The following is a 121896-nucleotide window of genomic DNA, read 5'->3' as shown; positions in this document are numbered from 1 at the left end:
TGTACAGCATGTTTTAACCACTGTGAAGTATTCTTTATTACTGAATATATTCCCTCTATACCGTATTGCTTGTTTCAAATGTACAAAGCAAACAGTCAATCCACCACGAAACCGTAGTAGTTAGAGAGACATCGCATGAGTCCACGTCACGGCTCAGTGAAGAGTCATGTGACAAGTGATGTTTTGTACTAACATTACAAGATGGCTGTTGGGGGAAAAAAGGAGTTCAAGTAATTGAAAAAATAAATAAATACATAAATAAATAAATAACCGTTCGCTAGGACGGACATAAATTGATTAAAAAAAAAAAGGTAAGGAAGGAATCTCCATTGCCCAGTAAGTTTTTTATCTTCCAATCAGAAGGTATACATTTTGATGATGATTTGCAGTAACCTGCAATGGAGCTTGCTCTACCCTATCGAACTGTCGCTTTTTGCAGGTGCGTTGGCAAAACAGCTGATGCGCTGTAAATTCGGAAAGTAAGGAAAGGAAACACAACATAACTACCCACTATATAACTGTGCCTTTATATACCCTGTCATGATATGTAGACGGGGTTGGTGGTGGTGTAAGGGTATTGGATTGGAATATAGTATAGCCTGCTATGATACAAAAAATGCACGGTTTCTTTCGATGCGAAAGGATGTCATTATATGTGTGAGGAGATATTGTTTATAATAACCACACACAAAACAGAGTCATTTAAGAGGACTTAATACATCGATGTATTCCTATTCTGTTTCAAAGGGAAACAGGTAAAACACATATATATATATATATTATAATAATATATATATATATATATATATATATATATATATATATATATATATATATATATATTATTATATTTGTTACACTTCTATGGAAATGGAAAGAAAATAAAGTTATTTAGAGGTTCCAGCCAACCTGTGTAAATCGGAGAAATATGTTGGTAACAAAACTGGTCTTTTGAAAATCGTATTGCATGTTTACCTGTAAAATGGTAGGACGCCTTCCAGTAATTTGTAAGACCAGTGCTTAAAACAAAAAATAAAAAAATAAATTGTACTCTGACCTTTATATTTATATCAATTCAAAAAAAAACAAAAAAACAACGTTATTTTACATCGAGCAGTCTTGCTCATTTTTACCCAAAGTTGGTTTTATGTGTTTCATTTACCCCAGACGGGTTAAATTGTAAACAAAAAGCTACCAGATGTTATAACTAAGGACGAGGGATACAGCAGTGTTTATGGTTTCGATTTATACCAGTTTATCCTGTTCACCATGTGACACCTAACCCCAGACAACAAACGAAAAACCGTCTGCACAGCCAATAGTTTCCAGAGGTTTTTTTTAGGTGATTTTTTTTAGATGATTCAAGAGGTGTCTGCGTTTTCGTCTTGTGATCAAAATTTGGTGATTTATATCAGTGCATGAAATGTGTTAATATTTACCAAAATATGCTGGATTTTTATTGTATTAAATGACATTGTTTTAAGTTATGTGCAGGCAGGCTGCACGTTAACGAATCAAGTTTAGTATCTGTTTAATGAACAGTGTTCAGGAGTGCAATGGATTGTCGTGTCTTTAAACCACAAAACACCTGTCACAGCTCTGTGTAATGTTGTACCTTTTATATACTTTCAATTATCAATATTTTTATTCTCAAGATAATAAACAATTGATAAATAACCCTTTATCCCTGCCCAAATTTAACATTTAGTTAAACGTTATTATGGATTCCTGGTACTGTATCAATGCAATATATCGGGATTCGGACATGAACTATAGGGTTTCTAATAAAACATTCCAGGCATTAGGCATACATATACTAAGCATTAGGTTTTGTAGAAAATGACAGTACTGTAGGTGGAAGATGATTTATCCTTATTCTAGTACTGTAACTGTGACACATTTCTTTAGACAAAGCTGCACATGTTGGAATCAGCGGACTAAGTCCTGATGGCTGTTGATCCGCAAGGAAGCCTGGCAGTGAATAATTACTTGGATTATCTGTCAGCCTTGCAGTGATTTAATAAAGGCTCATGGGGAGCAAGATGGCTATTGAAGGGCTCGAATTAAACATCGAATCTGCATCTCAATAGACATTGGGTGGGTTCTAAAGGTACACTCTCCTGTGTGTGCTTAAGCTGTATGCTTTTACAGTGTGACCTGTTTTTTTTTTTCTGTGCTGATGAGGCTGGGCGTAGCAGTCAGTGCCATCTCATCTATTATTTATAGGAGAAGGGCTGTTTGGCTGAAGCTGCTGAGGCAAGCTTGTTGATATTCTGTTTTTGTCTTTACACACAAAGGTAAGCTTGACACACTTTTTTTTTTTTTTTTTTTTTTATAACAATTACAAAACATAAATCAATACATTTTGTCTGCTTCATATCTGTAGTGAATGTGCTCAGAATAGAGAATGCTGCCTCTCAATGTACCTTCCAGTATAAATAATGTAATTACAGTTTCTTCTTTACAAATAATATACACATGTCAGTATATTATAAAGTATCTAACAACTATGTTTATATTCTCTCTTTTTTGTGTTTTTATTTATTTTTATGACATGCACTTTGTCGTTTATGTATGTATGTATGCATTGATTTTTAATTGAAAGCACATCTTTTTTTTTAATACATTATGGATTTGGCTATTGAGAAGCACTGCTGGTGATGGTTCTGGTAACTGTTTTGACAACAGAGCAGCATCTTATGATTGTTATTTTCTCTAAATGTTAAGTGGGAATTAACTTTTGTAATTTTTGTTTATTTTGCTCTGTTTGTTTATCTTAGTCTGCATTAGTTGCGGGTGTGTTAGGCAGCCTTTTAAATCTGGAATTGATTAGTAACTAATTCAAGCTTGAATGAATTTTGTAACCGGTTATTTTCATGCCAGCTTTTTGTTTTTGATTAAGTGAATAATTTAGGTTACAATATAGGATACAATAACCAACATTGTTGTATTGACATTGCGTAGGCTATTTTTTTCTATAGAAGTGTTTTTACTAGTACAGCTGAGCAGAGTGTTATTTTTGTGTGACTTGAAAAACAAATATATAAATTGCTGCCAAGCACACAATATAATATACGTTATTCTTTGTATTCATTTTCTGAAGTAAATGCAACAAGTATGCAATAAATGTTCGTTTTTGTCATTGACACTGGGAGGGTTTTGTTCTCGGTCGATCTGGCGCTTCATTGGCGCACTCTGTGTTCATGCTGTAGTGGGCGTGATAATGGTCCAGTCCACACGGGGTAAGAAAAGCGTTATGTCTGGTGTTTGTTATATATTTTTAATAAAATTCCATCGCTAAACAAAGGAACGAGGCAAAGCCACGTTTGGAATTATTTTGAGGAACCCGACGAATCATTCAAAATGAAAACGTTCAGAATTACTGTGGATGGAGTTACTGAATGCAGTAAAAAGCAACCCATAATAAACAGGACGCTCTAGATTTTGACTGAATATGTATAACACGATTTATATATATATTCAAAATTAATTCAGAGAACGCATAAGTGTAAATTAATTATGTATCGACTTTAATTTACCAGTACACTTTTAAGCAAGTAATTTGTTTAAAAATAAAAATAATAATATTAATTAATATCTGTTGTCCTTGATATCTATGTAATTTGTTAACGGAAGGGGATTTTTTAAAAATAAAACAAAACAAAACAAAAAAAGGATTTCTCATTTGTGGCACTGATCCCTGAACAGTAGCATTAATATAACAATATATTAGAAGCTGTGCATTTCATAGATTCTGTAACATATGTAAGCTGTGTTTTTTCTTTTTTTAAGTGCTCGTTTTGTTTTGTTCTTTGAATGTAATATGATGTCCAAAAAAAAAAGTTTAGTTTATTAACGTTGTCCCCACGGGACTATTTGCATTGTTTATCTGACCCTGCTGTGCCTTACATAGATTAAAATGATTTTTAATCATGTAGTTACCTCGTTACAATATTAAAACGTCATTTGCTTATTTAGGGGTTATTTGCTTGGAAAATACTAACCAGAGCTGTCAGCATACATCAGAATGTAATATATCTAATATATATTATATATATATATATATCCATATGGTTAAATTTTAACCGTTAAACGTTTAAACTCTTAACCTTGAGAATATGGATTATCGTATCGTTACAAGTATTTTACATGGCTATATTTAGATATAGATATATAGATACTATGTAGATAGTATTCTATCTATCTATCTATATCTATATCTATCTATCTATCTATCTATCTATCTATCTATCTATCTATCTATCTATCTATCTATCTATATATATATCTATATATATATATATATATATATATATATATATATATATATATATAATGTACACACAGGACCTATGGAAAGTCTGTAATTAAAATGCATTAAAAAAAAAAAAAAAGTTTCATTTATCTACAGATCCTACCCCACAACTTCCAAGTGAAAAAAATATTCTAGAAATTTGTAGAAAATTGATTAAAAATAAAAACTGAAATAGCTTGGCTGGATAAATGTCCACACCCCTTGTAATAGCTATTGTAAATTAGCTCAGGTGTAACTAATCGCCTTCAAAATCACACACCAAGTTAATTGGCCTCCACCTGTGTTAAATTATAGTGATTCACATGATTTCAGGATAAATTCAGCAGTTCCTATAGGTGAAAGGCACAGATCAGAGGAGGGTATAAAAAAAATATCAAAGGCCTTGAATATCCCTTGGAGCACGGTCAAGAAAATTATTAAGAAGTGGAAGGTGTATGGCCCCACCAAGACCCTGCCTAGTTCATGCCGTCCCTCCAAACTGGATGACTGAGCAAGAAGGAGACTGATCAGAGAGGCTACCAAGAGGCCAATGGCAACTTTGCAAGAGCTACAGGCTTTTATGGCCAAACGTGTTTGAAGTATGCAAAAAAATATAGGACATTCTGTAGCCATGTGGCCAAAAAAGATTTGTGGTCTGACAAAACTAAAATGGAACTCTGGCCTAAATGGAAATCGTTATGTTTGGCACAAACCCAACACAGCGCATCACCCAAAGAACACCATCCCTACTGTGGTGGCAGCATGTTTCTCATCGGCAGGGACTGAGGCACTTGTCAGGATATAAGGGAAAATGAACGGAGCAAAGTACAGAGAAGTCCTTGAGAAAAACCTACTGCCCTCTGCAAGAAAGCTGAAACTGGGACGGAAGTTCACATTTCAGCATGACAATGACCCAAAGGACACAGCCAAAACTACTCTGGAGTGGCTAGGGAATAAAAAGGTAAATGTCCTTGAGTGGCCCAGTCAGAGACCCGACCTACATCCAATCGAAAATTTGTGACATAACTTGAAGATTGCTGTCCATCAATGCTCGCTCCCCAAGGAACTTGACAGCTTGAACAGTTATGTAAAGAAGAATGGAACTTGACAGCTTGAACAGTTCTGTAAAGAAAAATGGTCAAATATTGCCAAATCTAGATGTGCAAAGTTGGTAGAGACCTATTCCAACAGACTCACAGCTGTAACTGTTGCCAAAGGTGCTTCCACCAAGTATTAACTCAGGGGGGTGAAGACTTACCCAATTATGATGTTTCAGTTTGGTATTTTTAATATTAATTTTTTTCTCAATAAAAACTTTTTTTCTGTTTAACAGTGTGGAGTATGGTGTGTAGATAAGTGGAAATCCTCATTTAAATGCATGAAACTTGAAAAAATTAGAAAATAGTTCAAGGGAGTGTAGACCTTCTATAGGCACGTGTGTGTGTGTGTGTGTGTGTATATATATATATATATATATATATATATATATATATATATATATATATTATCATATATATTAATAGGTGTCCCTGTGATACAACTTTATAGGTGGATGACGTACTTCCGTAGCTTCTCCACAGGGACACTAAGATGTTGAAATAATGACTGCATGAAGGATGACATGCTCTCAGTTGACTGACCGCAGCTAAATATAAAACCTTGTTCATTCGGTCATCGTGCTTCCAGTTTTTTCTAGACTGAAAATTCACTGGTGATCAATGGTTATGTTTAGATTTGATGTTAACTGTACTTGAGATTACTCACTAGAAACTTTTAAAGTTGTACTGTATTTTCATGGGCTTTCACTGTTATTGTGTAGTTGTAGTGCTGGTGGAACAGACAGTAAAGACGCGCTGCTACAGTGTACTGCACTCAGTAATACAGCGTTCTGGCCTTAAAAATTAAAAATTAGCTTTGAATCACTGTTATTATAGCCTGTAGAGCCCCACAGCCCAAATTACAATTACTGTACCAGCAGTCATGAAACGTAATGAAGACAGACATGCTGTATTCTGAATTGAGTCCTATTACTGTAGAACCAGATTAACAGTCCAACCTGATGGGTCTCTTTGAGGACAGTGAGGCACTTACTTTGGAGTAGTCCAGAAAACGTGTGGAGAGTCTTCCCAATAGATCTGAAAAAAAACAAAGTATTACAGTAGCGATATCCCACTTCCAGACTGTGATGATATATATATATATATATATATATATATATATATATATATATATATATATATATATATATATATATATATATATATATTTTTTTTTTTTTTTTTTTCGGGGGGGGGGGGGGGGGGGGGGGGGGGGGTAAAGTAAAAAGCATCTTAAGGATTTTTTACTTGAGAAAGTCCTATAAAAATGAACTCATATGGGTTAAATAAATAAGCATATGGGTTCTGTGTCGTGGTATCTCTTATTTTGGTCAGAAGAATCACGTTGGTTGAATGTGCAGTCTTTGCAGTTAATAGTGCTGATTTGTTTAGGATTGTTTTTTTTTTTGGCAAATGAGTAATCAGCAACCTGCTGTAAGTTATTCATTAGTATGACTGATGAGCAGTTTTGGGAATTTAATACATTTCTGGTGCTGTAGATAGCAGGAGCGTGCATGCCTCAGCATTTCAGAGATATATTTTGAACACTTGAAGTTCAAGCCTGGATGATCAACTTCCATTCTACTTTCATCCAAGCGATCTCCTGGACTGGGCTTTGAGATTCTATAGCATTGTCACAGTAGTAGTGTCATAAAAAAATCATTACATTTATGGAAAGCATTATTACATTTTCCATTTAAATCCCCTTAACCATGATTTCCAAACACCTACTGTAGACATTTTCTATCATTTTCCAAACTTTTCTTTACCTGCTTTCAGTAGTATTGTATAAGAAAACAGCTGGTTACTACACATTCCTGAGTAGATTTACAGTAGAAAGAAGTCATTAGGTTATGTAAACTATATTAATTGCAGTTGGGAATACTGTAGCATAGCTCCTCAATTGAACTGTGTAAATAACTAGGCCTATATCTATTTCACCAGCTTTTGATTTTTATGAATATATTTCAAGCAGAAAGTGGAATATTTATCTTGATATACTAGCCCATGAAAATGAAAAATACATTAAACCTCTACAGTAGGTCAATATTTTTTCATGCAATATAATTTTTGTATAAAAAAAGACCTGGAAGAAGAAGAATTTCACTACTGTACAGTACAGTAAGTAGTATTTTGCAGTGTGCTTAAACGTGTCATTGCCATAATATGTTATAATCCCAGAAACGGTTTAGGCGTAATAGATGGTTTAGGAATCCTTCAAATGCAGAGTACACCTCTAATTTAAGAAAGCCCACTGCTAAGGCAAATGTTCTAATACAGTGCTGGCTCTCTTTCAGCTGTTCTATTTCAGGCAGAAATAAGCTTGCACTTCATTTGTACTTTTTAAATGTATGTTCTTATTTATGTTCCAGACTTATTAAAACTGCCCTTGATATACAGGAGAGATAGATTGTAGTTTTGTAAAAAATTATAAAAAAAAGACTTCATGTGCAGGGTTACATATCTTGCTTTGCTTTTTAAAATCATTCCTATCTGATACCAAACTACTAGTAAAATAAGTTCAGATACAGTATATTGGTTTTTCAGAATAGTTATATTTGTATCTGAATCACTATTTCCAGTTGGGGGGGGGGGGGGGGGGGGGGAATCATAATCTGCTGCAGGTGTGCAGTTGTGACACAAATAATAATAATAATATTAATCTGAGCAATGCCTAGCTTATTTATGCGTTATCACCCTTTACTGTAGTCACTAATTTAATTAACACTGAAACCAAATTCTTTTTTATTTTTTGTAAAATAATTAGTAGCAAAACTTGAAGGAAAGGCTAGTGAAGCAGCCCAGTGGCAGCGTGTTTAGGTTTAAAGGGAAAGGGCTCTCGGTTGTTGCTGGGATCACAGAGTGTGTCTGATAGAGTGTTGTGCCTTTGCTGTGCCAGGTGGTCTGAGCACGCTGGATCCCGAGGGCTCCCTGGAGATGGCGAGCCTGGTGACTTGGAGCCTGCTCAGCTCCGTGGAGGAGGAGAACATGGCTGAGATCAGGGCCTTTCTGGAGAAGTGCAAGGAGGTGGATGAAAGAAATGAGGTAGGGATGGGTTCATAACGGGAAAGCATTTCAGTGAGCCTGTTTACACTGGGCAGTTGATTTGCTGGGGTTTATGTTAAAAATAAACCTGTACAGGATATCATTTGGCAGGTTGGTTTCCGTGAAAGACTTGCAATGTAAGTCTAAAAAAACACCTCAGTTACTAATGCACAGCCCTAATAGTCTTTTTTTTTAAGTTAAGGTATTAGGCTACTTTTTAATTGATTTTTTATTTGCAGTTTTGTTTTTATGACCGTTTTGTTTTGCAGGGTGGACAGACCCCTCTAATGTTAGCAGCAGAGCGAGGCAATCTGGACATTGTTCAGGAGCTGTTGAAGAAAGGAGCGAACATCAACCTTGAAGATTTTGTTAGTATTACTCTCCATACACTTCTAGGGCAGGGTTTCTTAAAATGCAATTACCACAGTAAAATGTGTGCAGAAAGTTCAGCTTAAATTTAAATAGGTTATGATCGGGTTAATATTAGGCTATTTTTTAAATGTCAATGTACATATATAACTACCGTCAAAATTACCCACTATAGAGTATTGCATCTCCACAAAAAAAAATAAAAAAAAATATTAATGAAATATATTCCCTTTATGTACCTGTTTTTACTAGCGGTACCTTCTCTTACAGTTAACTGCAGCACAGATGTGATAACATGTACGATATATAAAACCATATTAAACAAACATATGTATCCAATGATTAGATTTATTTCTGAAAACATCTAAGAACAGAAGAACAGCTTACACAATTTTACAGATATGTAGCAACACCAAACTATAGGTAACACTAAAAGCAAAATATCTCAGTTTTTTTTTTTTTTTTACACACACAGAAAGAAAAACTTTACTGTACAGTACATTCAAAGTAGTTCACAAATTCCCCCAAAACAATGAATAAGATACTTTTTAACTTTTTTAAAACTTATATAATGTAATAAATTAACATTACAAATAATTAATCTACATATTACTTTTATGTAACTTTAACCAAATTAAACTAAATATGTTTAGGAGTTATTACCATAAATGTAATTTGTGCACCATATTATCAGTTTACTATACTAATGTTTGATCATGCCAGGAAATAAACATCAACCTTTATTGCAAATTAGTTCCATTCAGCTGTTTTGGAGTAGTACTGCAATTCCTCATTTTATTCATTGTATCCCAGAAATGCCTCTGGATTTATTGAAATAAACACAATAAATCCATTGTCAGTTGTAAATATGCAATCAGAAACTGTTGCATAATTTCCAACATGCTTACCTTGAAAGGAATGAAATCTGCCTTGTGTAACACAATCCACTTGCAGCGAGGAATCAAAACAGAGAACAAAATAACGAGCAACTAAGTGTTGCACCTTTAATTTCACCTGAGTGTTGAACATGTCAGAATCTGACATAACGATGGGTGTATGCTACCACAGCATGCTTTAGTCTAGCATACACATACACACACTCACCAGAGCAGTGCAGAGATTAATGTGTCTTCGACACTTCGTTTTGCTCAAGGACCGTGCTTTTTACAACTTTTAACTTTTAAATGAGTACCTGGTATGACCATGTGGTAGGAAAATGCTAATTTTACTTTAAAGGTACATTTACTGGCATGTATCTTTTAGGTAAAATTATTAAGTATATGGTTTTTTTTTTTTTTTAAATGCAGGATAACTGGACAGCCCTCATTTCAGCATCAAAGGAAGGTCACGTTGACGTTGTGAAGGAACTGCTCAGAAACAATGCTAGCTTGGAGCACAGGGATTCGGTGAGTAAGTTAGTTTTCTTTCAGTTGGAAAAAGTACATTAAGTTTTTTATTTACACTTTAATTCCTTTATTAATATACAACTATTTAGTTTCTATATGCATTTGTTTTGTTTCCCTCATATATACATGTGTGCCTGCCACATAATTTAGTATTTTTGTGATGTAGTGCAGTCTTTCTCTTGGCACTATGGCTGTGTAATGGTGTTATTCAAGATAATCTGTTTGATGGTTTATAAAGCTCCTTCAAAAGTAATAATACATGTTTTAGTTTATCTGTTTGTTTTAATTTAGTCTGCTTTATTTGAATTACTTGGTATGTGTGTCCCTGTACAATATGTTGCACTTAATTTGTTTACATGTTATATATCAAGAGAACTGCTTCTCCATTCTGATGATACTAGGCTATTAAGAGTTTCAGAGTCTGGGGATATAGGGAGGAAACTGCTTGTATGTACATTTCACTGTGGAGATGAAAAGGGCTTCTTGGCATCAAGAAGTTCATGAGCAAGCATTGACACTAATTGATGTGTTGCCCCTTAAGCCACATTGGTGCCTGTATGTCTGGATGATGAGGGTTTTTCGTTAGACAATAATAATGCAGCAATAATAATAATTATCATAATAATAAGCAAAACATGTTTTCATGGCTCCTAATATTTTCCAACATCTGTTTTTGTAAGACCCAAATGTGTAAAACATCACCAAAGAGTTTACTTCAATGTTACTCAGTAACATTACTGCATCACTTTCTCAGGGTCTACTGAAATGGATAAAAATGCAAAACCAAAATGCTTATTTAAAAAGTACTACATTGAGTGGTTATGTAAACCAATCAATTGCTTTTTTTAATGAAAGTTTGTATTTGTAAATGGAGTTCATAAAAGGATGTGAAAGACTTAAGAATGAAGAATGCAAAATGAATCCCTGTCACAAAAAGTAATTTGTGTTTAGAAGGAACTATCTAATTAACATGTTGTGCCATATTCATTTGACTCATACTTGTTTAGGTTAATTAATGTATTTACCATATATAATGTATGTTGATGTGATAGCACTGACTATGTGATTTTAGCCACATTGTGTGTTCTTTCTGTCTTATCCATATCTCCAGTGTAAGGATTGAAATAAGACTCCTATTGCCTAGCAGTTTCACCCATTCCAGGTTTTAATATGAACTTCATTAGCTATAGTGTATAAAGCTCACATGTGTCTTATTATACTGCTATGCAATGGAATTCTTATTATAACTCCTGCCAATGACACTGTCTGTAAAGATTTTTTTTTTCCTGACATTAACAAGGTTTTCCAGTGCACTTGTATCTTATTCGTGTGTTTCCTTCTGCAGGGAGGATGGACTGCCCTTATGTGGGCAGCATACAAAGGGCGCACAGAGGTGACAAGCATGTTGCTTGAAAAAGGTTCAAACCCAAACATCACTGGACAAGTAAGCAGTAGAAAACCGTGTGAATTCTATGTGTAAAAGTGCTTACCGTGTCTAACTGTGCTTAACGTTAGAGGTTAAGAAAATGGAACTTGAGAAGGTGTTGGCAAGCCAATGAGGTTTGACTGCAGACAATAAGAGTGAATATATTTAATGAATAAGCAGACATAATCCATTCATGCACAACTATTAGAAAATAGTTTTTTTATTTATGAAATGCTAGTAACCAGTATAAGAGACCTCTTACGTCCAAAAAATAATGAAATCAAAACAGTTTTTCCATTGTTTGTCTACGCTGGTACACAGATTTTTTTTTTTTTTTTTTTTTACCCCCAATCTCAACAGTACAGCGTTTACCCTATCATCTGGGCAGCTGGACGAGGGCATGCAGAAATTGTGCATCTTTTACTTGAACATGGTGCCAAAGTGAACTGCTCTGACAAGGTAAGTAATCAATGCAAATGGTGCAAATGAAAATGAATAAAAAAGAATGCATGGCTGGACATACTGGTATATAAGATAAGTTGTCTTGCCTATGTAACCTGCAGTTTGGAGTGGTGTTATCGTTTCGAGATTTGTAATGTTCAGTATGAGGTCAGCAGTGTTGAGAGGTCATATAAAGCTGGGCTGATGGATATGATTAAAATTGTTTATTTTTGTATTTCGTGTGTTCTTGAAGAAACAAAGTAGGGAGGTTCTTTACTTGTTTTTCTGTTTTTCTCCTTTCAAAGTACGGCACAACCCCCTTAATCTGGGCTGCTAGGAAGGGCCATTATGACAGTGTTAAGCACCTGCTGGAGAACGGAGCAGATGTGGATCAAGAAGGAGCAGTAAGACGTTATAATATAAAACAGTCCCTGTCTGACCCAAAACAGATGAATTAATTTGATACATTTAATACAAGATTTAAGAGTTAAGAACGCTGTCATGGTTCAGTTCAATTTCTGGTGGACATTTGTCATTTTTTAATTTGTGTACAATTTAAAAGTGTAACCCATATAGCAAGATGTTTCTGAAAAATTGTGATTTGTACATTTCTGAGCCTGTCCCTTCAATCGATCCTCATTGTGGCTGTTGGCCAGTTATTATTATTATTATGTTTTAACATAGTGTACTGCCAGTTTCTGCATTGAGGAGATTATATAGCTCACAGAGCACCGTGATGCAGGTCTGAAATATCATGTTAATGGTGACACTGTTGTACCAGCTAAACAGGAGATGTGTTTCACACCCTTTTAAGGCCACATGGGTACTTTAACCTTCTGAGTTTTAAAAAGTCACTTGGATTAGATCACTAAATTTGAATATTATATGCAAAGTGATTCTAGCAACAACAATAATACATTAGTATGTGTACTGGTGCTATTTCTCCCTGCGCTCTCAAAGGCCTTTTACACGATGATAAAACTGATTGACGGGTGCTGTCAGATTGTGTGGACAGAGAAACAGCAGCCACAGACATGCTTTTTGCCAGGATATAAGTAGGCTGGTGACCAACCTCCCTATTATGAAGTGATTGTGTTTTTATAGCTGACCACGTTTCTTATTATACTTCAAAATCTACATAATATATTCTGTAGGTAGTAATCTGTGTATCTGTCTGATTTAAGTATTTCATCCAATTTCATCATATTTGCTGACATTTTTTAATCAAACTTTAAAGTGGTAAGATCCTTACTGGATGTGTTACATGACATCAGTTGTGAAATGTGGGTTAATAAGCATCATTAGCTGTCTTCATCTCACATTAACTCTTTGTGGTGGGCTCCCCCGGTAACTGGAGCAAATCACAATAAACCTAGTAATGTTTCTTGATGGGCATACTCACCTTTCACTTAAAAAAAAAAAAAAAAACCTTTCAAAACTACCAGTATAAAGAAAGTTTCAGAAATAGTGAACAACCAAAAATCTTTTTTTATTCAACTTGTTGCTATTTCAGTTAAATATGTTGCTTATTTTTAATCTCTAAAAGCTCCAAGACAATGTATTTATTTGCTGCTTCCTTTATTTTTTTGCAAGCACTCTATGACAGCCTTGATCGTGGCAGTGAAGAGTGGATGTATTGATGTGGTAAAAGAACTTCTGAAGAGGAATCCCAACGTCAACATGACTGATAAAGATGGAAACACAGCCCTGATGATCGCTGCCAAGGAAGGCCACACTGAGATTGTCCAGGATCTTTTGGATGCTGGGGCCTATGTTAACATCCCAGACAGGGTAGGTATTTCAAATGGGATATTTTGCATTTTAAATAACAATAGTTAGTGCCCTATTTTATAACAAGCACATTTCAATGGAAGACTACTTATTTAGAAGTTGGAAATGGCTGTGGTTGTATTATAGCCTTTAAATATTTTACCCAGTATTATTCAAATTTTGCTGGTATTGGCAGCTTTATATTAAACTAGTTAACTTATTTAAACATGTTTACACAAGTTTGACGGGAGACCAGATATTTTGTCCAGCGAGACACAGTTTGAGAGTATTGCTGACGACCCTGCTCCCCCTCTCTTTCAGAGTGGAGACACAGTACTGATTGGAGCTGTCAGAGGTGGTCATGTGGAGATTGTCAGAGCCTTGCTTCAAAAGTATGCTGACATAGACATCCGAGGACAGGTAATGGGATTGCTTTTTTGATAGAATTCTGCAGTTTTTTATGTTTGTTTTTGTTTAACATGAGTAGTCCTTGTATTTCAGTATAGTAACTGTTCCTTTCCTTATTGCACTGCGTAGGATAACAAGACGGCTGTGTACTGGGCAGTAGAGAAAGGAAATGCCACTATGGTGAGGGATATCTTGCAGTGCAATCCAGATACTGAAACCTACACCAAGGTATGGCTGTACAGTTATTTTCTAAATATTTATTACAAATTTCTCTTAAGGTGGGAATCAAAAGAGCAACACATGCCAGTGTGGCTATCAGGATATTCTTATTTAAATGATTTATTTTCAGGGTGGTGAAACCCCTCTTATTAAGGCTACGAAGATGAGAAACATTGAGATTGTTGAACTTTTGCTGGATAAAGGAGCCAAAGTGTCTGCAGTAGACAAGGTATACAACATTTTTTTAAACATCTGTTCTTTATATTGGAAATCGAAAGTTAATACATTGGTCCCTCGCTATAACATGGGTCTCGGGGGGGCACACAGTGAGCGTTATAACGAAGAGCGTTATAAATGGGATGGGGTGGGGGGTGCCGCCAGACACATAACAACACGCATCTGACTAAAATACAAAATAAAATAACTCCCTCTCTATAATGAATATATAGTGAAGCAGAAACGTAACTTTCCTTCAATTAACCGTGCATAAAGCACCATGTAATCTACGTTATATTTTTTACAAAAAAAGGTAACAAAAGGTAACATTTTAATCATTTTATCAGGAATCATTTTAATTAGCAGTTTTTAAACTGTAAATAGCCTGGCTAAACGCGGTAGGGAGTTAAGTTCGAAGCGACAGAAAAGCAAACCAAGTGCGAGAAGGAGAGCGGGTCGGGCGAGGGGAAGAGGGAATGAGCTCATCCCAGGTTCGGCTGCCGGGGTGTGACTGAAGCGTCTCGTCTCCCGGAGTAAGCTGCAGCTCCTCTCACAGTAAAAAAGTAAATACATTAGGAAAGATAACCATGTAATAGGCCTAATATTTATTTAGTTATAAAACAAATGCTGAGTAAGATGTCTGTGTTATAAAGTGCCAGCGCAGCTTTTCTTCAGTTCATATACTGTATCAAAAGGGAGAGACAGAAACGGAAGTTGGACTGAGAAGTTGTTTACAGTTTGAACAACACTGTTACTGTATTTACTGTAGAAATATTGCATGTATCACTAGTATACGGAACTGGGGCACATGCTGTAGGAGCGTGTTGCAAAATGGTAATTAGTAGAGCAGGTGAAGTGCAGGTGCAATAATCCAACCAGAAAAGACAGACAACAAAGTACGGGTTTAATGGTTTCTGTTTTATTTGTAATCCAAATGGTCTGATGACCCAACAGTAAATAATAGGAGGACTGGCAATACACAGCGATGTGATTTGCGCAGGGAATAATGATGGGTTGCAGTCTCGTAAACAATAATAAACAATAGTCCAGTACACACACACAAGATACAAACACTGTTACCAGGTCAAAGTGTGTGCTGTAGTGCTCGCTGTGAAGTACAATTTATCTGTGATACAGTGTGCAGGGTTGTCCGGGTTTAGTGCTCGCCATGTATCAGTCCTTTCCATTCTTAGCATAACCATCACAAGGAATGTCCCCTTTATATACCGTCAACCATGACCCCTTGGTTAACGGTGCACCCGCTCCTCCAGTCCACGGATGCCACACCATTAAACTTCTGGGTCAATGAGTTTGTGTACTGTAGCTCAGTCCCCTTTCTAGATGGCCGACTTTCGCCTAACCCTGGGAAGGAACTGTTGGGCCATCCAGTCCAGGGTACTCTGTTCCCTTTACACAGCGCCCTCGCAGATCGGGAAGGAGATATAACACCAAGAATCATTCGATCTCTGTCACAGAGCGTTATATCCAAAGTGCATTAGAATCGAGATCGTTATAGCGAGTGAGCACTGTACCATCAAGCTTATAAACGTATCTCTCAATAACTGTTTGTTATCTATGTTGATTTTCTTGCAGAAGGGAGATACCCCGCTACACATTGCAATTCGTGGCAGGAGCAGAAAACTGGCTGAGCTGCTTCTGAGAAATCCAAAGGATGGTCGTCTGCTTTACCGTCCCAACAAAGCTGGAGAAACTCCTTACAACATAGACTGCAGTCATCAGAAGAGCATTTTAACTCAGATATTTGGAGCTAGTAAGTTTACAGTGTATATATTTCCATTTTTGCTTTTGATTTGGGTCTATATCTTATTAGTCCCTCCAGAAAAATGTTATTCCGCGATCATGGAAAAACCACAGAATTAGCCCCTGCTTGTGGAGATTTCTATGTATAGCAAAAAAAAAAAAAAAAAAAAATCTTCAGTGGTACGTACTAATGATATTATATTTGCGTACAACATCAAATAAGTAAAATAAAATGGCTTGGATAAATTAAACTCAAGATCACATCACTGTGCAATCACCTCCTGAAGATCAAAGTGCATCTAGGTTAACAGCTTAACATAAATAAGTAATACAAAAAAAACAACCTCTCACCACCATACTATACTGGCACTTAAGGACTTCAGGCCACATAGGTATTCAGCATGTTTATATTTTTTTATAGCCTAACACTAACAGAAATTAAATGAAAATGAAATGAAAGAATTGTACATAACTACAGGCAAACTGCGATCTTTACCAGCACCGGGTCATGGCCAATATCGAGGCCTGCCGATCGTATGGAACCAAACAGTCTTTATCAAGCAGGATACCCCTTCACCGTGTGCATAACTGTACCTTGTTAAACTAATTACCTGGATATTTTGGTTTAGTACGCTTCAATTGGGACTAACTTTGTTCAGTTCAATGGGATTTTCTAATCGTAATGTCTAAGGCAGAGTGGATTAAACCACTTTCGTGTTACAGGTAACCCATTGATTTTCTTGCTGTTCTAACAGTCGTGTTCACTGTGCTTTACCAGGGCACCTCTCTCCGAGCGAGTCTGATGGGGACTTGCTTGGCTATGATCTGTACAGCAGTGCTCTGGCAGATATTCTGAGTGAACCCACCATGCAGCCGCCCATCTGTGTTGGACTGTACGCGCAGTGGGGGAGTGGAAAATCTTTCCTCCTCAAGAAGCTGGAAGGTTTGCAAAATTAAATATCTGTAGCTAATTTTAAAATACTGATTTGAATCCCTAACTTATACAAACTCTTTTCTTTTTCAAATAAACGTATCTACAGATACTACTTCCAGAAAATGTTCATAAAACACAATTTCATAAAATGATAACCAAACAAACAGAACGTGGGTAAAGATCTTACAATGTACTCCCTTAGATGAGATGAAGACCTTTGCTGGGCAGCAGACTGAGCCTCTGTTCCAGTTTTCCTGGCTGGTGGTGTTCCTGACCCTGCTTCTCTGTGGAGCTGTCGGACTGCTGCTGGCCTTTGTGATGGATCCAAAGCTCGGAATCGCTGTTGGACTGAGTTTGCTTGCAGTCACGTATATATCTTTTGGTAAGTATATACCAAAAGTATAATCATTTTTGATGAGGTCTCCTTTCTTATATAATACAATCTATTATATGGATGAGAACCTTTTTTATTTTGTAATGACAGATAAATACATCTTCATCGAACTTAATCTGCGTAGGCCAGACATCACTGATTATGTTCTTGTAATGCAGTGCAATGCTGCAGTAGAGAAGACAGTAATATCTATTGAACACTAGATGGTGCTCTAGTACAATTTTTCCTAAGAAATTTCACTGGACATATTTTTTTTCAGGGGCTATACACAAATTGCACTGTGTTTAGTTGAAGCACAGAGCTGAAAATAATTCCAGCAAATGTTACTTGGTATGTAAACAAATGAGTGTAATTTTGTAGGTTTTAGATTTTCCTATATAAAAGACCTTTATTGACATTTTACACACGCCAGGAACACCTCATTAAGTTCACTCAGCCAGCTTGTTTTCAAGAGGGACACGTAAAAGTGTAATTATTTTTTTTCCAAGCTACAGGTATTTATTTTTTCTATAGTGAGGTGTTTTTGTTTCACCCTGTACATTAATGACTTGATTTCATTTGTGACCTCTAGAACACCTGGTTTACAGGAGTTCATTTTTAAAAATGGTCTGTTTCTCCAGTCGTGGTGTACTTTGGAGGTCGCAGAGAGGGAGAGCGTTGGAACTGGGCTTGGGTGCTGAGTACCTGGCTGGCCCGGCACATCGGTTACCTTGGACTGCTCCTGAAACTGATGTTTGTAAACCCCCCGGAGCTGCCAGAACAGACAACCCGAGCATTACCGGTCAGGTGGGTCCTCTGGAAAGGCGGCTTTACACTTTATAGGCAGTGAGATAGTTTTCAACAATGTTGGCTTGAATGTAAGTGTTCCTTCAATGTGCATGTAAATATTTAGACAGAAATTCTTGAGTAGAAGTAATGTGACTGGTTTTGTGGAGAGAGAGAAAAAAAAACATTTCTTGCTTATTAGATCATTTCACATAATGGGTCATTTTTCATAGTGTTGTGTTATTTGGTATGCAGCTTGCCAGAGCAATTTGTCAAATACGGTTTGTGCGCTACTGATGAACACAGCTATGATGAATTGTAGTGATTCATTTTAATCTTGTATTTCATTTTTTGGTAGGTTTTTGTTTACAGATTACAATAGGCTGTCTAGTTTGGGAGGAGAAACATCCATGGCTGAGATGATAGCTACTCTTTCTGATGCCTGTGAAAAAGAGTTTGGGTTCCTCGCAACCAGGCTGTTTAGAGTCTTCAAAACTGAAGACAACCAAAGTAAATAGAAACAAAAAAAGTCTTAAGGAAATGTTTGTAACCCAGGGGAACCATCGGCAATTGTATATCATACTTGTATTTTTAATTTCAGCTAGAATACCCCTTATCCATTTGTGAATAAACTACTGGGAATATAGGTGTCTGAATGTCCACATTGCATACTTAGATGTCCTAACGATGAAACGTTTTGATGATGTATTTTTAGTCATGCCGAAGGATATGTATATTACAGTTATCCTTGATTGTTTCCTGCAAATGTAATTTTTGAGACTAAATCCGTTTTTCTGTTTTTCAGGGAAGAACAAGTGGAAGAAGACCTGTTGTGTACCTTCCTTTGTCATCTTCCTTTTCATTCTGGGCTGCTTCATCACTGGCATCACCTTGCTGGCCGTATTTAAGGTGGACGAGGGGAACATGACTGTGAACACTGTCCTGATCTCCATGGCCTGTGCCATTGGCCTGGCACTGATCCTCAACTGCCGTACTTGGTGGCAGGTCCTGGATTCAATCCTGAACTCCCAGAGGAAACGGCTTCATAGCGCAGCCAACAAAATGCAGAAACTGAAGAGTGAAGGCTTTATGAAGGTGAGTGTTTCATTTTAAACATGTGTACACTACATAACTAGAACAGCTGACCTGCAAATCCACGTAGAATGTGTGTTACTGATTTCGCCGGATATAAAACTATTCCGGGCTATTGTATGTAAATGTTTGGCTTGAACCACAACCAAAAAAGGTTTAACATTCTATCACGGTTTATGTAGTCAACACAGGGAGAAGTATTTAGTATATCTCAAATAGTTAACTGTCTGACTATGATGCTGTCAAGAAAAAAGTGGTCACTTCTGTATTTAGGCTGTTTAGTTATTTCTGATGTTTTTGACAGAAAGAAGCAAACAATCTAGCCCTAAGCAACAGTGAGATGACAAAAATCATGACACATTATTCATGAAGTGTAATTCGTGAGATCTAAAAAGTTGTGGTCAGATGTTCCCCCTGCATTTCCACTAATTACACCACTGCCAGAAACTGTTTCAGTGATTGATGTGGTGTTACGTATTGATTTAAAGGTTTTGAAGTGTGAAGTGGAACTTATGGCTAGGATGGCAAAGGCAATCGACGGCTTCACACAGAATCAAACCAGGCTCACAGTTATTATTGATGGACTGGATGCCTGCGAGCAAGACAAAGTACTCCAGATGCTTGACACTGTAAGTGCTTTCATTCCTGCCATTTTCAACTCTCCTCCTTGACAAAAACAAAACAAACAGCTGCTAACAGTGCAAGAAGCCTTTAGGAGCTAATTACGAGATGACTGGTTAAAGTTGCCATTTTAAACTTGCAACAAAAAGTATTCATACAGCTTCTAGGCAGCAATAATTAAATGGATTATAAAGTATTGTATTTGTTTGAATTTAAGACGCACATTTTTAACCAGATTTTGCTTCTCAAAAATATCCTGCGTCTTAAATTCGAGTACAGTATAGTGATGCGTGTATTAAAATCATCCACAAAAGACGTGACTGAGTACACAAATAACAACGTGACGAGAAAAGACAAACAAAGATGATACTGCCCGAATACACAAGCAGCAACGTGACTTACCGCCAAGAAAAGACTAACCAAGACATTACTGCTCAGTCTCGAATCATCCATGACATACAGGCAGCCATTTTCAAAGAAACGTTGTGCACTTCCAGAAGAATTCAAAGAGAAGCTTTTACAATTTCAGCGTTTCTAACAAACAATATCAGCTTGGACCGATTGAAAATGATGATCAGACCCCCGTATTTTTCGGCATGCCAAGCAATGCCACATTTCACGAATTGGGAGAAAAACAGGTGTGAGTAATCACGACTGGAAATGAAAAGCAACACCTAGTGAGATCATGAGATTTCACTTCCCATGTCACTTATAGTACATTTGTGTGATGGTGCATTTGCTTCTATGACATGCTGAAGTGGCCTAGCTACCTATAAAATAACCCTGATCATTGTCATTGATGATAAGATTGATGCAAAAGAAAAATAAAAAACAGCAACTACTTTTGTTCATACCTGCTGAGGTCAAAATAAAACAAAAACTCTGATCCGATTGGTAGCAGGGAGTAATAGAATTTTGTGACGAAATTAATCTGGGGTGCCAGGTAGGCATTGTTTTAATCCTGCCAAATAAATGATATCAAATAAATCATCAGAAGGACCTAACAGCAAGCACAGTTATAACTGTTAGACCCCACTATGCTCATAAGTACATATTTTTAATAAAGGATACCGAGTTTCATGGAGTAACCATAATTTATCAAGAATGAAACAATAGCATGTAATATACACCAGGCCTACTATAAAAACAAAATACTATATAAACAGAACACATAGAAAGTTCTTTCTCTTATCACAGCTCAGGTTTTAAATTCATGTCATCATACTGAGAAGTTTAGTAAACCCATGTTTATTAGTAAATAACAAAAATGTAGCCAGTCTAAAAATTAAAGTAGTTCACATCTGACGAATTGATGCTTTCCAACAAAATAAATAGTCACCAGTGTAGTCAAACCCACTCGTAGGTCGCTCTGTTCCTAGATTGCTATGCCTTCCACAGCTCCGTGAACACTCCAGTTTAAGAGCACATTCTGCCATCCTCCCACTGAAGTCCCAATGAACTCAGAACTACGTTCCACTGTGCTCTTCCAAGAACAAAGTTATTTTAATTAAATCGACTTCACTATTACATACTGTTTATTGCTTATTTTAGTAACCATATTTAGAAAAAAAAAAAATTGCTGTAACCCCCACACTTGCCATTTGAATTTTCTCTCTCACACAATTTTGTCACACAGGTGTCTTATATCATTGACAGCACTAATTAGATTTATAGGTTATGAAATGCACTGTTGAAACAAATTGCAACCACATGCAACAGAATTAGAAAATCAGATTCTTAAAAATGAAATATTTTTCCTTGTATAAATTCAAAGTAGTTTAAAAATGTTTGGTTAGTTTAAACATGTTTCGTAACTGAAGTAAATAAGCTATTCAGGGAAAGGTATTATGTCTATGAAAACTAACCACTGTCTGCCATATCATTCTTATTATAAGTGTCTTTCATGTTTTAAACAATTTAATATTTTCAGGTTTTTATAACATGGGGAGCGGTATCAAAAATGTGTTTGCATTGTCTTGTAGTCAAAGTTGGTCTTGAAGCTCTTAAGAGTGCAAAATGTTCTTGAATGTTATGTTGATATTAATTTGCTTCTAAAGCAGTTGCTGTGAGTTGATGAAACTGTTGGGTATGAAGGAAGACAGTAGTGAGTATTTTTTTTTTTTTCAGGTAAGAATTTTGTTCTCCAAAGGTCCATTTATAGCCATCTTTGCCAGCGACCCTCACATTATCATAAAGGCTATTAACCAGAACCTCAGCAGTGTGCTTAGAGACTCGAACATCAATGGCCACGACTACATGTGCAACATAGTCCACCTGCCAGTGTTCCTGAACAGCCGCGGGCTGAGCAGTGCCAAGAATCTTCTTGTGGCAGCGCCAACTAATGGAGATGTGACGAACTCAGAAGGTGAGCTACTGTACCCAGAAATACTCAAACACACTTTGTACTAGGGATGCAGTGGTTGTGATTTTCACAAACCGTAACTGAACTGAAACCGTCGTTTGCATAGAATTCCAAAGCAAACGATACCAACAGAAGATAAAAGCAAACCGAAACCAATTTTTTTTGCACAATGAAAAAGCATGCTAGTTTCAGCACTACGCTGACAGGCGTTTTTGGGAGGTCATCGCACACTTTGCTGCAAGTAAACGGTTCACATTAATATCCCTTAATAATTTTAATATTGTAACAAATCAGAAGTTATGACAAGGCATAGCTGATTGATTCTGACCAGCCCTCAGTACGGCTTGTTGATGAAAAGCGTAGGTGCTACGAGCACAGCAGGCAAACACTAACTTAAACCTTTTGTAAAAAAAATGCACATAAGAAGTGAAAAGCTGAAACTGGAATTTTGTGACTTCCTTTGTTGCTGCATTCTGTCAGCATGTTGTAAGGGCCTTACCCATAGAGTCATACCTATGTATCACAGGAGCTGCAGATTTATTCGGATGTGCTGTCCACTTACAACGACTGCGGTGACAACGGGGTACCAGGAAAATTAAAAAATAAAAAAGTTCAATGTGTATTAATGCATTATTTTATTATTTTTGTGTCTAATTGTATAATACATTGGTATGAGTAATGCAATAACACTGTGTTGAGCTTATTTGTTACAGTTTAAAATATGACGTGTGTGCTAATTGCTTGTAATAATTTTATGTAATAAGTGCATGTAATAATTGTGTGTAATAATTGCATGTAGTAATGGCTTGTTCCGTTCCCTAGGCTGCACAATTGCATTTTTTTTTTTCTGTTTTAAACGTTCGCTTTTACCGAAAACCAATTGGACGACAAAAACAGCTGGAAGTGATTAAAAAAAACAAAAAAAAAACAAACTGAACCGATCAAGACTGGCTTGCATCCCTACTTTGTAACACTGGCGAATGCAGACATGAAAATAAATTTTAGTACAGCTGTATATCTTATGATTAATTGAAATTATGTTTGAGGTTCTTACACAGCTGGTATAATTATGGCATGTATTACAGAAAGAACCTTGTATTTCTCCTCTAGGTTGGCATGAAGACACTGACAGAAAGCTTTCCCAGCACAGTCTTGGGGAGCTGACAAAGATTGGTAGCAAAACTACTCTAAATAGAAGGGTAAGAGTTATTTTCATCGATAAAATACTGTATTTTTCAGAGCTGTTTACGATTGGGCATTAGGTTGTGAGAGATAAGGGCGTTAATTGTTTTGAGTTTAAGCTGTTGCAAATGCAGCAGCAAGATCAGGTCTGCCTCAACCAGGCTTGTTTCTTCAGTGTTCCATGGATCCTGGGGTAAGGGATTTTAAACAGAATCTCTTGTTTACGTGTTACCTGCCTATAGAAAAGTTTAAATGCTTAAGAAATAATATGTAATCTATTACACCTAACAGGAATGCTTATGACTTGCTGTTCTTGTATGGACACACTGTGCAGTTTATGTTGTAGGTAGTATTGGAATCTAAAGTTTCATTAAGTAGTCATTTCCAAGTTAATTGTTAGAGCAGTTACTTCTGAAAAGTTTAAATACAAGTAAAATGTAAGACCCAGTTAAACTACTAAATTAGAATGGCAATATTTGGCTTGATGTTGCATAGTTTCCTGATGATGGGACCTTTTACAGAAACTGTTTATTGCATTTGCTGTATTTACTGACAGCTGGTCCACATTGTATAGGGCATTATTGTGTGAAACCTGCCAAACCTGGGAAGTGCCTACACTTAAATGTAACACATATAGCTGCCGGAAATAAAGACGCAGCATTGGGCTTTGTGGACAAAGCCTTCTTTATGCTGTATTTTGAAGAAATTGTGCGTACTGTTATTTTACTGCAGATTTGGGTCGTGCTGACTTACTTTTTATTCTAAGCATCCTTGTTAATCAACTGTACGTCTGTACAATCCACAGGACACCTATCGAAGGAGGCAGATGCAGAGAACAGTAACACGGCAGATGTCCTTTGATCTGTCTAAATTGCTTGTTACTGAGGACTGGTTCAGTGACATCAGCCCGCAGACAATGAGAAGATTACTCAATATTGTTTCTGTCACAGGTAAGCAATGAGTACAAAAAACAGAATCTCAAACAGCTCAACCAGTAGTTCCTAAGTAATCGTATTTGGAATTTAACATGATTTTTAAAGCATTTAAAGCAATTATTTCCGTATATACACTACCCTAAAAAAATAACTGGACAACCTGCGGTCAGGTTAGCTGCCGTGTGTGTATAGGTAAATGTGCCACAGTGTTCACAGTAGAATTCGTAGTCTCCTGCCATTTAGAAAAGGACAATGCAGTAGTCTCTTCAGTAATAAGCATAGGAGTCATTACTGTTTTGTAGGGCATTGTGACAAAGTGCCCGCCCCTGTGTATATTATCTGTTATGTGTTGCGTGTGGTGTGTTTAAATGTTGGTGTATAGACATTGGTACACGGGATATAAACGGGTCTGTGTAACACGAGTGTTTAAAATGTATATGTGTATTTAGGCACAAGGATTGCACAGTACTTCACGTGCAAGTAAAAAGTAATAATATGTGAGCACGGGGAATTGCACTTGATTAATTCTCGTGCAGTTGTACCAAGACTCTAATTGAATGAGTGATTACCAGTCGAGTCTAGGTACAGCTGCATAAAAGGAGCATGTTGTCACATACGCAGGGTTTGTGTGTTCAAGAGTGGAGAACGGGGGAGAGAGAGAGAAAGAGAGCGAGAGATAAGTGTAAATATAGATCTCAATTGTTGTGTAGCGTTCGTCCACTCTGTGTTTTGTCCGTGTGTATTCGTTTTGTTTGTCTATTTATTTTGGCCTCATGTGCCGTGTGCTGTTTTGTTACAAACCTTTTATTTTCTGCCTGTTGTATTATTAAACTGCGCATCAGCGCCTTCACCATTTCAACAGCTGTGTGCAGAGTCAGTTCCTGTTTCTGGTCTGTCGTCACCCACTTCGGCCGTCCTTGTGACAGGCACCTAACGAATGAGATTCAGTGACTAAGAAGAAACTGCCGAATTGACAACTGTGGCTTAATGATCAAGCTGCTGGTTCATCCCATTCTGCTGATGTTATTTTCTATTATAATTATCTCACAGAATAATCGAATGTTCTGTACAAGACATTTACTGATATTGGTTGTGTCTAAAGCTATACATTTTTTTAAATTCAAATGATTAAAAAAGTGGAAGGATAGAGAGTAAGATGCATGTGGAGGCATAATCATAAAGGTGCATAATCATAATCTGTCCTAGAGGATTTCAAACATACATAACATGCTGTCACACTGCATTAGGAGATAAATATTCCATCAGAAACTTGAGAAAGCTTTTTCATGTGACGCACAGATGGTTTTGCATTACAGGAAGGCTGCTGAGAGCCAATCAGATCACCTTTAACTGGGACAGACTGGCATCCTGGATAAACATCACAGAACAGTGGCCATATAGAACGTCTTGGCTCATTCTATACCTGGAAGAAACTGAGGGGGTTCCAGAGCAAGCCACCCTGAAAACAATTTATGAAAGGCAAGTACAAAGCAACCATGCACTGCATTATTGTTTTGGATACAGTATAATGTATTATGATGAGGGAAGCTTTTATTGGCATCTTTTATGGATAGATGTTAAATACACTGAGCAGGTGAGTAAAATGTTCAGTTATATTTAAATATAAAAGTTATAAAAAACACTCTTAAGGTTTTTGTTGGGTGCTGCTGCCCATTGCCATGTTCTCAAACTATAGTAAGTAAAGCTTTGCTGATTTAGATTTGGGTGAGAATTCCTATAATCACAAGCATTCATTCATTAGATTATCACTGCAAGACAACCTTGGACATCCTCCTAAGGTGAATACAAATCGTATTATACTAACGATCATCCAATAGTCTGTTTATACCACAAGTACATTTTTTAAAATAAATAACAATAAAATGTGTATTTTGTTTTATATTTAATTAATTAATTCAGTGATTATTTTACATTGCCTCTTTGCAATCATCTTTTTTGTCAATTTGCAGCCTAGGTGCACATCTCTGTCAGACAGACACTGCTGGAATTTGAATAGTAGGCATGCAGATTGGTAAATAGCATTTCTTGTCTAAACTCAAGGAAATAGTCGTCAAAATCAAAACAGCAATAGAAATCTGAAATTACTTTTTGAGGATGCAACATCGACAATGGATAATTGCAGGATTTATTTAGAGTTCCAGAAAGCTTTTGACAAAATCCTGCATAAACGATTAATTCTCAAAACGAACACAGTAGAGATTCAAGAAAGTGCATGCACATGGATTAGGGAGTGGTTAACATGTAGAAAACAGAAAGAATTGATTAGAGGAGAAACCTCAAAATGGAGCGAGGTAACCAGTGGAGTACACAGGGATCAGGATTAGGTCCTCTGCTATTCCTAATCTACATTAATGACTTAGATTTTGGTATAATAAGCAAACTTGTTAAATTTGCAGACGACACAAAAATAGGAGGAGTAGCAAACACCATTGCAGCAGCAAAGGTCATTCAAAATTATCTAGACAGCATTCAGAACTGGGCAGACACATGACAAATGGCAGTTAATAGAGAAAAGTGTAAGGTACTCCATGCAGGCAATAGAAATGTGCATTATTAATACCTTATGGGAGATAAAGCGATAAAAAATGCCAACAAAATGCATGGATATATAGTGAAAAGTGTTGAATTCAAATCAAGGGAAGTAATGTTAAAACTTTACAATGCATTAGTAAGACCTTGTCTAGAATATTGTGTTCAGCTGTGGTCACCTCGCTACAAAAAGGATATTACTGCTGTAGAAAGAGTGCAAAGAAGAGCGACCAGAATTATTCTGGGTTTAAAAGGCATGTCATATGCAGATAGGCTAAAATAATTTAATAATCAGTCTTGAACAAAGAAGACTACGTGGCTACCTGATTCAAGCATTAAAAATTCTAAAAGGCACAAAAATGTTGACCCAAGGGACTTTTTCAACCTGAAAAAAGAAATAAGGACCAGGGGTCACAAATGGAGATTAGATAAAGGGGCATTCAGAAAAGAAAATATGAAGCACTTTTTATACACAGAGAACTGTGGGAGTCTGGAACCAACTCCCCAGTAATGTTGTTGAAGCTGACACCCTGGGATCCTTCAAGAAGCTGCTTGATGAGATTCTGGGATCAATAAGCTACTAACAACCAAATGCGCAAGATGGGCCGAATGGCCTCCTCTTGTTTGTAAACTTTCGTATGTTCTTAAAGCATGTGTCATGGCAGCATTGTTTTGAACCACTAAAGAGCAGCTCCGTTCTGAATTTCAACTAGTCCCAGTAAAAAAAAAGTGTATCCCATGCTAGATATACGTGTGTGTGTGTGTGTGTGTTAGGAGCCAGAGCAATGTCAGAATGCACTTCATTGTAACACAGGGATTTATTTTTTTATTCTCAGAAACACATTTCTAGCTTCAATATAAAGGTTTTTTTTCTCTGTTTGAAAACCATCGTTGTAAAAAGCAGAGCAAAAACAGAATTAATTCTGCTTTAAAACCAGTATGTTATAAACAATAATACAAATAATAAGAAAATAAAAAAAAAAGACAGACGGTAGCACTAGATCGACAGTGCCTCCTTGGGACATTAAGACACGAAAAAGTAGAAGAAAGCAAATGTACGTCTTCTATGCCATACCCCTCTTACAGCAAAGGGAAAGTATTCAGGGTGTTATCTGTGTGTATCCATACAGGGCCACAAGAGGGCAGTGGAGCCTATGAAAAAGAGGGTGTCTAAATGTTGAAGGAACCAACACAACAGCATTACAATTTAGCATTTATTTTAATGTAATTTCTTATGAATTAAACTAAACCTAATATCAGGTACAATTTATTTTAATGTTATATGATTGCAAATAATAGTGCATTTATGTGCAAAACAAATGCACTTCTCACATGCTTTACTGTTTAAAATCCAGCTGCTGCACATTTGAGAAAGAATGTTTAGGGATCAAGAACTCATTAATTAATACCACGTGTGGTGCTCATTTTAACAGTCATTTGGATATCTTTCCTCCCCAGACTCTTAAAGTTTCGCAGCCCAACTGGCACAAATTGGATTACTTTACATTAGTGGTGTTTAGATGTCAAGCAAAAAAGTTTTTGTATATTTTTTTAAATCATCATCATCATCATCATCATCAAAAAAAAAAAAAATCTATTACAAATGGAACATATTAGTCCCTCTTACGACATGAGTACCAGGAACTAATAAGTCCCTTCCCAGAGCATTACAGGTACACAGTTTATGTAAAACTGATGGCAGTCCAGTCATTTAATCTCATACGGTATGTGTGTAATCTGTTAATAGCATCAGGACTTTTGGAGATTAACCTTTTAAACTACAGTTTCTTCATGTGTTTTTTTTTTTTTTTAAAGGATAAAAAGAATAATTGAGAGAGGTTTTTTTGTTGGCGTTAGACTGGAAATTGGAATGAAAGATATTGTGCCCCAAATAGATTTAAAATCTCTGTTATATAAATTAGGCTATTGCCTCTGTTCATTGCCATAGATCCAAACTGTTACCATATTCCTTCGAATTTAAGATACCCTCGGATTTAAGACGCAGCCCAAATTTACCCCTCTCAATTTGAGGAAAAATAAATATGCTTTTACAAAGATACAACCTGAATTATGCAGTTGTATCGTACAAAACTGACATGAAACAGTGCCGTTGTAGATTAACCACGGAGCTTGTTTATTGTGCTTCGCACTGTATAATACTTAAGGTGGTGTCTCTGTCGTACACACACCACCACTCACTTACGGCATCACACATCCTGGCAACAGCAAGCACGACAGAACACTCCGCGGCATCAGGAAACATGTAACCCAGCAACCACAACAGCACTGAACATTGCTTGGCACGTCGAAAAATTTCCGATCTGTCCAAGCTGGTACTGTTTGTTAGAAATGCTGACGTTGTAAATGTTTCTCTTTGAATTCCTCAGGAAGCTTGATTTGTTTTTTGTCAGCAGTGTCACATTGCTGCTTGTGTATTCCGGGAGCCGTCCCTGTTGTCTTTTCTCAGCAGTCAGTCACGTTACTGTTTGTGTACTCGGGTAGTCACGATTTTAATCGGTAATCTGACACACTACATGTAAGACAGCAAATTAACACAACCTGTGCCTCTTAGAATCCTAGCCGTAGATGCTATTTTTCCATCTGTTCCAAAAATGCTATAATTAATAAATAACTATAAATGTAACCACAACCTGCCGTTTGCAATTTTAAAAAAATCCATTATAGTCTATCTATAATCTATATAAAAATCGAAATATTTTCCATGCTGATCTTGTTTTATTAAAAAATCCCTAAACCCAAGGAGATCTGCTGTAGAGGTAAAATTAGGTTTAAGGAACGTGAACAGTGGATCACAAAGACTGCTTTCTGATGCATTGCACTGCAGCGAAGGCTACATTTATAGAATAAAAATGTATTTAAATATTTTTACATTGGGTATATTGGGTAACAAGCCCATAAATATAAAAAGGGGGGAATCTTCCAGAACAGCCCTTAATTTTACTGTAGATTTTTTCTTTCCATAGAAAACGATTGGTTCTCAGTGATTTATTAAAACGTGGGTTTTAAAATGATTCCTCAAATTGTTCAACTTTTAAATTTGAAATTAATACTGGAAAGCAATTTTAGCTAATTAGGCAGACTCTTCTGCAAAGCTTTGATACATTAAGAGGACACATTGGTGTTCATACAGGTTTACTTTAATTGGTACAATTATTGTAATTCAGGAGCAATTATGTGTTAAACTAAAAGCTTTTGTACAGCATATTTATGTGATTTTCATTCTTCTTAGTAGTAATAAGCTGCAAAAGATTATATTTAAACCTGGTATAACCATTATATATCTATCTATATCTATATCTGTATATATTATACAGTTATATTGTTTGTTTCAACGGCTTCATTGCGTCCTGTGCTTGAAATGAATCAGGAAAGGTAATGCGTTGGTAAGTAGGGTTATATTAACTGCTGTAGTATTGTAGTGGTTCTCTAGCACATTTTTGAAGACTCCTAAGATGGAAATTCCAAACCAATAAATACACTTTAGCGTATTTCATGTTTATTCTCATGCCAGGGCCATCCTCCAGAGAGGAAGCTGAGGCGCAGGGAACTGGATACAAAATAAATTGGGGTCTAATAAGAATTTTTGCTGATGATACTGGCAATGTTTTGTTAAAATGTGTAAAATACTAGTGTATAGGCAGCTACAATTTTGTGAAACATTATTGCATCCGTATGTCTGTTGATAAGGGTCTGATGGCAAACAGTTTATCTATGACTGCAGAAATAGCTAGTGTTTCACAAGAAACGGACACAAAAAGTAATAATCATAATCTTTACTTGAAGCATTTATGCAATGTATCTTAAGCCCTGGGTGAGCCTTAAAGGTTATTAAGAGGCCACAGCCAGTACAGAAAAAAAATGACGGATATCATGTGCTTAGGTTGCAGACTTTAAACAATGACCCTCTTTTTGAAAGCAAGACTAGAAAGCACACAGTGATCTGGAAACAAATCATAAAAAGCATTTACCGTAGTAGGAAGCTGTGACATTCAATTCTGCACTGGAATACTAGCCTTTTTTTGTTTCTAGTAAATGTAAAGGTTTTAGTATAAAACACTAAATTCCTTAAACAAGACAACCAAGCAGTGGGCAGCTGCTCAACTCTTGCTCTGTTGAAATAAGAATTTTTTTTTTTTGGATGAACTGTACACTCAGGGATAAATTCAGCCACATTCAGCCCTCCTTACCCTGACCGTTGAGAAGGATTACTATTATTGCTGTGCTGATCAGTGCCAACTAAAGCTGAAGCTGAACAACTAAACCAGCCTAACCCTAACCCAAAACCAGCCTGACCCTAACCCAAAACCAGCCTAACCCTAACCCAAAACCAGCCTGACCCTAACCCAAAATCAGCCTAACCCAAAACCAGCCTGACCCTAACCCAAAACCAGCCTAACCTTAACCAGCCTAAGCCTAACCCTAAACTGACCCTAACCCAAAACCAGCCTAACCCTAACCCAAAATCAGCCTAACCCTAAACCAGCCTGACCCTAACCCAAAATCAGCCTAACCCTAAACCAGCCTGACCCTAACCCAAAATCAGCCTAACCCTAAACCAGCCTGACCCTAACCCAACCACCCTAACCCTAAACCAGCCTAACCCTAAACCAGCCTAACCCTAAACCAGCCTGACCCTAACCCAAAACCAGCCTAACCCTAACCCTAAACCAGCCTAACCCTAAACCAGCCTGACCCTAACCCAAAACCAGCCTAACCCTAACCCTAAACCAGCCTAACCCTAAACCAGCCTGACCCTAAACCAGCCTAACCCTAAACCAGCCTAACCCAAAACCAGCCTAACCCTAAACCAGCCCAGCCTAACCCTAAACCAGCCTGACCCTAACCCAAAACCAGCCTAACCCTAACCCAACCAGCCTAACCCTAAACCAGCCTGACCCTAACCCAAAACCAGCCTGACCCTAACCCAAAACCAGCCTAACCCTAACCCTAAACCAGCCTAACCCAAAACCAGCCTAACCCTAACCCAAAACCAGCCTAACCCTAACCCTAAACCAGCCTAACCCTAAACCAGCCTGACCCTAACCCAAAACCAGCCTAACCCTAAACCAGCCTAACCCTAACCCAAAACCAGCCTAACCCTAAACCAGCCTAACCCTAAACCAGCCTGACCCTAAACCAGCATGACCCTAACCCAAAACCAGCCTAACCCTAACCCTAAACCAGCCTAAACCTAAAACAGCCTGACCCTAACCCAAAACCAGCCTGACCCTAACCCAAAACCAGCCTGACCCTAACCCAAAACCAGCCTAACCCTAAACCAGCCTGACCCTAACCCAAAACCAGCCTAACCCTAAACCAGCCTAACCCTAAACCAGCATGACCCTAACCCAAAACCAGCCTAACCCTAACCCAAAACCAGCCTAACCCTTGTTTTGTTTTTTAATGCTATGAGAAGCGTTGTTGTACAGTTTTTTTTTGTTGTTCATTATTATTTTATTTTCCTCAGTAGCCCTAAAGCATAAACAGCTCCCCAACATACCTCATCCGTAGCCTTTCAGAAATGGAGTGCGTCCAAAGACAGAAAGATGCCCTTAGGCTTTAAGTGATCCTTTATGTAGCTCCTGTAAAAGTGAATCAGATATAAATGATTGTCTAGACAATGGACGGAACAGAACAAACAAGCACTTTGTATTATGTGCAGCATGTACTGTAGTTATAATATGTCTTGGGTGCTCACCAAAGGTTAAAGACAGTAATGCCAGTCAGTAGCAAAGACTATTTTTGTAACAGTACTGTGTTGCGTTCTACATTTTAGCAGCGCATTTTCAATTTTGGCCATCAAGTTGATATTATTGGGCACAGCAGACCAATAATCCTTTAAGTAACATTTTAATGCTGTTGGTAATGGAAACTGCTCTCTTACTTTCATTCCATGCATTTCATTGCTTTTGTCATTGTTGGCTGATTCATCGTTGTGTTCCCTTCTATTGGCCATACATAATCAAGTATGCGCTATCCAATCTTTTGGCTTGAGAACATCTGCTTGGGGAGTGACTGTGGTGCTCCAGCGTCTGGGGATTTAGATGAGCTTGACAGAACACTGCCTGCCATTGTTATCTTTATCAAGAACATTGATTATTTTTATTTTCTTCAAAAATAACCTTGTGTTGGCATTTTGCTTTTTGGTTTTTATGGTAATTTGCTATTGAATACTATGCCCTATTAAGAGGCTGTGTGCAATGTCAAGTGTTACATTCATTGGTTGTAATGGGGGAAATAGTGGAAGAATGCTGTTCTTTCAGTCAGATGGACTGTGTGGGAGTGCTGAATAAGAATAAAGTAAAATAGAGCAGGCTTTTGAATTGATTAGCATTCAGAGAAACTGGAAAAATAGGATTTTAATAGGCAGCTGTGTTAAATACTGGCTACTCAGTTGGTGCAGACAGCTCAATGATATAATTGTAATAACTACAGTAAGTGGTTGGGGGGAGGGGAGAGACACAAAGTAAACCTTACCATTTCGGTTCTTAATCCCTTGCTGTTGAGGTAGATTTTATGATTATATTCCAGTGCAGTGGTTTTCAACCTATGCTACGCGTACTAGTAGTACTGTTATTTGACAGGCTTGCAACTGATATGCACCGGCAGCTATTCTTTATGACGATATGATTCCTCAACCACAATACTCCCTTAATCTCACTATCATAATGTACCAATCAGTTTGTACCACTGAATCTCAGACATTATGATGCAGGGCTCCAGAATTATCCAAAGTGTGCGATAAGGACAGGAACAGTTTGATCAAAAACAAATGCTTGTAAGTGCAGAGAGGAGGTGCTGTATTCACACCAGCAGAATACGGTAACCCCAGTTTCACGCAACAGTTGTGATGAACAAAATGCCCTGAAAACTTAAAATAAAGAAAATAATTTTAATGGAGGCTTGTGCAATGCAGCAAAAGCTCAACTATTAAACAAAGGAAGTGATTTCCATTGCATGAGGGTAGGTGTTAAAATTTCATGCTGATATTGGACTCAGCTCTCGCCAAGATAAGCACCAACTAAGACATAGCTTCTTTTACTGTAAACTAATGTGATCCGACTGCATTTCCTTCCATCTGATGATGTAGATGTCCTTCTGCCTGTTGATGGCTGAAGTGTAATGCTGGCTCCAGAGATCAGCCTGCTTTGCCTCTCTGGTGCATCAGCACACACCACGGCTTCGATGCTGGCTCCAAGGATCAACCACAATGTGGCCTCCCTAGTGCATCAGCATGACAACCGTCTGGACTGAGCTGAGTAGGGCACTTCTCTGGAGTATTCAAGTGGGCACCTTTCTCCCTGGTGTTTTGTTGACTAGTGTGCGACACCTTAAGAGGTCTCAACGGTGATTCTGGCATCCCAGCATCACCACCTTCTGTCCCCCACTCAGCTAAGCCCAGCTTACTTACCTTCCTTTCCATCAACGTTGCTTTCTTTCTACTGTGCTTATGGTCCCCAGCTAGAATCTTTTTGGCTCAACCAGAGCTGCTCCTCTCTGCTGCTTCAGATAAGTTATTCACTATGCATCACAACTTTTGACCACCTCTGAAAAACTGTGTTGTGAAGTGTGCCACATATCCTCGACAGCCCACCTCCACTGGGTAAACCTGGACTCTCCATTCTTGCTCTTCCATTTCAGCAGCTAGTTGAGCATACCGAAGTTTCTTCCTTTGATACGCCTTATCCACAGCATCTTCCCATGACACTTCTAACTCTACCAGGTGAACAAGGCATGCTGATCCAGACCACAAGACAGTATCAAGCCTCAGGTGGGAAAATAACCCGTTGTCCAACATCTGCCAGCATTTTCCAGTCTCTAGCAGCTTCCAGTTGTCCTAGACAGGTTTTGGTTTTAAAACCTTTTCTTGGTTGTTGCACCCCTGGATGGAGGAATGTTGTTCTTCATGTGTCATATGTTACTGGAATTGGTGGTAACCTGTTGGTCTTGCTGCACTTGTCTACCAATGCTACCAAGGCAAAACATCGCAACACCTGCTGCCTTTAGACTTTAAAGAAATAGTGTTCACTTTCTTCTTGCTTTTTTCGGCTCCAAACCTCTTACTTCCATATGCGTAGATGGTATTCCCAAAGTTATCCAGCTTCTTTCGACTGTTCCACCTAAACTTTCCAACACAAGACAGAAATCAATGTTTACTGTGTCCCACACAGTTTTCTCAAAAGCTCTTGGCCATTTAACTCCAGGCTTGTGCCCGTTGAGGTTCCTCTCTTACGCTGGTTCATCTGACCGGGTTCACAAGGATCATTAGGTTCATCACTAGTTGTATTTATACAAGTCCTCCTCTCATCTATGACAGGGGTGCTGATATCCTGCGAACTGTGGTGTGCTTCCTGTTTCTGGATTTCATTCGACTTACTTGACTTTTTCAAAAGTACTGATCAATGCCAGACCCTTGTTCCTCTCCTTCAAGCACAAAAAGGTTACCCTAACAAGCTGAAAAAAGTTTTCTTTGTGAACTCTAATAAACCAATGTTATAATTTCGCCAGTCTATTTATAAAGTACCTAAAAAGTTTGAGTCAACACAAGCAGATTTTTTAGCAGCTGCAACTGTCCCAGATATAATAGATTTGGTTACATTGTTTACCGTCAGGAGTTAAAGGAGGATTTAACTGCGCAGCAGATTCCCCAGTTAGATGATGAGCTGATAATATCTCTTCAGTTATAGAAGCAGACATGCTAATTTAAGATGTTACCATAATGAAAACAGTAATGTAGCCTAGTTTTGTACTAAAGCAGGGTCCGCTGTTGCAGGGAAAACTAAGTTTATTTTTCAAACTGACCATTTTATGAAAGGTGAAAGCAGAACGAATAGAAATACTTGGGACTGTAATTGGGAAGTGTACTGCTGAGGAAAAAAAAAACATTTAGGGAATTAAAAATGAAAAGTACTGCAGCTTGAATTAAAAAACAAAAAACTGCCATTCACCAAATTAAGTGCTCAGGTTGTGCTAATGAAAATATCTAAAATATATGACAATGTGCTTGCTGTAGTGTATTTAATATCATAAATATCAGAATGAATTCACTGCAATTTAAACTTGTTTTTACTGAAGGTGTGGTCACCAGTTCCATACACAACACTATTTAAAATATAAACATGCTTTGTTAATTACAGTCATCAGGTGCATTGCTTAACCATTCCACACAATGAGGCAACAAACTAGTGAGTACAGACATTAAGTTACTATTTGGTGTCTTAGGAAGTTGTATTTTAAGCACTTGAATATGATAGCAACCGACTTCAGGAAAAAAACAAAACTTATTGTTCAATGGACAAAATGCTAGAAAAATCTACGTGCCCCCTCCCCATTACACAAAATACACACAAAAAAATAAAATATAACTTGTAGGATTTTGGTTTTATTTAACAGTGAACACAATCAATTAATTAGTGATTTAATGGTATATAGCCTTGTAGCTTGACTAGTCGACTAAATTCTTAAAGATACACGTCACCTCCACACATGTATAACATACTTTCAGGAATATTCCTTTCAGTGCAGTTTGGAACACATTTGCTAGTACATTTAAGTAACATACTAAGAGTACAACTATAATAAGCAATACTTGGGAGTTATTCAAGTATAAAAATAGCTTCTGCCTGTTTTTTCCCCACTCTTTCTCTTTAAGCTGAATCCAACTCCTGATGCACAGGTGTTTTAGTTAAGTTGCATCATAGATACAAAATCATTGCCAACTATTACAGCTGCTTTGTGGAATTCTCATTTTTCGTGACATTCTTTCAGTTTTGTAACTCCTGAACCCCAGATTTTTAAAGGACTTGTGTATAACCTGGCAAGCTTCTTTGCATTAGGTACTGTTTTTCTACCAAAATGCACACAATATTTATAGTAGGCTCCATCAAATTATGCAAAGACAATTTTTTTCTTTTGTTTATTTCTATTGTATACTTTTTTTAAGCAATGCACAACATTTTATAGCTATTCTTCCTCATCTGACACCTTGTCCCGTGATGGCTAAGTGGAACACTGATGCAGCAGGGTGATCCTGGTTTCATACCCTGATGGCTTTATTTTTTTTGGGTGGGGAAACATTCTTTCCCTGCACTACTCTCACTGAAAAGTAAATACATAAATGAATTAATACATAAACACACTACCATGATATGTCATTAAATAAAATATCGTACAGATAATCTAATAAGTAAGCATTTACTTTCTATAACTATAAACATATTTGTCAATCTTCATGGCGTTTTTTTTTTTGTTTTGTAACTTTACTAGATTGCTGTATTTAAATGTCAGCTTCATGTATTAAGAAAGCAACATCACTTATTTGCTAATAATACCTTAACTTTAAAAAATTAGTCTGCCTTACCAGAGACTGTCAGGCAACCATTTCTGGGATTCTTTGTAACCAATAGAAGATCAGCTTCTTCCACAGCTAGCCAATCAGAAGTGACAGGGTGGGATGTAAACACTTTTTAAAATGTTGTGTAGGTGCTAGACTTCCACAACTCAGTTTTGAGAAACTTGCATGTCTTCTAGAAATATCCCTGGAGTGTCTTTCTAGAAATATCCCTGGAGTGTCTTTCTAGAAATATACCCGGAGTGTCTTTCTAGAAATATACCCGGAGTGTCTTTCTAGAAATATACCTGGAGTGTCTTTCTAGAAATATACCTGGAGTGTCTTTTTAGAAATATACCTGGAGTGTCTTTCTAGCAAAACAACAAACATAGGAAAAAAAATAGAAACTAGTTGTCCAACGGGCAAAGTATAATGGCAAAACTTGTTGGACCCTCACGCAAATCTTATTGTCCCGGGAGTTGGGGGATATGAATTGCACACCCCTGTACTTACTCCTGAAGTGGTACCCAGCAATTTAAATTTGGCAACCAATTTGTTTTGGCCTATGAGCCATTGGCTCCTAAAGCAAAAAGTTTGCTTTGAACTTTCAAAGTTACTGATGAGGAACCAAAGCAGCCACTTTGTGTTGTTGATTGTGGGGAACTCTTGTCAAATAATCAGATGATGCCTTCACATTTACAGTGAGAAAACTGGTTGTAATGGGGAAGGTCTCTGTTTTATAACAGCCGTTTAAGATTGCACATAGTTACTGGCACACCTGGTGGTCCCTGCTGAAAACACTGGTAGTTGAGATTACAAGGTTGAAAACCACAGGTCTAGACCATACTCTGTGTCCCAGTGCAAATATAGGATTAGTAGTTCTGCCTTTTTTAGTCATAATGTTATTTTTGCAGTAGTGTAAAGCATCATTGTGGGTGAACATCTTTAAATACAGTAATTGTCCAACTCAATTTGAATGCTATTTTTCCCATTATGCCTAAGCTTTTAGTTTACTGTGTCATACCTGGCCAGAAATCACATGTGAAAAAACTGTTATGTAAGAATAAAAAGGTCAGCCATATAAAGTTCTGGTATTACAAACAAAAAACAACAATAAATATGGGATATAAAAATGTCCAATTTAAAGTGTTACAGAACACCTGTTGAGTTGCCATGCTGCCCTTATCTAGTCAATGTATTGTTAAACATAATTCTTACTGTTTTGTTATTTTTATCCACTCTTAAGGTAGGGCTAAGGAAAGGCTTTAAAATAATTAATAGATAGATTTTTTGTCTATTTTCTCACCAATCATTATTTAAAATGTCTAAAGTAAATTAGCAACAATTAATTAATTGGGTCATTTTATAGCATTCTGCAACCAAAAAAAGGTAAAGGTCAGTATTTGTGGTCTGAAAAATATGACTACATTGAAATTTGTTTTGTGGACTTGTTTGTTTTGTGGAGTTACAGACGAACTGTACTCTCAAAGCTTCACACACGTCTAGCAAACAAAATTCTGCATTGTCACGCTCCTGTGGCTACAGTGTACATGAACTGAGTTTGAGAAATGTGCTTGAACAGCTTGCAGCTAACAGCTGCCGAAGCAAGCAGACGTTCATCATGTCTCTTCTGAAGAAAAAACGAATGAAACTTAAGACGATCATGTCATTCTTTTCACAAACCACATCCACGGTGACTGGTGGTTCAGGTTGGATTTTGTTTACTTTATTGGTTTATTTTATGTATTTTTTTATGTATGTATTTCTTTTTCTCTTTGTTGTAGCCTGTGACTTCTATTAGATTTTAGTGTTTCAATTTTCGCTTGCTTTCACTTCATATGCAGGAGTGTGGTGCTGGGGGGTTGTGGGGGGGAGCACTGCCCCTCCCTCCCCACCTCTCCTGGGCAGGGAGAGCACCGCTTCCATACTTCACATGTAGAATATTGAACTGTTTTGCTCCTGTTGTTAGTACAGTATATGGAGATATACATGTGTATAAACCATACAAATAAACAAAGAAACCCTTGAGAGGTAAATAATGAAAACAATTTTAATGTAGTGTGCCTGGTCTGGAACAACAGGTGTGAATAATGTGTGTAAGAGAGGTGAAGGGAACCTGTATCAACGCTGTGAGGTGTCAGTGTTTTGCAAGATGTAATAATTGGAACAGTTCTTATTTTTAGACTCATATCAGAAATAAAGTAGTTAAAATCAGCTAAACATTTATATAAAAGAGAAAACTCAATCTCAACAAACAAATAAAGGGTACCTTTTTTTGTAATCAATTGGTACACTTGTTAGCCCTTTCAAATATCGTAAATACTAGTGATAAACTGTGGTTCTGTTGAGTGTATAAGGACATGGGGACTGCAGGCGGTGTGGTAGGGTTGAGAGGGGGTGGTAGTTAATAGCGACCCCACACTTCAAAATATAGCATTGCACCTCTGTTGATATGTAATATAAATGTCAGTGTTCGTGCAAATCTTGAAAAGTGCTTGAATTTCATTTAATAAAATTCAAGTATGTTTCTTTTATTTTTAGAAAAGTACTTAAACATGCTTGATTGCACCCCCCCCCCCCCCCCACCCTTAGACATTGGTTAAAGTGGGGCGTTATACGTCAGTATGTGTACTGGTAAGACAAAAACTGACGGTATGGCATATCAGCAAAATAAAAATGAAAGTCTAGGGATGAAAAAATTATATAAATGTTTGACTTTAGTGTCTCTGCCTAGCTCAAGTATGTTTCACCTCGGGCCATGCCCTTATTCTCTGGAAGCACTTCCCTGTAGGTCACTGAAGCTGCATATTTTATGGATTGCTTATGTGTGTTGGAAATCATACCAGTCAAATCCTACTAATATGTTTCGTGTTGATTTCAGTCTGTTTTATTTTTGTGTAATAGTTTTATGATGGTAAAATGAAAAATATATGTGAATGTGTTCTGACTATTTAGTGTACATTTGGTTCGCATGCTGTTTTGAGTGTGTAAAGCAGTCTTTCCTTACTGTACGTCTTCACTGTTGGAAGTGAAGTGCCTTCCCATTTGACACACAGGCACACGCACAACACTTGATTTTATAATTAATTATAAAACTGTTTGAACACTTGCTTTCTACCTGCTAATCGGCAAAATGTAAAGAGCCATCTAGTCCAGCCAAAGCAGTCTAAGACTGAGCAATCACAGTGGACAAGAAACTCCCCCGCAAGTATTAATTCTGTTGATTATTGGAGTAAACAACAATATCTGGAATACAAAGAGAAATATAAATAGCTGTTTACGAAAGGTTCTGTCATAATGCAAATAAATGAAATACTGTCTATTCAAGGGGTTGCATGAGTCCCTTACTGGGTAGCATGTAGTATATTCACATTTGGATGCACCCCAAAACTTCAACAGCAGTCATTAAAAAAAAATAAAAAATAAAAAAAATAATAATAATTATTACTTTTATGATGCATAATCTAAACATAATTGACAGTAAAACAATTGTATGATTTCATTGTATAGCATTAAAACACTAAAAAGTCCTTTAAAAAAAGCTTAACATTTTATAGATGGCATTTATCAATCAGTCTTTATTTATATAGCGCCTTTCATAGTGGACCGTGATAGTAACATAATACGTGAAATAGTAGCAGCAACACAAAAGATAAATGTGGAAAATCATCCAACTGTCAAAATACCAAATACAAACTATTTTGGATAAACTGTATTTTAACTACAAAATACAATTGTGTTTGGAAAATAACATCAAATAAAATAAATTTAAAAATGCCTTTAATAAAACAAAGTAAGATTTTCATAGGTCAGCCAGACTAATTTATTTTGTCAGTAAATTAACTGAAACAGTGAATAATACAAATGTTTCAAAAACTGGGCTGACATGACAGATTCAATTCATCAGCTTATGTGTTTTCTGTGCTTTAACTTTCTACTTTAACTGGCAATTGTTTTATGTATTTATTTATGTATTTATTTTTGTTTATTTTTTAAACTGAGGCTCAGTAATAAACTACCATGATTATTTGTACACTTGCCTGTCAGATGTTTGGTGTCTTTGGACTCTCATCAGTTTATCTGTTTATGCTTAAGTATTTTCTTTCAGCATGTAACACATTGCAAATTTATAACAGACATTGTGATTTCTGATAAAGGAGCAAAGAAAATACTTTTGACGATTTAAAAGCATTTGTACATTTAACTGTATAATATACTAACTAGTACCGCATTGTTTTCAGTGCATTGGTACGTGGATGGAATTTTATTCATTAAAATCGCCATATGATACCCTTTTAAATTTTGGTCCTTGAAAATGTATTGCAATTTATTGACATGATTAATACCAGTCCCTCCCACCCCCAGTTAGATTTTTGTGATCATAATCAACTTTATGTACCGCAACCGCAAACAAAGCAAGCGGAAGCAATTTAGCTTAAAAGGGATAGTCACATGAGAAAGAGAGAGACCAGTTTTTTTATTTTTTAAATTTTATTTAAACTGTAGACTTCATTGCCTAAAGTTACTACTATGACTACTGTAAGTTGGTGGTGCCAGAAATTGGTGTATTAAGGAAAAATATCAGTCTAAAATAATGCACAAGAAAAGCACAGGGCTTAAGAAACAAAAATATCACTGAGAAATACAAGCACTAAATTCCCTGCAGCGAGTGTGATGCTGAATAGAGTTAGTGAAACAAAGGAAGAATTCCAGGTGATAATAGAATAATGTACAGCGGCAGTCATAAATGGAAATACAACATGTGATTAGGTGCTATTGCCAAGGCACAAAGGAAATCTGAAATACAAGTCGAGGGCGCTACTGTGTGAAAGAAAATACAATGAACTACACACCATCAGTCAGCGCTTGTCAGGCACGTCGGGTCCAATTTATTTTCACATGCACTGTTTAAAATATATTTGTTGCACAGTAAACTAGGTTTAAAAGGCACTGCATATCAACAGGACACTCAGTACTGCATCTCCAGCCCTGCCCCACTCCTTGCTCGCTGTATTTTTGACATCCTCTTCATAGTGTGTATTGATAAATCCTCTCCTGATCACCAAACTCCTCAATAATGCGATGCAAATCATTATTGTATTACTATCAAATCTAAAAAACGCTCTGCAAATGTCTGATATTCTTTGAGCAGTGGATGCAGAAGCAGCTATCTTCTTTGTTTGTGTCCGTGTTATCTCTGTTGTGCAGGGGCTCTGTGTATTGCTCAGATACTCCCCTTTGTCTTCGGCTCCTATTGGTCTCACTCAGCCATTGAAAGGTTTTTCTTGGCTTTTTCCAGAGAAAAAACGACTCGAGACCTGTGCTTGATGTCTTTTTGATAATGTCGGACAGGGTCCGACATGAACTGGAAAGGGAAAATTGTAACGTCAGACCTGGTCCGACATAGGACCGCAAAGGGTTAAAGTCTAGACTAAACACTTGAAAATGATGCTGTAGATGTAAATTCTGTGGTTTACAATGTATATGTTTCTCTACACACATGCATAAGTAATAAACATATTTTTTTCACAAAACCTTTTCGAAGTGCTCTGAAGGAAGTGTCTCAGGTTAATTGAATTTGATTAAGGGCACTACTTTAATAAAAATCAATTCAGATCTCATCCACTCCTCACTGATGAGTGTATTAATGAACTGTATATAGAGTACAGTAATAAGCCTGCAAGAAGCTGCTTACACAAAGAAACAAAGGAACCTCGATTGGCAACAGACACAAAAGGCGCATTTCATTTACATTTGCCATGATTTTAAAAACAAGACAGATAGTGTGCAGTTAAAAAAACACACACATACAGAGATGCCTTTATAAATTGAAAATATGTATTTTTATAGACTATGTACATTCTACATATCTCTGTTGTTTCTCTTGTCAGCCCAGAAAAACAGCATATAATATGTAGACATTCCTAAGATTTTACAAGAACTGTTGTCTACATTAACCATTTAAAGTAGTGGTGGGGAACGAAATGAAAATGTTATATTGATATTGTGGCTGCATCCTAATAATATTAATATCAAAGTCTTCCAAAACACACAATTGCATCATATATATGAAAAAAAATAATAACTTAATTTAACTTAGTGGTGCTTTTCTTCACAATATCCCTGGGAAAAAAAACAAGGTCTTGTTTTATGGTTTTACTATTCCATCATCAGTGACCTCAAACCCGTAATATTTCTATACTTTACTGTACACAGATTCCGGGGTTATTAATTTGCTAGCCAGTCCGGTAGTAGTTGAATCTTCAGCTGCTCTGCGTATAAGTGGTGACTCACGACACCTCTAAAAGTATGGTGTCATGCCAAATTTTGCGATGTGTTTTGATGTCTAAAAAAGTACATTTTTTATAATACAGACAGTTCTCATTAAACCACTGCATAAGTAATCGCACTAGGGATGGGACGGTGTAAAATTTGCACGGTATGATAACCGTTAAAAAAAAAAACAATGTGGTAACTTTAATATCACAGTATACAGTACATCATGCTCGTTATAAAATAAAGACTTAAATGAAGAAAGACTGATGTAAATCACTTAAATTACTGTAATTCACAAAAGTAAAACCAATGAATCACTCTTCCTTTCATGGAATGATTTAAACATTTGGTATTTAGTATTTTACTATGCCAAATAACTTGGCACATTTTTATAAAGACAACCAGAATTAAAAAACACACATTTTTATAAAGACAATCAGAATGAAAAAACAAACAAACAAAAAAAAAACTAAAGCTGTACATTACAACAATATTGAGGTCTATTGTTTGCTCAAAATAACGTGGTGCTGTAGTTTGTTAAAACATTTTAAGGTATAAAATTAAATAAATAAATAAATACTTTGTTTAGCTGATGGTAAATTAAATAAATAAATAAATACTTTGTTTAGCTGATGGTAAATAGAACTGGGAAATGATCGATATTATTGCTTAAAACCCTAACATGTACCACTGTTTATTGTTTAAGACCAGAGATTTGTTGTTTATTTTTTCAACCGGATAAATAAAATATGTATAGTAAAAAAGAATGTATTTTAATACTGAAACGTGTTATTGGATTTATAACTGCACGTCACGATATCGCACAAGTAAGTTCCAATGATTACACTATGTAACACAATTTTTGTTCCTGGGTAGTAAGTGTTATTTCCTAATTGCTTATACCTCAAAAGTATAGAAAATGGCTATTATTCCCCACAAACTTTGCTTTTGTGACCAGGACAGTGATATTTCAAAATATCACTATTTCCAATGGGAAAACGGGCAAATGTTTTTTTCTGGCTTTATGTGAACGAAAAGACACACAACATATGAATCCAAATTAACATGTATTTATACTAAAATAATACAAAAATGACTACAAAAGATTTAGAAGTGAGTAGTTTTTCGAGATTTAAGATTATACTGTAAATACAGTATATTTGTGGGGAATAATAGCCATTTTCTATACTTATAAGGCATAAGCAATTAGGAAATAACACTTACTACCCAAGAACAAAAAACAAAAAAAAAATTGTTACACAGTGTTATTACACATGTGGAGTTTGTAAAAAAAAAAAAATTTCTTCACTTATCAATGAATATTGGAATACAGTTATAACTTGCTGAAAGCGCCCAGCCCTTGTTTAAAGCACCCAGCGCACCTTTGAAATATTACTGCGGTAGGCTGGCTGAGGCTGTGAACCAGAGGGACGATGCAGAGATCACGAGTGACCTGCTACCTGACCTGACCTGCTGTTAGCGGAGGCGAACGATATTTCTTCATTATACATTGAAGCTGTGAACAGCCTTGTCAGCGCTATATTAAATAAATAATTTAAACAAACATAAATGCACTAAATCTGTGATAAGTGATGTATAATTTTACAATAAAGTTAATGTTAATCAATTACATTAAACTGACTGTTGATAATCCAGACAAATGTAAATATAGCATGTTGAAAATGCGTGCTCTGCTGCAAGGTTTGGTGAAGGCATTTTTCTAAAAGCTGCGTGTGACGTCAGAAAGACAGCAGCCAAGAACAGCTGGCAAAGCAAGCTCTAGGTAACAGAACGCAGCAATTGAAACGTGTGTTCTGTGTCGATGACAGTTTCCTTCAAAACCATAATCAAAATACAGTATCAGTTCACAAAAACATTTTCCTCAGACACTTTGCTAATGCATTAACCAGTGTATAAAGGAATTACGATAATTGCTGTGAAGAATAAAAGGAACTGTATTAATACCGTAATGTACATAAACCACGGTAAACCAAAAAACCGATACAGTATACCGACCCACCCCTAAAACACATGGACAAAATTAAATGAAACGCTGACACATGTGCATATCTCAAAATAATGCAAAAATTCCGTGACACCACCAACACTTTACAGAAGGCCAATAGTGCCAATTTAATGTAGCATTCAGGGCGTTTGGTATCTAAACGCCATTCAGAGCAGTGAAATGGTTAAGTAATACTTTAGTGTGTGGTGTTTCTTTGCCTAAAAGACTGACAATGGTTGGTATTTATAGGGTTTATTGTATCTGAATATAAATCTTGATTATACTGCTTTTTGTGTTTTAGCAGAACAGTACAACGTCGCATATTCGACCCCCCGCGGACTGGGATATAGCGGATATGTGTAAAAGTCAGATTTGCAAACATCTGTATAAAATGACATTTGCACATGCATAAATAGGTTAGTGACAAAAACAACACTCAATCTGCTTTAAACACGGGAAGTAAGCAAATGTAAATGAGATTAATTCGGCTACAAAAACACAGTGCCGCTATGCGGTTTGCTATAAGCCATTTCCATGCAAAGCTTTAAAAAAAAAATGACAAAACAAACGGTACAGTAACCTGCAACAGATGGCTTCTTTCTTAACTCTGGTAGTCCCTGCCTCCGGTGTTCTGCTTTCTTAATATCTCTGTCACGGTATTTTGCACCCTTGCTTGATATTGCCAACAGTTGATAAGAAGCTTGGTTTGAATGTTGCTTCTGTGATTTTAAACTAACGGCCGGTAAGCATTGTGTTTATGAAGCTTGCTTTGTTTAATTAAAATGCGTTTAAAAGCTACAACAACACACTGCCAATATCTGCAAGCGTGTTCTCCATCATATAAACACATTGCACAAAAAAATGGTAAAACACAAAGCTTTCTCGACTGGTGTATTGAAACATCACTGCTAGACACAGCTGACTGACACACTCACACAGCCCATCTCTCAATGGGGAATCGACCAAAAGGCTGATTGCTATAGTGCTTTCTTTCTGTTTCCATCGCGGACGCTGCACTTGCTGGATTACCATTACTCTTGTAGGCTAATTTATTTATTTATTTCTTTATTTAGCAAGGCGGTTCATTGATAAAGGTGGTTATGTGATGGTCAAATATGCAACGTACCCCTTTTTTTCAAACCCCTCACTGTCACGTAATGGAAATTATCGATATCGAACAATATAGATATTGATGCCGATCACAGATTTAAAGAGGTATTGAACTTTGATATTAAACACATCCCTCAAAAAAAGAAAGGAATGATAAATCCTGTTTAGCAATGATTAAAAGACTAGTTTGTTTGACAAGTTCTAGTTTGTTTGTGCCATAACCTGCGGTTTACCTTCTAGATCATTAATATTCTTTTTTCACCCATTTATTTATTTATTTAGTTTTTCTTTAGAACTTGTATTCTCACTGTTTATTATTTTGTTTCCCACAGAATATCAAAGAATATTCCAAACACAAAAGATGTGGAGCCCTTGCTCGAAATTGATGGCGACATCCGCAACTTCGAAGTGTTTCTGGCTTCAAGGACCCCGGTTCTTACAGCACGGGACATAAAAACCTTTTTACCATGTACTGTCAACCTGGATCCCAAACTGCGAGAGATTATTGCAGGTGCGATTATGTAGCCATACCATTTTGTTGAAGTAAGAAGCAAAAATGGGCCAGATCTGTACTGTAATTAATGATGGGCACCAATGTCGATTATTCTGATATGATATCTATTAATAATGTCCATATTGCGGTATTGTTGGATTAGCTGAAGATTACTTTACTTCCAGAATGGCTAGAAAATGAATAACCCCGTATAGAAAAATTACAGGTTTGAGGTGGCTGATGATGGAATAGTAAAACTGTATAAGAAGACCTTGTTTTTCTCAAGGGATATTGTAAAGCAAAGGACCACTAAGTTAAATTAAGTTATTGATTTTCATATGTAAATATCTGTTAACATATATATATATATATATATATATATATATATATATATATATATATATATATATATAGATAGATAGATAGATAGATAGATATTTTAGTTGTGTTATATTTTTCTGTGTTTTTCAAGACCTTGATATTATCGATATCGAAATATGTGCATGATATCGATATACGATTTTCATAGCGTTGCCCACCATTGGTAATAATATATTTTAAAACATGTTTTGTTGTAGTGTTGGTGGCTGAGTTAGGGCCACTCTCTTTTGCACAATTCCCGTTGTATTTATTTATTTATTTAGAAGTTGAATGCAGAATTACCGACAGAGTAGCCATTTTATATGTCTTAAGGAGTTTCTCACCATTTCCCAGATGTCCGTGCTGCCAGGGAGCAGATAGATATTGGAGGAATTGCCTATCCCACAATACCCTTGCAGGATGGTCCTCCACGGGCCGCTTCTGTTTTCAGCCAGCCCTCTTCCGCCTGCTCACCCACCGCATCCTTCAACGGCCACTTCAACGCTGCTGGAGTAATGTCTCCACAGCCACACAGCAGTTACTACAGCGGCATGACCGGGCCACAGCATCCCTTCTACAACAGGGCAAGTGCCTCCTCCCTTTGGAAAGACACACTTCCTCATTAAACTAATACTTCTATTATAACCCCTTTTGGGGTTTTATTATACAATTGTGGATTTAAAAAAATAATAATAATAATAATAATAATAATAATAATAATCAGTAGGTAACTAAGGTCAGTTTCCTGATGCAGGTTGACCAACACATCATAAATGACACCTGGTAGGCAGGGCACATAGTGAAATTATTCGTCCAGCAGCCATGCTTAGATGTGTAAACTGATTGCACCATATACTGCTGTTTGCTGCCTGTTTTAGTCAAATTATAATTGCCATCTGTGTTATAATCCAAAGACAGGGTTATTCTCCAAGATGTATAAAAAATGTTAAGGTTTATTGGATAATATCCATGCATATACGTAGTAACAAAGTACATATTCATATGCAATTACAGTTGTTTGAAAGCATTAATAACAAGCACACTAGTATAATGCAATCATCTAAAATTGTAAACGGCAACAGTCAAAGGCTGTGAACAATATAATAAGAACATACTTATATTTATCAAACAGAACAGTCGGGCAAAACAAGGAAGATCATTTTATATGCAAGCTGACAAAGGGAATGTTAAACAGGTTTTATATCATTTTTTTCTGACTGGGTCAGGCATTGTTCTTGTTATACATCTGTTTATGTTTGGAACCTCGTTGTGTATTTTGATTTCTTAAATTGTTTGCTTTTTTCCATATGTTCCCTTTCCATAGCCTTATTTTCCCCATCATGTTTCTTATCTGCCAAGGCAATACTTTGGCAGTTCCCATCATCCTTTGTCACGTCCATCAGTTAAAACGGGGTATCCCAGGGATCAGAGCAATGGACTAGTAAGTATTGTTAATTGTAAAATTAGCAAAACTAACATAACACGTTAACTGAGCTAGTTTTATTAGTGATGAGCAGGACCCTAGTTTTCCGCAATAAATAAACGAAATTCTCAGATAAAAAAAATTTAAAATCCACGCTATTCCGCAATTTAAATAAAAGGCTAGAATTGAGTCCCCCCTGTGACATTACAAGATACACAAAGTACTACTGAATAACTGCTAACACAGTAAGTATTTATTGGTAAACTTTTAAATTCAAAGGAAGTTACAAGCTCACTAGTGCCTCAATAATATATCAATCAATAATATAAACAAATGTACCATTTTACTTTAACCATTACAAATGTTTAGTAATAATAAAAAAACTAAAATGGTGTTCATATTAGTGTATCTCGAGTTAGTCTTTGTCACCTGGATGGCTATGGCTAAACTTTATTTTTTCAGCATCTTAAACAGCTTGTTAAGTAAGAACATAAGAACATAAGAAAGTTTACAAACGAAAGGAGGCCATTCGGCCCATCTTGCTCGTTTGGTTGTTAGTAGCTTATTGATCCCAGAATTTCATCAAGCAACTTCTTGAAGGATCCCAGGGTGTCAGCTTCAACAACATTACTGGGGAGTTGATTCCAGACCCTCACAATTCTCTGTGTAAAAAAGTGCCTCCTATTTTCTGTTCTGAATGCCCCTTTGTCTAATCTCCATTTGTTTCTTTTTTCAGGCTGAAAAAGTCCCTTGGGTCGACACTGTCAATACCTTTTAGAATTTTGAATGCTTGAATTAGGTCGCCACGTAGTCTTCTTTGTTCAAGACTGAACAGATTCAATTCTTTTAGCCTGTCTGCATATGACATGCCTTTTAAGCCCGGAATAATTCTGGTCGCTCTTCTTTGCACTCTTTCTAGAGCAGCAATATCTTTTTTATAGCGAGGTGACCAGGACTGCGCACAATATTAAAGATGAGGTCTTACTAGTGCATTGTACAGTTTTAACATTACTTCCCTTGATTTAAATTCAACACTTTTCACAATGTATCCGAGCATCTTGTTAGCCTTTTTTATAGCTTCCCCACATTGTCTAGATGAAGACATTTCTGAGTCAACAAAAACTCCTAGGTCTTTTTCATAGATTCCTTCTCCAATTTCAGTATCTCCCATATGATATTTATAATGTACATTTTTATTTTCTGCGTGCAGTACTTTACACTTTTCTCTATTAAATGTCATTTGCCATGTGTCTGCCCAGTTCTGAATCTTGTCTAGATCATTTTGAATGACCTTTGCTGCTGCAACAGTGTTTGCCACTCCTCCTACTTTTGTGTCGTCTGCAAATTTAACAAGTTTGCTTACTATACCAGAATCTAAATCATTAATGTAGATTAGGAATAGCAGAGGACCTAATACTGATCCCTGTGGTACACCACTGGTTACCACACTCCATTCTGAGGTTTTTCCTCTAATCAGTACTTTCTGTTTTCTACATGTTAACCACTCCCTAATCCATGTACATGTGTTTCCTTGAATCCCAACTGCGTTCAGTTTGAGAATTAATCTTTTGTGCTGGACTTTGTCAAAAGCTTTCTGGAAATCCAAATATACCCATATGTCATATGCTTTGCAATTATCCATTATCGATGTTGCATCCTCAAAAAAATCAGCTAGTTAGAAACGATCTCCCTTTCCTAAAACCATGTTGACTGTCTCCCAGGACCCTGTTACCATAAAGGTAATTTTCCATTTTGGATCTTATTATAGTTTCCATAATTTTGCATATAATAGAAGTCAGTCTTACTGGTCTGTAGTTACCTGGTTCAGTTTTGTTTCCCTTTTTGTGGATCGGTATTACGTTTGCAATTTTCCAGTCTGTCGGTACCACCCCTGTGTCAAGAGACTGCTGCATGATCTTGGTTAGCGGTTTGTAAATTACTTCTTTCATTTCTTTGAGTACTACTGGGAGGATCTCACCCGGCCCAGGAGATTTGTTTATTTTAAGCGCTCCTAGTCCCTTTAACACTTCTGCCTCAGTTATGCTAAAGTTATTTAAAACTGGATAGGAACTGGATGACATGTGGGGTATGTTGTCAGTATCTTCCTTTGTAAAAACTTGTGAAAAGTAATCATTTAATATATTTGCTATTTTTTTTCTTCCTCTACGATTTTGCCATTTGTATCTCTTAAACATTTAATCTCCTCTTTGAATGTTCTCTTGCTGTTGTAATATTGGAAAAACATTTTGGAATTGGTTTTAGCTCCCTTAGCAATGTTCATTTCTATTTCTCTCTTGGCCTTTCTAACTTCCTTTTTGACTTGCGTTTGCAGTTCCGTGTACTCTTTCTGCGTACTTTCTTTTTGGTCCTTTTTTAATGCTCTATAGTGCCTTTTTTCAAGTAGTAACAACACACTGGAAAATAAAGTAAACTGCACCTACACTGACAGTGCGTCTCATTCAGCCTTGACCTCTGTACACCAGAAGCAGTTTTAATGGACAAGTATATTTATTAAATTTAAAATTAAATTGCCTGTGTTGATGATTATATAAGTGTATTAATTTGTTTATCAACCAAAAAACCTTTTTTTTGCCATGCCCCACGTGTAAAACAAAGAATTCCCCAACAGCATAGAAAATCAGTGTTGTTCCGGAGCAAAAGGATTCATAAGATCACTGGTGATTTATGGTACTATAGAAAAATTATAGCTTTCAAATTAGTGATAACTTAAAGATGCACAGTTTATTGGGATACAGTATTTTCAAATGATGAACGGAGATCACTTTTCAGAGCAAGACAGGTTCACATAGCACAGTGCAGTGAGTATGTAATTCCACTGTGACTTCCATAAAGCAAGTTGTACTCTTGAAAAAAGAGGAGTCCCCTATGATTTCTCAGGCTGCTGTTGCAAAGAAAGTTGGCATGTCAACATTGCAGGTGCCTCATCTTGTGATAAGATCTGATTTCATTATTTTTCATTTCATGTAGAAATAAACATATATATATATATATATATATATATATATATATATATATATATATATATATATATAAACAATTGGCTCATATTTTAAATTATATATTTAACATTTAATCATCATTCAATGTGATTTTATTATTTTTCTTTTCATTTAGAAAGAACAAAATGTGACCTAAGGCAGTCTCAAATGCCTATCGTTTTAATTGCGACAGCTGCTTTTTCAGGATATTTTTGACCTCTCCCGAGGCGTCCCGATAAAGTGGGGCCCACTGTAATTATGTCATTTGTTAGGTGGATGCAAAGTGAAAACATATGATCCTACTAACAGGTCAAGAGATTAGTCTGTAGTTTTCCAAGTTTTGTAACTAAGTGTTCGTAACAGACTATAGCGTTAATAACAGAACACATTAATCGCCTTGACGGCCTATTGCATTTTGAAGTATTCCTTTTCAAAATAATCACAATTGTTGTAATTTTTTGTAATTCTCATATCCTTGATCATAAATAAATGTTGACCATTGATTTTAATTTGACATTCATTCAGCGAGCATCAGGTTGTGACACTTCTTGTCAATGTCAAAGCATATGCAGTTTGCTAGTAAATTAAGCAGCTGACAGTGAGTTGGGATATGCAAGATGTACAGGTGGCATGCATAAGAATATTCCTTCCTGTCAACAGAATGTGACCTATGTAGTCAGTGATATATGCAGAGTTGAATAGGTTTTTAGTCCCAGGTTCATATCCCACCCAAGCCCGACTAAATTAAAAAAGTGTATATATTTTTTTTCTGGCCATTTTGATTCAAAATAAGTCTGTCTGTCTGTCTGTCTGTCTATCTATCAAACCAATCTGTGTACTCTCTGGAGGGAGCTGACAGTGACGTACAGATTAAAGACTGTGAGCCAGTGATATGTTTCTAATAGGGGTTTTGATGAAACAGCAGGTGCTGTGTTGTTCACCTGACTCTTTCACAGTTGGAATGAATGCATAACCTGATATCAGACATCAATCACTGCTGAACTCTGATTTATGACCAACAATATGTGAAAAAAGTATTAGAACAATTGTGATAAAGCAGTAAAAGGTCTTGTAGGAATACGTACTATACAGCAGGTAGCGATTGTAATGAATGTGTTTTGTTGCATTGCTACAGCCTGTTCACTAACACTTTTAAGCTTACCCCAACATACCATGGCAGGTGATGTAGACCCAACCAGAGCCCTGTTTTGTTTTCATCTCCTTTGAGCCTATGTGTTTTCACTGTTTAACTTCCTTTCTGCGGTATTCCTTGTTTGTTTTTATTTTGTACCCAAGCCCTGCCCCTTTTGTTCTTGTCAGGATGTTATCAAGGAGGATGCCAACGAGGGGCTTCCCTCTTCCACTGTCCCCTCAGTGGTAACGGTGTGAAGCTCTAGCATCCCATTGGCCAGCACTAACCAATGCACAAGTGTGCAAAACTAACAAGTCAATAGTCCAGTTGTGAAAAGTAGACATAGACTAATGTTTGCTTTGAGTCCAAAATGTTGCTCTCCTGTTTGTGCTGTAGTTCACAAAATTAAAACTTTACATTTTACAGTAGTGGGATGTTTTAGATTTAACCATTTAGTGTAACAGCACTAGAAGCATGGTATTATTTGCAGTTATGCATGCTGTGTTTTTCTGATTTATTATTTTCCTTATGCAGCCAGTTACTATATATGTCCCATATAGCTACAGTAATAGGTTACTCTATATGTCCCGTATAGCTGCGGTAGTAGGTTACTATATATGCTCCGTAATAGGTCAGATTTCTACAGTTCACTTGGTCGTGGTTTTAAAGTTACATTTTCAGTAATTGTGGTTTGATAATTGACCAATTCAGTGGCATCGTTTTCTTGATGCTTCTGTTCTATATGAAGGATTTCATTACATTCTAAAAAACAGAGAGAGAGAGAGAGATTATTGGAAATGTTACTTCTAAAAGTTCTTAACAAAAACATTTTTGCAGCAGCAACTGGTGTGCACACAGGAATAATCTTTTGCTTGTTTGTGTCCCTGTCATTGTGTGTTTTGAAGCGTTACTTTGTAATGCATTCTGCTCCATAATATGTTTTGGGACCATAGAACTACTTTAGTATTCTACAGAGTTTACAGGTATACCTTCCCCCACCTCTAAATAGCATGTGATAAAATAGGCGAGACTGTATATATGCTTAGAAATTGACCTACTGGATTATTTATTGTTTTCATAAGCAGTGATGCTATGCTACTGAATAACTTTCTTTCTTTCTTTCTTTCCTTTCTATAAAATGTTCTGTTTCCAGGTCGGGCCTACCTTTTTAAAGGATTACTTCTACCTAGTCATTTTTTTCTTACCTACCTCTTTTGGCCTATTTATACCTCGGTACATCATCTAGAAATATCCTTGCTTCATTAATGGAACTTTTGTTGTTTATATTAAGGTATGTTTTGTGTTGTTTATAACGAATGCTTCCTAACTTACAGATGATTAACTGTTGGGTTTGTATACCAATGATTAGCTAAGGCAGGGATCTTACTGATTATTGTCAAAAGTACAACTTTTTAAGTGCCAGAATATTTTCATCAGACAAGAATGTATGGCTAAAAGAGGCAATCAGAGCTGGTAAAAAATTAGAAATGAGATTGCAGAGTTACCATTAATTTGTGCAACAAACTGCTTTGAATTTAACCAGACGGATGTTATTCTTTTTTCCTGCACACTCTTGTAATGCATGCCACTAAATTTAACTTTTTTTCTCTTTTGTTTTTCAAACCAGTACTGAATCCTTTGGACTTGGTTAATGCTACTGCTACTATAACTCATTTTGCTGCACAACAAAAGCTAACAATGCCACTAATGTGTTTCAATCCATGGCTTTGCATGCTTCATTAGAGACTTGGGTTAGAAGGGTCTCCCGAGTGGCGCATCCAGTAAAGGTGTTCCGTGTGGAGTTCAAGATGTGCCCTATAGCCTGGAGATCGAATCCAGGCTATGTCATTGCCAACCGTAACTGGGGGTTCCTAGGGGGCGGCACACAATTGGCCGAGCGCCGCCCGGGTAGGGAGGGATTAGGTCAGCAGGGTAATCCACGTTCACCGCACACCAACGACCGCTGTGGCCAATAGGACACCTGCAGGTCTGCAGTGGAGCTATTCATATCTGTGTTGTCCTCTGGCACTGTAGGTCTGGTCGCTTTGCTGTGGATCCACAGTGTGAGAAATGACGGATTGGCTTGAACACGTTTCAGATTGACCGTGTTTCAGCCTCCGTATTCATAGTCCCTGGGGGGTTGCAGCAGTGAACCGGGATACAAACATTAATTGGGGTAAAAACCACTGGCAATGACTACATTTATTTGTTGTGATTGACATTAAAAGAAATGTACCATGACTTTGAGTGAAATACTAACTAGAATATTATTTAAATTATACTGTCAAATGCCCCCCACACACTTTCTTTAGCTGAAAGCTTATCAGCCCTTCCCTAATCATCCCTGGTAATGGAGCTTTTAGAAATGTGCAATTTTGACGCTTCTACGAATGCTACTATTTCAAAAAACATTTCAGTAACTTCATATTTTCAGGGTTATCGAAACTTTTTATTTCATTTTAATTTCTTTTTTACCATAGATATGATTTTATTTATTATTAATCTAATTATTTGTTCTAAGACATACTGTATATTTAATCATTTAAATTGCCCTTTTTTGAAGTAGAAAATACATACTAACTTTTCCAATGAATAATTTGATTTTCCCTAAATATGCATTTAAATTATTCTCAATGATATCTGTTTGATTTTAATATTCACTGATCTTTACTATGCAAACTATGATTCTTGTCTTGCTGTACTTAAACATTCATGTTTCATATGAAACATTTGTTTGCGTCACCACTTTATCATTCACTTCAGGGCACTGCCTTTTTATGAAATGAATTAAAGCTATACACAAATAGATAAGTCCTGTACAGACAGAAACCAGATCTGATCCGCAGATTCGCTTGAGGTGAGGCGTGCATAATTCAATGAAATGAACCAGTAAAAAATATATATAATGAGTATTGAACTAGACATTCCAAAGTTACTCACATTGCTACTTCATTTATGTAAAGCTTTAAAGGGATGCTAACAAAGACCTTCCTTAACTCTTATTAGCGTTAGCACCATTCATTGGTCACCCTTTTCTTGTGTTGAGATATTTTTGGCTCCGTGCTTGTTTTTTATTCTTTAATATGCACTATGGAAATGTACAAATATACAACGCAACTGATCCAGAAATCTGACAGTTATTTTTCCTGGTACTTTTTCCTCATCACTAGACCATTAGAGTGAAACTGTCCATTACAGCATAGGAATTTACTACCAAGCAAGCAGCAGCGACTCTTAATATTTTAGCTGCATGTTCCAATAAACCATGAAAAAAAAGAAAAGCTTGAATTGCACAGAATCCACTTGATAAATTATTATAGCATGCATTGCTTTCTCTGTATGATTCCATTAACTACCTTGTTATTCAACGAGGATATACATTTTGAAGCTTTTCTGATTACATCTACATAATAAAAACCACGCTTGTAATGTTGTATAGAATATTAAGTACACACATCTTGTTCCTGTCGGTTTTGTTAGATTTGGATCAGAGCTGCTCAGTTCCTTGTTACTACATTTTAAAATTGTATTGGTCAGTTGACCCATTCAATTGATTTAGTCCACATCAAGTGGATTAGAATGCGGATTAGAAAATCCTGCATATCTGTACTAACCTGATTGCAGCATCCCAAGCAGTTGATTCTGGTCATTGGCTTAAATGATTGGATCAAGTTAGACCAATAATGGGGACTTACCTACAGCTATGGCCAAATATTTTCCATCACCCTGTAGCATTAGCACATTTTGCTTCATAAAGTCGAATGAAGTCTATTAAATAATGTTCCATTAATATAATGCATTTCATACCACTTTGCATTTTCCATATACTTAACGAAAAACTGACAAGTTGAAAATTCGAAATATAACATGAAAAACACTGTACTTCTGTTATAGACTTCTGGTAGCCTTCTGCGATATCATGTTGTAGTTTCTTTGACTATATAAGTTGAATAAAATATCTAAATTATGGTCAGATTTTTTAAATGATCTCAATCCTAAAATTATAGCTGTATAAACCCTTCTTTACTAATCTGATATGTGGCATTCAGTGTCAGATAAATATATAAAGGGATCCCTGTACAAGAAGAAAAATGCATTTTTATTACATCAAGCATATTTAGGTAAAAATAAATGACACGTCTTTTTCGTGCACATTTCAAACTGGTGGATCAGACTGTACTTGCATTTAAGCTGTCGACACTGTTGCATAGCACAGAAAAGTTTAATTGCGTGATAATGGACAATTAGTTGTTAATAATTAAAGCATATTAACTGAAATTGTATTGTGTTAAACTGAAAACGGTATCAAAGATGCATGATTAAAAAGTTTCTTTAAAAGGTAGGGCATATATATATATTTTCTTCTCGCATGTCTAACTGCCTGGACGTGACGGACGTAAGAAATATATGGAATAAAGTTTTCAGATGTACTTGTTTTCAGATGTAATGCAGTAAATGCTTAGGACAATCAAGCGTACTAAGGTAGTTTTATCCTTCACAGTACTAAGTTAATCCACTTGAACAGGATCGTCATGAATCTGATTTGGCACGCTGCAATCAGGATCTCGTTCAGTCTGATTTTGCAGATGATCTACCTGTGATGATTAACTTTTGGTATGCTGTAATCAGGATTAGTAGGTGTACTAACTAAACCTACTTAATCCACTAGTTAGTCCCATCAAGTGGACTAAGTTTGGTACACTGCAATTTACTGTATATGTTTAATATCTTTGTTTGAATATGTTCTGTTTCCTCAGAAATGGTTGGGTTAGATAATTTATACATTTTAATCTTTTTTTTTTCTTTAAATATGCATTATTTCTGTTTGTGGTTTTGGTTATTCTTCAAACAAATCTGGTAAACACCAAACAGTTTGGTGGCCTCCAGAAATGTTAAATTTCAATGAATTCACTCCAAAACATTCATTCAGTGCACCTTGGCACCTAGTACCACAGCAGTCTCAGTCTGGAGATCCGGGTTCAAGTATGTGCTTGATACAGACAATAAGGCTGTGTGCAGTGTAGGTTTTGGCCATCTGTGAGTCATTATGATCAGTAGTTACAAGGTTTTTATTAGACCACACTGTAGGGAAGCATTTAGTATCAAAGTATGAAAATCAGTGTGAAGTCTGGTCCTTATTTGTTTTATTTTATGTTTTATTTGTTTTAAGTGTCCAAACATAATAGTGAAAATCAAGAATTATGTCAAGCAAAATTTTCCAGTTATGAAGCTGTTTACAGTGTGCCTGTGTGTGTGTGTGTGTGTGTGTGTTTTCTAGTTTTAATGTATGTTTCTTCAATGGGATAACATTCAACACAACTGGTTGGCTTGATAACAAACAAGCACTAAAATAAACTAAAATTCCTTGAACTAACCAAACATACTGTATTTGCTTATTTATTGTTTAATTGTTTAGAAAATTGGTGGCAATGTTTAACAAAATTTTAATGTAAACTGGACAGTGTTAAAGAACTACTGTCTCTACCAGACCTATGCTCAATTCCAACTGTAACTGTAATTGTAGCTGAACCTTGGCACACCTGCATAATTGTATTCTATAATTGATAGATTACAGTTCAGTAATCATTATTCTTGTATTTTTAACCTCTTTTATACAAGTTATATGGTATGTTTCTGTTTCTGTGATTATTGCTTGGTTATTTAAAATAAATAGAGTAAATGCATGTAGTTATTTATGTTAGTTTTTAATGTATTTGTAATTATAATTATTAGTGCAGCATAATTCTAATTGTAATTAAACAAAATAGCATTGTCATTGCAATTTCAGCAAATAATTCTGCTGTAATTATAATTATAATGTGGTCTGTACCCTATGACTGTTGTGTTAAAGGTTTTCATTGAAAATAACATTGTTTCAGGTGATTTTTTCAAAACTAAGTAGATACAATAGTGGAAGAGAAATCTGGAGGAAGCAGGTTAGTAGGCAGAAACAGGTGACTCACAAAATGTTTTCATGTATTATGTAGATACAGTGTGCAGCTTCTGTTGTGTCTGAGGGTCCTATGGTGCTGCTCAGTTCCATGAATGTGGATGCCGTTTGTGAGCAACTAAAACTGATTGACGGCATTGACCAGAGCATGCTGCCACAGTACACTACTATAGTTAAGAAGGTAAAGTATTCCTGTTACCATGTAAAAATGAAAGTATAATTCTGTTCTCATTTCTACAATGTTTTATTGTTATTAGAAATATATTATCTAAACAATTAGAAAGCTAAAAAAATAAGCACCGATAAATTCCTAGAAGATGTTTTATAAAATTACAAATGGAAAAAAGAACACTAGTCATTCATAAATATTTAATTCATTCTCGATAAGGATCATTATCCAGTGGCAGACATTGTTTTATTCTAATCCTTAAAGAAATTACAATAACCTAAAGATCTCATATTTTCTTATGAAACAGGCGAATGTGAATGGCAGAGTACTGTCCCAGTGTAATTTAGATGAACTTAAGAAAGAGATGAGCATGAACTTTGGAGACTGGCAGCTTTTCAGAGGCACGGTAAGCTTGATTTCTTTTTTTAGAACTTGAACTGTAGAAGTTACTGTACCTCAACTTTTCTGGCTCAGCATCATCTTGGCTTGGATAAGGCAGCTACCCACAGGAGTGGAGTACCCTACCCCGGCTGTGCTCGCATATCCTGCTGAATCAGGAACATTGACAGGCAGCGACTGTTCATAAACTCTCAGCTGGTCACGCCACTCTCATTATCTACAGCTCTGGCCAAAAGCTTTGCATCACCTAGAATCTTAGGATTAAGACATAAAAAAAAAAAAAAAAAAAAAACAGTATATGACCTTAATTTAGATCTTTTATTTAATATCAGCTAATCAAAGAAACTACAAAATAATATCACAATAGTTTACCAGAAACCATAATAATAATACCATATTTCATGTTAGAGTTTAAAGTTTTTGTCAGTATGCAATTCAATATGTTAATGTAACATTATTCCGCAGGTTTCATTTGACTTTATGAAGCAAAATTAGTTAATTCTATAGGGTAATGCAAAACCTTTGGCCATAGCTGTCGGCAACATTGTTTAAGAGTTCTATCACCAAAAAAGGTAAAACAGGGCTATGTACTGTATACTGCTTTCTGTATGATATAATGATAATAACTCTGATATAATGGCTTCATAGTTGTAACACAACTGTATCATGTTTTTCAAGGTCAAGATAGATTGGAAAAATTTGCTAAATCTGACATGAAATACTGTACTACTATGATGGCTTCCGGTGAACTTTTGCAATATCATTTTGCAATATCATTTTGTAGTTTCATTGATTAGATGTTAAATAAAAAGATCAAAATTGTGGTGTTTGACTGGCTTTTTTGAGAGGATTTTTTTCATGTGTTTTTCCTCTTCAGCTCATTAGTTTGTTCAAATAAGCCTGTTCACGCACCCTAGTATTAATACTCCACTCTTTTCATCTAGGTGATGGAATTGCGCCATCTTGAGAACCAGACTATACATGAGGATTCCAGAGCAGTTAGCGAGCAGGGAAGCAGTGTGATTGGACACAGTGAACCAGTCTGTCGGCAAGGGCCTCCACCTGAAAATGCTGTTAACCCAGATGGCACAATGACGTACAGCCTCAACTTCAGCTTCGAGGAGCTAAGTACTGTTGGCCTGGATGAACCTGTACATCACAGCAACCCAAGTTGGCCGGTTTGTATAAATAAATAATAATAATAACAATATAGCCTTTTTTGCAACCTCCATGATATAGAAACTGCCACATTAAATTCCATTGGCCATTTAGATGTTAGATTATCAGAAACTCAGCAAGATTTTAACAATGCAAAACTGGAGTTAAGTACTAACTTATTAGCCATTTAATAAGAGGTTTGTACAGTGCTGGCAGTCACCTACATGTGCAATAGACATAGACCTACATATAAACTATATAAAATAATAATAATAAAAAAAATATATATATATATTATAATTAATGATGGGAAATATGTTATTCTGTAATTTGAATTTAATGCAATTACAGAATTCAAATGGAATACCAGTTGAGTTCAGATAACACCATTAAAAACTTTCCATCATTAATTTATAATTTAATATAGTTTATACTGTTTACTGTGTGGGAAACATTTCTGTTAGTGTTTTTTTTTTTTTTGGCAGCTGTCAGCCAGTGATCGACATATTAACAGTTAGAAAGATCTATTATAGTCGAGGGAGAGATAGCGGTTCCTGTTGTAGTAGAGCGAGGGATGATATCCGTTAATGATGCAGTAGAGAGGTAAATGTCTATCAGTATAAATTGTTGTAGAGAGCATAATATGAGGATGCATTTTGTGAATGCTCATACAGCCATACATCTCTAGTATATATACATTATTTAGACTAATTTGCAGTATTCTCATTTCTCAGACACACAGAACGCTGAGCATGTCAAGTCTAAACTCCCAGGAGTCTTCTAATGAGATATGCAAGCTGACAGACAAGCAGCAAGCTGAATATAGAGATGCCTACAAAGAGTATATTACATCGATGGCACAGCTGGAGGCAACAGGCAACACTTGTGAAAAACCTGTTCAGCCCCACCCTGCCCAATTCATACAAAGCGCATCAGGGGTGTCCCTGCATTCCAACCTGGAAGAAAAGGGGAAGGATGGCGAACAGGATGGCAGGAAGCCGTTCATGAAAAGAGATGGCAACCAGCGTAGTGGCCAGTCCTCTGACATGGTGGACTACACATCTTCAGCCATCTCCACTGCTGACACATCCCCTCTAGATCCCATCACAGAAGAAGACGAGAAGCCAGACCACGCCGCTTCTAAGCTCCTCCTGGGGAAGAAGCCATCATCTGAGAGAATTAACATATTCCATGGAGCTGATTTGAAACTCAAGGGAGTTGGCTTGCGCTACCAGAAGCTGACCAGTGATGAGGATGAGTCCGGAGCCAAGGAATCTGACAACACCCCGCTTCTTGAAGGCAAGGAGAGGTCAGATTCCAAATCTGCCGATCACTGGCCTTCGGGAAAAGGGAAGGAATATATGTCAGATGCCTTGCTGGATAAGAAGGATTCCTCAGATTCTGGGGTGAGGTCCAATGAGAGCTCCCCTAACCACTCCCTTCAAGATGAAGAAGCCGATGTCTGTCAGTTGGAGAAGGCCAGCCTGATTGAGCTGGACGAGGACACCTTGGCGAGAAAGAGGGGATTACCCCGAAGCTTGAGTGGGCTGCAGGACCCAGCCATTGCTCGCATGTCCATTTGCTCCGAAGATAAAAAGAGCCCATCCGAGTGCAGCCTGATCGCGAGCAGCCCAGAGGAAAGCTGGCCCCCCTGCCAGAAGGCCTACAACCTAAACCGTACCGCCAGCAACACCACCCTCAACAACAACAGCAACACTCCAAACCAGGGCCAGCCCTTCGATGAGTCGGAGGGAACCAGGCGAGACTCCAGGCACTTGGAGAACAGCGTATCTCAAGTCCTCATCCACCCGGGTTCCAGCACTAATCTAACCACTGTGCAGAATGAAAACCTGAAGGGCATCCATCTCCAGAGGGGCTTGACTGGAAGTTACAATCAGCACTCCAAGGATGGGGCTTCTCCAGAGCTGCACACTGTCGCCTCTTCAGACACAGTCCACTTCGGAGAGGAGCGGGAAAGCATCCTTTAAATTATACATTTTAGGAGAGCTGAGGAGGATTTATAAATATATTGTGTGTGTATTTTTGTGTCTTTGGTGATTTTTTATAAACTAAGCCTACACAATCTGAATTTAGCATAACAATTAATGTAATGTATGTTCCTGGTTGTGAAGATTAATTCTGCTGTGTTAACTTCTTGGTTAAAAAATATGGAGTTGACAACTTTTGACTCCAAGCCATAGAATGTTATATTAATTTGAAAATAATACTGGTTGAGAGCAGTTAAACTGAATGAGTTTGGCAAAACACCTCCTTTCAGTAAACACAAATGGTGAGGTCATTCAGATAAGTGTTTGCTTATGTCTGTTCAATTCTTTATCGTGTTTGTGAAGTGGTAGTTAAAGAAAATTGTTGAAGTGACTTATGTTATTTAAAATTGCCAGTGTAATTAGAGAGTAAACTAATATTTAACGGTGACAGTGTGTCTGGTGTTTACTGTATCCAGTTGTGCTTGTTTATGTCTGGTAATTTAAATAGACTGTTGATTAATTGCATTAAATATTATATAGTTGAATTACTGTAATAGAAATATTTCATATGATTGCTTTTGTGTTCTGTTATAGTACCAGGTATAATCACTAGGATTGAAAAATACTGACCATATTTGTGAATACATTCGATACTAGAATGCCACAGTATTATGTTTCTGTGAGTCTTTGCAATATCAGGTTATTTTAAAAAAGAAAGTATTTTTAGGGTCTGCACTCTAGATGTTTAGAAGTTATTAAGGCCTTCAGACTGGTGTCTACTGTTTGTTTTTAGAAGGCCATGGTGGTTATGCTAAGTATCTGAGAATGAGAATAATTTACCAACATTCAAACGTAAGTGTATCATTACAAGCTAAATGACACTGGTACTCGTAATTGAGAGGTGCTGGTTATTCTAAATAAAGAAGAATAAAATTACTACGTTGTTATTTGTAACATGCATTCACTACTTGTACTGTAGCCCGGTAGAGATGTATGTTTCTGTATTCTCAAAGTATATAGCGAAGTTCTGTATTTAAACAAGTGTTTGAGAAAATAAATACATTTCTAGGCTACATATATTGTTGTAGTCATTTTTGTTTTTACTGTAAGTGTGAATTATCCACAGTGGCATGTTTTGGGAAAATGAATATGCACTTTTAATATTTACATCCTCTTTAGCGACCATAAAATGAAACAATATTGCAGAACCTTTTTTTCACTGTAGTTTTTTCAATCTTGAGCCATTCTTTATGTATTTTCCTTAATATTACTGCATTGGAAATATTTAGTGGAAGTGGTGTGATGGTAATCTGCAGAAAACATTTAAATATACAGTGCAAAATCCAAGTAGTAATCACAGGAAGATAATGTGGACACCTGGAATAAATGAATTCTCAAGACTGCATGGACACAAATAGAAAAGTGTATTGCCCTACAATAAGTGTTTTAGTTAGATATTCTGGTGGGTTGTTTTTACATGAGCGGAAGTATTATCAAGGTATATTTTAACCCAGATAAGTGCTTATTAACAGTGTGCAGCTGAACAGTCCTAATTTCTACATGTTTAATATGACGTTACAGGTATGTAGTACCAGCTAATCTTGCTTGTAAAAGAAGGCATGCATTTCATCTGCATTTTCCTTTTGTGCGTTCCACAGACAATGCTTACATGATACAATAATACTATATGTGTAACATTAGGACAATAAGAATAGAATGGGAATTGGGTACTTTTATCATACCAAAATGTTTGTTAGTATCTGGTCAGTGTGAAGTGTGGAACAACAATGTAATACACATGAAGTTAAACATGCGTATTGCATTGCACCTGTGTTAAGATCAGACATTCTTAGCAGTCAAAGTTCACCCTCAACCTTTCAAAATAATTTTGATACCTGACTACCCTCATCTCAGGATTTCATCTGAATCCAAAAAGCTGGATTTACTTGTGAATTCTCAAGAGAATTATTTTAACAGGCATTTTATAATCATTCATTCCATGAAGTACAGATGGGGGTTTAAGGAGGTGACTTGTTATCACCTAAGTAAACACATAGCTGCATGCATATCAAGTGTATTAAATATAATAAATATATAACGTGTGTACGCAGTATTATAATAACTGTTTATTTCTTTCCAATCCCTACAAGCATAAACAGAAAAGGATGTGGGTAGAAATGTTTCTTAATACACACGTAGTGCTCGGGTAACGCGTTGGAGTCTCTAGTCTAGTTTATGTAGTATCTCATGAGACATCAGACAAACAATGCATGCATTAGTACTAGCAAAAGTAAATTAAATCCATCGGTATAACCTGGTTCTGATGCGCAACTCGTTTTCAAAATAGAAACCACTGCCACATATTGGGGTTAGAGATCAAACCAGTAGGACGCAATTCATTTTGAAGTGTCTATAATTGAACCCGAAATGTCTGGGTCTACGGGCCAAATAATACCACAATTGCTGTTACTAGAACTGTTAAAATGACAGCACATAACGTATTACTCAACTGTTGTAAAAAAAAAAAAATAATAATACACGTGTAATCATTTATAATATGCAGTATTTTTACATTGCCAGTTATTTGGAAATTCTGAATGTGTTGCGTTTTCTTACAAAGTGCAGTGCCACCATGTCAGCAAATAGAGCTTCTTGTTGTCTGAGCGTGCTAGCAGACATTGACATTTAGAAACAAACACTGGGCGTTTAAAAACCTCAAGAAAAGGAGTTCGTTCTATCCTCAGTTTCCACGGGTGCATTTTCTGTTCGAGATCTTCTATTAATGATGTGACATGCACTGTAATGAATCCAGCAGGTGGCGTGCTGTTCTTGCAATAACAGACTTGGTTTGTTTTTACTCCATATACATAATGCGTTTTAGAAGGTTCAGTTGCCCTGGACTGAAGATGAAGATAAGGTGATACAAACGCTCTCCATGGTATAATCAGTCACTTTTTACCAAACCAATTATAAATAAGACGAAAAATAATTTATGGTAAGTCATGGTTTTTGTTTAACCTTTTTATATTTTTATAGAAACTATAAAATGACGTTTTTAAAAACCAACAACTAAATTGTTCTCTAAACCATAAAGAATGTAATCCTTGGTCAGGTCTTGTTTTAGTTTCCGCTGAAGTGAGAAAGTGAGATATAAAGTAGACTATTATTAGTTTTGTTGACTGTAATGCAGTCCGTATGTTTTTAGATAGGGGGCGCTGTTGACCATTTGTTCGATCTGTGCCTTTCGTCCAGGCATGTAAACGTGATCAGTTACAGTTGATTACATACTTAGCAAATACAACATTATATATATATATATATATATATATATATATATATATATATATATATATATATACACACACACACACACACACAAAGAGCCAGCTGCCCAAACGTTTTGATATCTTGTGTACATATTTCTCAAGGGAGCATGTCGTACATATTAATGTAATTCCCTTGCTTTATTGCTAGTGTTAGTGGAGCGTTTTGTTATGTGCTGAGGTAGTAACTCTTAACAGACCTGTGTTGATCTGTCAGTGTGATATCTGTATTGTAAAATCAGTGGTAGGTCTCAGTTTAAAGGTATTCCCGGGGCTGTGTGTGATGCATTTTGTGTTAAGGGCAGGGAAGGGCAGCATATCCAGACTGAACGGCGCCCCCCCTCACCCCCCCCCAAAAACACCTATTTAAGTCAGGTTAAAGAGTTAATACACACAGATGAGACCGGTTTACTCCATACTTCATAGGAATAGGCCTAGTTGCACACGAAAACGAATTATAGAACACTCCGTGCTTTTTGTAATCCAGGAAAGAGAATCGAATGTATTATCCTAGCGAGCGATATCACCTAACAGCAATGACCATCTCATTCCGATGTACTTAGAGTACTTATTTCAGTCGTTTAACGCAGTGTATTCGGTTTTAATATTACACGGCTACTGACCTTGCAGCACACAAACACGGTGATTTAAAAAGGTTGAGAACGTAATAATGAGTAAGGTTACATTGTTTTAACTACTCTGTTAATTTGTCAATTATATTAATAAAAAAGGAACATTTCAGTGAATATACACCTATATACGTTATTCATTTTTGAGTAAGTACTTCTTTCCAAAATAAGATTGTTCTGTGTTCATGTTAATTTCATTAATTTGCTTGATTCTTATGTGGAACTGACTTTACAGTGGGGAGCAAAGTTTAATCACCAACATAATAAATCACAAGTTGATTCCAATTCCTCGGCAGATTTGGGTTTTGCCCGATAACCACAAACTCAGAATACTGTCCTGGATACAATAAATTCAGTCTACCAATAGTTCTTACATAGATCGAGTTAATATGAAACAGTTAATGAATCGCCTTTTCATTGAAAGTTCAGAAGGAAGAGAGGTATATTATGCAGGACAAATGTGCAGAAGTTCGTTTGAATGATTTTGAAAACGTATCTGACAATATTAATTACAATGGCGTTTGTTTAAAAGATTATTGTGACAAACTTTTTTTTTTTTTTTATAACGATGGGAAAAAGTACAAGGAGGCGATTTCAAATAAAGCATTTGATTTATTTTGTATATATATATATATAAAAGGTACAATTTACAATATTACTTTTATAAAAAGTTTCAGAATAATTAAGTACAACATTACATTTTTTGCAGAAATGTACACTCTCTGCTGCTATGCAAGATAAACTCTGATTAGAGTTCACAAGGGTTCACTCATACACATTTAAATTATACAACGTCCAGTCCTTGAAGTGCCAAGGGCTTCACACTCCTGACAAACAGAGTCAACTTTATAAAGCAACTAATCAAGTTGTCTTCTGTTCACGCTCCACCTTTACAAAGGTAAAGTCTTCATGTGGGCGAATCCTTGCGAATATTTATATTTAGACCCCAAGCTTGGGAATATTAACAAACAAGCCTTCCGTTTGAAGAAAGGACAAAGTCTCGTGATAAATAACTATTAAAGTTCGAGTTGATATAACGGATCACAGAGAGCTTCCTTTTTTTTTTTTTTAAATAGTCACTTTCTTGATTAGAAAAAAAAAAAAAAAAAAAAAAAAAAAATCATCAAAATAAAAAAGGTCAGTTCCCAAGTCCTGTGTGATTTTTGTGCACAAACCAAACACCTGCAAAAGATTGAGAAAGAGAGGCGTGTTAAGAAAAGGCAAACAAGGCAGAGGTCTGGACAGACTGGCGCCAGGGAGGAAGCCACAGTTTTAACATTTAACCAAATACTCAAATACTGGGCAAACCGTGGAGTCCCAAAAGCGCATTCTGAGAACTTCTCACTACAATCTGGGAATGGATCTAGTTAATTGCACTACTATTTGGCGCCTGCCTGCTTCTTGCACCAATTAGGTACAGACATATACAGTGGAGTCCACATAAACCATAATTACAGTAAATATACTACACTATCGCACTGCAAACTAATTGTAAACTAACTTCCATTGTGTTATTAGTCTAATATTGGCAGTATTTACCCACCAACTGTCTAAACCAGCAACACAACATCACTGATCATATGCATTTTTTATATAACGGACAACATGCAAACACTTTCTGCTACTTAAACCTGCCTAGCCTCTAAGATTCAAATTTAAAATAGTACAGGCGTAATTTCATTGAGACATATTCATATAATATAGTCTTTAAATTACTGCAATACACAAGTCAAAAGCGTGTACGTGCATTCAAATAGAAAACGTATTTTATGAGTTAACACGTCAAAACAGAACACTTACCATTAATTTAACGAAAGAGCGTCCTGCTGTCATCTGTCATCATTACTAGTTCTGTAGGGAATTCAGATGCCTGTAAAAAGGAAAAAAAAAAAAAAAGCAATATAAATAACATTGATTTAGAAGCGACAGAGAACAATGAAATATCTGACAAGTTCATATATGATAACGTACGTACTCTTAATGTGTTTGTCGAATCAGTAGTTTAGTTTTCCGTATTAACAAAATTCGATTTAAGTTGTTTTTTTTTTCAGTTTTAAAAGGGACAGCTTTATTTCAAATGGTTTCCGCTTTATAGAGAAATGTGAAACGCACTGAAAACCCATCATACCTGTAAAGACAAGATGCCGATGTCTGTGTTGAGGGTTGTCAGGGGACTCCTGGATGCTGTCTGCCCTGGCCGCTGGTGAAGGAGGCTGGCGGCGATATTGGAATGGGAATCCAGGGCGATCTGCAGGTCCAGGATGTAATCGATGACATGCTGCAATATTTCCATCTTGCTCACCTTCTTGTTCTGCGGGATGCTGGGCACAAGCTCCTTCAGCTTTGAGTAGCAGTCGTTCATGTTGTAGAGCAGACTCAGAGGATCGTCCACGGGGGTTTTGCTCTGGGAAATGCCCAAGTTATGTTCGGACAAGCTGGCGCTGCTTTTCCTGAAAGACCTCACCGGGCTTATTGCTTTCATGTTTGTAATTCGAAAGTAGTTAAGTAGTCTAAATGTCGTAGATTATTTACGTGTATTTTAAAGCTGCTGTCTCTGGCTGTTTTGAGCACGGACTGACTTTCAAAGCTGTCATTGCTATTTTATATAGCCAGTGAGTTGGGCTTGCCAGATCGCGGCATGGTCATAGCTGATTGGCTGGCAGTGTTACGTCGATCTCTAAGCCAATGCCACAGCATTGGTTAAATTAAAGCCTGCTCAAAGCCCGCCCATATCTTCAGTGTTTTTAACCAGTGATAGATTTGGTGGAGCTGGTGTTGTTAAAATGTTACAGCTCGGTTTGATAAATTGGAGAATGAAGTCCTTACCTGTTTTAGCTACCAATTAATTAATGAATTGCATAGAGGGGAGAGGGGGGGGGGGGGGGGCAAGTCTGTGAAACTTTGTGTTAATAAATAATAATGCAAACTGGCGCGAGTGTGATTGTCATTACTAGATTGTATTGGCCTGATGCATCTCTGAATTAATGTAGAAGGTTTTGCTGTCGGTATTAAATTAAGTTAAACGGAAAGCACATTTGTCAGGAGTTGCTTGGAAAGCTCAGTAAGTTTAATCATTTGTAAATGAAAAAAAATAGTAAACATTATATGTTTAAAATAATTTAATAATTGTATTTATTTTCCCAGTGTATTAAAAAATATAATTACTCTAGCTAACAATTGGTGCACTCATAAACGTTGCCCCACGAGAACAAGCGCAGCAGGAAGTGGAAAGAGGCGGATGATACCTAATGAAAACAGGTACTGGAATTTTATAAATTCATTCATTCAATAATTTGTTCAACGGTGATCAAATCAAAACAATTAATTAAAATAGCTAAAAGAGTTTTGAAAACATTATTAATGTCAAAAGAATAATGATAATGGACAGGTCATGTCTGTCATCTATGCAAATCTCATTGTTCATATAGTTTATATTCTGCAATTGACTTTTGTGCTACTATTAATTCTATATTCTGCCCTTTGGACAAGAACAAAACAAAACAAAAACAAGCCGTTCTTGATTATGTATGTGCCTTATCAATATCCTGTACATCAGTATGAATTTTGTCTATGCTATTATATTAATTATTTAGAGCATATGAATTGTGAAGGTTGCTGTTTCTGTAACTCACGTCGAAGCATTCTGGTCAGTGGATTATTGTTCAAAGCCTTTTTAAGACATTAATAAGAGCATAACTTCATAACGCTGTTTAATTGGAAAATGCTAATGCAGTAATGTGGTATGTACACTTATTTTACATATATTACATTCTGCCTACGGGATCAAACTGTCGCTTTAAGGGGAGGGAGTGGGGCAGGACCAACTGTACTCTGGGTGATGTTAACGTGCACTACGGGTACTGTATTATTACACACATACAGATGTTGGTATTCACAGTACAATGGTATGTTATTTCTGTAAAAGGACGTTCAAGGGCAGCAGATTTTCAGAGCAAGTAATTATGTAATAAACTAAATAGAACGGATCCTTTATCAGTGTGAACATGTAGCATTTTATTTTGTTTCAGTTACATGCTGCATTCCTCAGCTGGTGCAGGGGTCTTAGAGCTCCGTGCGTAAAGCAATGCAGCAGAAGCGAATTAATGCCCCGGGGCTCGCTGGGGCTGCGGTGGTTGTCGAGCATCGCTGTTCTATGTATTGTGCTCATTTCCTTTGTATGCATGTATGTATGTATGTATGTATGTATGTAACACAAACGTGTAGAATAACAACCACTAGACAAGAATGCAACACACAGCTCCGCAGAGACTTTAATTCTGGTACCAATAACATAACAGGCATGGAGATATAATTTTGGTAATAATAATAATAATAATAATAATAATAATAATAATAATAATAATAATAATAATAATAATCTGGCGTTTATTATACATATCTGGCTATGTCGAATTAATATTCCATGTATTTTGAATATAATGTAATCCGTATATATCTGCCACTTTACACCGCAATACCATTTTCAGATGCATGGGGAAATAATGCCATTCTCTGATAAGCAAGGAATTTAAACTTTGAGATGCTCTCATAGCTTTTAGTGGGGATTTTCTTTTAACACTAATAGTGTATATTTCCAATGCGTTTGTTAAATTTAACAAGCTGCACATTTTTTTCTTGATGAGGAAATTGACCTAAATGTTGATATAATTCGTTTACATAAGCAGCTGTATGTTTATTTTCATTGCAGTGTAATTGTTTTTAAACACCATGGTGCACAACGTTGCAAATCCTCGTTTACGTCGGTTTTCTTTACACCTATGCAAAAACAACAACAAAAAAAGCATCATTTAAACCCGATTTGGAGCGCCGAGACTTCCCAGTGTTCTTTCTTTTGAGCCTCATGCACTGCTGTTGGGATGCAATGGGATTGTCAAGCTCCTGACCACATCTGGTGCAATTGGATTTTTCCCTTTTCTTTCCTCTTGCTTTTGTTCTCACAGCTGTGTACATTTCGCATGACACCCTGACTGATCCCTGACAGGTGACGAATCAGCACCAAGCAAGCAGCAGCGCTGAACAGCACCGTGAGCTCAAGCTCTTGCCGACTCTTTGGCGCCAGCCTCGTGACGTCACCCATTCAAAGCAGCACTGCAGCCAGTCCTCTCGGCGCCGGTCAGGCGGCTGCTATGGTGACGGGGTCTGTCAGTCAGCGCGCGCTCCCAGCTGATCAATGGGTCTGAGCGCTGAGAAATTGGAGTTTAATTTGTCACCTCGGCTCTTCTCCGCTCCGGGCACTCACACCTGCATCGATTTGCATTTCTTAAGTTACACTTTATTTGGAAAAGGGTCATTCCTCAGCATAGTTTTGTAACAGGAGATACTTACACATAATGAAATTCAGCTGCTCTGAGGCTCGACCAAAATGAAGCGCTGCTGTGCAGAAACCGAGGAAGGATGGGGCACTGTATAGGCCAAGTATTTGTACATGATTTATAATATTTATAGGTGATTATGTGGTAATTTGTAATGGTACTGCTTAAATTAAATCCCGCCAGCTAATTGCACGAGTGAAAATCTACTGTGCATAAATTGTCATTTTACATTTTACTAACTATTTTTACTGGAAAAACGAAATGGAGCTGTTTGTGTTGCGATCGACAGGCCTGCCAGTTGTTGCATAATGTATGTTTAGTAAAAACAGGATAATATAGTGTTTCTTAATGAGAAACCACTTTTTTCTCCCCAGTCAGACTGTCTAGTTGAGTATATTGCAATAGATAAGATTAAGTTTAGTAAGGCAGAAAGTATTTTTAAAGAGAAACTGCTTTTATTCTGTTTGTGACTGAAATGGACTGAGATAATAGTTCTTTGCTAGAAAGTAACATCTTTCCCCTGCCTGCAAATGTGTTGATAAATAAACTTGATTTAAACTATTTACTTGTTTAATTTTGTAAGCATTGAAGCGATAAAATATGTGATTACATGAAGATTATTGTAATGTTAGAAAAAAGATATACTAAATGTAAAGGAGATTTATGTAACTGCAACTGACCCAAGGCACAATGTAGGAGGTGTACTGCATTTTTATTCCTGCTAAACTACAAAGAACGTTTAATAGAAAACTAAACCTATTTAAATATAATGTTAAATGTAACATACATTCAAAACGTTGATTATCACGAGATTCTTCAACATGTAGTAATCTCTTTATTTTCAGGATTTGCTGTTCTTGAAAAATCCTTTAGCACCCCCAACTACCAATATACACATAATTGACAATTCTCTCAAGTGAGTCGATCTGGAACCACATTTTTACGTTCACGAAGGAGTTCCTGTTACTTTTGTCCCCATCACAATAATAACAACAACAAAGTTGAAGAGATAAGGCCTGGAAAACAATATGCGATTGTCAGTAAGCTGACGGGAGATCTGCAGGCTGGCGTCAGGAAGTCTGAGCCGCTCTCTTTTGCTGTTGATCCTGCTTTTTGCAGCAGCGCTCCCCACACAATCAGCATGTAGAACAACAATGCTGTAGGCAGAATCTTCTCTTCAAAGTGCTTCTTTTTTTTTTTAGGCTGATCCCTAATTTGAGTCTGTAACGCAACCCTGTTCACAATTCGGCCACTGTTTGTCCATTACCACCTGTGGGAAATCATCCCCATTGAGATCAAAAATTCAGGCAAACAACTCTTGTTCCATGAGAGCGCAACATTTGATGCTATAATACTTAAATGAGTTTGAGGCTAATTTTGAGAATGACCCACAATCATGTGTATTTAATTTCATACGTTCTCAGCATTAAAAAATAAAAACAAATCCAGCACAAACTTACAAATCATAATTACTACAGGTATATTTGCCATAATGTGTCATCCACTTAAAATGTCCCATCCTTAAAAGTGCAGTTTGCCATGTCTTTTCCTTCACAATTTTCTCTACTGCTATAGCATTTAAAACACTGAAAGTCTCGTCTGACACAGCACCGTCTCGTCCGTGTGTACAGGCAGTGGTATATCTGACCACCGGTAATTTCCATACCACAATGAAAGCAGGTAAATGTAGTCTCTATGCTTCTGAAAAGTAACTGCACGCAGCCTCCAGCCCCGAAAAAAAGTGCTTAAAACGAAGTGTAAATTTAACCCCGATAGAGTTTCAAAAGTGTTCAAAATTACACATTGTTGAGGAGAGAGAAAGAGGTTACCACGCTCCTGTCGCGTGCCGCAGTGTACACATAAAATAGTGGCGCACGACTCTTGTAGCAACATCGACCCTAGGGGCGTGGCTTTCGTGTTTAGCTATTGTTAGACCACAAAATAGTATAGGACGCAGCGTAGCAACTTGCGTCATTCCCGTGCAGAAACACGTCAACATCTAAATACAGTTAATGTTTTGAAGGTATCTTGTTAACCCAGACGATAGAGATCTAATATGAGTATTTCTATAATTACACATTTGGTTGAGGAGATTTCTGGAGAGAAGGGGAAAGAAGAAAGAGACGAGGGGAGAAAGAGGTTCGCCACGCTCCTGGTGCGTGACGAAGTGTACACTATGTAAAAATAGTGGCGCCACGATCTCCTTCTTGTCGCAACATCGCGACCATAAGGGGCGGGGACCTTTCGTGTTTAGCTAGTGTTAGACCACAAATAAGTATAGGACGCAGCGTAGCAAACTTGCGTCATTCCCGTGACAGAAGAAACACGTCACACATTCTAAAGACATTTACATGTTTTCAATTGGGTTTTCTATCTATCTATCTATCTATCTATCTATCTATCTATCTATATATCTATATATATATATATATATATATATATATATATATATATATATATATACACACACACACACACACACACACACACACACAACATCGTGTTTATCTATAAGCAATGTTATTTAGAAACACATTTTGGACTCTTAACATTTTTGTTGATTTATAGTTATTATTGAATACATTTGTGTCTGAACTGTGCCCAGACTCAACACATTTGAACTTTTTTGTGTATTTCTAGGAATTGATGTTTTGTTCAGGCTTATCTAACTCTATTACATATATTTGTATTTTTTATTGTGGTCAGTTAATTCATTAAATGTATGCATTCCTTCATTTAAGCTTCCAGACACCATTATTCAACACATCCAGAGGCTATACCTTTCATGGTTATTTTGTTTAGGTAAGTATATTATTTCAAATGTAGTTTAGTTATTAAATTCACTGTGTGGTCTGAGTTTAATCTGGTAGCTTGACAATGCATGGTGATTAAAGCATGCTCATCCAGTTAATCTACCAGGTTTTGAAAGGAAACAGTGGCAATACAGTAACTAAAGTCCTCTATCTACTGTTAAACTGTCATGCACAGGCAGCAATGCTAGCATCCACAAGCGACATTACTAATGTGCCTTTATTTTTGCATGTCAGATATTATTATAGGATTTGATTATTATTGTTATTGCTACAGGATTTTAGTATCACCATTACAATGTGTGCTGTTGTGTTCAAAGATTGGATTTTATGCATTCTTAATTTATGCAATCATCTTGAGTATCTAAATGAAGTATGATTTTAAACGACATTTTTACTGTCGTTTTAGCCACCTGGCTAGGTTTAATCACAACATGTAGAAAATCATAGATAAACTGACACTACACTGGCCTGTTACATTGTAAGTATGACTCTGCTCTTGTTAACGTTTAAAAAGTACAAAACAACAACAACAAAAAAAGATTACTTTGCAGGGCCACTGGAACTAGGGGTGCTGGGGATGTGGTAGCACCCACTGGCTTTGCATGGGTTCCATTATATACAGGGGTTACAGTTTTGTTCAATGGCTTTCAGCACCCCCACTTGTCCATTTTATTGGTCCATTTTATTCAATTCAAGACAAGATCTATGTGATACAAATAATGAGTTTACACTTAGAGCTTGAACCTGAGCTGGCTTAGGGTCGATCAAAGGTTCTTATTATTTGAGCCACCCTGTTTGCATTTGAGGACAGATCTAGCCCCTGAACTGTATGTGCATGTATAGCCCGTGATGTCATATTGACCACACCTTGTGTGAAGACATTACCCTGAGGCAGAAATGTTGAAAGCAACAGCAAGCCTGTCATTTGTGTCACTTGTGTGTTTCTATTTCAAGGTGGTCATTCCGTAGTAATTAAGATTTCATTTTCCATCAGTAATAGAGCAAAGCACCGAAAACTTGCATATCGGTACCATCTTCTTGTTAAACCCCTCTCATATGTAAATAATACCTGTTTCTTTAAATGTCCACTTCCAAAGTTTCTTCTTCAGGGGTATGTGGACAGTTAAAGAAACATGTGTTATTGTAAACATTTACACATCAGTCTGACAACTCTTCTTATATCTAAATGTAAACAAACTTTATCACCCATGAAAAACAAACCTATTCAACAAAAGCAAAACATTCGTTTAATAGCTAAAAAGAAAAATCTGCAGCTTCAAATTTGCAAGTGTGTACGTTGTCCCTCTAGAACTCAAGTTTATTCACCATATACCAACAATGCATCACGGTACTATCAGTGATACAATTAAAAAAATAAAGCCTTTCATAAATCTAATGATTTCCTTCTAGGGGGCGAATGCAGTCTTTGTTTAAAACTGGTGTGCTTTGGCCCTGAAGCTGTTTTATTCTAGATCGAGGTACCCACAAACCCAACATTTAATCTTAATGATACCTATCAAAATACGACCACAGGTAACCTTTATAGATATGTGTGAAATTGTTTATTTCTGACAATAAACATTTGTGTCAGCTATTTATCCCACATAAATTATACATGTTTAAAAGTCTTTTCACATTATAGCAGAAATATAAAAGTCTGGTTGTATTTTGGAATCCTCTGCCTCTGTCTCTCTCAGTGTTCTGTTGTGTGAGAAACAATCCCAACTTCCTGTTGCTGTTGTTTGTGCTTGTTTGACGCTGACAATGGGGGCGTTGCCCATAAGTGTATGTGGCAAACGTGAGCCTTCTCAGGGACCGATGTATTCACATTAGTGCAAAACACAGACCAAAGCTATTGCAGAGCCCCCACTGGAGCAGGCCACTTTTAGGATGGCTGCATTTACTTTACAAAAAAAAATACCTAAGCTGCCTCAGAGTCGGTCTAAAAGTGGCTAGTGTAACAGGGGTAATACTGTGTGTTCTACTACATGTTCTACAGTGTGTCAAGCAAAAGCAATGGGAACACTGCTTGGTAAATCAAGCCACCTGTTTAGTTTTTTTCTGAGCCACACCTCCTGTAGAATAAGAAGAATGGTCATCATTAGTTACAACAAAGCAACTCACTGCTGTTTGTAACACGCCCCCTTTATCAAGTGCAGGTGGAGGTGGCAACCAATAATGGGCACCATTTAAATGTGAGTAGCAGCTGTAACACATGCCCGTATAGAATAAAACAAGGACCAGTGAAACCTTGTGAATCTACCAATCAACCCACGCTGAGAGCTCCCATGGGCTCTGGACAGCAGCCCTCCAGAAGACATCTCCTGGCAGTTTGGAGTTGTTTTGCAGCAGCAGACAGCTGTTACATTTGAGGGAGCCAGGCTTTTTGTTACAGCAGCCTCTGAGGGCAAAAGGTTAACCAGACTAAAGGAAAGTTTAATCTCTTTTGAAAATGACTGCATTGACTGAGAGGCAAAAGTGTTTTTTTTGGTACGATCCTATTTTGAACTTTTTGCAGCGATCAAATATTTTCTGTTTACGGGAGATGTTTGCAAATCAGTCCAGCATAACTAGAAATCAGTGTATACTTGTATATCTGTAAGTTATTGCCTTTGGATAATAGCTCTAAATGGATCACACTTACATAAATGTCATGATAACTGCATGTTTGCATTAAAGTTTCTACATGTTTTAAAATCCATTATCTTTCCCTCCATTTGCATTTCACTTATTGTTTAAAAATATATAATTTTATAAAAATCTTTGAAATTTGTAGAGCAGCCTTGTCTACTAAATTGATCTGCACATGACAGGACTCTGTACACATGCTGTCTATCCTTCTTTTGTGAAACCGCAGGGAAGGGGAATGGCTCCTAGTTAAGTAGTTCCCTGTTAGTCGACATTCTTACAGAGAAGCATTGAGGACTACCATGGTATTGTACTTTCATTGATGTTTTTTTTTTTTTTTTTAACTTTGTTTATTTTTTTTTATAAATTAACAAGTTACACCAGGGATTTTCAACTGGGGGTACGCATACGATTACAATACACTTTGTAGTTAATATAACAGTTGAAATGTGAAGCATATTTTTGCTCCTTTCACTATAATGTTTCTTTTAACGTTACATTTTTAAGCCAGTAAAATGCAATACAAAAACTTTGGAGTTTATAGCACGTTATCTGTCAGCACCCCAAAGCACATATTGTTACATTGAGCACCTTTAGACATGATACCACAGTGGCCCTGGCATTGCATGGTGCCAGTCATATCATTCTTTAGACATGATACCACAGTGGCACTGGCATTGCATTGTCTCAGTCAGGTCATTATTTTGTCCTTGGTCTGTTTTTGCTCTTTGCCAAGATTCATTGCTCTCTGATGCATATTTCTTCCCTTGGATACCTGGAAACAACTTGCACCACACCCTGCTTGTGAAAAATGTCAAGTCTACAATAAGTAGCATGGTTCAAATATGAATAATATTATAAACTAAAATATTATTTACTATTGAATTGCAATGACGCAATTGCCTGTTCGCTATCTTATTTATGTGGCTCGCCACTTGAAAAGAGACTCCAAAAAATGGGTATGGGCAGAACAACCAAACCTTCCCTTATGAGTTAAATTTACATTTTGAGGCTTTGTTTGTAGTTTACATGCACAACATAATGCTTGCCGTGTGTTGACTATTTATCTTGTTCTTTTTGTCCATCAATTGGCCAGAGTACACTCTCAGTTCAAGTTTTTCATGGGTTAAAGTTTGATAATTGTAGATGCCGAGAATGTGAGCCAATGATGGCTTTGCCCTTCTAGATATTATATAGATTCTTATATATATATATATATATATATATATATCTATTTGTCTTTCACACACATCCTGGACATGTTCCCTACCACCAGACTCGCAGCTGCAAAGATGTTTATGTGGAACAGGATCGTAAATTTTGTGAAGCAGTGGAAAGCCATTTCCTTTTCACCCTATGGGCCATGTACAAGTGCTTATATCTTCCATGTTAACTACTCAGAATTGTAAAGGGGGTGGGTGGGCGACTGACAAAGCATGCCAAGCACTAAAGGGCAAGTTAGTTATTAACAGATGTGGCAGTTATAAAATGATTTGGGGGTCTCAATAAGGTGCATTCTGTGGCTGTCCTTTTCTTGAGCAGGACCATGACTTCATTACTATGTCAATTCTGGGAAAGGGCCATGATTTAGTACTACAGTTGGCTAGATCCATATGGAGCTGATGAGCCGTTGAAAGTAACCACTGCTGGAATCTGCCTCCAACTTTGTTCCCAGGATGGCCAGTGAAAATAAGACGTTGGTAAGGCTTCACAGATGATTGAAATAAGTAGAAGTGACTGCTGTCCTGTTTAATATTTTTAACTGATAATTTGTTTGTGTAGTTGTTAGAACTATTGATTTGATTCCAGGATACCTACGTGAAATGGGTCCTGGAAACTAGAAAGGTGTTAGTAATGTGAAAAAGGCTGTCACTTAAGCCTGCTTCACAATGTAAGACTTTTTATGTTTGTAAGCAAATTCTCACAAAACCTTGTGGCGTTACACACAAAAAAAAGTGTGTTCTCAACTCTGTAAAAGCAATTGGCACCAAACAGACTACAGTAAGGGCAGCCTGTCTAATAGTGGCCTGTATGTGTGTATCTACCATAAATATAAGGAAATTATTTACCGAGATAGATTGTTTGATAGATTTACTACAGGGATTTGTAACTGCACATTTTTTACATCATTATCAACAGCCACAATTTGCTGTGTTTTAGCACTGACTGCTTGTTTGAGACTACTGGCATACTTAACTTAATTACATAGCTGGTCCTGTGCAACTGAATGGCTACAAGGTAAAACATCCTAGGGGCTGTTGCATAAAATTTAAGCAATGCTCTATCACCATACAAAATGACGGTTGACAAAAAATGACATCTTGTGGAAGGAAGAAACGGGCACGTAACTGCCTTGGTGCTGAGAACAGGTTTGTTAAGAGAAAATGGAATTTGGTGTTATTTGCTTTACATCAGACCACAAAAACATATTGTACCGATATTTGGGATCCCGAAATATTGAACATTTAGTATTCTGAACTTCCCTACATGAGGCCTCACTAGCTGATGGTAATGCAGGCAATTTCAAATATAAAATGTTCGATACACTGAACAAAAGGACCAAGGAGGATAAAGGGCCTCGGGAAAGGCAATGCTGGCAGCGGTAATTCTAGCAGTGGTGTGGGGCCCTCTGGCAGTGGCAACACTGGCAATGACAACGCTGGTAGTGGCAATGCTGGCAGCAGTGGGGGGCACTCCAGCAGTGGCAATGCTGGCAGCAGTGGGGGCACTCCAGCAGTGGCAATGCAGGCAGCAGTGGGGGCACTCCAGCAGTGGCAATGCTGGCAGCAGTGGGGGCACTCCAGCAGTGGCAATGGAGGCAGTGGCAGCTGGCAGCAGTGAGGGGCACTCCAGCAGTGGCAACGCTGGCAGTGGCAATGCTGGCAGCAGTGAGGGGCACTCCAGCAGTGGCAACGCTGGCAGTGGCAATGCTGGCAGCAGTGTGGGGCACTCCAGCAGTGGTAACGCTGGCAGTGGCAATGCTGGCAGCAGTGTGGGGCACTCCAGCAGTGGCAACGCTGGCAGTGGCAATGCTGGCAGTGGTGTGGTGCCCTCTGGATGTGCCGCTGGAGACGGCAATGGCCCCTCCCCTTTTTGCGCTGGAGACGGCTCCCCCTTCATGTGTCCACACTTTCTTTACGGTCCATGTCTTTATTTAAACCTGCAGTTCTGTCTCTGAGCTTCCAGGGGCTCTATCCCATTCTCGCACCACATGTGACAGGGTAGTGTCACTGGTAAGTTTTGCTACCATCAGGGTGAGAGCTATTGTGCACTTTTATTAACAAAATAACAACCAAAAACACACTAAGAAACAAATAGAGATGCAGTGGCCAAAATAAACATTTGAAACAAACAACAAAACACTACTGTACCTTCGCCCTACAATACAGCACAGCACAGCACAGCACACACAGCATAGCATAGCATAGCACACTTCACCAACACATCCACACTCACACCAACATTAACAACACTAACATTCCCTTTCTATACACCTGTGGCTGGAGCCTAATTAATCATTAATTATCCCATTATGGTCCCATCCACACTCCCACGTGTGTTCTGGCAGGAAGGAATTTAACCCCTTCCTTGCCAACCCAATATTCCCCCCCCCCCCACACACCCACACATTACACTGGCATTTGTGACGTCCTGAATGTGGTACGGTCACATGCCAGTGTCACTCTTTCAAAGGATGGGCATGATGAATTGGTTGATAAAGCTTTCAGTATAAGCTGTTTCCCTTATGTTAAATCAATTTAGAAATGGTTTTCTAATGCGTCATTACATTTAAAATACTTTTATTTTGTTATTTGTATACTTACTTTCAATAAGAAATCTTGGAATTGTGTAGAAGATTTAGGACCTATAACTAAGGCCAGGTGACAGTTTAGATATTTAAAAATGTTATCTGTAGTGATAAAACAGTAAAATTGGAAATACTGAAGTGCATTCTGTGCGTTTGTATGTTAAGTAAAATATGCTCTTTTTTGGTTATCAGTATCATTTCTTGGTAAACTTGCATGGCACAAATGTAAAGTTTTATTTTCATTTTTCTAACAATGCACACAGATTTGTGAGGGGAAGGTGGACCAGACTTGTACAGACATGTCTTTTAAACTGTATGGGAAATCATGAACTAGTATTTGATATGTTAACCACTCTATGACACTGTTTTATTTTCTAAGATCATTCCATAGTCATAAAACTGACAAACCTTTTGGTGGTAGTGGTGGGTGGGGGGTGGGGATTTGCACTGGGTGTGTTTGAAATTGATAAGCTGAACAAAAGTGTTATCTGTTGTAGAAGGTCACAGGTGTACAGTATAAATATGTAGGTAAATTATCAACAATGCACCGAGACACAATATCAACTGTCAATCAAAATACAATGACTGCATAGATCTGCTTCTTTCCCCTCACATTCTTGAGAATGTTTAGCCTTTATATATTAAACTACCGTTTATGTAATTAAAAAAAAAAAAAAAAAAAAAAAAATTAAAATATATATATATATATATATATATATATATATATATATATATATATATATATATATATAGATAGATAGATATATAATATATATAAATATATACAGTGCCTTGAAAAAGTATTCATCCCCAATCCCTTTTTTCACATTTAAGAATCTCACAGCCTGGGATTTTGATGCATGATTGGGAATTTTTATTTGTAAGTCACATATTCTTCTTCACAGAGTCCCCACCAGAAAGAAAGAAAATAGTAAACAATAAAATAATAAAAATTAAGAAACTGAAACGTCATCATTTTTAAGTATTCATCCCACTGGGTCAATACTAAGTTGAACCACCTCTGGCAGCTATTACAGCCAGTAGTCTTTTCGGATAGGTCTCTATTAACTTTGCACACCGTGATGGAGCAATATTTGCCCATTCCTCCTTGCAAAATTGCTCAAGCTGTGTCAAGTTAGTTGGGGAATGGTGATGGACAGCAATTTTGAGGTCTTGCCACAGATTTTCGATGGGATTAAGGACAGGACTCCGACTGGGCCACTCAAGGACATTTTAAGCCACCCCAGTGTTGCTCTGGCAGTGTGCTTTGGATCACTGTCCTGTTGAAAGACAAACTTCTTCCGCAGTTTAAGTTTTTTGGCAGAGGGGCGCAGGTGTTCATCCAGGATTTCTCTGTATTGTGCGCTATTCATCCTCCCATCAATCCTGACAATACTGCCAGTCCCTGCTGTTGAAAAGCTTCCCCATAACATGATGCCACCACCGCCATACTTTACGGTGGGGATGGTGTTACCTGGCTGGTGTGCAGTGTTTGATTTGTGCCACACATACCGATTAGCGTTCAAGCCAAAAAGTTCCACTTTAGTCTCATCAGACCACAAAACGTTCTGCCACTGCGGTATCTTCTAGTTGACGTTTTGCGAACTCTTTGCGGGTAAGGATATGGATTTTTTTTCAGCCAGTGCTTCTTCCTTGCCACTCTCCCATAAAGACCCTTTTTGTTTTGTTTTGTGGAATGCTTTGGAGATTGTTGATACATGAACATCATCGTCCATCACAGCCACGGACGTCTGTAACTCATTCAGAGTCACAGTTGGCCTCATAGTAGCTTCCCTAAGAAGTGCCCTTCTTGTCCGGCAACGAAGTTTAGAGGAGCGGCCTGATCTAGGCAGTGTGGTGGTAGTGATGTTCAATGCCTTTGAAATGGTTTTGTACCCTTCCCCAGATTTGTATTGTCCTATAAATACATACCTGACTTGCTTAGAATGTTCTTTTGTCTTAATTTTGATTCTTTCTTTTGAAAGTCTCTATCGTACTGGGGGACCATACAGAGAGAGCGGTATTTATCCTCAAAGATTAATTTAAAGCAGGTGATCCACTAATTTCTTACACAGGTGGAGTCCATCAACAAATTGTGTAACTTGTTGAGGTAGTATATTGCACCTGAGCAAATTTAGGCTTGCAATTACAAAGGGTATGAATACTTTTTTAATCTGATAATTTCTGTTTTTCATTTGTGGTAAATTGTTGAAAGCTTTTGTAATTTTTCTTCTGATTTGACATGGTGCTCAAGGCTTTGTAGATCAGTGGGAAAAAATCCTAATTTAATCTATTTCAAATTCTGAATCTTAGACTCTTAAATGTTAAAAAAGGGATGGGGGCTGAATACTTTATCAAGGCACTGTATATATAGATATATATAGAATAATAGATGGGCTTCAGTGAGTTACAGGAAAATAATTTTGTGGAATTGTTTTCCTGTAACTTACTGAAGAGGCCCATCTATTATTTTTTATAATACATGGATATCCTTGTGATGCTAATATTAAAGAATATGAGGTTCAGCAGTATAGTTCGGGTTTTGTAAACCTAGTGTTTCAGTGCTGTACAGATGTTCTGTATCGTTATCCATTTCTCCAGTTTCTCTGAGACACGAATGTACCAGCTTTACTTTTTTTTTTAACGTTTTCATTTTGTTGATCATTAATGAACATTCCTGTACTGTGGGTGTTGTCGAGTGATTGAAAACAAGACATTCTGTGTTTGAATTGAAAGTGATGGTCTCGGAGTTGAATGGGCCAAAGTTCAAGTATATTTTCCTCTGGAGGAATTTTTACTTTTTTACGTCACTACTGTGGTATTATGCCTTTTTTTTTTTTTTAACTGGCTCAGGATGCAAATATATCCTTCATCCATATATATATATATATATATATATATATATATATATATATATATATATATATATATATATATATATATATATATTGTGAGATAGCAGGGAGGGGGTTAAAATCCTTCCCTGCTAAAAACCTTGTGAGAATGCACATTTGGGTGTTATGGGGTTTAATTGTTTAATTGTTTTATTGTTTAGTAATCCCCTGCACCTGGTGGTAATTGTAAATTAGAGCCAGGCAGCCAGTCTGTTCCAGGCTGCTGCTGAGAGAAGAGCCCGACTGTGTGAGTGAGCAGTCGTATTGAGGTATTGTGTAAGGGTGTGTTTTTGAATGTTTGTGGCAGGTAAACGGTTTAGCCGTCCTGCGTGATAGTTAGGTTCCTGTTTGTTTAGTGAGTGCTCCAAATAGGAGCTAGGTGTTTGTTTTGTGTTTATTTCATTTGGTGTTTATTAAAAGTGAGCGCTGTTTCAGTAGAATCCTGTGTGTTGGGTCGTGATTCAGAAGGGAGAAGAACCCGTGAGAGCCTGTGTGGCAAGCAAAAAGGTGACATATGGTACCAGAAGTGCCCTTCTGACTCAACACGCAACAATGGATTTGCAGGAGCTCATAGCTCAAATAAAGAGAAACACTGCTGCTCTAATTGAGCAAAATAAGAAGTGGGAAGTGGAACTGGGACTTCCAGAGCCGGAACCAACGGCGCTGGTGTCAATGTTTAAGAAGTGGGTGAGACACTGGAGCCGCCGCTCCCAGAGCCCAGAGGGGAGGAGCCGCCGCTCCCAGAGCCCAGAGGGGAGGAGGTGCCGCTCCCAGAGCCCAGAGGGGAGGAGGTGCCGCTCCCAGAGCCCAGAGGGGAGGAGGAGGAGGAAGTGAGGTGCCCACCTCCATCACCCCAGCGAACCAGTCCGGCACTGCTAGGTGCGGTCCCTTGCCCCTTGCTCCTGGACACCCTGCCGGTCTTCCTAGACCTTCCTGCGCTGGACCTGGAGCCCAGGAATCTGCAGCATTGGCCACAGCTTTTCCCCTGGTTCCCTGCTCCGCTCTTCCCGAGCACCCAGTTCGCTGGGCTGCTGCCAGACGTCACTGGTGCTCCCCCTGTTCGCTGCTTCGCTTCCCCTGGGTGATCGGACATCACTGCGCTGGTCCCCAGTGGAAGATCTCTGTCCACTGCTGCATCCTCCTGTTCCCCGGTCATCGCTTCAGTCGGCCATGTCATCCCGGTGGGGTCCCTTGTCGCCGGTTCAAGCTCCCTTCCCGGAGGTGCCGGAAGATTCGACCCACCCTCAAGCCCGCCCGTGGAAGAGGGCGGAAATGGACATTTCGGGACTTGAGTGTGGGTGGTTGTGTTTTAGGGGAGGGGGTGGCCTTGGTATGGCCGATCAGTGTTTCACACTTGGGGGGAGGATGTGTGAGATAGCAGGGAGGGGGTTAAAATCCTTCCCTGCTAAAAACCTTGTGAGAATGCACATTTGGGTGTTATGGGGTTTAATTGGGTAATTGTTTTATTGTTTAGTAATCCCCTGCACCTGGTGGTAATTGTAAATTAGAGCCAGGTGCAGGGTATTTAAGAGAGGCAGCCAGTCTGTTCCATGCTGCTGCTGAGAGAAGAGCCCGACTGTGTGAGTGAGCAGTCGTATTGAGGTATTGTGTAAGGGTGTGTTTTTGAATGTTTGTGGCAGGTAAACGGTTTAGCCGTCCTGCGTGATAGTTAGGTTCCTGTTTGTTTAGTGAGTGCTCCAAATAGGAGCTAGGTGTTTGTTTTGTGTTTATTTCATTTTGTGTTTATTAAAAGTGAGCGCTGTTTCAGTAGAATCCTGTGTGTTGAGTCGTGATTCGGAAGGGAGAAGAACCCGTGAGAGCCTGTGTGGCAAGCAAAAAGGTGACAAAATATATATATATATACACACACACACACACACACACTGAGTGTACAAAACATTAGGAACACCTGCTCTTTCCATAAAATAGACTGATGAGGTAAATCCAGGTAGATGAAGGGGAGACAGGTTAAAGAAGGATTTTTAAGCCTTGACACAATTGAGACATGGCTTGTGTATGTGTGCCATGCAGAGGGTAAATGGGCAAGACAAAAGATTTAAGTTCCTTTGAACGGGGTATAGTAGTAGGTGCCAGGCGCACTGGCAGAGTGTGGCAAGAACTGCAACGCTGCTGGGTTTTTCACGCTCAACTGTTTCCCGTGTGTATCGAGGATGGTCCACCACCCAAAGGACGTCGCAGGACAGTGGTCAGAAACGGCTCATTGATGAAAGAGCCTGACATGAATTGTGCGGAGCAACAGACGGGCTACAGTTAGTCAACTGACAGTCCAGTACAACATTGGTGCCGAAAGACCCATAAAAGAATGCACAACTCATCGTACCTTGACACGAATGGGGTATGGCAGCCGACCACCTAACAGAGATCCACTTCTTTCAGAAAAACACAAGGAACTGCAGTTGCAGTGGGCTAAGGAACGAAAACACTGGACACTGGAAGATTGGAAAAACATTGCCTGGTCTGATGAATCCCAGTTCCTGCTGTTTCATGCTGATGGGAGGACTAAGGTATGGAGAAAACCACATGAATACAAGCATCCATCATGTCGTGTGTCAATATTGCAGGCTGGTGTTGGTGGTGTGATGGTGTGGGATGTGTTTTCATGGCACACACTGGGCCCCTTGATAAAAGTGGAGCAGCGTTTGAATGCCACAGGATATCTGAACATCATTCCCAAACAGGTGCATCCCTTTATGGCAGTAGTGTATCCATCTGCTAATGGATTTTTTCAGAAGGATAATGCCTCATGCCACAAGGATAGGATTGTCCAGGAATGGTTCCAGGAACATGACAGTCAGTTCAGCTGGCCTGCCCAGTCACCAAATCTCAATCCAATTGAGCAACTGTGGGATGAGATGGAACGAGCTATTCAGAGTAGAGTTCCACTACCAGCCAACTTGACACAACTGTGGGAAGCATTGGAGTCAACATGGGCCAGCATCCCTATGGAACGCTTTCGACACCTTGTAGAGTCCATGCCCCGACGAATTGAAGATGTTTTGAGGGCTAAAGGGGGTGCTACTCAATATTAAGAAGGTGTTCCTAATGTTTTGTACACTCAGTGTGTGTGTGTGTGTATATATATATATATATATATATATATATATATATGTATATATATATGTTTACTCGAACTGATCTATTTTCATGACACTATATAAATGTGGCTGTGTCGCGTAGACCGACACAGCGCATCCACATGTCCCGACACAGCGCATCCACATGTCCCAGGACGGTTTACTTGGCACCATGACCAGGTCCTGCGATGTTTGGCCTTAGCATTGGAAGACAAGCGTAACCTGACTAATAAGTTGCCACCAGTTCCATCAAAGCATTACACACAAAAAACAATATTCCTCCATCCAGGAGATCAACCACCAAGAAAAGGTGTTAAAACCAAGCCTCGCCCAGGACAACTGGAAGCTGCTAGAGACTGAAAGATGCTGGCAGATGTTGGTCAATGGCATATTTTTCCACCTGAGATTGCCACCACTAACCTTCGACCAGACAGTGTCTTGTGGTCTGGATCAGCATGCCTTGTTCATCTGGTAGAGTTAACAGTGCCATGGGAGGATGCTGTGGATGAGGCGTATGAGAGAAAGAAACTTCGGTATGCTCAACTAGCTGCTGAAGCGGAACAGCGAGGATGGAGAGTCCAAGTTTACCCAGTGGAGGTGGGTTGTCGAGGATTTGTGGCAAACTCTACAACCCAGTTTCTCAGAGACGTCGGGTTCTGTGGCCAAGAGTTGCGTCGCACAGTGAAGAACTTATCTGAAGCAGCAGAAAGGAGCAGCAACTGGCTGTGGATGAGACGGAAAGATTCTGGATGGGGATCTCAAGCACAATAGAAAGAAAGCAACGCTGATGTACCGGTAAGTAAGCTGGGCTGAGCTGAGTGGGGGATGGAGGGGGGGTGATGCTGGGATGCCAGAATCATTTTTGAGCCCTCTTGAGGTGTCGTGGGCTAGTCAATGAAAAACCGAGGATGGAAGGTGCCCACTTGAAGACCCCAGAGATGTACCATACTTAGCTCAATCCAGACGGTTGTCATGCTGATACGCTGGGGAGACCGCACTGGGTTGATCCCCTAAGCCAGCATCACAGCCGTTGTGTGTGCTGATGTGCTGGGAAGGCAAAATGAGCTGATCCCTGGAGCCAGCATTACACTTCAGCAATCAACACCAGACAGAAGGATATCTACATCATCAAATGGAAAACAATGCAAATTAATGGAGGTGCAGATGGATCACATTAGTTTACTGCAAAGCTACTTCTTAGTTGGTGCTTATCTTGGCGAGAGCCGAGTTCAAATCAGCATGAGGTTCAACAACTACTCTCATGTAATGGAAATCATAATCTTAAAGCTTTCACTCTTTATCTAATTAATCCTTCCTGGGATATTTAAACAAAAAATAAACTAAGAAGACCATCCTTAGTTAATTGTAGGGCATCCATGTTGACTTATTCAGTTGGTAGTACTGACTAGCACTGACAAGTATTTGCTAAAGTTGCTTATTGTTGTAGGCTGAGGAATAGTCACAAGTACCATTGCAGTAAATCAAAAGCCTCTTTGGCATTATCTAGTTTCCTTTTTGGCTCTGAAGGTTCGAACAGATGTCAGGAGAGAGGACAAAATGGATTTCACCCACAGAGAGGAGCTTTTCTTGCCATTACTAATGGGAAGCTCCTTGAAATGCTAATGCACAGTTTTTGTTGCTGGGTTTGCATAGTGATGGTGGGAAACAGCTCTGATCCTAGCAGACTCTTTTGTTATTAAGCAAGGAAATCTGCTCTTTTAAAACATCTAAGCGCTTGGAGTGGTGTGACCACTTGCTAGTCAGGGAATATAAAAAAATGAAACAATTTAGAGCTATAGAAAACCTTTACCCAAAGTTTGGCACCTATGCATTTACAGTACTACATCACTTGTGGTGACACCACTGTTTAAAAGATTAGGAAATGTACCCAGAACATCAAAAGACATTAATATTTTACAAAAGATAATATTCTTTACTACAGTTCTTAACTCCTAATACAGTGTGCATAGCAGACAATGTATTTGAGGGAGAGTTTGTCTGCAGGAGTACTAAAATAAACTAAAGTGTCTGTAAACAGTAAACACACAGAATATGTTAATAACTGGATGTAATATGTTTGGCTGTAGGTGGGTGCATGTGATGAATGCTGCCTAACATCTGCACCTGGAAGATCCATATATTGTGACGTGTCTCACCCAACCAGAGGGAACGAAGCTCTCAAATTCCAGTGTTGAACTCCAGATCTACAGAGTATGCAGTGTCCTTTTAATACAGTTTTGTCCAACCCATAACCTGTGTCCAAAAACGCCTGTTTCAATAATGTCTTTGTCACTTCTGTATAGCACTGCTATGACCACTGGAGATGACCAACCACAATGTAAAAAATAAAAAGAAACATGAAAACAGCTTTGTGATGGCCTTAAAAACTGATGGAATCTTAACTTTTGCAGCTAAAGGAAGAAGTGGGCAGCAGAACTAAACACAACTTCTAGGAAATCTGGCTACCAGAACAGATACCATCTAGTGTTTTACCTTTAATAGTAGTGGGTAATTAACAATACAAGATTGTCTGATAACAAATGTTGTTCTTTAGTGGAAGCTTGTGAAAACTACACAATCATTTAAACATACAAGAAGCAAAAACATTTCAGTTTTTATATTTTAAAAGTCACAGTAACATGTAGTTTACTTGATCATTTTGTTCACAACTGTTGGTTTCAGGAAACAAGAAAGGGTTCATTATGTTGGTTGTGATTAACATTTCAGTCATTTAACTTATTATGAGGAGCAAGACAGGCAACTTGGTTTGCAGTATAATAAAGGACTTCCTGTGGTTTAAACCAGGAACCTTCCAAACTATTAAATGAGATACAATGGGCTCTTTTTTAATTTTCAAAGCTTTCAGCTCCCCTCCTCTTTATACTTTTCAGTAGACAGATCTTTGCAACAGGACAGGGCTATTTTGTTATATTCGTTTGATACTATCTGGTTACAAAAGTCCTATATGTTGTAATGGTCAATAAGCCATTTCTAGTTAATTTTGTCCATTAGCCTAAATGTGTGTTACTGAGTTATACTAGATACTAGTGACTAGAGCCTAGATACCAGTTCTCTCAGCTCTTTTTTGTTCTCTGGAGTCATGATATCTGTGGTTTCACTTTTTCTTTCCAAAAATAGACTGTTTGCGAAATGGAACATTAGTTTTGTTTTTAGTATAAACCAACAAACAGTGGTAAGCCACTGAAGTACCATGTTGCATACTAATCACTAATGTGCCGGCTTATCAGAGCACAAGTGTGATATCAACATCCGTTGTGTTCTACTATTGCTTGTGCAACGATTTATTCGAGGTAATATGCTGAAAGGCCCTACAGAATGAACTTTGACTGGAAAAAAAAGAATTTACTTGTTCATTTGATTAAAAAAAACATGTGACATATTCAGTCATTTTAAACTTGGCTCTTTCTCTGTCTTTGTAGTTGTCTTTCTTGTTTTCGATATCTGTGTTTGGCTAATTGCATAGTAAGATCTGCAGCCTGTACACAACTTCTCCATAAACTTGTGACTTGGCACCATTTCTTTTTCTTTTTTCAAAGCTGCTTTTTAACTCAGCAAGTCTTATATCATATTTCTGTAGAACTCTGGAAAGACATGTTATGTAATAAAGCCGAACTGGAACTTTTTTTTAAACCCGATTGACTTTTTTTTTTCCGCCCCATGAAGATTTATCACTAGTCATCCCAGCTAGCAGCTGGCTTGGTAAAATTAGCAGAACTGATAATCATCCCTTCTGCCACATCCATGTGGAAACTTTAAAGCACATTTTCTGGGGATGTGATGTTGTTAAGGAGCTCTGATGTGATGTCTACCAGTTAATGCCTTTCCATGCTTTTTTTCCATTAACAGCAATGTATGTCTACAGTACTTTTCAGATGTTTCTTCACCATTCATTGTATGTACACCAATAGATTGAACAGGATCCCTAATGGGAATGCATGTGTTATTGCATTGTAACCTGTTAAACTCCACTGGCTATAGCTGATGCATATGTAAAAACAGGAGATACATTCCACACACAATATATCCCAGAGACTTGAAAATATGCCTTTTCTTTGGCTATATTTATTTTACTGTAGCTTTAAGACAGACTGACGCAACAGATATGAAACTTCTTGATACCAGCCAGGATTTGTCTCTTCCACATATTCAGCTGAGACCTCTTCCTCCTCCTCCTGCCTTCCAGCCTAGTCAGGTGCACACTGATAACAATGTATCTAATCTTCTGTGCTGCAGATCCTCTTCTTCATTTCACTCCCATTGATGTTGTAACAAAACAAATCTTTTGTTATAATAGATATCACTGCTCTTAATTTCCCCTGAAGCCCATCTCTGTGAACTTTGGCCTTGTTTTGAGTCCATGTGAGGGGTATCCCTTTCAGAGTTCAGGAACTGGAGTTCTAAGAGACACATTTCTTAAGTTTCATACCTGCAGCAATGTCTAATGTTACCTGCGCAACACATATTGAATATAAAAACATGTTTACCATAATACCTCCATTTGGATTTATTGCACAATGCAATGGTTTAAGATGTAGTAAACACACCTGTATGACTCTGAGCTACCCTGAAGGTCAATCCTTACAGCTGAATAACTTTAATTTACCAATTATCTTTCACTAATTGATAGAACATGTTTATCTAAAATCAAGAGATTTATTTATTTATTTGTATAACAGCTTGTAGCGGGGGAAGATCTGTGCTGACTCTGCTGGCGTGTTCACAGTGCTGCAGGAAGAGGGCGGCAGTCGTCCAACAACCGCCTGTGAGTCATGGCAGTGACACGGGGAGGTGGGAAAGTGGGTGTGTGGACTTTCCCCCTCTCTGAATGGCTGAGAGGCGAGTCTTGGGAGATTGTTAGTCCTATAAGATAATGCTCTGCTGTTTCCTCAGGTCTGCCCTTTTAGATGCGCCGAGAGTGCGGAATCGCTGGTCCAGGACCGAGAACCAGTTGGGAGAGAATGAAACTGAGTGTTTCAGAGCGAGACAGTGAGGGCGGGGAACCCTTGGGCAGACCCCGGAATATTATAGCCGAGCAGACTAGTTAGCTGGCAGCGTAAGTCGGTGAGCCGGATTGCACGGGCAGCAGCGACTGGGATATTGCTGCAAAGTGCAGCACCTTTTCTTTGTAGTTTTGTTACCGTTTTATTTTCCCTGTTTCTTTGTGCCTTTGATTTTTCCATTATTGTTTTGAAGCATCTGCGAGTGCGACTGGACTGTTTACCATTGCTTGGTATTCCCGTGGTTCTGTTTACCATAGTTGGTAAGCAGACCACGGACCAACAGCGCCCTCTGTGGGCTAAAGAAACCCAAAGCACCCCTGAAATAAAACCGGGCACCTGTGCGGTGTTGGTCAAGTTCACCTGTCTGTCTCCTGAGTCAGTGAATTACCCACCACCCTTCCACACAGCTGATTATAAATTACTTTAGAATACATAAGCACTCTTGAATTAAGTTCCTTGAAGGGTGATTTTTTCTTTTGAGTCAAAAATGATGCTAATTACTGTACACTTTGGAATAAATTGCTTTGTGAATGTAAAGTTGTGTTTTGGAGCTGCATCTATTTAGTTCATACACTTTGTAATATATTTGGATTGTGATGTACAGTAGTCTCTTAGTGACAAATCACATGATAACAAATGTTGGGAACAGCTGGCTTCCCTTGTCACATACTGTATGCAAGTGTGTTATTGTTTTTGGGTTTATATACACATGTATGTTTATTTCAGTGATGCAGCTGGCACCATTATTAATTACATGCTACTTCTAAAGAGCCAAGAATAACAGAAAATAACATCATAGATGCCATGGAAGCTTTGAAAGTAGTGTGACCCTCATGTATTGCAGTTTATATATATATATAGGGCTGCCACGATTAAAATTTTTGATCGGTTAATTTTTGGGCATTAGTTGATTCATTGGTAGATTCATCGTACGATTCTTCCCTGGACATTTTTAATAAAGGTAACAATCTTATAGTGGCTGTCCTGCATAGTAATACATAACAAAATCAATAGAATCTAAATTAACATAAGCCCAATGGGAATTTGGTCATTTTAAAAGCGTTTTTATTTCAGTAAATGTAACACACTTTCACAGAACAGCATCAATCCGTGAAAGAGTTTAATAGCAAAATATAATGCACAAGAACTGAGAATGAATTATTTTTTTTTGTCTTTGATGCAAACATACCGTATATAACACTTATGGCTCCTTATGAGCAACTACGGTTCCTCTTGATTCATTAGTTCAATAATAATTCAGTCTTCCAATACATTTTTTAAGAAGAATAAAGCGTCTTCTTTTGAACTTAAACTCCCCGCACATCTGCTACATGAAGCACTAACAGATGTCTTGAGAGATAAAAAAAGTTAAAATTCTCAAGACGTTAATGTGTATAATTTTTAAATGGAAGCGTTTAGGAAGCACAGAACGTGGTAACCCTTTATCGTTTTCAAGATAACTTGAATGATAGGTATGTGCTCGAAAGCTTTGTTAGAGCATATCCTCCTTTAAAAATCATTTGATATATGGTTTTTCAATAAATCAGCATGGAAATGGGTAGGAATTAATATTTAATGTACAAGGTTATAATGTAATTTGATAGGACCTACAATTAAGATTATATGTGCCGTAAATACAAATAGATTCCCATGATAGGCAGTTACCCAATCATCATACAATTAGGCAATGTATACATTTTTCTCATGGTATTAATTGAACATACATGCTGTATTTATGATTTAAAAAAAAATTCCTGACCCTTTGCTGGTTTGAGGAAGTGGAAGTTAGTAAGAGGATGTGAATTGGGGCACAAAGGTTAAACAATCCTCCTCTTCTTTGACAAGTGCCTAAAATGGGAATGCATGGCGAGGCAGACTGTAACTCTTCTACTCATTCTACAGTAAGATTGGACTTCTAACAGAACTCTCACCATGCACCATTTTAATAGTGTGCAACTGCCTAGGAGATGCTCATGCAGAATATGTTAGGTGCAGTACTGGCTGTAAAAGCACTACATGAGCTGAAACACAATATCATAACATCATTATTTAGCCAGTTATCCTAAGTTGCAGTAGTTTTTTATTTAAGATTTAAACATTCACCCTTAATTTTGCTCTCTCAAGCATTAGCCTTGAGTGACTACCACTAGTCTTCTTGCCACAGTACATTTCTCCTGCTGGCAAAGCCAGAAACTTGCCTGATAAATAGCTAGACAAGTTACTCAACTGGGACTAATGAGTTAAGTAAGCGTGATCTGGGATGGCTATTCAGATTTCTATTCGTCATCAGTCCTGTCTCATCACCCTCCTGTAATTGCCAGCTCTCACTACATGTTCTCTGCCCACCTTTGTTTTCCTGTCCCTCTGTTAGTCGTCACTGTGTTGTGATGCATCTCCATCCATCTGTTGTTTCATGTGAGGAGCCTGGCCCCTTTCTGTTCAAAGATATCAGGCTCAATAGCGCACTAACAGGGACTAATTAGCCACCCAGATTTGTGAGTCTCAGCTGGGAGAGGCCAGAGGGACAGTGAATGTGAGAGCAGAGGGGGTGGGGTGTAAGCTGGAACAGCAGAACTGTGTCCCAGGCACTTGTGAAGGTATACTGAAGGCCAGATAAGAAGAATCTTTGAATTGCTGATGAAATCTGAGATCTCACTCCCACTAAGGAGCTTATATTCTTAAATGCACACCACAGAACAGAATCAAGTTTTAAAAATGTTTGTAAAAAACGTGCATTTTCTGCTATTGTTAACAGCTATTGATCATGTTTTGTTATGTTCCTACTCCACTGGAAAATCTGCAGGTTGTAAAAACTGTTAATAGGGTGTAATGCCACTATAGGCAGCAAAATCAGCACTGATTCAACATGACTATACAAGGTGTTTACATTGATATGTGTGACCATTCCTCAGTGATTACTGTCTCTAATTTGTTTGTTGTAAAATACCAGTAGCTTTTGCATACAAAAGCCCTAATATCAGCACTCTATAAAAGTCTGTCAGATATGTTTGAATGAAACTGACTTGCAACAGGGAGGTGCATATTTTCTATATTGCAGAATACATGTCATTTGCATAACAAATTAATCAGTTATGTTACACACACGTGTTTGCTACATATTATAACTTTAAATATACACTTTGTTTGCAACTCATGTCCCACCCTAGCTGTAAATACATGTCCATTTGCAAAACAGAAAAACCTGAAAATAAATCTAATTGAATAATTCCAGAACATATGTGGAATAGATATATGGTAGCCTATATAGGAAACCAGAATACCTTTTACAACTACTATCAGTACATGTTTGCATTTTCTGTCTGTTAAAAATAAAGTATCTGGCATGTAAAAAGCTACTTTGTTTAGGCAAGATAACACACCAGCTGCATTCATTTTTTTGTTAATGAATTCCAAGAACTTTTCAAAAAACAGGAACTACCATTTACAAGATAAGTAATTTACATTGAAAATAAAAATTTTGTTTTAAGTTTACATAGTAAAACTTTGCAATTCTAGTGACAGCATCCAAAGCAGATGCCAGTGTCCCACTTTAATAATGAAAGGTTATGACAAACTGTATGTTTTTTAAAGGTTTAAAATCATAATAGGAAAAGACTCGGAATGGAAGAACACCTTCTTTGCCAGTGAGAAAGTGACTCTTACCCAACAACTGTTTATCAGGTTCAGAAATCTGGTCTGCAGGGCCTCATGACTGCCTGTAATTAAAATAGGAGGGCAGCTTCCCAGAGCTGAAGGAAAAGCCAGTTGAGCATTTGAGAGCTAGTGGTGTGTGCAGTTAGACTTTCATGAAATGAAACTTAAAACCAATATTAATTTGTACTGATGTATTGTATTTGAGCACTGTATGGTTTGTTATCCCCAAAATATTGACACACTCGCCTTGCTCATTGTTCTCCTCAACGGTCTGCATTCTGCATGACTGGCAGCAGGTGTTTGGAAGTGAGCAAATAGGTGCGCCTCGTCCTGCATATAAAGGCTTATCTGTTGCTAGTATACAACCTGTGCTTATGATTTCAGCACAAGTGTGCTTTTGTGTTATACACTTTTCAGACCTGTTTTTCTTGAATGCTGCGACCCCCTCCAATCTCCAGCTGACAGATGAAATATCCAAGTTGAGTTTTAAGTGTGTCAATTCAGGTGGCTTTTGTCACAAACAAGACATATTTATCAACATGCAATTTGCACCAATTTGTGAAAGGGCAATAAAACATGTACCAAACATATTTGTTTATTATATGTGTTAGACAGTAGTTTTGGTTTTTCACATTATAAAGATTCATAACTGGAAGCTTTGTGTTTACTTGTAGTAGCTTTCATAGTGTAGGTCAATTATCTAGTAAATCAGCTACCAAGCTTTTTACATTTCACACTAGTCTGGTAACTTTAGGTTGTACTTTAGTTAAATACAAACAAATCACATACCTGGTACAGTAATATCAGATTTGATATCATTTAGTGACTTCAATACTGCTGAGTGAATAACTTTTCATTGGTCTAATTAGTGAATCTATCTTGCATTGGTTGTGTATTTGGAATAGTGAATATTCTGATATTAACTAAAAAAAAACAACAAACAAGCAAAAAAACAAGCAAACAACACACCATAAGATACTCCTTCACTATGATCTCCAACATTTATTTTCATATGGAGGAAAATGCATCACGCATTGTACTTACTATTTTAAACCCATTAGTGCCACCAGGGTTTACATACTGTGTGTACATAGTGCTGCTCAGAAGACAGCAGATTAACAGGCTCACATGTTGTGTAAGAGGAAGCCTCATGTGAAACATGCTGCTGTTCAGAGAATCAGAGGGTGGTACTCTCGGATCATCTGCATGTTGGCTTGTAGAAGTTCAACAAAGCCTTTGCAAATGAAATTAGCCTCCCCTCAAAGGCGATTAGTCAATATGCTTAACTCTTTTTTCTCGGGGGCTGCTACTTTAATACCAAACCAACCAACTGGTGTGTCCTTAGCATATGGACTGGATTTTGCTTTGATCCTCAGTTGGGGTTGACTCTGCCTATAGAGAAGTCTAAAATGAAAACTCAGTGGCAGACTGGCTCCCTCAGCCCTCAGGGTGGATAAAGCCTACAAGTTAGAAACAAAATCACCATGGAGACCGTGGATCGTACAGCTGTGAAGAAAGGCTCCACCAGTAGGGTAGGCCTGTGGAGACTCATCAACACCAAGCATTGTTGTGAAACTTACAATCTGTGGGAGGAGGGAGGTGGGGGGGGTTAATAAAACAAAGGTCTCCTTTAAACTTGGAATATGGTGCCCGAAGAGAGCGTTTATGGAAAATATTAATATTTTTAATAGATGAGCGAATAATATTATTTAAGGGATAAACATTATGTGATATATATATATATATATATATATATATATATATATATATATATATATATATATATATATATATATATATACACAGCTCTGGAAAAAATTAAGAGACCACTGCAAAATTATCAGTTTCTCTGGTTTATGTTTCTCTGGTTTATCTAATCACAGGAGAAATGCTCTACCAAGACTGCCCAGAAGAACATTAGACTAGGAAACAATCTCTCTGTGCTGGACTGTAGCTATCATGCTTAGTATGAAAATCACTCTGCCAACGTAGACACAATCATAGCCAGAACAAAACACTTTCATTGCACTCGCTGTCATTCGGGTCACTCTTTCAACTGCCTATAGACATTATATAGGTGTGCATAATTACTGAACTGCAATATGGCATTACTATGCAAGGGGCTCAAGTTTGTTCCAACAAAAAGATACATAAATAAGGATAAGTTAATAACAGAATTAAAAGAATGGGAAAGACAAATGAGGCAGGCGGAATACTTCTGTAATGAAACACACACAGAATCAGAATGTGTGTGTGAACATGGAATACAAATGAAAAGAAAGCACTATTAGACTCCTCCAGAGGGAAGAAACAAATGGTTAGATGTGTATATTGAAGTAGTTAGAAATGACATAAAAACAGGCCTAAGAAGTAAAGGTAAACTAAGTGTAACTGATATTATTATTATAAGAGCAGCAGATACAGGTTCTGGGGTGGTAGTAATGAACAAAGATGATTAAATAGAAACAGTAGGGACTGAATTGCAAAATATAAATACATATGAAGAAGTAAAAACTAATACCGGCTTAATAAAAGAAGAGAACATTTTGGCAGATAGATTATATAAAATTGGGTTTGTATCGAAAGAATTGCAAAATTACATGCTTCCGCAAAATCCAAGAACAGGTTTGGTTAGAGGTAACCCAAAAAAGCACAAAGAAAAACACATGATGCAAATGATTGTCAGCACAATTAACCCAACATATGTTATTGCGGAAAGAGCTGAAAGGGAGCTGCAGCCTTGAAAAGATACAACACATTTGCTGAAAAGGATTAGTAATATAAAAATTATTCTTCCACATAATACCATTTCATTTTGCTTGAATGTAAAATCCCTGTACCTCAGTGTTACCAGGCATGAAACTTTAGAAGCATGTAAAGAGACTAGATAAGAAAATGATACCTATGGAAGAAATATTAAATATGTGGTTTTTCACATTGCCTAGAACCACATCAATCTTACAAGGCCCCTACTGACCTTTTATCCGCACTTACCTATCTCAGGTGCCCAATAATATGCAGCCACATCACACTCCATGGCAACGGGGCATGATCTGGCTAGATGTCTCGGTTGGTTGCACCTAAAACAAGTTGGGGAGACAGAAGGGGCAGCACCTCTACCCCAGCTGGGGGCTAACTTTGGTCTCCATGACGGGGAGGCAAAGGGACCTATTTGGCTCTCCGGTCTTAAAGGTCTGGGTCCCGGTGCTGATGGTGGTGGTGGTGGTGGTGGAGGAGGAAAGGTTAGACTGCTCCAAAGGACAAGAACCGACAGTATCTCGGTCCACGTGGAGACTAGGGAGTCCTCAAAATCCTCGGCCAGTTTCACTGCATCTTCCAGGGTGTGGGGGTTGTGGCACCATATTCAGGCTTGGGTATCAGCGCAAACCACATGGCAGAATTGCTCCACAACCATTGCTTCCCCATTTGCAGGTTGGTTTTCTTCTTGGGTGTCAGCCAGTGTATCACATGGTCACACAACCGATCCACAACCACCCTGAGGCGTGTCTCCGGGGATCTTTGGTACTCCCTGAACCGAACCCGGTGGGTCTCTGCCGTAATGTTGAAGCTGTGGAGAATGGCCACCTTGACCAGTTCGCAGCTGGCAGCGTTGAGGTCACTTATAGCTAGCTGGCTTGCCCCAAGAAGTGCCTCAGCCATGACACGGTGGTAGCCAGCCGTTTAAATGCAACCAGGTACGCCTCTGGGTCATCCTCCACCAACATCTTCATCGCCCAGGCATTTGTGCCAATATTGCTGGTGTTACTGTATACATGCCCCCAATGTCTGGGTATTGAGAGTACAATTTCATTGTAATATCGAAGAAGTGAAACAGGAGCCTTCTTCAACTGCATTATCCTAACCATCATAACCTGTTTTTACAGTTGATAAATGAAACATTCAGTCCTTCAGTCACCAGAGCAGTCATGCACTTTAACTTAGTATTGTGTATTCAATGCTTTTAAGGAATCTAGTGAAATATAATTTTCACAGTAATCTAAATATTTGCTTGGTTGCACTAAATTAGTTTGCAATACATTTTCAACCCTGAAGGTCCAAAGACACATTTATTATAAAGGCCTTCAAATCCACAAACTGTTTTTTGTTTCATGTATTCAAACATTCAAACAGGACAACAGAGACCTTGATCTGTGAAATATCTTTTTAAATCAAGCAATTTTTTTTTTCAAAATACATTTTGAAGGTAAAACTAGCATTTCAATGTGGACTATTGTTATTCCAGCATTATAATACAATAATAAAACAATAATGTTTTGTAAAGAGAAACCGGTAAAAGGCCTTTGAAAGGTACCAAGTGGCATATCTCAGAGCTTGGGATGCAGTTTATTTCACCATAGGAATTTCATAAACAGACAAGCTTTTTAAAAAAATAACTTAATAAAACTAATTGAACAGCTTGGAATGATTTTAGCTAAATGAATATTGAAAGACAGCATTTCTTACAGGCTCGTGTTGCATTTTTCTTTCTGCATCGTTGTTGTATCATTTAATGAGGCGTGTTATTATTCAACACTGCCAATGTCAGTATTTCTAATAGAGCACTATTGGTATTTTTCATTTCTTTTAATCAGAGCTTTGCAGCGTTCAATCACCTAGTCTGATATGTAGATGAAGCTGTGCATAAGCATGCATGCTGGCAATAGGGAGCATTACCCATAACACTTACTTTCTCTACACCAAATTTTTTTTTCACTGTGTGAAATCATGTCTCTTATAATAAGAGACACCCTAGTAGGTAAACCCTACACACATTACAGCAAGCTATTATAAATCATAAAACTAGATTGTACTTGGGAACCACTATTAAACATAAAATAGCTTTTAACTTTGGACCTGTGCTGTATGAATCTACTGTATGCACATGTAATGAGTTGGCATCTCAGCCTATTGACTTGAATGGAAAGGCAAGGGCTGGATGCGAACCGTAAACCATACGATTCAAAGATGAATTTATTACCATTCAACTAAAGAGCAAGCTCTGTAGTGGAGAGGTACATACATGTCTTATGCTGATGTATTATTAGCTCATCAGCCGCTAGGAGGAGATTCATTGTCCACGGAATGACATGTATGCACAAGATAAAGGTTTTTTTTTATTTTAATTTTTACTGTTGTTAGATTGGTGCCTATAACTCTAAAGGTTACAGGTACATGTTGTATATGAAATGAATCTGTACACACTAAACTTCCATAAAAAAAGTTAAATCATCTGAGGCTTAAACCACAGAAAAAGAGAAATGCTTTTTAGAAAAAAAACTTTATTTATTGTTTATAACATTTATTTTAGTATGGGCAGTTAAAATCTGACAGTGTACAATGAAACTTCAACATGTAGGCAACATGGAAAACATTTTTTTAACACATTGGATAATAAATAGAGTAATTATTATATACAAAAGGCACCAAAAGCAACCAAAATAAACTGAACCATTGAAACATGTGCAAAATAAAAACAAAAAGAAAATGATTTGTGCCAGGGACCCTGATCATGTGGTGCAAGATGGAGCTGTTCACTGTGGCTTCAAGCCTTTTGTTTGAAAATATTTGTTTACTGCACCGAGGTAGGTCTGTAACATTGCAAAACACTCACATTCACAACTGTCTGCTGACAGGATCCTATACCAGAAATACACAAATAGAACCCTGTTGGAAAGCACCAAGTCTCCTTTTTCAATCGGTGCCACACAAGCAGGACTGTCTCTTACAGTGTCTGAGTAAAAAGATTTTAAGGGCCAGGTCCCAGGTGGAATTTTTAAGATGGGGTGGACCCTAAAGAGTTAATGGTGTTTGGTTGATTTCTAAAACATGATTTTTTAATAAGCATACTGTATACTGTAAAGTGCACCATAAACACCAATGAGTCACAATGCTTGCCTGTGCTTTACCATGCTTCCACAGTGCCTTTGCTATGCTTTTCTTCACTTTGCTATACTTTGCTATGCTGTGCTATGCTTTTCTACACTTTGCTATGCTTTTGCCACCGTTAATCACAGTTAATGTGTTAACAAGATATCCTTGTGCGACCCAAAAGATTTCTGTTCATTGAATTGTATTCCCGTTTGATTTATTGATAACTGAGAACCAAATAAATCAACTGTTATTATCAATAGTAACTTCTAATGGACAAGAATGTATATATAAATGTTAGCAGGTTCGCAAGACAATATAAACTGTCCAAAACAGAAGACCTTTACATTTGATCCTTTTACAGTAGCAGCCAGCTAATGGCAACACATTGATGACAAACAAATCACCCCCACTGTCATGGCAATTCTGTGTGTATTGATTCACACCGTGTCACTTGTCACCAAGTCATAACCAAATCATAACCCTATTTGCAGTGTCTCCAATTAGTCCCATTAACTGAATCTGGGAAACATGTTACACTTTTACTTAAAAACACATCATCTCTTGCTGGCATCTTGAAATAGTTAAATTTCTCTGGATCGGCTAACTGTTATGAATTATTTTTATTATGCATTTTGAAGTGAGTGCTTATTTGTTTTGGACAGTTTTCAGGAATTATAGTACCCCTTGCAGATTATATCTTGGCACTTTCTATCGTTCAACATCATCTACTGCACTACTGAAACCACATCAAGTATAAATACACATTTTGACTTTAATTTGAGCTAATGTCGCAAGCCTAATGTTTTCCAAAACCACTAGAAAAAGAGGCTAAGGACATACCACTGCATGTAAAAATCTGGTCCTTACCCATATGTGTACAATCCCTCAGGGCTGAGGGTATAGGGGACCTACTGTAGGGTGTCATGTCCATCAGGAGAGCTTAAAACAAGGGAATGTGCCACTTTTTGCCCTGTGAGTCATTGAAGTATAGCTGCAACGTTATTTAGTTGTTTAGATTTCTTCTTACCCACTTCATTTGCTGCTGCTGAAAACATTGACTCACCAGTAATCCCTACAGTCCTCCTAAACTGTGTCTTTAGTGTTCAGCAGCATGCAATCAGGTTAATCACCTTTGGAGCAACATTGAAGCTGGGCTTCATAGAATTATTATTTTAAAATAAAAGCTTTTTTTATTTTATTATCTTTCTTTCTTTCTTTCTTTCTTTCTTTCTTTCTTTCTTTCTTTCTTTCTTTTACAAAGATTTAATGAATTTTAGCCTTACCAGGGCAGTGTTTTGTCATTTACGCTATGTCCATTTAAAAAACATGATAGCCTGAAGAGATGAAACTGTGGTTTGCAAACAAACTATTTACCAGTATTCCCAATTAACTGTCAGTATAAAATCTATAAAAAAGTGTTGCTGATCAAAAACGACATGCAGTGCAGTAAGTAATTATTTGAACAACAATATATTAACCAAGAACTATATACATACAGTACATATATATAGTTTCTAAGACAAACATGAAAGTAATTTTAAGTGCTACTGATAGTCATTATACTCTGGTGATATTTGCTGAAAAAGCTTTGTGGTACATTTTCTTTCCAAAGCCTATTGTTATACAGCATAGGCTGTGATGTAGAATTGAAAGTCAGACCGAAGATATGCTCCAGGTAATAAAAACGAATATTACTGTATGTTTACAGAAATATATACTGGTACAGTAATGGTTTTACGAGGATGAAGAATAAAGATCAAATCATTTGTACAACTAATAAGCTGAGATTATTTGTTTAAAATTAATTTGATAGACTGTAACTCAACAGGACTTGATTCAAGCAAGGAAGCTTGTTGTTTCTTACTAGGTTGTGCTGCGAAATGGGCCCATTTCCATACTTGCAATAGATAATGACCTCAAGGCCAAAATTCAAAAGTGTAGTGAATTAAATTTCATTTAATTGGCTTTTTGGCTTAAGCGACTGTTTACATCAAAGAAATTCAAACAATTAAGTGCTCTGAAACAAGAAAGGGAACAAGTTACTCAAACACACTTCATAGCACAGTACTCGTGGGATATTGAAAAACCTATTAGCAGTACCATGGATTCTTACACATGACCAGTCTTCAGCATTAAATAAAACAGACATCGAAATCCCATGTGGCCCCGAGGAACATTTGGCAACAGAAGGGTTTCTCTAAAGAAGATTAGGTTAATAATGAAAGCATTTGGACAACATCTGTATGATTCTTCATCCTCGTAACAGCAACTCACACACAACAAGAACATGTGACACAGGATTTCAGAGACTATCATGAGAAACCAGCAGCAAGGAGTATTTTTCTTTCAAGGGAACAATACATCTTTGAGGGTACAGAAATACAAAACTGTTAATGCTTGCTGATACATAATTAGAATTTACTGTACACAAAACCTTTTTCTTTACCAATTATTGACCCATTATTTTATGCCTGTTTTTCTCCCTGTGACAGAAATACAGTGAATCTTGGTAAACCAACTTGATTAGAGACTAGAAGGACCGTGAGAGACCCCAGTGAAAACTACAATTGTATTTGTGAGTGTTTTGTTTGTTTGTGTCTGTTAGTAATTGTCTGTGTTTGTAAACCACCAGACAGCTAATACATATCCAGAGTTGTTGCCTTGGGCCAGCACAAAGCCAGAACAACACTACACCACAATCACAAAATAACCTGCTATCACCCACCACGAGCACTACTGCATGCACTCAGGACTGCCGACCATGTCCATGGAGCAGACAATGTGTGTTTATTATTTGGGCTGCAACCCGTTGTTATTATTACTTCTGCGCATTACACATTGGTTTGTATTGTCGGGATTTATTGTTTTGGTCACCAGACCTGGATTAAAAATAAAAAGCCCTTTTCCAAGCTGGATTACAGTTTCTGTCTAAAGTTCTACTAACACTAGAGAAGAAACACCCATTTACGCTCACAACATGCCATTGTATTAATAGTGGTTTATAAAATATAATGTATATATTCTTTTATTTCCCCTGCAGAGGATGGAAGGTTATATAGTGTTTGTCCGTATATCCTTCCATCTTTATGTCACACTTACATTATTGCATATGGAGAATAACTTCTACAGTTTTCATGAAACTTGCTACTATTAACGTTATTTAGCATACGTTGTTGAGAGTACGAGATTGAGGGGATATAAGGAGGTGTCTGTAGGTTAATCTATCTGTCTATATCACTGCCTTGATTCTAGTAGCCTCCTAAAGATGTCTCTGATTAAATTTGGCTATAGTCCAATACACTTTCAGTTTTATATGAATATTTTAAACCTGTGCTCACGCAATCACTTTCTTACCTAAGCAGTTTGATAGCATTACGTCATCCCTTTACGCTGTGTCGGCCTCAGGTCTGTCTGTCACATTTGACACGGTGAACATGTTAACTGATTTTGTATCCAGTCCTGTCAAAGAGACAGCTGAAGTGGGCGGTGTCAGAACCAGGAAATGAATACACAAAACACAGGACAGATGAATTGAGATGATGATGGCGCTTGCTTGCGCCAGTTTATTGTAAAGTAAAACAGTTGAACAAACAGAAACAACAGGACACGGTACTCTACGCCAAAATAAAAGAGATAAACAAAAACGGACTATACTTAACAAAAATACGGTGAGCAGATTGACAAACAAACACGGTTAAATAAACAAGTATCGTGGTCCCACCAGCACGCAGTAGCAACTCAAACTCAAACTCAAACTCAAACTCAAACTCAAACTCAAACTCAAACTCAAACTCAAACTCTCCCCCAACCCTCGAGTGGGTGAAAAGATGCTGTTTTTATGCAGTTGTACCAAGACTCGATTGTTAATCAATCATTCAATTTGAGTCTTGGTACAACTGCACGTGAATTAATAAAAGTGCAATTCCACGTTCTCACATATTATTACTTTTTACCTGCACGTGAAGTGCTGTGCAATTCTCGTGCCTAAATACAAATATACATTTTAAACACTCGTGTTACACAGACCCGTTTATATCCCGTGTACCAATGACTATACACCAACATTTAACAAACCACACGCAACATAACAGATAATATACACAGGGGCGGGCACTTTGTCACAAGTCCTCACCAAACCTTTATTTTATGGTACACTCTTAGCCTCTTAAGTTACATTTGACTATAATCTTTGACTTACTATGTGCTTATTACGCGATTATGACGACCCTCTTTATGCGCCTGTACTGGTTTTAAGAAAAGCTATACAAATGGAAAGTGCTTTAAAACTCACAGGTTCTGAACCTGAATTGGGATGGTGACAACCTCACAGAATGCTATGCGACATAAACAAAATGGCAATTTTCAAAAGGCAGTGTAAGCCAAACCACAATTTTTTCTAATTTAATTTTAACAAAATACTAGTGTGGGTTTTTATATTATTGACCTTTTTATTTTATTAAGTATGCACAATATAATGGTTCTAAATGTTAAATAATTCTTTTTCTAATGCTTTTTCACCCCAAAAAATGTCACAATGTTGTAGATAAAAGTAAAAACTACAGCTTAGTTTGGAATGGTAAACAATTTGAGCTATCTAAAAAAAATCCAAACCCAAACTTTTAACATGTCTACACTTGTTAGAAAACAAAAATGTCAAAATGCTAAGTTTGCTGTATTTATTTTCTTCCTGCTCTTTTTAACCACAGAGACTGTGTAAAACAATCTCAATAGCTAAGTTTGTGAATTTTCATGCCCACCATAGACTAAATAAGACCAAAAATAGCCACATATCCTTTTAGCAGAACTGGGATGAAATGAGGCTCAAGCTCTGGGCATGCTTTAGCTTTAGAGTATCATTGTCTGAGGTGATCTATCTGCCTGTCTGTCTGTATATCAAGCTTACATTTGAACATAAGAACATAAGAACATAAGAAAGTTTACAAATGAGAGGAGGCCATTCGGCCCATCTTGCTTGTTTGGTTGTTAGTAGCTTATTGATCCCAAAATCTCATCAAGCAGCTTCTTGAAGGATCCCAGGGTGTCAGCTTCAACAACATTACTGGGGAGTTGATTCCAGACCCTCACAATTCTCTGTGTAAAAAAGTGTCTCCTATTTTCTGTTCTGAATGCCCCTTTTTCTAAACTCCATTTGTGACCTCTGGTCCTTGTTTCCTTTTTCAGGCTGAAAAAGTCCCTTGGGTTGACACTGTCAATACCTTTTAGAATTTTGAATGCTTGAATTAGGTCGCCCCGTAGTCTTCTTTGTTCAAGACTGAACAGATTCAATTCTTTTAGCCTGTCTGCATATGACATGCCTTTTAAGCCCGGAATAATTCTGGTCGCTCTTCTTTGCACTCTTTCTAGATCAGCAATATCTTTTTTATAGCGAGGTGACCAGAACTGCACACAATATTCAAGATGAGGTCTTATTAGTGCATTGTACAGTTTTAACATTACTTCCCTTGATTTAAATTCAACACTTTTCACAATGTATCCGAGCATCTTGTTAGCCTTTTTTATAGCTTCCCCACCTTGTCTAGATGAAGACATTTCTGAGTCAACAAAAACTCCTAGGTCTTTTTCATAAATTTCATCTGACTGCACTGAACATGTGCAGTCAGTATGTCTGACTTACATTTGACATACTGCTGCCAATCTGCTCCTCATGAGGCAAGAATACTTCATGAAAAACAATCATTTATTGGCACAGAATAATAATGGTATGAATGGCTGAGATAATAAGCTTTGTAATTTTAATATTTGCAAACATGTTTTTGCAAATGCATGGTTTTGGAGTTGTCTGTGAATGTCTTTGTCTGTATTCAAGTCCAACACTGAATGTTTACTGTTTAACTTAACGTTCTGTCCTGTCTTCTTTTTCTTTTATCTTGAATAGGTCATCACATGCTTATCAAGCAAGCCCCATTGTTCAGGTTTTATCTGTAATGGGAGTTAAATTCACACTGGGGAAACAAGTGCAATCTATTAAAAAGATTATGAATAATACCTCTGTTCTGTGAAGGCATGCATTCAAAGAAATAACGAACACAACGTCTCTGATAACAGTTAACCGGTAATAATGTAACAATCTTGCACTCAGTCGATCTGCACCCAGGAATGTGGACAAGGTGTACTGCAATTGAAAACCCCTCACGGCTATTTGAGATAGCAATACGCACTTATCAAAGTGCAACCCAAGCAGATCAGAAGTTCTTTTAAAACTGATACCCTTGAAGAAAAGAGGGGCTGTGAATTAAAAAGAAAAAGGCATTTGGTTTGATTCAGCCTGGGTATTGATCTGAATTACACAATGGGTCTATTTTAATTATAAAAACAGCCACATATCCAAATTTAAGGCAGTATTTCCATTTTTAAATCTACTGTACTCTGTCTGTTAAAACAAACAAAACAAAACAATCACCAATCAATCAATATTTATTTATATAGTGACTTTCATAGTGGACCACCATCACAAACCAACAAAATTATAAGGGCACAAGCCTTATACAACTTTACTAAACTGCTAAGCAAAAAGCTGGGAACTGTGGTGAAGTATGGAAAATGCATGGTAAACTGCAGAAAATCACAATATGAATGTACCATGGTGTATACTTATTCTGGTAATATTTATAAGGACAGTAATAATATTGCTGCTAGTAAGGGGTACAAAATATGTAATAAAAAACATTGCTTAGCATTTTGGTGTCACAACATGTGGTCCGAGGACAGTTGGAGACTGAAAAGTAGCCTTGACTAATGTGCAGTTATAGCCTACTGATTCATAGTTAACTGATTCAATTTGATCTATTGATAAAAAACAGCTTTGATCCTCCTTCACTGACACACAGAATACCATTAGCATTAGAGTGATGCTGAGCTGTTGGAGTCGTCTGAGCCTCAACCCAGAAAAGGATAATAGATTGTTATATGGTTCAGCAGATGGAGGTGGATAGCTAGGATACAGCTGGGATGTGACTGGAATGGGCCACTAACAGTTTGTTTCTTTGTACATCTGTCTTGTCTCTGATGCATTTATATTACAGTTTTATGGCTAAAGATGAAGATAAGGCTGGGATTATTGAACTATAAACATGTAAAATGCTTTAAACGAAAAGACCGTTTAAACACACCCACATTTTAACTGTTATTTAGTTTATGTGTAAAAAAGTCAAGCAAGTAAGATTGTATGTAGATATTAAATTTTTAATAAATACTAGTGATATTATAAAAATCTCTCTCTCTCTCTCTCTCTCTCTCTCTCTCTCTCTCTCTCTATATATATATATATATATATATATACATATATAGTAGCGTTTCACAGGCAACCAGAAAATAGGAGAGACGGACATACTTATTTCTCGTTCCAATAGTTCCTTTATTCAGCACTCAGTCACACATACAGCTCCCTGTCAGCTACTCCAGAACCATGGCAACCACCTCACAACAACATCGCAGCGCCTTTTATAACCCCAGCCCTCCGCTACTTTATTCAACCTTACACATCGCATTGGTGCTCAGCCGCACACTTTGGGACAGTGGGAATACACTGAACACGTAAACACACAGTGACTCACGGACGGGACCAATCACAGGGGAGTGTGAAAGTTTGTTTTGCAGTGCTCAGGTGTACAGGTGATGCAGGGGCTCCAACAATGACAGACACAAAGTTACGGTTCAAACAGCACTTTAATACTGCTGTTTTCTTCAGACCGTCAAATAATAAGGCTATACCCTACAATGGGTATCGCCAGCATATAACAAAAGGGGTTGCAGTCCTGAAATAAAAAGACAAACACAAACATGCAACACAGACACAAAACCCCCTCTCCAGACTGAGTGTGCTCTTTGTGCAGGTGTTACTTTTCTTTCTACAAAGCTGAAGAAGGGTTTTTGCCCAAAACATCCTGAAATAAATGATTTTTAATAATTTTATCTTTTTTGTGTACATTAATTTTAATTGTATTTTTATTTTAATTAAATTTTCTAATATTTGTTCTTCTTACCAACCTTCATTTTTGTACACTGCCGTTGAACCTTCTCTGAACCTTGTGTGTGTGTGTGTGTATGTGTGTATGTGTATATATATATATACACACACACACACACACACACACACACACACACACACACACACACACACACACACACACCCACATTGATGCACAGCGAAAATGCAGCAGTCTGAGTTTGACATCAATAGCTCATTATGCACATACATAATCTTATTTACATTTTAAATAGTGAGCAGATAGGTTTGTTGATTGTTTGAGTAGTATTGTTCCTTGGGATAACAAAATAATGAGCTCAAGTCATGTGATTTCTTGAAAACGTCAGGTGCTAAGTATTTGGTATTTGAGTTGATTTAAAATTGTCAAAATGAGTTGATTAAGAATCTGTATAGCCATTCGAAAAGACATGATTTTAATTAACGCAAGAAGATCAAAAGTTACGACCATGCCCTGCTTGAGTAATGAAGATCTGGTTGGTATCAGCATGATTGAAAGTGGCCTGTCTGTGAGAGAAGTTGCCCAGAGAATGAGATCTTCTGCTTCAACAATCAGCAGACTAGTCCAGAGAAACCATAAACCAGCTCTGTGAGGGACAGGCCATGTCCTTGGTGGCAGAGGGTCACCACACTTGTCCAGGACCATCACGTCCGACTGACTCACCTGCATGGTCTTTTTCAGATTGCAGTGGCTGGAGCACAAGAAATTCCAGGAAGAAATAACCTGCACATCAGTAGAATGACAGTAGCTCATCGCCTGCATGAAAGTGATTTGCATGCTCGGAGGCTGTTCGGGGATAACATGTTGATAACTGAGAGATGAAATCGCCGTCTTTCGTGGGCCAGAGAACATCTGAGGTGCCGGCAGAGAGAGTGGGGGAGTGTTTTATTCACTGATGAATGCCATTTTGCCCTTGACAGACCTGACGGAAGACAACGTGTGTGGAGATGTAGCGGTGGGCCTTATGCTGACTTGAATTGTTCAAGCCAACTGGTGGGATAGTGGAAGTGTGATGATGTGGGGAGGAATCTCCTTTAACACAAGAACCCCTTTGGTGCAGATTGAGGGCAACCTTACTGCTCAGCGATACATTGACAAAGTCCTTGAGGCAACAGTTTTTCCTTTCCTGCAAACCAATCCGGAAGTGTCGATTTTCCAGCAGGACAATGCAAGACCACACAGTGCTAGGATAACAATTGCACGAATTCTAGAAAACAATGTCGAGGTCTTGCCATGGCCAGCTTTTTCTCCTGACCTGAGTCCAATAGATTATCTGTGGGACCAAATCACCAGTGCCATCCACGGGAGACAACCCCGACCAGCCAACCTTCGGCAGCTGGCTGCAGCTGCACAGGAAGAGTGACGGAACATCCCAAAACAGCCTAACCAGAGGCTGATCAGGTCTATGCATCAACGTTGCCAGGATTGTGTTAATGCTCAGGCATACTAACTTTGTAATGTTTTCATTTTGACAGTGTGTGATGTTTTATACTGAAAACTAATCACGATTCTTTGATCTGTATTTTTGTTCACATTTTCTGTGATTTTGTTTGATAGCTATGTTTAAAATATTTAATTAAATCCAATATACCTGATTGTTGCATTTCTTTTGTGCCTCAGTATATATATGTGTGATGTGTACTTGTGTGGGTATGTGTATGTATCTAGATAGTGTATCTATGTATGCATCTGTATCGTGGATATGGATAGATTAATATACATTAAACTGCTGGCAGTCATGACAAAGCACAGAAGTCAGTGGCTGTGCAGACAGTCTCAGGTTTCCATAGTCATTCTGAGAAGACATATATCGTTATTTTGAATTTAAAAAATGCAGTTAGAAACCACATAACAGCTAGACTCTAACCTTTAAAACCACAGGAATAAACTGTCAAAGTTATTATACAAGCCACAGCATTCATCTTCCTGTCTGTGTGTGTCTCTCCCTCTACATATCTATTAAAGGCTTCTGCCCTTTGCTTTGATTTACACACTGAATACAGTACAAGCGGATTCAGAGATGATGTATTCACTTAATAACTGGAGGATGTTTTGTGGCACTTCTTTTTATTGACAAGGCTTTCAGATGAATATGTCAGGAGCCACAAGCACAAAGACACTCTCAACCACATGGTATTAATATAAGTGCCCAAGATCTAAAGCCCAGAAACAGTGTTTTGTCAAGATTTTTTATTATCACAAGTGTATGCAGACTACTTAGGGTTGCCACCTGGCCCCATAATTCCAGAACAGTTTGGGACGGGACAAGGTTTTAAAGTTGTTAAACTGAAATGAGCGCTAAACACTTGCTTAATTTATACCGCTTCTTAATTAGCTGAATCATTGTGATAATACAAATCTTACAAAATAAAAAAAAGCATCTTGAATAAACATGTGTGTAGGTTTATTGAAGATCCTTTTTTATTTTGTAAAATGAGTATTTCAGTTCTTAATGTTTAAAAGTTGCTATCTATATCTTGTTAATTAGTACTCTATAGCCCTAATTTACAGAGACTCTCCCAATTAATTAATAACACTGATCAGGTGTTCATGCTGTCTGGTATCAGGAATAGTGAACAGCTGGTCAGTATGAATGATTTGAGTGGGAGAAGGCGATATACTATTAGAAACTATAAAGAAACTTTATATATATATATATATATATATATATATATATATATATATATATATATATATATATATATATATATATATATAAATATATATATAAACTATAATGAAATAAATACATATTGATGATGGTAATTATTTATTTATTTAATTTGTTAAAAGCTATTATTGTATTGTCAAGCTGCCTCGAGATAATTCATCAACAGAATCAACTTAGCAAAGGTTTAGCACTCAGTTCATGTGTTGATTTCCTTCAGTTTAAAGGCAACTTCAAAGTCCTGTTCTGCCTCGTAGTGTTACGGAATTATGGGGCCAGGTGGCAACCCTAAGATCCTTTTGAAATGCAGGTCCAGAATACATTTACAGATGGTTGCCCATACAAAACAGTGAGGAATCCCAATCAACAGATTTCTTTAAAAAATGGAAAGGTAATATAACATAAATATGCTTAAGGATCTGTCTTTATTGAATTCATTTAGGGTACAGCATGAGGGTTTCAGTGGGATGAATCTTGGAATCCAGCAGACAGCAGGACTACATCAAAATACACCACATTATACTCTTGTTGAAAACGACAGTAATTCCTCTTCTTATCCAAATAAGTTGTTGTTGATTTGTTGGGACTTAAAAATATGCATTTTGAGGAATTTGTGTTGTCTTCGGTTTAATGAGAATTTTCTCAATCCTGCTTCCTCGACAACAACTTAATCAGGCTTGCTCACCCTCCCCCTCAATCCTCTCACAGACACTGCAACATCAGTTCAACAAAACAATCCACTTATCTTCTAATTACATGTAAAATAAACAGGGCTTGATATACAATCTTACATGATAATTACGGTACAGAAATAAAAACACACCTACGCAAGCACAACAATCACATCTCTGCCAAGATTGTGCGATTCCAGAATGGCTCTTAACAACTGAGGCATCTTTCTGTCAGCTGCTGAAATTTACTGTTGGGTCACTCATTTTACTGACAGTGTTTTTCACACATGGCCCCTTGCTAACAGTATGATAATATTATTGCACTGTATAAATATGGAGGTGGGGGGACGGGACCAATGAGAATTGGGACCCACTGCAATGTATCTCAATTTTAAGTACGCCACTGATAGCTTTTTATGAGTCGTCGTGGATCTTCACGGGAGAGATATTTGTCTTAGTAGATCTTGTGATGTGATAAGAAGTTCCATAACTCCATAAAGCCCTCAGTCCATAAGATATATGGCAGTATTAAAATAGAGCTCCGAGGCAAACGATTTGATGAGAAGCCTTTATCAGCATCTCCTGTGCTACAGGGGATAGTATAACAAGAGACTTTAATCATTGCTAGGGCTTTGGTGACGGCACAGATTATTTCTTTAATAAATGACACCACTTTAGCTCAGGGGATGGTTGTGAGTATCATAATAAAACTAACGTACTGGAGCTCATTATAAAACTGAACTGTTGCCCTTATCTGATATGTGCCCTATTAAAAATGAAAAACATTTTAAATTAGTTTCAGCAGGCAGGAAAATTGTAGGAATTGATTTTTTTTTTTTTAATCACATGCATGTATAGCCTTCTCTTGTCTTCTATTATAAATACCCATGTGTAAAAAAATACTTCACAAAAAAAAAAAGCCTGGTGTGCTTTGAACGACACGTTCTGAATACTGAATATTGTGGGGATCTTGAGCAATGCTAACTTTAAAAAGAACCACAAGATACAGCAGAAAGGTCAAAGCAATGGTGGGGTTGTTAATTCTAAGAGGGAGTGGGTAAAGCATCGGTTTATGGTGCATAACTGGGTTGGCTTCATTTTTTATTGCACACCTTTTGGGTGTAATTTTTATATGAATACATAAATGTAGGTGTTTTCAGATATTCGAAAAAGTTTAAAAATACAATCATGATGACCCTCTATTTTTTTCTATTTCCTTTTTCCATTGAGGCATACCGATGTATTTAACTAGGTCAGACTGACTTTGAACAGACGTTAAATTGAATGGAGTCAAATTTATAACAACTATGAGTCAATAACAATTGGTAATAAGTAGCAATGCATTGTTTTCAGTCATTTATCTACATTACTTGGTAATACTGCGATTAGAACCATATTATCATATTGTCAGCATTTTTCAGTTTCTCTGGCCACAATGTGTTCACATTGTCAGTTACTAACTGTCACAGAGACGGCCGGAGTGGGGGACATCAGACCAGAAACAGGAACCAGGAAATAAACAGAGAGGTGGAGTTTTTGGGGAAACTGAGCTGTGCTCAGCATTTAATTAACAAAAAAAATGAGATCTAAACAAAACAGCACACGACACTTAACGCCAAACAAAACAGACAAACAAAACAGTAAATGAAACAAACTAACAAACAGCAGACAAACAGACAAACACGGTGAGTGAAATTAAGATCTACTAAACGCTTTTGCTTTCTCCTCTTCACACCTGTTCTCCACTCATCGAACACACAACCCTGAGTGAGTGAAAATATGTAGCTTTTATGCAGCTGTACCGAGACTCGATTGCTAATCAATCATTCAATTGGAGTCGCGGTACAACTGCTCATGAATTAATAAAGTGTAATTCCCCATGCTCACATATTATTACATTTTACTTGCATGTGAAGTGCTGTGAAAGCCTCATGCCTAAATATAAATATACATTTTAAACACTTGTGTCACACAGACCTGTTTATATCCCGTGTACCAATGACTATACACCAACATTAACACACAACAAAATACACACAGGGGCGGGCACTTTGCCACACTAACCTTATGTATATGCAACAGTTTTACATTCTCTAACACAACTAGCAGCATGACCAAAAAGTAACGTTAACTTTTGACAAAGTCCCGCACAAAAGATTAATTCTCAAACTGAACGCAGTTGGGATTCAAGGAAACACATGTACATGGATTAGGGAGTGGTTAACATGTAGAAAACAGAAAGTACTGATTAGAGAAAAAACCTCAGAATGGAGTGTGGTAACCAGCGGTGTACCACAGGGATCAGTATTAGGTCCTCTGCTATTCCTAATCTACATTAATGATTTAGATTCTGGTATAGTAAGCAAACTTGTTAAATTTGCAGACGACACAAAAGTAGGAGGAGTGGCAAACACTGTTGCAGCAGCAAAGGTCATTCAAAATGATCTAGACAAGATTCAGAACTGGGCAGACACATGGCAAATGACATTTAATAGAGAAAAGTGTAAGGTACTGCACGCAGGAAATAAAAATGTACATTATTGTGATGGAAAGATGAGTTCTGGTGATGAATCTTCCTCCCAACCTGTGAGGGCGCTAAAGAACGGGAGGAGAAGCATCTGGAAGGGCTGGCCTGACAGTTCGTTTCCGGGTCAGGGAAGTGGGTCAGCCTGGAGGGAAGCGCGACTCTGTTGTAAGACTGTATTGATTTGAGAGATAAACGAGAGGCAGCTGCAAGTAATAAGGCAGCTGCAACCGTTTATCTCGATATCATGCGGGATTACATATAGGGGCCAGGGTAACGCTGGTCTTTTCCTTCGTTTGGGTTAACGCTTGGAGAGAGAAGGATCGAGAGAGGAGCTCTCGTTGTAAAGAGAACTGCGTGTTGTGTTTTGTTGTGTTTGTTTGTAATTGTCTGCGTTTTGCACCACCAGACAGTTAACTCACCTGTCCGGAGCTGTCGACCAGGGTCAGCACAATCCGGATCACCACTGCACGGAACCGTCACGAAATACAGTGTCTTCACCCACCACAAGCACGTCTGCACTCACCCAGGACTGGTGACCGTGTGTTCGTTTTGTTCGGGACTGTGTCTGTATTATTGCTATCCCCGTGCTTTACACATTGTTGTGTATAGCCGGGGATTTATTATTTAACGGTCACCAGACCTGGATTATAAATAAAAGCACCTTGTCACTGGAAACTGTTGTCTGCCTGTCACTCCTGCATCGCATCACCGTTATACCTGTTCCCCTCCACTAGCCACTTTGCCACAATTATAAATATCATATGGGAGATATTGAAATTGGAGAAGGAATCTATGAAAAAGACCTAGGAGTTTTTGTTGACTCAGAAATGTCTTCATCTAGACAATGTGGGGAAGCTATAAAAAAGGCTAACAAGATGCTCGGATACATTGTGAAAAGTGTTGAATTTAAATCAAGGGAAGTAATGTTAAAACTGTACAATGCACTAGTAAGACCTCATCTTGAATATTGTGTGCAGTTCTGGTCACCTCGCTATAAAAAAGATATTGCTGCTCTAGAAAGAGTGCAAAGAAGAGCGACCAGAATTATTCCGGGCTTAAAAGGCATGTCATATGCAGACAGGCTAAAAGAATTGAATCTGTTCAGTCTTGAACAAAGAAGACTACGTGGGGACCTAATTCAAGCATTCAAAATTCTAAAAGGTATTGACAGTGTCAACCCAAGGGACTTTTTCAGCCTGAAAAAAGAAACAAGGACCAGGGGTCACAAATGGAGTTTAGAAAAAGGGGCATTCAGAACAGAAAATAGGAGACACTTTTTTACACAGAGAATTGTGGGGGTCTGGAATCAACTCCCCAGTAATGTTGTTGAAGCTGACACCCTGGGATCCTTCAAGAAGCTGCTTGATGAGATTTTGGGATCAATAAGCTACTAACAACCAAACGAGCAAGATGGGCCGAATGGCCTCCTCTCGTTTGTAAACTTTCTTATGTTCTTATGTTCTTATGTTCTTAATAGGGTTCATACAGGTGCGCCGGAGCTGAGGGGGCCAGGGGGGCATGGCCCCTCACTTTTTGACCAAAGAAACACGTGTACAGCAGAAAACAGGGGCTTGTATAGCAATGTTGCAACCCCTTTCTCTCCTGGCCACACCCTCACCACTGGTCCTTGTCCCCCTCAGTTTTATAAAGGCTCCAGCACTGCTGGGTTCATAGCTGCTAGTAAACCTTAGCCAGTGCCGGTTAGACATTATTGAAGTTGGCTTATGTTTATAGTTCCTATTCAGTGAATCATAGAAGTGTTTCTTCATAGCAAAAGTTCATTACCTGTTAGAATTTTATTCCAGTGCTGCTGCACTCTCCTTAAGAAAACTGCATTACTGTGCATGTTCTGTACTAGAGTATGTACCAGTGTTGTAATTGAGGGGGTAAAGACTTGAGTCGAGTCGAGTCACAGGGGGTAAAGACTCGAGTCGAGTCGCAGGCGGTAAAGACTCGAGTCGAGTCGCAGGCGGTAAAGACTCGAGTCGAGTCGCAGGCGGTAAAGACTCGAGTCGAGTCACAGGCGGTAAAGACTCGAGTCGAGTCACAGGCGGTAAAGACTCGAGTCGAGTTACAGGGGGTAAAGACTTGGGTTAAGTTACAGGGGATAAAGACTCATGTTGAGTTACAGAGGGTAAAGACTTGAGTCGAGTCACAGGGGGTAAAGATTCGAGTCAAGTTATGGGGGTAAAGACTCAAGTCGAGTTACAGGGGAAAAGACTCGAGTCAAGTCAAGTTTTTGACATGCCAAGCTCGAGTCGATTCGAGTTGAGTCACCAATATGGCTTGAGTCAATTCGAGTCATTAGTTCTGACAGTTCGAGACAGTTGTAGTTAATCAGATTCATTTTACAGCTAATTAGCAATCGACAAATAAAAAGAACATTTAAATTAAAAATACTAATTGAGATGTACAATAATGTGATCATTCTTGCCCCACTGATGTTCACCATTAACTCTTTACAGTCCATTTATTCAGCGCCTGTCAGGCGCATCAGGTCCAATTTATTTTCACATGTGCAGTTTATTTTACACGCACTGTTTAATTTTTTTTTTTCTGAGTAAAACCGGTTTAAAGGGCATTGCAATACTAAGCGACATCAGTACTGCATCTCCAGCCAAGCCACACCCCATGTTCGCTGTATTTTTCACATACCTCTATAGATGTGCATACTGATAAATCCTCTCCTGATCACTCTTTTCATCACCAAACTCCTCAATAATGCGATCCAAGACATTATTTTATTACTATAACATCTCAAAAAGCTCTGCAAATATCTGTGATATTCTTTGAGCACTGGATGCGGAAGCAGCTACCTCCTTTGTTTATGTCTGCTTGTCTATGTATGGTGCAGCTGCTAGGGTTTAGCTCACATGCCCCTTTTTTCGGTTTTATTTGGCTCCTATTTGTCTCACTTGGCCTTTGAATGGTTTTCTCGGCTTTTTCTGGAGAAAAAACGACTAGAGTCCTGTGCTTTATGTCTTTTCGATGATGTCGGACAGGGTCCGACATTGGACTGGAAAGGGTTAAATCTCCACTCTACATTTCAGTGAATTCACGATTCATTGGCCTATTTATGCAGGTTTTGTTATGGACCATATAGAGGCCATTTTACCTATGCTCAATTGGGTTGGATGTACAGTGATAGGTACCACAAAACAAAAGAATTCATTTAATCATTTATTTAAAATTTTACTGATGGCAGCCAGTGTTTTTCACTTTTTCTCAACAGTAAAACTCCCAGATAGTGTTTTTCAGATACTTTAACCATATGCAAGGACATTTGGGGCATTTAATTTGATATCTGATATAGAGATTTTGCTTCTAGGCCTTAGCCATAGCAGCTAAAAAGGAAAACAGTCCATGTAATGCAACTGAGACAAAATCAGAGTTTTAAAACCATTGCATACTCGCACGTATATGCTCCAAATCAATAAACCTAGCCTCATTTGCTTAATATTACAGAAAGAAATGTATCTTGAAAAGGCTAAGAGCTTAGCAAAATAATGCGTGTTACAAAATAAGTAATTTTTCGTTATTTTCAGGTAAAAAGGGTTGTTCAGTAATACGTTTAACAAAATAGCAAAAATATTTTTCATAGAACACATCGCACCTAAATTCTTTATCCACCTACTGTATATTTAGCACAATAAAATCCCAGTTGTTTGTCTAAATAAAATCAAGATAATTAAAATGCACAAACATACAGTAATACTAAGAGGTCAATTGTATTTTGCATAACCCTACTGACGTAAAAGGCTGATATTTTAGCTGCTGTTTCATAAACACATGCAAAATACCCCAGCAGAGCAAACAAACCCATTTTTCTTTTTACCGGTGTAGTAAATTATTTATTCACCCACTATGAGAAAATCCACAGACTACTTCTTAAGAATTTGTTGAAAGCAATGCAGTTCCATCCTCAACCTCCTTTTGTCTGGCAATATTGACTGCCTATTTCTGGTTAGTAAAAAACTAAAAATGAAACCGAACACTGGTATGTACTTACATCCTTAGAACTACCTAATATTGAGATTTCGAAGCAGAGATTTATAACATGTTTAAGTACTTGTTTCTGATGATCTTTTATTTTTATTTTCAGTTATGTATTATATGCCCTTGACTTGTAACCTGCTGTTGTACTGAAAACTAAGGTCCATTGTGAGGCTATGCTCTGATTTCACAGCGTGAGGAAGTCAGGCTTCTTTAAAAGCAGAAGCCTATCCACTCTATATAATAGATCTACCAAAATAAACATAGATACCTGTGTCAAAGTGGTTTGCAGTGCGTAGATGTATGAGTGATGCAGTGCTCAAGACAAGGTGAAATTATGGTTTCATTTGTAATCCTGATCCTGATGACAGCAATAATAAGAATAGGGAATACACAGTATTAATCCACAGGTTCAGGCTGTCGCTGGCCTTTAGCGACAGCTCCGGATCATGTTAGCCATCTAATAACAACAAACAAGTATATTTTCAGACATGACAAAATAAACAAAACATTCACGATAACAGTACGGTTCTCCTTTGGGTTCAACGTTAACCAGAAGAAAGGAACAGATCACCTCGCTATGTCCCCTTATGTACCGTCAATCATGCCCCCTTAGTTAATGATTGCAACCGCTCCTCCAATCCGCGGCTGCCACACGGCTTCCCTTCCAGGTCGATGATTTGGTGTACCATAGCTCAGCCCCCTTTTTAGATGGTTGACTTCCACCTAACCATGGGAATGAATTGTCTGGCCATCTAGTCCAGCGCACTCTGTTCCCTTTACACAGCAGCCTCACAGGTCAGGAGGGAGATTTATCACTAAGAATCAGTCTGTCTCAATACCCCCTTATAAAGATATAGGAAGCTTTTTTAATGAATGAAGCCCTCTGAGGGATACCTTGGAACTTACCGTAGAGTTTTTAAATTCACCAGTTATAATGTCATTTTGGAGACGTGCCAAGAATTAGACTTATTGTGAATCATGTGTATTCCCCTTGTACATTGGTTTTACTAACATTCTACCTCTAATGGGATTTTTCCATATCAACAGGTGGCTCAGGGTTTGCTCTTTTAAAACTTTGCAGGCCTAATGCAGATAAAGGAGAGGGTCAGAAACCATTCAAGCAGAGCCTGAGAAGCAAATCATTTATTAAGTCAGTTCGCTAGTCAAATCATAGCCCCCCCTGAGGTGTTTTTTATGTCACCAGTCATGTTTTTACTAGTTGGATACACCAAGCTCACACTATTAATAAAAAGAAACCCAGTAAAACCTGCTTTAATGAATATCCGTTTTGCCAGAGATTATTATTTGATTAATCATGCTATTCAATTCACAGCAAACACCTTGTTTGTCTTTCCTTGCGCTAACACAGTGATGTCCTTAACTACAATAAGTGTACACATTAACTTTGTCCATGTGGAGGACATGTAGTATTGACAAACAACGCAGTAGTGTACAGTACAGGATGTGCAGTAGTAGCCATTGAGGGTTCAATACCATCTTCTTTTTAACCCAACCAGGTGTTAAACCTGTAAAGAGCCCAACTGCCTGCAATTTGACACCAGATAATCGGAAAACGCCCTCCGCCTTAGTCTAATCTTAGCATTTCTGTGCTAATCAGTGGCTAAAAAGACAAACCCCCCAAAAGATTGATACTGACAGTTCTGATTAACCCTTTCTTTTTCACATGACCCATAGCAAAGAATTTTGACAATAGGCTTGTCTATTCTTATGGCTGTTTACTCCTTTATGATCTTATGAAATCCTTTAAATGATCTTAGGTGGGCTTGTGACTGTGCTTCAAACCAAATGTTGTCAAAACACTAACTTTCTTTAAGTTACCTTTTTTTGTTAACTATGTA

At 37.6% G+C, this 121896-nt stretch overlaps 2 protein-coding genes and 1 long non-coding RNA gene across 6 annotated transcripts; 2 read left to right on the top strand and 1 right to left on the bottom strand.

Annotated features, from left to right (window-relative positions):
• Positions 1–270: 270 nt before the first annotated feature.
• Positions 271–64275, top strand: LOC121315508 (kinase D-interacting substrate of 220 kDa-like). Of its 3 annotated transcripts, XM_041249654.1 has the most exons (30): positions 2080–2297; positions 8291–8436; positions 8706–8804; positions 10113–10211; positions 11557–11655; positions 11998–12096; positions 12384–12482; positions 13672–13869; positions 14170–14268; positions 14386–14484; positions 14606–14704; positions 16285–16462; positions 17231–17395; positions 17589–17768; positions 18401–18566; positions 18904–19055; positions 19351–19640; positions 20126–20266; positions 22386–22623; positions 23731–23819; positions 24608–24752; positions 26054–26216; positions 47362–47540; positions 48237–48466; positions 49207–49323; positions 53625–53669; positions 59424–59567; positions 59863–59961; positions 60899–61132; positions 61847–64275. In XM_041249654.1, the coding sequence occupies exons 2-30, from the start codon at positions 8329–8331 to the stop codon at positions 63098–63100; spliced, it is 5307 nt and encodes a 1768-aa protein (XP_041105588.1). In that variant the 5' UTR covers positions 2080–2297; positions 8291–8328; the 3' UTR covers positions 63101–64275. The 3 variants fall into 3 exon arrangements, with proteins under 3 accessions (XP_041105587.1, XP_041105588.1, XP_041105586.1); XM_041249653.1 differs by lacking the exons at positions 2080–2297; positions 53625–53669 and adding an exon at positions 271–311 and having other exon boundaries at positions 61847–64274; XM_041249652.1 differs by lacking the exon at positions 53625–53669 and having other exon boundaries at positions 2081–2297; positions 61847–64274.
• A 3861-nt stretch (positions 64276–68136) lies between these two features.
• Positions 68137–69643, bottom strand: LOC121315506 (DNA-binding protein inhibitor ID-2-like). Its single transcript, XM_041249651.1, has 3 exons — positions 69181–69643; positions 68853–68922; positions 68137–68234 (listed from the first exon to the last, which is right to left on the bottom strand). The coding sequence occupies exons 1-2, from the start codon at positions 69532–69534 to the stop codon at positions 68860–68862; spliced, it is 417 nt and encodes a 138-aa protein (XP_041105585.1). The 5' UTR covers positions 69535–69643; the 3' UTR covers positions 68137–68234; positions 68853–68859.
• A 355-nt stretch (positions 69644–69998) lies between these two features.
• Positions 69999–90042, top strand: LOC121315507. Of its 2 annotated transcripts, none has more exons than XR_005950280.1 (3): positions 69999–70310; positions 75127–75187; positions 89711–90042. It is a non-coding gene; the product is annotated as an uncharacterized LOC121315507 (long non-coding RNA). The 2 variants fall into 2 exon arrangements; XR_005950279.1 differs by lacking the exon at positions 69999–70310 and adding an exon at positions 71437–72488 and having other exon boundaries at positions 89711–90040.
• Positions 90043–121896: the final 31854 nt, after the last annotated feature.

This window comes from Polyodon spathula, chromosome 5 (assembly GCF_017654505.1).
Source record: "Polyodon spathula isolate WHYD16114869_AA chromosome 5, ASM1765450v1, whole genome shotgun sequence".
Taxonomy (NCBI): Eukaryota; Metazoa; Chordata; class Actinopteri; order Acipenseriformes; family Polyodontidae; genus Polyodon; species Polyodon spathula.
This window is presented reverse-complemented; position numbering and strand designations above follow the sequence as displayed.

What these genes read in the sequence shown, in the direction of transcription:
- LOC121315506 (XM_041249651.1), bottom strand. Translation starts at nt 69,534, where the DNA reads ATGAAAGCAATAAGCCCGGTGAGGTCTTTCAGGAAAAGCAGCGCCAGC. An exon ending in TCGGCATCTTGTCTTTACAG is followed by an intron (nt 68,923 to 69,180) that starts GTATGATGGGTT and finishes TCCTTTTTACAG; the next exon opens with GCATCTGAATTCCCTACAGA.
- LOC121315508 (XM_041249654.1), top strand. Translation starts at nt 8,329, where the DNA reads ATGGCGAGCCTGGTGACTTGGAGCCTGCTCAGCTCCGTGGAGGAGGAG. An exon ending in AACTCAGATATTTGGAGCTA is followed by an intron (nt 16,463 to 17,230) that starts GTAAGTTTACAG and finishes GTGCTTTACCAG; the next exon opens with GGCACCTCTCTCCGAGCGAG. An exon ending in TACTCCAGATGCTTGACACT is followed by an intron (nt 20,267 to 22,385) that starts GTAAGTGCTTTC and finishes TTTTTTTTTCAG; the next exon opens with GTAAGAATTTTGTTCTCCAA.